Source organism: Emydura macquarii, unplaced genomic scaffold (genome assembly GCF_026122565.2).
Source record: "Emydura macquarii macquarii isolate MOO-44397 ecotype Brisbane River unplaced genomic scaffold, CSIRO-AGI_Emac_v2 contig_3348, whole genome shotgun sequence".
Classification (NCBI taxonomy): Eukaryota; Metazoa; Chordata; order Testudines; family Chelidae; genus Emydura; species Emydura macquarii.
The window spans coordinates 5240992-5382055 of NW_027133485.1; the positions used below are offsets into that span (position 1 = coordinate 5240992).

General features: G+C 58.7%; 1 protein-coding gene and 1 long non-coding RNA gene across 2 annotated transcripts; both read right to left on the reverse strand.

Annotated features, from left to right (window-relative positions):
• Positions 1-221: 221 nt before the first annotated feature.
• On the reverse strand, positions 222-3577 carry LOC137143863 (uncharacterized). The gene is made up of 2 exons (XR_010917287.1): positions 3468-3577; positions 222-1913 (listed from the first exon to the last, which is right to left on the reverse strand). It is a non-coding gene; the product is annotated as an uncharacterized lncRNA (long non-coding RNA).
• Positions 3578-7636: 4059 nt separating this feature from the next.
• On the reverse strand, positions 7637-66544 carry ADGRB2 (adhesion G protein-coupled receptor B2). The gene is made up of 30 exons (XM_067533738.1): positions 65740-66544; positions 57075-57158; positions 53444-53608; positions 48631-48795; positions 45271-45435; positions 41736-41903; positions 40951-41052; positions 40477-40583; positions 38320-38514; positions 37866-37934; positions 37228-37336; positions 36783-36929; positions 35510-35585; positions 33913-34015; positions 33111-33154; positions 29878-30004; positions 27783-27886; positions 26375-26477; positions 22754-22904; positions 21790-21859; positions 21514-21580; positions 21124-21209; positions 16374-16545; positions 14742-14837; positions 14178-14217; positions 13134-13786; positions 11293-11328; positions 10398-10502; positions 9636-9689; positions 7637-8523 (listed from the first exon to the last, which is right to left on the reverse strand). Exons 1-30 carry the CDS (start codon positions 66533-66535, stop codon positions 8341-8343), a joined length of 4542 nt encoding a protein of 1513 aa, XP_067389839.1. The 5' UTR covers positions 66536-66544; the 3' UTR covers positions 7637-8340.
• Positions 66545-141064: the final 74520 nt, after the last annotated feature.

Below are 141064 nucleotides of genomic sequence, written 5' to 3' on the forward strand. Positions count from 1 at the left end.
GGGTGGGCCCGTTTAGATGGCAGAGGGGAGCCCGGAGCGGAGATCCAGGCACGAACCATGCACAATCCGGCCCCGCTGCAGCGGAGGGCCCTGCTCTGGACACCTCCCAAGAGCAGGCTGCCCTGGGGAGGCTGCCGGATGCCCGGACGAGACCTTGGCCCAGCTTCACTCCCACTTCAGCCGGGCCTGGCGGGAGGCGGAGCGCCCCGTCTGCTCTGAAGCTCTTCGCCCGCCCAGGGATACGCACGGCGCTGTCTGGAAAAGCAGAGTTGGGCTAGGGGCGCCTGGCCTGGTGCGTCCTCAAGCGACAGGGGAAATCATCTGCCAGGCACCGGGCCGAGCGAGGACCCGCTCGTCAGGAGAGCACCGGGGGCAGCTAGCGGCCCCGTCGCTCATTCTCAGCCGTCCTAATGAGCCGTCACCTCTGGACCCCAGCCCGCCGGCTCCAGCGCCGCCGTGTCAGTCACTGCACGTCACCCCCCCAGCCGAGCTCCACCTGCCCCCCCTGCGCCGGGGGAGTAGGAGCAGGAGCTGGCTGGAGGCCCCCCGGGGCTGGGAACAGACGTGATGTCCTCTGACAAGCCCCAGCGCCTCCGTGGTAATTAGCGCTTCCCTGGCTCCTGGCTCCGGCTGGGTTGCGTCTCCCCCCGCTGCAGGCAGGCCGGGCACTAAAAAAAGACCTGTGTCAACACTTCCACGCCGCGCTTCGCAAACCGAGCCTCATTAACTTGTCAGCGGCGGGGCGGGAGTCACGCGCACCCCGGCCCGGCGCGTCAGTTAAAGCTATTTTTGCCCGCGTGGGGGCGGCGCGTGCTGAACCGGGGGCCCCCAGGAGCCGAGCACACGGGTGGGTGGCAGGCCGGGCCGGGCCGGCGGCGCAGCGGGAAGCTCCTGAGTTTAGTGGAGGCGAGATTTTGCTGGCGGGGCCTGTTGTGCCGGGCGCACAGAGCTCTGAGCTCAAACCGAATCAAGGGCCACGTTTATACCGGAGCAGACCACCCCCGCTTCTCCCCTTGCAAAAATAATCACTAAGATCCTAGCCCCACAACGCCCCCTCCCCTGCTGCCCCGCAGTTCCTGGCTGAGGGCAGATGGCCTCCCCCACACAGCTGGGCAGCCCCCCCGGAGCCTTTGCACCCATGTAACTAATCGCTCCTTTGCACGGTGAAAAACACGAGCAGCTCCCATTGCACCTGGCAGACAGCGCCCTCCCCATCGCGCCAGGACAGTCACGCCGTGCACCAGCCCGTGCTTTCGGGAGGTCAGCTCGTACCGGGCTAGCCCTGCACGCTCTAGGGCAGGATAAAAGTCCTACTACAGCTAACAGCCGAGGGCCCTCTCCTCGAGCTCGAGTGAGGAAGACGCAGGACTCCTGGGTTCTCTTGCCCGTTTTGCAGTTGCAGTTTGGTCAGGCCCCCAAACCCTCCCCCGTGCCTCAGTTTCCCCATCTGCAAACTGAGAACGGTGAAGCTGGGTTTGGACCAGCGGCGCGAGGCACACGGAGCGGGTGGCACGTTTGCTGGAGAGAAGCCTCTGCAATTCACCAGCTTGCGGCCGTCGCGCCGGGGGAGGGCGGCATTGGTCCGGAGGCCCTGGACACACAAGCGCCATCTCAGCTGGAAGCAGTCAGCTGGAAGCCCGGCAGTTTGTAAGCCACACGCGCTGGCTTCGCAGGGCTGCTGGCGTCTGCCGCCTCCGGGTTCGGCCAGCCAGAGCGAAACGGACCGGGGGCTTTGTCCTCGCCAGGGCCCGAGGAACCCACCGTCCCATGTGCTGCCATCCGCAGCTAGGTTAACTCTGGAGCTCCCGGGGCCATCCGGTTCACACGGCAGCCGGGCGGAGACACCCAGCGGGCGCTCCCGGGAGCCTTCCTCTCGCTGGGGGCGGCTGTTGTGCTGGGGATCCAGGGCGAGGCTTGAAGAGACAATTCAGAGAGGGGAAATAATGATGCTAATTAAATAGCGGCCGGTGCTTTGAGACCCGTGGATATTAGGCACTAGAGACAAGGGGGGTATTTAAGCCCTTCCCACGCACACCTTCAACTAATGATAGGGAAACTGAGGCACAGACCGGTGACGTGACTGGGCCGGCTGGTCACTGACAGAGCCATGAGAGAATCCAGGGATCCTGACTCCCAGCCCCCCTCCCCCGCCCAGGACGACATGCCCGTGCTCGGCTCACACCGAGGTGTTCCCCCGGACCAGAGATGCAGCAATCCCACTGGCTCCAGCTGCACTCAGGGCATTGTGCCTGGAAAGAAGGACCCGACCTCTAGGCCAGAGCCCTGTTTCCATCACGCCCTTGCAGCAGGTCCCGCGTGCATTGCATCTCATGGCCACGCACATTAAGGCAAGCTGGGAACAACAGATGGCTTATTATGAATGCTCCATTTCCCATCAGATCGACTGTGCGCCCTCTTCCCCCCCCCCCCCACGCACGCTCCACAAGCTGGAGCACAGCCCGCTTCCTGCAGATGGGGACCCCGAGGCGGGGGAAGCGACTTGCCCCAGGTCACGGAAGATGTCAGCAGCAGCTCGGGGAGTGACACTCGGAGGCTCTCGTCCCCCAGACGGGGGCTCCCCGCATCGGGCCGGGCCTCCCGCTCGTCGGCGGACCTGGCGGAGGCCTCGCCCTCGCTTCTCGGTGTGGCTAGAGCCACGAGCGCTTCTGAGCACGGCCCGTGACCCATTCCACAATCTCAGGTAGCGGAGTGGGTGGCGATGAGCAGAACAGGGTGGATTGGGGGGGGGGGGGGGCAAGGGCCCAGAAATCGGAAAACCAAAGGGGGAAAAGGGGGACTCCGTGACGCCCCGGCTGTCTGCAGCGCCGTGCGCCTCCGCAATTGTTTATAGAGCAAAAAGCCACTTGAGCGCCCCATTAACGCCCCCCCCCAGCACAACCATCGCCCTGCTCAGCCCCTCCAGAGAGTGTAAGGGGGTGACACCCTGAATGACGCATTTCCCAGGCAAACACCAGGGGGGAAGGGCGCGGTACATACTGATGCTGGCACCGGGGGTCGATAGGTGGCAAAAGGAGACCCTGGTACGGGGCAAGGCGGAAGGGAGGGGGACTCAAAAGCTCTGGTGGGGGAAAAGGGGCACAGAGCCCCTGGGGTCAGGGAGGAAGCGGGGCCTGCGGTGGGGAGCACAGAGAACCTCTGGTATGGGGGGAGTTGGGGCATTAGTAGGAGGATAGGGAGACATGGGGAGTGCACCCAGAACCCCAGCCTGGGGACCCCTTGAAAGAGGACACACCAAACCCCCTGATGGGGGAGACCCCAGTGTGGGGGAGGGGACAACACGGGGAATACTGGGGGAGTTGCAAGGAACCCCTGAAAGCGAAGGGCTGGGAGGGTGGCACACAGGGAGCAAGGAGCCCAGGTGTGTTCAATGCACTTGGCCCGCAGAAACGGCAGGTCTCTGGCTGTACCCGCCTTGCAAGTCATCCGCAGCCCAGCATCTCGCTTACCCGCAGCTTCCACGCTGGGCTGGCTGCTCGGCCCAGACAGCATTTCTCCCCCAGTTTGGAAGTTAAGGTGCTTCAAGGAAACAACTCCCTCAACACAGACCAGGCAGGACTCTGAGGGCCACCCTAGCCTCTCCCCTTTTATAGAGGTTGCCTGGCAAATGCTCCGCCTATTAGGGTGGAGCTTGGAGGAGTCCATCCAATAGAAAACTAAACCAGGAGAATTCTTTGATCCTATTGGCCAGAAGGGGCAGGGACGCCTCTGCACCACATTTAAAAGACAGGGCCAGGAAGGAGGTGGGAAGACAGTAGGGTATTGACCATCTGCAATGTCATGGGAAGCCAATGGGAGGCCAGCATGGCTGGAAAAATTAAGCCCATGCTCCCCAGCTGGGTTAGAGAGAGTTCACACCAGACCCTGTGTCACCTCTCACTCATACCAGCTGGCTTTGATACAGTTAGTTCTGATTTACACCAGCGCCAAGAAGATCAGAATCAGGCCCCCAGTCTTTAAAGGGGCAACAAAGCCTGCTGGGACAGTGATGTCTCCCTTGTCGATGTATGGGGTGGAGGGGGGGTTAGGTATTCAGGGGTCTCTGTTCTACTTTGGGGGGTTTCTATATAAAAAAGCGATCTCCATTTGGGGCTCAGGGTTCCCATTTTCCCCCTTAAAACCATTGCTGTTCTAAACTGGTTCAGCTGCAATGTCCTGTGGGTACCTAGCTCACCCTTGCAAGCTCAGCTCCTGGAAGCAGTGCATTCTGGGAGATGTGGCACGGCGCCCAATGCATTATGGGACAGCAGTGGGAGGACGCGATTCATTGTTGCAGTGCATTCTGGGAGATTTAGCAAGCCTGCCAGTGCATTGTGGGACCGTGGTGGCAGGACGAATGGGCCCCTGTTCGAACCAGTTAGGCGGCCTGTCCTGTGCGGACACAACCTCTCTCCACTCTGATGTCCCCAGGGCAGGCCGGTATGTTACCGAGCCGCTGCCCTACAGCGATTTATAGCGGGGCGAGGCAAGGCGACGTTACCAACCAAGCCGTCCCGCGTAGATGGCCTTTATTCCCCTGGGTGACCAGCTTCTGGGAAACCCCCTGGGGGAAGCAAAGCCCAGGCGTGCACATCCACAGCACCTCATTGCGGCCCTATGTGCCCAGTCCCACCCCCTGCTCCCCAGCGCACGTGCCCTGTGACCCCAGACCACCAGCCGGCTGAGCAGGGCCACCACACGGGGCCTCCTCAGCAGTTCCAGCGAGCAGGTGGAGGGGACGCGTTCCGGGGGCTGCTGCCGGGATGCAGGGCTTGGGCTAGGCTCACGTCTCTTCCGGGCATCTTGCAGCCGTTGCATTTGCCCCACGGGGCCCTGTGAGCCAGGGCAGCGGCATCCTTCCCAGCCGGCTGATGGGGGAAGAGGCACAGTGGGTGGGGGGGGAGAGGGGTGGGTGAGACGTGCCCAAGGCCACGGAGGGAGTGGGCTCACGCTCGCCAGGGAGGGCCAGCTCAGGGCGCTGGCTGGGCGGGGCTGGAGCAATCACAAGGAAACCGCAAGGAATATAAATCTCTGGGGTTCTAGTGCAAATAGCCACCAGCTGCAGGGGACCCCGAAAAGGACCACAGCCAAGTAGTTTTCAGGGGTCGGCCGGGGAGTGTGGGGGTTGGATTGCAGATTGCCCATGTGCTGCCAACATTGCTGGTGCTGGAGATGTGCAACAACGTGATCAAACCCACAGCTTGGGGCGAGCTCAAAGTCCGGCCAGGGCCTATGGACCCCAGGTCACTACCCAGCCCTGCCAGGCCCTAGCTACCCCCACCCATGATGGCTGTCGGGTCAGCGTGCTGCACGGCCATGGTGCCAGCGGGTTCGTTCACCGCTGGGCCAGTAACTCCATGACAAATGAATTAGCGACATCTGCCGCCTCCAGCCGCCTTCCTTTGCCAGGTGACAGCCAAGGCTTTGAGTCAGAGCCGGGCCCCAGCGGCGAAAGCACTTTCCTGGGCCGCCAGCCAGCCAGCAGAAATGCCAAACACACCTGGCGTCCCGGCCGGGAGGGACGACCAGAAAGGGCCCAGCTGGTCCTGCTGCAGATGAGCCAGGCAATTCTGTCTCGGCAGCAGAGTCTGGGGCGAGGTGAGGGTGGGTGTAGGAGGATAAAGTTTGCATTTGCAGTTCCCGCCCCCTGCAGCAGATGGGGCGCTGGGCTCCTTCTCGCTATGGAGCCCACGCACCAGCTCCAGGGAGCGGGCACCCACGAGGAAAGGAGAAACTCCTGTCCAGGCTGCCAGGAGCTTGGCTCTGTAATTAAGGCACCGCTCAGGGTGCAATGCCCTACTAGGCCACTGACTGGAGGTGACCCCAGGCAAGTCACCGCTCTCTGCCTCAGTTTCCCCACCTATAAAACAGCAGCCTGCCTCGCCCCGGTGACCACGCGAGTTCGTTAACATGCATCTGAGCCATGAAGACAAAATGCACTGGTGAGGGGCTGTGGCTTAAGTCCCCAGCTCCCAGGAGTAGGTCGGATCTACTAGATGGAGGGCAGCCCGTGCGTCCTGTGGCGACCAGCATCCCGCTTTCAGCCAGCACGTGATGCTTCGTCTCCCCTCCCCCACTGCACAGAGGCACTTCACAGCAGGGAGAGGGAAAGGGGCAGCTAGAAACAGCTTTTTGGCTGTCCCGGGGCCTGGGCTGAACAGTGCCACCCCCCTGCGCCAGGCACACTCCCTCCGCCTGCTCCAGCCCGGAAACCAGCGAAGGGGAAGGGAGTGCGGAGGGCGTGCAGCCCCAGGGTACCAGTGGGAGAGAGCAGGGCAGGGACGTTGCATTCTCCCCATCCCACCCCTGTGCTGCACCCATGCTGCAGGCAGATTGTGATGTTCCTCGTATGATAATCCTGACCTTTCAGCCCACCCGTCTCTGAGCGTCTTCTGCAGGCTGCAGCTCCCTGCAGGGCCAGTGAGAAGCGGGAGCAAGCGGCTGGGAGGGGGGTGGGGGGGGGGTGGGAGCTCTCAGCCCCCACACACACGGCCACACAGGGGGGAGACCAGGGGGTGGGGACATGGGACAAGGAGCGGAGCTTTCGCACCCCTCGCCCGTGCTCGAGCCCAAGGCCTGGGTGTAGCAGGGAGCGGGGCGGGGGGCTCCGGAGGGGATGCTCTCCCCTGTCTCTGCTGCCCCCAATTCCCCAGCACTGTGCGAGCTGGCACCGTGGGGTGCCCCAATGTGGCAGCAGCAGTGCCCCAGCCTGGGACCAGCCGTGCTGTCCTGCCGGAAGATCCGTCCGTCACTCGGCATTGCAGGCCGCTTCTCCACAGGGAGCAAAGCACCGGCGAAGGGAGACGCCACAGCTCACAAGCAGCGCAATCGGCGACCCCCTCAATCGGGCACAGGTGGGGCAGTATTAGGGGCAGCACCAGCGGGCGGGGGGCCAATGACAGCATCCCTTTGCCCCCCCCCTTCCCAGTGCCTCGGCCCCAATCTCCCTCGTCTCCCACCTGTCGTAGCCCCGAGCCCCCTGAAGCTGGGGTTTGACACCCTTTGACTCCGCAGGCAGGCGGGGTGCGTCCCGCGAGATCCCCGCACACATCCTCGCCCCGCCTGGGCGGGATCTGGACGCGCCTGTGCCCGTTCGCTCCTAGGCAGCCTGGAATTGGTCCCTGCAGAGGCAGCCGGGAAGGGCTGCAAGGGGGCACCGGGCGTGAGCCATTTCCTGCCAGGCTGGGGCAGCAGAAAGCAGCCCCGCCCTCTCCCGCTGGCACCGGGGGGCATCTCCTCTCCCCACGCCAGCCCCTCCTCTCGTGCCTTTAGCCACGGGGAGATCCGGAGCAGCCCCGAGGAAGCAAAGGACGCTGGTGACGGGGGCAGCACCAGGCCGTGCCCTGCCCCACGTGGTGCTACGAACGCCCCCAGCTGGAGCGCAGGCCGGGAGCACGTGCAGGTCACCCCCTCCCCATGCAGCGGGAGCCGGCTGGCAGGGAGGGAGCTGGGGCTCGGCGGGAGGCTGGCATGTGCAGGAAGGAGAAGGGCAGAAGCAGCAGCCTCCAAGTGACACCCCCCCCCCCATCGCCTGCTGAACCCGGCAGGCTCCCGCCCCCCACCCGCCGCACGGTGGGAGCAGCAGAGCGGACCATGCTGCTCGCCAAGCAAAGGAGGCCAGTGCCCCCGGCAGCAGAGCCACAGAGAGTGAACTTTTATTTCAACAAAGACAGCGCCCGCCCCGGGGGACAGAAAGGGGGGGTGTGAGCAGGGGAGGGCCCCCTCCCAAGGTGGGCTCTGGGGGCTATGGGATGGAGGCGGCCCTCTCCCGACGGGGTGGGGGGGGGAGCAGGAAGAACAGTGGCGGGAACAGCGAGACCCCCTCCTCCCCCGAACGGAGGGCAGGGCTGCCTCGATGGGCCTGGGCATCGGTCCCAGATGCACATGGTGTGAAGAGAGGCCCAGGTACAAAAAAGTTCAGAGCTGCCACTCCCCCCCTCCCCCGCCCCGTTAACAGGACGCTCCGTGCGGGAGTCAGATCCCGCCGGCTCCTGCAGAGGGAGGGGCTGGCGGCAGGGCCGTGGGAGCCCGCCTGGTGCGTACGTGTCCCCGTGTGCGTGTCCGGCCCTAGATCCGTGTGTGCGGGTGGCCCCGAGTGTGCGCGGCCCCTCAGTGACAACAGCGGGGGGAGCAGAGGGAGAAGAAAAAGCCCACAACAAAAGGCGAAAGGAGGCTGTTGAGCCGGGAGCCCGGGGGCCCTTGGCGGGGGAGCAGAGTCCAATGGGGGGGGGCCACCCCCAGGGGTCGAACAAGAAAACCAAAACCCCCACAAAAGGAAAAATAAAAATCCTATCGTCCTCGTGTTTGCTTCCCGTCTGCACGAGCCGGGCGTGGGCGCCTGGTTCACACCTCCGTCTGGAAGTCCCCTTCCGACACGTCCAGGCTCATGCGCGGGGTCTCCCAGCTGGCGCAGTGCAGCTCCAGCCTCTCCCGCTGCTTGGGGGGCAGCGAGCTCAGCGTCATGGCCTTGAAGGTGCTCCAGCTTTTCTGCCGCTGATGCTGCTGCTCCTCGGGGCTGGTCACTTCCTACGGGGGGCGGAGGGAGGAGAAGCAGCTGGGACGCGATGGAGCCAAAGCGCTGGCGCCGCTGGGCTCGGCTCCCCCTCCGCGCCTGGGGAGAGAGGGACCGGCCTTCCCCCACCCTCCGCCTGTTCCCTGGAGGCTGGGATTAATATGGGGCTTGGGCTGTCGGTCCCAGCCCCCAGCACAGGGGGGGCCTGGTTGTGACCTACTGGGATGCAAGTCATTAATAAGACTAGCCGGCGAGAGAGAGAGAACCGGGGAGCGGGCCCCCTCTGCCAGCCTGGCAGTGTAAACGGGCCGTAGACAGTGCAGGAGCCCAGAGAGGCGGCTGTAAGAGCACGCTGCACTACGGCCAGCGGGGGACCCCGAGAGGCAGAGCAGCCCTGGGCAGAGTGGGGAGGAAAATGCTGCCAGCAGGAGGTTTTGCACAGGCGCGAGGGGCAGGGCAGCGGGAAACCAGGGCCGGGCGAGAGGGGCCTGGAAAGCCCCCCACTCCCGGCTGCGTTCCTGCTTCCTGCAGCTGGCTCCGGGCCGAAAGCAGATGTTTTGGAAGCCACCTGGAGAAAAGGGCAGGCCGGAGCGCACGGGCAGAGGGCAGGTGGGCGGGAGGCCAGAGCATGGGGCACGCGGCCGGCCGGCGGGCGGGCGGGGTGGGGGAGCCGAGGGCAGGCGGGGGGCCGGGAGCGAAGCGTGGAATGACGTGAATCTGAGCCCGAAGAGCCAAAGCATGGGATGAAGGAGGGAGCTTGGGGAAGGGGCACCCGGACAAGAGCCAGGAGGCTGCCGGGACAGCATGGGGGGAGACATGACACTTACGGGGGGGTGGAGACGGGATGGGGGGGCGATGAGGATGGACAGACAAGCTGGGAGGCTTTGCGTGAGCTACAGGATCACGCCCGGCAGCACCCCGTGAGGCCTTCATCCTGCAACGGACAGAGCGAAGACAAGGATGAGGATGAAGATGACGACGTGCCTGTATCCCTGACAGTGGACGTGAAGACGACTCCACAGGGAGGGGGGAGGGATCTGTGGGGCTAACGTCCCTGCCCCAGGGAGCCCCCCTCCCCGGGGGCTGGGGCTGCCGGACCTGTGGGCGGGCGTGGCCGGGCACTTACGCTGGACGTGGTTCTCTCCCCGCCGCCCGAAGAGACGCTCCACCGCTTCTCTCTCTGCGGGGAAGCACAGAAAAGGCAGCTGGCGTCAGACGCCCTACGGCACAGCCCGCAGCTCAGCCCTGTGGCACCAGTCACCGGACGCCAGCCCTCCCAGGCGCTGTCGGGCCCCAGAAAGCCCCCGGCATGGGGGGGAAGCAGTGTGTGAAGCGCGATATCCACCTTTCGATTCGACCATCTGCCTAAGCCCATCTTGGTGGGGTCCCCCCGCAGCGGGGGAGATGAAGGGAACGGGGGAAGGACGCTGTAGAGAGAGACTCCCCAGCCTCTCGAATCCCAGCCGTCCCAGCAGAGAACGGCAGGACAGCGCTGGCCGTGGCGACGCGACAGCGTACATGCATCGGATGCAGAGAGGGCTCCACAATAAATGCCGTGGGAGGCGTGTAAATGCACTAGCTGTGGGACAGCGGCCAGATATTCCACCCCAGGCTCTCCCAGCCGGGAGAGGGACGGGAGCTCTGTCTGTGGGGAGCTCCCCGTTACGCCATTCCCAGGTTCTCCCGGCAGGAGGCGCTGTACGACACGGCTACTGGGCCCCATGGAGGTACAGATGATTCCCACGGGCGGAGGCTGAAGCTGAGGATCCCGGTACAGCCTGTGCGAGACACCAGATGCTGACGGGGGACTGACAGCCAAGGGCAACCGCACAGGACAGTGACCGGAAGGGTTCCGGGGCCCCTCCCACCCCCTGCCCGACATCCTCACCTTAGCAGCATTGGTGGCGGGCGCCCGGTAACGGTCCATCGTGTGGAATTTCTGGTTCAGCTCGTGGTAGAGCTCGGAGTGGCGCTTCCTGGTGTGCATGACTTTCTGCAAAGGGACGAGGAGGGTGAGGGGGACACATCCGTCCGTCCGGTCAGAGCCCTTTCACGGACAAACAGCATCGCCCCCATCCCCGCCCCCTCCTGCGCTATGGGAATAACGCTTGTGACTTAACACGCGACAGCAGGGGGCGCTCACACACTGGATTTCTGTAGCACCCACCAGAAACAGCAGCTATGGTGGCTGTGTGGCTGACGTTTCTTGGCAACAGAGTGGCGGGAAGGACTCGGGCAGGACTCCAGCCCCCCAGAAGGACCCCCTGACCCCCCCCTCTCCCCCAGCAGATTGAAACAGTCACAAACGTGTGGCAGATCAAAGTTGAGGGGCTTAAATTACTCGGCATTTCCTCCTTCCCACCAGTGGAAGTGACGCTGCCACCGACCCCCCCCGGCTGTGGGCATTAGTTCCCGTCTAGTCCCAGCTCCCCTCCGGCGTTGTAATCAACTGCCAACACGCTTTATTGTCTGGTATAAAACTCCTCGCGGCTCAGCGTCTATTTCATCAGATTCTGCTTAAACCAGGCCAGGGCTGCGGTGCAGGAGGGAAAGAAATAAAGGACATTTGATTTCCCAAACCCAGACCGGCTGCTTGCAGAGGTCCTCCCCAGCCATCGCCAGGCGCCGTCTCTCCCCAGAGAGCAAGCCCCGGACATCCTTCATCCCTCTGCGCCCGGGCAGGACGGCACTCACTGTACTGCTCGCCCCCCTAAGCGCAGAAGGCAGATCTGTCCCCGCGCCGGGCCGATAGCAGAAGCAGGGCGGGTGTCAGCGGCGCTTACCTCAAAATCCAGATCTGAGTATCGTAACCTCTTCCTCTGGGGGTGAAATACACGCGCCGGCCAAACCAAACCGAAAAGGGGGAAGCGGAGGAAAAAAGAAAGATCTTTACTGGTTTATCCGGCAAAGAGGGGGGGAAAACACATGCCGCGGGGCTGGGAGAAAAACGCCAATTTAGACCTGACCGGAGTGGGCGCAAGTCTCCCTGACTTCAGCAGGAGATCCCCCAGCCAGCAAAAACTGGGTCCCAGGAGCAGAGGGCAGCAAAGGTGATAGCTCCCTCCGTCGGCTGGATTTCCCATAGCGACTACCTCTGCGCTAGTCCCCAAGGATGCCCCGCCCCCATGCTTTCTAGGCTCCTCCCCTGCCCTCATCTGCATTTGCTAATTCAACCCAGACTCCTGATAGGCTACCTGACACCTGCGGTCCCAAAGCGTTAGGTAGCCCGGCTAGCGAGACACCATACTGCTATGGCAACCGTTACCATAGCGCCTAACCATCCTTTAATGCCGTGAAGCTTCCCAGCCCCCTGACATGGGTTTGTGGAGAAGGGCTACTACCCCATTGCAGAGGTGGGGACTGAGTGACTCGCCCAAGATCGCAAACCCAGCCTGTGGCAGAGCAGGGAATTAAACCCAGGTCTCTGAAGACGGCACCGGAAGCACTGGGCTGTGGCAGCAGATGCTTGCCCCCTGCCGGGGTGAGGCATCTTCCTGCCCTAGGGGCTTTGTGGTTCGTGGTTACTAGCTGGGAGAGACGCTAACCATCTGGGCAGGCCCCCACCTCGGACCTGCTTTAAAAGAGAATCCAGCTGGGAAACTTCCTCTGGCTTTGTGGCTTCTGTCTCTCTTTTGCCTCAGTCACTCTGTCACCAAGAAGTTGAAAGTGATGATAATCCGTCACGCACACGGTGCTGGCGCCTTTCATCGGAGGAGGTCAAAGCCCCAGGCAGCTATTAATTAAACCTCCCCAGCCAGGCAAGTTGCATTATCCCCACTTTGCAGTTGGGTAAATTGAGGCACTGTGCGGGTAAGTGACTAGCACAGAAAAAATTAGTGGCAGAGCCAGGAACAGAACCCAGGAGCCCTTTTGCCCACGGACCCCACTCCCAACAGCAAACAACAGCCACCATTTTGATGTGTCACACAGAAAAGGGATGTGCAAGCGCCCCCTGGTGTTTTGCGGCCAGCAGTTAATTACACTGTTCCCAGGGCTGGCCTGGGTTCGGGGTGACACCGGCCGTGGGGTTGGGGCTCAGCCAGGGGAACGTACTGGCTCCTACTCCTGTCATGATGTACGTTGGGGGGGGAAAGTAGTGAACTAAAGGGAGGGTAAATCTAGCATCCGGCTCCTCCCAAAGGGTGAGACACACCCCAGAGCTGGCAAGGAGCTGCTCAAAGCCGGGACAGTTCTGGGCACAAAGGAAACGCAGCTAGAGTGGGGGTGACAGCCCCCTGCACCGCACTGCACCGCCCCCCGCACCGCCCCGAGACGAGACAGGCCCGCTTCACACGCTCCACGGAAACGGGACAGCCCTGCTGTGCACACACTCACATCTTTGCACGCGACCTCTCACACACTCGCACACGGGGTCGATGACGTGTGCTTGCACAAACGCCCGCTTTCTCTCTCTCACGCTCGTTGCTCTCTTGCACGTGTGGTGATGCACTCTTGCACGTCCTCGCACCCACACAGACGCACACGTTTGCTCAAACACACACACACACAGGTGTGCAGTCCCCCCCCACACCCGCCGCTGCACCTGTGCATGCTTTCCTGCAGTCCCACGCCTGCCCGCTCCCCCCGGGCAGCCAGCTCTCGGCCTAGGGCTGGGTGAGCTCACCTCGAGCGAGCCCACTTTCATGGCGGACCCGGGCACCGTGCGTGGCATGGTGCGGCTGCGCTCCGAGAGCTCCGAGGCCAGGATCTGCCGGACCGTGGGGTGCTGCTTGAACTGAAGGCCGTACGGGTGCTTCGCCGTCCCGTAGGGCTGGTTCAAGTTCACATTGATGTGGTCCACTGAGACAAAGCCGGGGTAGGCCTCAGAGTCGGCCAACCGGCGCCCCTTGCCCGGGTGCGGCACCTCATCCACCTTGATGTTGAGTTTCCCCTCCTCCCGGCCATAGGGCTTGAGGCTCACAGTCCGGCGGGGCAGCACCATGTAGTCGCTCTCCAGCGCCGGCTCCGGCGGCCGCATCCAGCCGTAATCCATCTGCCGCAGGCTGCTGTCCGTGCACAGGTAGACGGGCCCCCGGCTGTCCAGGTTGACGTCCTTCTTGGCGGGCGGGTCGCCGAGTTCGTTCAGCCCCTTGTGCGCCAGCTGGGGCACCTGCACCAGGATGCTGGTGGGCGGGATGTTCCCCGGGAGGCTGGAGAAGCCCAGGCCGCCCTCGGAGCCCGGGTTGAGTTTGGGGTCCTCGTCGCCGTCCAGGGAGATGCGCGACAAGGTGCCCGTGATGGTGGCAGGGTTGCACGCGTTCATCTCCTTGAAGAGGACTGTTGGGAGGAGGGGGGGGGAGATGTGACGTGATGAGCCGGGGTGTCCCCACCCTCTAGAGACTCCCGCATGGGGGCAGGCTGGGAAGGGGACTGGCCCTGTCTTAAGCAGCCTTAATCCCAGACCATTAGCCCCGGCAGGGGGTGCCCTCCCCCACAGCGCCCGACTGGCACTGCTCCAATTTTGGACATGGATTTGTTTGCTATAAACTAGCCCTTCCCTCTTAATGGTAAGCCCCTCCCCTTCTCTTTTAAAGGGACTGCATGGCTCTGCAGCAATGCATGTCCCTGGCTTGGGGGGGGAGGGGGGGGCGGGACACAGCGCTGCCCTCCTGGCCATCCCTCCCAAACCCCTCCCCTCCCCCCCCCCCCGGAGCAGGGCCAGGCTCACCTGTCTGACATGCCAGGTCAACGTCCTTTTCAAAGTCTGTCTATAAAAACAGAGGAAGAGGGGGAGAGACGGCGAGAGGGAGGAATGAATGCATCACAGACGGCACGCAGGGCGGCGGGCACCGGGCCACGGGGAGGCGATTCCCAGTGCGAGCAGGGGAGACGTTACGGCCTTGGCGGTGGCTCGGGCTAGCCACCGAGTCCCAACCCACCCGGCCCCCTGCCTAGGAGCTTGGGTGACTAGCCTGAGCTGCCACCAGGGCAGCATGGTCCACGCTGCTCGTGCTGAGTTAGCGCCAGTCAATCTGCCCAGGCCCTGTGCGACCCAGCCCCCCTGAACCTGGGCCCCGGGCTGCCTGCTGCCCCATCCCGCTCGGCCACCCCTGGCCTGGGCCCCGTGCCACCTGCTCGCCTCATGCCACCCGGCCACCTCTGGCCCTGGTCCTCTGCTGCCCGCTCGCTCTGCGCCACCCAGCTGCCCCAGGCTCTGTACTGCTTGCTCACCCCGTGCCACCCCGCCGCCCCTAGCCGGGGCCCCGTGCCGCCCGGCTGACCGCTCCCTCACCATGATCTGCACCTGTCCGTTCTTGCAGGAGTCAGGCGAGTTCTCGTTCTCGTCGCTCTTGCACACCCCGATCTGGCACTTCACCACGTCCTGCACCTGGGCGAGGCAGAGGCTGCGGTTACCGCCCCGGGCGTGGGCAGGGAGAGCGGGGCCCCTGGTGCCGTGCCGCTCTCACAAAGGATCACGAGGGTCCACGATCCAGCCGGATCTGCCTGGTCAAGCCCTCCACCGCCCCCAGATCCACCCCGCCCCATCCAATCCCTGCACCCTGCCTGGACCCACCCCGCCAATCCTCACGCCCTGCCTGGAGCTGCCCGTCTGATCCCCGCACCCAGCCCCGGCACTGAGACGGGAGGTCAGTCTCCGTCTGCTCCGTGGAGGCCTCGGCCCCTGGGCTGGGGCTGACAGTGCAGCGCCTGCTGGGGACCCGGGGTCGTGGACACTTGCCCCACATGGCGCTGGACCGAGCCCTGCGGAGGGGCCAGCGCAAGGTCAGGGAAATCCCCCCTTAATCCCATTGCACAGGGGGAGTTTCACACACAGGCCAGTGCGGCAACCTCTCGCCCTCCTGCACCCGGCGGGGCCGCTCCCCACGGCATGGCCAGGAGCATCTTCCCTAAGCCCCCGCGGCAACTGGGCAGTGACAGCCCCTTAGCCCCCGCCCTGATGAGAACCCGCGCCAGGCCCATCCACAGAGGCTCGGACCGACTCCTGCTCCCGCTCATGCCGTTCCCTCGCAGATATTTATAGACTGGCCCAGTCTCTCCGGAGACGCCTCTTCACCAGACTCTATAAATCCCAAGTCCCTCGGCTCGTGCTGCTGACCCTCTGCTCCGGCCGCCCTGCCTGGCATCCCAATGCGAGGCGGCTGCTGCTGACTTTCCCAGGCTGTCACACGGACGGAGCCGGTCGGAGCTGCCTGGTTTGCGACAGGCTGGGGCAGAAGCTCGTAACGACAGACCTCGCCTGCGCTCTCTCTCTGACAGCGTTTTATGTTTATAGAGCTGCCGTTTGCAGTGCGTCAGGCTAAGATAAATGGGCATCCAAGGGCGCTGTGGAATGCAGATGGACGGGCTCGGAAAGAGGCTGTTCTCCAGACGGATGGATGACAGACAGAAATCCATCCTCTCCCATCCCGCAGCCCTGGGCGACCCCATTCACATTAAATTAGTGAGCATCAAGCCATAATTTGATCTGGTCTGTTACAGCTGCCTCCAGCCGGGATCACGGGCTTTGATTCAAAGGCGCCTTTGCTTTCCCTATTGTCTCCACAAGAAGGAGTGGGGCCTGCCCCGCCTCTGCATTTCCACCCACTGTTTTGCACAGGTAGTGGAGCGGGTGTGCAAACCCTCAACCCATGGCAACGGGGTGTGCAAAGAGCGCAGGGCCCCTTGTTCCATGGGGGAACAAGGTGTGTGTGGGGGGGAGCAGACCCATTGAATCCCACCAAGGGCCGATTATGGTGGGACCCTTTTTCTGCAGAAGTGGAAACCAGTGTGCACGCCCCTTGTGTGTGCAAGGCCAGGGGCAGACTGAGACACAGATGGCTGGAAGCTGGGCCCGTGGATCAGCCCAGCAGCTGGGCTAGGTGCGTGAGCAGTGAAGGCCGGGCAGGCCGGCGCGGGGCCCCACCTCTCGGCGCAGGAAGCAGTGCACGGTGATGATGACGAAGCCCTGCACCGAGTTGAAGACGGCGAAGAGGACCTGGAAGAGGATGGAGCGCCGGTCGGTCATGGCGAGCACGGCCGACATCCAGGTGAGCGCCAGCAGGGGCAGGACCACGCAGGAGCTCCACAGTGAGGCCCTGGGCGGGGAGAGGGAGGGAGAAGGGTGAGACAGACGAGTCCCAGAGCCGATCATGGGGAGAGGCTGCTGTTTAAAAGGCCTGGAGGCTGTTCCTGTGGGAGCCCCTTCCCCTGGGAGGCAGGGGGCCAGCGCTCTGGGGTGCTGAGCCAGTGTTCAAAGGGCTAGAAAAACCAGGGAGCCCTTGCAAAGAGCAGGCCCAGAGCGTGTGCACGACCCGCACGGCACAGGGCAGTGCCACGCCCCGCAGCCCCCCAGATCCCCCTTCCGCAGCGCGCGAGGACTCTCGGCTGGACCGCAGCTCGGGGGGGGGGGGGGGGGAGGGCAGGAAGGGAGCAAAGCACGGACTTGTTTCTATGGCGCGGGAAAAACAAAGGGCCAGCAGTCAGCCCCCCCCACCTTGCAAAACACAGCTGTCCTGTGTCGTGCACACTTGCCTGCCCGCACGCTGGCAAGTGTGCGCGACACGGCGTGCCGGCGAGAGCCCGACTGGCACCCAGGTGGCAGGTCACATAAACCTCCCGCTCACAGGCGCAGCTTCCGGGCAACGGGGGCATCCTGGACACAGCTCCCCCAGACCCAGCGCAGCCATGGCAGCCCAGCCGGTTCTTGGCCTCTCTGCCCCGGCTGCGTGTCAGCTTCTGATGGGGGCACCGGACAGAGCCCCAGCAAACTCATTGCACGTAGGCCAACACCGCCATTCCTTGACTGACCTGGCTTTGCCCCAGGCCCCGGAGAACGGCTCTGAATCCCATTCCCCTGAGCAGTGCTATTCAGCGCAGTGTTCCCTCCGTGCACGAAGGCCCACACTTCTAACGGCCTAAACTCTAGCGACTGTCAAAGGGATTTTGGTTCCTAAGTGCCTCAAGCCCTTCTGAAAACAAGACCGAGGCTCCTAAATCAATTAGGCGTTGCACTGCGGCGTGCAGCAATGCTTCGCTCCCTTTAAAAATCCAGGCCTAAGAGCCCCGTCACCTCTTGGGGTGAGAAAGACCCACAGCAATGGCGGAAGCTCGTCGCTTTGTCTCTACAAGGCCGGGCAGCCGCCCCCGCTTGTGCAGATGAAGCATGCGAACCCTTGCAGACGTGAGGCAGGCGCAACATGCAGAGGACAGAGGGAGGCAGGAACGGCTCATGCACGTGGCTCTTTAGATTGAACTATCTTCTCATTCTAACCTCTCTCCTCGCTGCTCCGCTCAGCTGCTGGAAGCTCATTAGGTGGCAGAGGGAAGGCGAAGCCGCCCGGAGATTTAAGGGAGAGAAGTTGCAGGGCTGGCAATGGGAAACCCTGCCGGCTTTGCTATAATACGGGCTTCAGCAAGCTCTGGGGCTGCACTCAGATCCTGTGCTTGGATTACCGCTAACAAGTCCTTTCCCCCCAACTTTAGGGGGAAGCTGAGATAGCGGGAGGAGAATGGAACCTGATCTGACGCGCGCTGGACCCCAGGTCTGAATTGCTCCGCACCGTGGGCCGGGTTTGCAAAGAAGAGCTCGGCCCACTTCAATGAGCTGAGCTCCTCATTTATACTAGTGCAGAACAGGTGCAAAAAAACGCCTTCTGCACCGATGCAAAAACCCGTGCGAGGTGCAGGGCAGGGCTGGATCAGACCCACTACATTTACACTGGGGTGGCTGCCGGGTTGGAGAGGAGTCACTCCTGATTCCCACCGGCGTGAGAGAGAACCGGGGCCGCTGGGGATACTAGCGGGAGGGGCCTCACTCCTCATTTCTGGTGGCTATTTTTGCCTTTCTTCCACTGAGCCCTTTCTTCCTGAGACAAAGCATTCCAGGTGGAAAGCTGAACAGCGCAGTGTGTGCGTGCGTCTCTCTCTCGCCAGGAATAGCAGCAGCAGAATGAGAAAGGGATGATATAGTGCCGATGGATTAACCATGTGAGCGGCCTCCAGGATGGAGAGGGCAGGCTGGCAGCTCCCCTGCATCCCAGCTCTGCAGGCAGATTGACAGGCGCATAACACGCCCCCATCCGGGGCTTTTTTCTCCGGGGGGGCTGATTCCAGGCCTCTCCTGCAGAGAGCAAATGCAATGGGGCTGGCCTGGGATCCCACAAGCACTGCGGAGACATTGGGTGCAAAGAGATGAGTCCAGTTGGGGGGTGTGACGCATGGCACGGGGCAACGTGCATGTGTCAGGAGCAAGGCGGGGGGGCTACAGAGGGGGCACGATGCCTGGGTGTGGGGGGAGCTAGGGGAGCTGTATGGGGGCACATGTGGATGCAATGTATGTTGGACACACTGAACCCCCGATTCCTGCATTCTCTGCCAAAGCACAAGGGGTTTTTTTTTACGAAACGTCAGGCCCGTTCGGCTGAGAACGTCCTCGTCAGCGGCTGAGTTCGGCCCCCCCCGTCCTGCAGAGCGAGGGCCAGGCCCTTTCCCCGGGGTGGCCGGAGCCAGGCTGCATCCCCGCAGAGCCCAGACAGCGCCTGCCTGGAAAACGGACTCAGCGTCCCCGGGGCAGGGTGTGGTTCCCCCACTCGCTGCTTTCCTCAGAGGGGAGCCGGGGCCCCGCGGGACGTGCCCTCGTGCACTTCTCCCTTGTGACTGCCGCGGAAGGAGCCAACACCAAACTCCGCGCACCCAGCCCAGCAGGCGTGTGGCTCGTCTTTGCTACCTTGCCACCCTGGCTCCCCTCTGCCATTTGCTCCCTGCTCCTCTCCACATCCCTTCTCCCCCCCATTTCCGCCAGCGGGCCCCTCTTCCCCCCGCAATCCACGCCCTCCCCTGGGCCTGGGAGTCCACCCCCTTGGAAGCCCTGCAAAGTCCCAACATACACACATAAAGCCCGGGCAGGCCGAGCCTCCCCGTCTGGGGTCTGGCTGCTAAAGGCTGCCGAGCCAGCGTTCCCCCCTCCCCACCCCGCTGCCCAGCAAAGGGGGGGCCGAGCCCCCTGCGAGGAACCTTTCCCCCAGAGCCGTGTTACTTGCGGAGCGGCAGTGAGCATGCAGGAGTGACAGCAGCACACCCAGCGGGTCTCGCGCACACACAGACACGGAGGGGCAGAGACAGCCGGGGGCCCAGACGCACGGGCCAGCGCCGCCGACGCCCGGCCCGCAGCAGCTCCGAGCGCGCAGCATTCTCCAGCCCCGGGGAGGGGCAGGCCTAGGGGGCTCCGGGCGCTAGCGAGAGCCCGAGGGCAGGGACAAGGAGCAGTAACCCATTTCCTCCGGCCCCACGGCCTGTGCCCCACTCTGCTACCCAGAAGGCCGAGCGGCACCTGCCCCATCCTCCCTGACTCAAAGCTGTGCAGACCCAGCGCTGTGTCCAAAGCCCCCTGTGCAAGTGATCGGTGCTGTCTGGGGCTGGCACGTAGCCAGGGCAATTTGGGCCCCCGACAGCTGCCTCTGCAGCCCCGGAGATGGAGTTAAACCGCCGGGCGCCTAGCAGGCAACGTCCCCCCTTTCCAACCCCTTCCAGTGCCCCGGCCGGCTGGAGGATGCTGCGGGCATCGCGGCCACACAAGACAGCGCGAGCGAGCGGAGAAGCCAGCGAGCGCGCGGGCTGAGACTAACATGGCGCTGCTGGCGGTGGCGGAGGTCAGGGCCGTGCTGGAGACCACGCCACACTTGGTACATTTCAGCAGCAGGCGGCCGCAGGGGGGTTGCTTTGAGCTGAGCACCCCCACCCCCACGGGAGAGGGGGGGGGGCCGGCCGGAGCCAGGGGAGGGTGGGAAGGGGCGGGAAGCGAGGGCACGAGGCGGCGAGACAGGCGGGAGGGGACGGACGGACGGACACATACACAAAGCAAATGAGAAAAACAGAGAGAGAGAGAGAGAGAGAGAGAGACACAGGTTAGTTGCAGGCCGGCAGGCTGGCTTGTTAATGACGCGTGGGGCTGGGGCGCCAGGCCAGGCAGCTCTCGCCGGGGGATGGCTTGGGGCTCGGGCCCTCTATCGGGGGGTTCTGCAGCACGATCCCCTCTTCCCCCCTCACCCCCCCGGCTCTCTCTCCTCCCCCGCTCTGCCTGAGTGCAGCTCGGCGGCAATGGCATTCCCAGCGCTGGGTATGGGCAAAAGGCTCCATGGGGTGGTCACCCCACTGCTAATGGGCGCAGACAACGGGGCACAAACTGCCCCCTTGCTGCCAACCCCTCCGTCTGGCTCCCCAGGCCGCCAGCTAAGCCCGCTGGGCGTGGGGTGCTGGGGTGCTGATGGGTGGCCAGGGCGTGTCTCACCTGGCGGGGGGATGTCTCTCTGGATTGCAGGGAGGAAGGGGGGTGAGGGGCACCTCCTGGAAATCCACATTCCACCCCCCAGCTTTGCCCTGTCAGATAGGTGCCTGCTGAGGACCGGGTAGACTTCATGTCACTTGTGAGCGACTGGAGCCGAGCCCGGGTGCAGGTGGCAGATGCGCTGACAGAGCCGAGGTGGGGGTGGGGTGGGGGGTTCTTAAGACCCCGACCCTCCGGCCTTCCTGAGAGCAAATGGGACACGGGCGGCCCAGCAGCGCTTCAGCTCCCCCCCCGGCTGCACCTGGGCTGCCAAGGGGTGGAGGCTGCGACCTGCCTGCACGCGCCCTCCCGCTCGCCCGCCCCACACGGGGGCAGCCCCGGGGGCACTTACCCGGCTCGCTGCTTTTTGGACTTATCTGAGATGCCGTCCCGAGACATGAGCTTGTTGAAGACGATGATACCGATGAGCATGTTCACCTGGGTCGGGAGGGAGAGACAGAGCCCCGGGGTGAGGGCGGTGACCTCACCCAGGGGACCCAGCACTGGGCAGCGCGCCCCCCCCCCCCCCCGTCCCTTGGGGGCTGGGAGAGACGGGGTTGCATTGGAAGCAGGGGAGAGTCCAGATTGTCTCACAGAGCTCTGGGCTAGGCATGGGCTCCCTGCCACTGGGGAGGAGAAGGAGGGTCTGTCTTGGGGTCCAAAGCAGAGGGGGCTCCCTGGGGCTGGGGGGAGGGGGGCAGGGTTGGCTCTTTTCTTCAGCAATAAGACGGTCAAAACCTACCAGCACAATGACAGCAGCTGGGCCGACGAAGGCGTAGAGCAAACCGCCTTCCAGGGACAGCCAGCAGCTGCGGAGGGAGCAGGGCGCCATTAGGGGAGACGGGCAGATGAAACACCTCCACCCCCACCTCCCCACTCCGACCCACGGGCCGGCTCCAACCGGGGAGCCCGGCTGCTTGCCCCTGGCTCCAGGCGCGTCAGCTGGGCCTGGTGTCCTTCAGCGGGGGAGCCCCCGCGGCCCCACCCCACCCCAGCTCTCTTCCAACGCCCCACTCACTAGCTCGCTGTTCCGTAGCCTTTGGTCCGAGTGAAGCCAACAGAGACCGCAACCACCAGGGCCGGCAAACCTGGGGGGGGAGACGAGACAATGGCCAGAGCAGCACCACCTGCCCCGCCGACACCAGTGCAGCAGCCCACCCCCATGGCAAACAACAGGAAACGCCCTCCTGCCCCCTCCAGCCCCCCAGACCAGGAGCTGCTGGGAGCGGAGCCCGGGGGACGATCTGACCCTGTCCCTCACTCCCCCCGTGTCAGCAGGAGCCGTGTCTATACTACACCCAGGGAACAGAACCAGAGCATGGGGTGAGTCCATCACTGAGACAGCAGCCGGGGACCCCAAGCCAGACTGAGGGGTCTGGGATGTCCAGCACCGGCACACCTAGCCATGCAACTACGCAGCGACCCACAGCGCCTCGGGGTTAACTCGGCCCCCATGCCGGGGGGGTTCGTCGCACGGCTCAGGGTCAGAGCGAGGCAGGCAGGCAGCTCTGCGCACAGCACAGCGTGGAGGGGTCTGTGGGGCAGATGCCGGGTCCGAGCAGCATGGGGGCAATGCTGCGGGGTGGGGCGGGGCAAGGCGGGGCTCTGCAGCAGCCAGTGGGGCAGATGCTGTGTATCTCCGTGCAGAGGGGGCTGCTAAGGAAGGGTCCGAGCCACGTCCCGGCTTAGAGTTACACAAGGCAGGAGTAAGGGCCGGTAACCACTGGAGGCAGGGCTCCTGGCTTCTATTCCCACTGATTTGCTGTGTGACCTTGGGCAAGACGCTGCCCTGCTCTGTGCCTCAGTTTCTCCACTTGTGAAAAGGGGACGATGATCCCTCGCTCCCTAGCTCCCCCGGAGGCGGGCTCGGCGTGGGACGGACCATTGAGTGAAAGGTGCTTCCCTCTGTCCTGACCGCTAGCCCGGCGCCTTCCTTGAGCGGGACCCGCTGTGCATGGGAGAAGGCGCGCGAGGCCTCTTACCCCATCCCAGGCACAGGAAGCGCTTCCTGACCAGGCGCGTCCGGATCCTGCCGATCACGGCCAGGTAGGACTGCCAGGCCTCGGTCAGCACCCAGCAGAAGGACGAGAGGAAGAAGAAATGCAGAAATGCGGCCGTCATGGTGCACACGCCCTGTAAGGAGAGAGATGGCAGTCGGCGGAGGCGTGGGGTGCTGGGGCGCCTCCCGGGATCTGGGCCTACCGGAGCCTTCAGGTACCCGGCACTCCCTGATGTTGTTAATAATGGGCCCGATTCTTCCGGATTTCTGCTGGAGTAAATCAGGAATAATTCCACTGAACCCAACTAGGTAGGAGCGGTGTAAGCCAGAAGGGAGCCTGGCCCAGCACGTTCACTGTTTGGATGCATTATGCACTCAAATCTCTGGTAACAGGTGTGACGCTGGCGGACCAGGTGCCAGCTCCTGGCAGGGTTCCCACGTCGAACACTGTCAGCTACGCAGCTGGATTCGGTCGGGCTCACGTGTGTGTTAGCGTGGTTCAGACAGGTATTCGAATTGTAAGAATGCTGGTGAGTCACTGCCTGAATTAATCTCACGTATAACATCCGTATCCCAGTCTGTAAGGGAATATCTCCACGGTTGCATTAGGAGCCTCTGAGGCTGTGTAAATCACCAGACAGGCGAGAGACATTAATTAGTGGGACATTAATTAGGCTGATCTTCCCGAAAGGAAAGCTCCATTAATAGCAGATGGACCATTGTGGGATGGTGCACCTGGATTTTCCCTATGCAAGAGAACAAAGGGCTTTTGTTGCCCTGCTCTCCTTCTCCTCCCCAGGAAGATGAGTCATGCAAGCAGATTCCTCCCATCGGCTGAGGTTGCAGCTCAGAGCCCGTGGCAGGAGGGGGATAAAAACCCCAAACAAAAGGAACTTGGTGTCTCTAAGCTGCTCCTCCACTCTGGACCCCCAGCAAACGTACTCTGGCAATGCCCCAGTGCCCTGCCTCCAACAGACACCTCCCACCCCCTGCGTACAAGCGACGCTCTCCCAACTTGCGTCCGAGCCTGCTGACGGGTGTCCTGAAACACCGGCATGTGAGGGGCCCTGTGTCCAGAACATCAAGAGAAGCTGCCCTCGGGCGACACGCCAGGATGCAGGAGGCTGCCCGTGCCCCGGAGAGCTGCCCGGAGCCTTTGATCAACATCCAGCTGCCTGAGCATCGTCCCACGAAGAGAAGGCGCTGAGCTCCAGCCCCCCCTGGGAGATTCGTGCGGGATAAACAGTGGGTGGAGCGAGGCACGGCAGCATTTATACCAGGTACTACGACTGGCAAGGGGGATGGACGCTTGACTGGGGAACAAATGTGCTCAGAACAAAGAAGCGGAGAGAAGGGAACGCTGGGGGAGCAGGCCCTGGGCCATGCTGACTGGACTCACTGGGGGCCCCCCTATTGTAGGGCAGGTAGTTCAGAGACAGCCTAGGCAAGTGACCGGGTGGTGGGTCCAAGAGCCCAGCCGTGGGGTCCGCAAAGGCCAGCAGAAGCAGCGAGTGTGCCACAGCGCCGAGCCTCCATGAGAATGGAGAGAACTGCGGGAATGGCCTTGTTTTGCCACATGGTGACTCCTGATGGGTGGGAGGGCATTCACGGGGGCGGGGGGTGGGGCCTGCACGCTTACCCTGATTGTGAGCTCCACCGTGGTCAAGTGACTACGTTCAGAAAACCTCACAATAACCCGGTGATGGGGAAAGGGGCCCCGAGGAGAAAGACAGACGGAACCGCTCCAAAGAGAAACGCCTCCTGAGAGAACGCGAGGGCTGTGTTAAGATCATGCCTGGGAAAACAAGACAAGCGTGGGACCGGAAATCAAAGGATCAAATCTGCTGTATCGGAAATTCGGCCTAATGGCGGGACCAAAGAATGAGGGGGGACGAGCTATTGCGCCCGCTGCTCTGCTCCCCTTCTGGGGTCCTCAGAGACGCTGGGGGGAAATCAGCAGACACTGGCTGACTGAAAAACGGGAGAACAGGAAGGCACGAGCGTCACCCTTCTGGCTACCACTCACAGCACCTCCTAGGATCCACTGTGACCCGACGGGGCCTTCATTGTCCGACGTCCTGACCAGACCGGGCCAGACAGAGAGACCCAGATGACATCGGCACATCCACTGGATCTGCCTAAATCCCCACCACCAGCTGGGATGTGCGACTTTGTCGTCCCCGCCCGAGTGCTGTTTTCCTTCCTCACCTTATTTCTTCTCATTCCCTGTCTCTCTCCTTTGCCCTGAGTCTAGATAGAGTCTGGCGTCGCCGGCTGAGCCTGCGTATTTTCTAGCACTGCTGGAAGCCCGTGGCCAGGAGGAAGCAGGTAAAGACAGCGCCTGAGACAGCCCAATGCTGGGCCAGGTTTGCCGGGGCTCAGGACGCTGAGACTGAGCTCCTGCAAACGTTACATTTCAAACGCGTTCGCCGTTTCCCTTTCTTCTGTTTAATAAAGGGCTAAAAGGACCTTTCATGGGGTGCTCGCCAGGGCACTGAGCAGGCCGAGATCTCTGGATGCCAAACCCCGAGCCTCGTTTGCCGCTGTTTAACGATGCGCAGTGACACGGTCACGTTAACCCCTCTGACTGCCGTCCATCCAAACTAACTCAACAGGGGACCATGGAGACCCGGACGAGTCACACCAGCCAGCCAGCCACAGTGCCCGTGAGAGCCGGGCCCTGCCCCGAGCTGCCGTGTCTTGGCTTCAGCCAGCCCCCTCCCCAGCTCCCCTCTCTCCTCCGCAGAGCAAACTGCAGCTGGAGACTCTCTCAGTGGCAGGGGCGAGCGCTCCCTGTTCCCGGGCAAGACGGAACTGGGTCCTTTCACTCCTCCACTGCGCCTGCCCCCTCTGTCCCTCTCTCTGTCCCCGTACGCAGCAGCTGCTCCCAGGTTTGCGCTAACTGGGGGTGGGCAAATATCACAAACCCACACAAAGGCACTGGCATGCACACAAACACATGCACACACAGCGTGACTCATCCCCGCCCCATTGCCACTTGCTTCTGTCGTTCTCAGGAGCTCGTCCCTGGGGAGCCAACGTTCCCGGGGACGGCAGGGTGGTACCGCCCCCAGAACGCCGCAGCAGGCACTGCCCATCTAGCCCAGCCAGCAGAGCTGTGGGAGTGGGGGATGTGATCTGAGGCCTGAGCTGCCCTTTCCTCAATATTTATATCCATGAATTCACTGATCCAGATTCATGGGGCCTGGCCAAGCAACCTACTACTGCATCCTCTAGGAGACAGGACAACAGAGAGATCTATATCTAGAGCCCAGAGGATCCCAAAGCACTTCACCAGCTATAGTGGTACAGGAGAGACTGAAATGCAGCCACCTCTGGGACAGAGCACAGCAGCTGTCCTAACAGCGCACAGCAACACTGCAAAGCAGTTGATAAAGACCAAATCCTGCCGTTTCAGTCTGCTCTGCCCACAGCTCTCTGGCTGCAACCGCAGGGAACATGCCCATCAGGTGCCTGTCTCTCTCCCACTCTCCTTCCCCCTTCAAGGAACACGTCTTGCCCTCACGAGGTGCCCAGCCAGGCAACGCCCCTTGGCAGCTGCAATGGGGGCAGGAGCCCAGGAGGCTCAAGCCCAGACTCTCACCTTACTGAGCATGTGGGACTGGCCCACCAGGATGAGCACGTTGGAAGCCAGGATGGAGACGCAGAAATTCAGCAGGATGATGGAGCGCTCCGACTTGATGAACCTGCATGGAGGGCAGAGGGAGGCAGGCTGAAGGGACCTGGGGGTGGGCCCCTTGCAAACATCCTGGACCGTTTACTCTCTACATCTAAGGTGGGGAAAGCAAGGGCCTCTATGATGCAATAACAGACTAACTGCCTATCAGGGCGATAGCCTGTCTCCAACAGTGGCCAATGGGGATATGTTAGAGGGCAGCACGGACCTTCACAGAGTGCGTGGAGTGTGTTAGCAGGCAGGGCATTCCTTCCTGACCCCACACTGGGGGACAGTTTATGCACTGAAGCATGAGGATGGAGAGTTTATTTTATCCTAGTGAGTGTGACTTCAGGGGCTACCCAATTCATGTAACAAATACCAACACTGGGATGACTCCTGCACTTCCACAGAACCCGGGGAACACAACATGCTACACAAACGTGAACTAGTTAGGCCTTATGACATCCCTGTGACGTACGTACGGGTACGTCTCTCCTGCAAAGCAAAGGTATGACGGTAGCACAGGTAGGCATCCCTGTGCCAGCTTTAATCTAGCTGGTACCCAGGTTGGCTTGTACTCCAGTTGCTAGTCTGTGCTGAAGTCTGTGCCACCACATCCTGGAACAACACATTCCATCCAGCTGCGGCTAAGCTCTCGCTTGTTTCCTCGCCACCCCTTTCTGCTCTCCGGTGTGTGCTCCCCCGCTGCCTACCCTCTCCTCTTCCTCTCCCGCTGCGAGTGCTTTCCTGCCAGCGCGGCCCCTCTCACACTGCGCAGGCTGGAAGCAAAGAGAAGCCAGCAGCCTGGGACTTGCCATCTGCCCGTGGCCCTGCTTCAGGCGTTGGTCCCAGCTGGGCAGGCACCGCTCCCAGGATGCCCATGGAGACGCCTGGATCCATTTCCTGGCAGGCTATGGCTGAGACGGTGCCCGTCCGGCCGGGGCAGTGTTGAGATCCGCCAGGTGTTAGCCAACACGGCCAAGGCGGGCGTTTGCAGATGCAGGAGCCTAACGAGAGGCACCCAAATCGGCCGTGCCCGGCGGAGTCAGGGGGGCTAGAGGGTGCCTCGTGGCTTGGAAAAATCAGGCCACTTCTCTCAGGGGGGCAGGTGGTGCTAACCCCGGATCTAGGGGCCTGGCTGTAGAAAATCTGGAGGCAAGCTCAGAGACTGACACCGCCCCAGTGCCCGCAGCCCATCTGGCTTCCTCCAAACGCCCAGCTCCCCCTGCACCCGCTGTCCCTCCCCGCTGGCGAGAAGGAATTTCACCCCGGCCTCTGGGCTGGTGCCGAAGGGCCGAGGGCGAAGCTGGGCCTGGGGATGGGGCCAGCCTACCTCCAGAAGGTGGCGTAGATCACCAGCAGAGTCAGCAGGGCCATGCAGGAGACCGCACAGCCGATCACCAGCGGGACGGAGGGGGCGCCCGAGGGGTCCATGGCCTGCCCAGGAGGAGAGAGGGAGAGAGGGGCTGGAAACGGGGCGTTCCACCAGCTGCTGGAAGGAGGGAGCTGCCCTGAGCGACGGGGGGCAGAGCTGGCCTGGAATGGGGGGTGGTGGGAAGGATGGGTTCCCAGCGGCCATAACCTCAGCCCTGCCCCACGGCTGTATCACCTGCGCAGCCAGAATCCCCGGGGTACTGGAGGCTGCTCCCTCCCCCACCCCATCCCGGCAAACCCAACGTGCCCCGTCACACACCCGAAAAGCTCCTCCCCAGCGAGCGGGGCACAGCCCCAGGCCCCCCCCTGGCACCAAGCCCCCCCCAGGGCGCCCTGGCCTCCCGCACACTGGGGCTTCGAGGAGCAGAGCCTCCGGGCTGCCAAAGCACGTTCCTGGGGCCGGCTCTGCGTTGCCCTGCCAACCGGGCACGCGCCCAGCATATCAATGGCCCCGGGCGGCCGCTGGGATCCGGGTTACGCTTGGCTGGGGGCGGGGGGGGGATCTGCCCGCCAGTGAATGCTGGGGGGGGGGGGGAGAGCAGGGCTCCCAAGATGGCTCCCTTGGTGATCCCGCCACCCGTCCTCTCCCCCCTGCCATCGCCAGCCACGCTCTGTGCTCCGGGATTGATCTCCGCCAGACGCCGCGGGGAGGGGGCGGTGCCGGGGAGCAAAGGGGAGGCGAGGGGGGAGGGGGGCATTTCCCGGCTCACTGCGCAGCCGCCCCCTTGCCGGTGAGATCCCGTCATGTGTGGGGGAGGGGAGGGTTTCGCATGATGGGAAATCCCCAGGCGGGTGGGTCATGGGCCCCCTTCACCGCAGCTGGTTCCCCAGGGCTCGTGCCCATCCGGCCAAGGAGAGAGTCCAACGTTCGGGGCCTCAGCTGGCCCGCAGAGGGCACGTGGCTCTGGGGCTGGCAAAGCCATCGGGGCAGGAGCAGAGCCCGACCATGGTGGGCCCATCCGCGTCCCTCTTGGGACCCGGACCCAGAGCACAGCACCCTCCTGGACCCATACTCCTGGCGCAGGAGGGCAGATCACAAACACCCCCGCCCGCCCTGTACCATAGCCCTGGGGGGGACATGGGCAAAATGTCCCCCACCTCAACCAGTGCCCATAACCCTGGGGGAGGACAGGGCCAAAGTGCCCTGCCCCTGCTGCCATCTACCCATTGCCCTAGGAGATGACAGGGCCAGAATGCACCCTCCTGAGCCCTGCCCTGTACCCATAACTCTGGGGGTGGGGGACTGAGCAGCTGCAGGTGCATTTTGTTGGTCCCCCCCCCGCCGGTTCCTGGGTGCCGCCCAGTCCTTCGCTCCCAGCACGAGACACAGCGGCGCGGGCTGGGGGCCGGAGGCAGCCTGCGAGGAGCACAGCCTGATGGGCCCACTCCCAGATTCAGCTCCACCTGGGAGAGAGAGCCAGAGCCGGGGAAGGAGGGAGTGAGAGAGCGGCAGGGGGAGAGGAGAGGAGAAGGGGAACGGGCCAGTGGAGGGGAGAAGGGGGATGGCAAGCGGGGGCACCGCCGGGCAGCAGCTGTCCCCTTCCCAAGCTCTTCCCTCACGCACGTTTCCAGCCTGTCAGTAGGAATGCGGGGATCCCCCGTCCCAACCCATCTCCAGCCAGAACATCAGCTCTCCCTGGACCTGCCCCACCCCATGGCAGGCAGCCCGCCCCCCCAGCATCACATCCTTCCCCTGGGGTGGGGAGGGAGCGCGGCGTTCTTGCATATCCCAGCCGCGCTCTCCGAGCACCGGGGCCTGCTAGCGGTTTGCGGAGAGGGGGGATTGCTCCAGAACCCCAAAGATCAGTGCTGGGTCCCAGCGCGGGATCGTTCCCACGGTGCTCTGGGATCCCCCCTCTGCACACACAAGGCGGGTGGCATTCTTCCCCCCTCCTCCCCGCCTGCAATCCCACCCTGGTTCCTCTTCAGCCCAGGCCCCGCGAGAGCAGAAGCCAGGAACGGGAACTTCAGGGTGCTGGGCTGGCGCCGCTTACCGGGTCCTTGGGCAGCTGGGCGAGCACGGCGTAGGTGGCGAGGGGGCTACACAGGCATTTGGTGTGAGCAGGGAGGGTCTCCAGCGTTTGGCAGCTCTCCGTGTCCCAGTTTCCAGAGGCAGCATCCCTGATTAACGGAAGGGGGGAGCAGGAGAGAGAGTCATTTTAAAACCATCCAACACACAGAGCGCCCCCAGCCCTTCGGCTTCTGTGCCGGCTTAACCCTTTGCCGGCACCGCCCGCCCGACGGCTGCGCTGGGTCCCCCGGGGGTGGGTCTGAGCGGCGCCAGGGCACTGTCTGGGTGGCCCATTTAGCTCGTGACCCAGTTGCGGGGGCAAAACCTTGCCCTTCCCCCCCTCCTTGCCCCAGGCTGCGCTGACGAAAGCCAGCTCAGCGCCCCGCGCCCGCTCTTCCCTGCCCCCCAGACGCCAACTGAGGGGGGCTGAGCACTGCACACCGGCTTGATTTAATCTGAAGGCTCAGGTTGCTGGCTGAGGTTGGGAGGGGGGGGGGTTAAACTGAAGGGAGGGGAGCCAGCTCTCCCACCCCCCCACTGGCTTCGGGCTCTTTTCCATCCAACCCATAAGTATTGAACGCTAGAGAACGGAGTGGAATTAAAGGAGCCAAGCCAGGATGGAGGCAGCTGAGCCCTGAGGGCCCTGAGTAATACAGCCCAGGGGGGACGGGGGGCACGCGTGCAACGAGGCATCACGGCGTGTGTGAGCAGCCGCACGCCTAATGGTGCACAGGCGAAGCTGTGCCCACGTGCGATACAGGGCACGATTCCTCGCCCGTGCAGGCTCACGGGCGTACGGCTGGCGGCGTGCAAGGTTAGAGGTGTGCGGGCGGACAACGGTGTGCAAAGCTGCGGGGGTGCAGCCGCCTGGGCGAGGCCAGAAGCAGGTGTGTGTCTAACCACACACCCGACGGCCCACGCGCCGAGGATTCTGTGCACACAAGAATGACTGCGTGGGCCTGTGACCCTGGGCACGTGACGGCCTGCACCACCAGCAGCACGACTGTCTGTGCGAGTGCAGGGGGTGCAGGCGACCTGCTCCACGTCAGCAAAGACCCCTCGGAATGGGGGGCACACCCACATGCTAACGCACACGTGCCCATGGCGTGTTCCCGCAGGCACCCATGAGTCCACGCACAACCCACGAGTTCCTGCCTGGCCCAGACACCACAATATCACACCGGCCACAATCCACTGGCCCCATGGGCCACCACTGGCCATCTGACCTCACCCTACTGTCTTGGATGCAATGAGTTGGATCAGGGCTCAGCCTGGCTTCTGGGGATGGATGGACACAGGCCCACCTGGGCCCAGAGTCTCCACGCCAGGCGCCGAATGGCAGCCTCAGAGCCGTGGCAGGGAAGCAGATGGAGCAGCCGAGAGCAGAGGATCACCCGTCAGGTCCCAGCCGAGGGGTCCCTGAACAGGAACCTGACTTTGGGTGGACCTGGGACCCTCGCAGAGGAGCTGGGAGGAGCCAGCTTGCTACAGTGATGCCCGGGCTCTCCGCCAGCTGGGGAGCTCCTGGCGTTAACTGCAGGGGTGGGGGATCCTGTGCTCAGTCACCCAGCCGCCAATGCAGCCAGATGGGAGATGCTCCCTCCCCCCACCCCTACCACTGCTGGATCTGGGGGTGGGAGGGAACGGAGCCGGCTTTCCCAGGCCCTTTCTGGGGGTGGGAGGGGAGGGGAGGGGAGGGGAGTAGGAGTGCGTGCTGCGGCTGCTGCCACGACGTGCCGAGGCTGACAAAGTTACAGCGAGGTTGCTCTGGCAACCCGCCGGGGGGGGGGGAAGCTGTGGGGCGGGGAGGGGGGGGCCGCGCACGGCTACGTTCAGCCATTCCAAGGCCACCAGAGACCCCCAGGGCTGTCCTGCCCGACCTCCCGTGCCACCAAACGCCCCCACAACCACTGCCAGCAGGGAGCGGAAGGGGCCTAAAATAACCAGGCGCTCAGGCCGGAAGCATGGTCCCCCCCCGGCCCCAGCTCCCAGCCCAGGCGGCAGTGCTGGCAGAGCGCCGGGCCAGGATCGCTGCAGACCACTGCCCCCCCCTCCCTGCCCAGGCAAGCTGTGCCGCTTTCTCACTCCCTGCTCCAGCCCCTCGCTAACGAACTGCACCCGGCCAGCTGGAGGCATCAGTCTCTGGCGTCCAGCGGGCGCCGATCGATGCCGGGATTAGCCAAACGAACCCGCGGCCACGGGGGGCCTTGGCCTCCTTCCCGCCCCCTCGCCCTTTACGTGCAGACGCGGCCGTCACGCTTCCTTGCTGTGTAATAAACCGTGCGGCCAGGATAATGCAGAGGGGGGGGCACTGGTCGGGGCTCTGCCTGGGAAGAGTGGGGGCCCCCCCATCTGAGTCACTGGCTCCCTGCAGCCAATGGTGGGTCCCCTCCCCGAACGCCAGCTCGGCTGGGGCGGGGCAGGCAGCAGAGGTGGGTGCCAGCACTTTAGGGATCTGTACCCCGTCAACCCTCCACGCCTGCGGTATGCGGTTCCCTCCTCATCCTCCCTCTCCCCTTGCAAAGAAACCACAGCGTCTCCTGGCTCCGGCTCACCGACGACCCGCTCCCCACCCAGCCCGTGCCTGGTCCTGCCCAGGCAACCCGCCTCTGCATGGGGCTCTGCACCCCGGATGGGCGGGCAGTGCCTGCGGGGGACCAGGGCAGCGCGGGGCGCAGGGGAGTGTCTGCAGTAGCCCTCTCCACATCAACCGCCGTCTCCGGTTGACAGCGCGAAGTCCGGCCTCCAGCCCAGGTCAAGTCTCTCCCCGGCAGGGCTGTGCCGGAACCGGTAACCCATCTGCCGGGAGGGGAGGCGGCCAGCTGCCATCACCCCGGCCGCTCTGCAACGGCGGGACAGCGTGCAGTGAAGACTCGGCAGAGAGCCTGGGCGCCAGGGGCTAGCGAGCAGACGGGCAGCGGCAAGGGGCTAGCGAGCCAGCAGGGTCACCCTGCCCGAGGCCGGGGCAGGCTGGCACAGAGCCCAGGCAGCAGGAGCTAGAGGGGAAGGAACAGCTTGTGCCGCTGGTCTCTGTCCCCGGCTGGCTGAGCAGACGGGTGCAGCTCCGGAAGGGCGGGCGGGCGCCTGTCGCCAGGCAGCGGGTGCTGCTGTGGGGCCAGGACGGGGACGGCAGCACAGACCCCAAACCTGGCTCAGTTAGCAGCAGGCCCCCCCCCGCCCCCTCCAGGGACCCGCCGGGCCCAGAGCCATACTCACGCTTTGGAGTAATCCCAGGTGACGCACTGCGCGTGCGAGGTGCCCTGCAGACAGACAAGAGCCGGGTCAGCAGAGACCCGGGGCGGGGATGTTCCTTCTCTCCCGGTCCCGTCTCCCCGGCTCCCGCTGGGGCGGGTGGGAGGCGCTCTCGGACTTGAGCACGACCCGTTCCCACCGTTAGTCCCGTGAGTGTCTGCCCACCGCAGCCCGGGCCGGGGAAAAGCGACACAGGGGGGGCCCCCTGCAGATGTCGGGGCGTCGGGTGCCTCAGCAGCATTGAAGCCAGGCTGACTGGTAACGCGTGGCCGTGGAAACGTCCCCCCGCCACCCCAGCGAGGGGAGCTGCAGCTGCTCACTCCCTGCCCCACCCGCCCTAGGGACCAAGCGCCAACCCCTCACGAGGCGGGTAAGACACAGAGGAGCCAGGGAGCCCACAGGTGGAGGGGCGTCAGCAGAGCCGGCGGCACGGGCGAGGAGGCTGCCAGCTGGGGGACACAGGCAGAGCTGCGTGCTGGGCCCAGGCTAGCCAGAGGGCCGTGGGTCGGGACTGAGGGGCACCAAGGACTGGAATGGCAGAGGGTCTGGGTGCGGATGGCAGGGCCCGGGCATGGCAACGAGGAAGGGCGAGCACACAGGGCTGCAGGGATGCAGTGGGTGAGGAATCGGGGCGACCTTCGTGTCCCTAGCAGAGCTGCAGGGGTGGGCGATGGGTGGCCATGTCTCCAACCTCACAGTGGGGCCTGGCAGGCGGCTGCAACCCCACTGCTGCCCCAAGAGCCCCCTCGGAGCGCGCAGCACTTACGTTGAGCATGTGGGACAGCTCTACGGAGATCAGGGGCTCCGTGGGCTTGGTCAGCGGGCGCACGGTCACGGTCAGCACTCTGGAGGTGACGGCCAAGGGGCTCCTGCGGAGAGGAGGGAACATGCTGCAGCCCGGACACGGTGCAAGATGTCACAAGCGTTGGGCCGGGGCTCGCCGGGTGCCGGTACATCTTGCTGTTGGTCACCCGTGTGTTGCACGTGTGTGCATGTGAGCACATGTGCCCACGGCACGACAGGCCTGTCTGTGCTCACGCACGTCGCACGAGCTGAGTGCACATTTCATCACCTTACACATGGTAGGTATGAACAGACTCAGCGATGATAAAGCCAGAAGGGACCGTTGCGGATCAGAGCCCAGGCCAGGGGACTCCCCTGAATTAACTCCTGTTCGATCTAGAACAGAGGTCTTAGAGAACTGCCGATCTTGCTTTAAAAAGTGCCAGTCGTGGCTACGTCCATCCACCCTGGTAAGTCCCGGTAATTACCACCCCGGGTGAGTCGTTAATTACCCTCACTGCTAAAAATTCACACTTGATTTCCAGTCTAAATTTGCCTCCAGCCCCTAGCCCTTATTAGACCTTTCGTCGGCTGGACTGAAGGGTCCGTTATCAATTTCTGTTCCCCACGTTCGAGTCTCCCAGTCACAGTCTTTCGCTTCGGCTAAACTGAGCAAGCTCCGGAGGCTAGCGGCGTAAAGCAGCTTTTCCAGTCCCCTGGCCCCGTCTCTGCATGTACACAATTGTGCTGGGCTTGGCTCGGGCCTGGGCACCGCGTGTGAACCTGTGACTCCTCCACCGTGCAGGTGGGTGGGTGGATCCACACACACCTGTTTGTACATGGGTGGAGAGCGCGCGTGTGCGTGTGTGCGCGTGTGTACACACACATGCATGTGTCCATTAGTGCATACAGCCCTCTCGGTTGTCCCACATTTCAAACCCAAATATACCCCTTCCCACGCACCCCGGCTGTTTCTCTCTTTCTCCTTCCTGGTTTCAGCGATCGGCAGCAGACACAAGTTGGAGGAAACCTTGCTTGAGTGGCACGGGCTCCCCTGGGCCTGGCGCCGCCTGCCCCACCCTGCGTCTCACCCCCTTCACCCTGGGCCCTGGCCTAGGCTGGTACAGCAGCAAGCTGGGCTGCCCGGAGACAGGTGCCTGCTCTCATCTGCCGCCCCCCCACTCCAGGGACCATAGTCTCTGCCCACATACGGCGCCATCTGTGCTGTCTTGTACCCGACCCCAGCCTGGGGCCCTCTCCTTTGATCCTCAACCCGGGAACCAGCTCTGCCCCGTGCTCCATTCCTCCCAGAACCGCCCCGCACTCAGCACACGCAGCGATAACCCCAGTGAGGTCACAGATCAGGGCACTGGGCTGTGGATCGGGTCTGAGGGCGCAACTCCCCTGCAGGGCCCAGCCTTATCTCCCCCCCTTCCCTGCCCCCAGGGCTGCATTTCAATGTAACGAGCAATCTGGGACTCCGGGATGGGTCGAGTGCTGCATCCCCACCACCCGCACCCCGGGTCATCGTTCCCTGCTCCACTCGGAAGCCCTGGTTCCTGCCCCCCGGCCCGGCCAACCTGGGAGGAGGTAAGATGAGCCCCAGCGTGCGGTACAGGACAGCCCCAATCACGAAGTACGACGGCTCGTCCATTTCTGCAGAGAGAGGGGGAGGGGACAGAGCAAGAATGAGCAGGGGCCAGCCCCCATCTCTGGGGCCTGGCTCCTCCCACGCCTCCAGCCTGGGGACGGGGACACACACCTGGCAAAGCAAGTCATTATTATCACCCCATGAACACCCTTCCCCGTCTCCGGGGATGCAGACAGACCCTTCCCTGCCCGCCAGGGGTGGCTCCAGCGAGAGGAAGCGCTTACAGCGGGGGAGTGGCAGGTGGGACTCCTGGGTTCTATTCCTTCCCAGCTCCGTGCCTCTGTTTCCCCACCTGTAAAAGGGGGTTAAACGTACTGACCGGCTGCAGCGAGGCGCTGGGAAGGGGAAGGGCTGTGGGAGCCCTGCTGACGATGCAGCATGCGGGTGGAATAGCAGCCGTCCCCAGCTCCCGACCATGCCCAGGCCATGTACTTGGCTACCACAAGGGCACAGTGGCCCATTCAGGGCACGGCCAGCAGAGTCTGACACGTGAGTCCAGCCCAGAGCCACTCCCCCATGGGAAGAGACAGAGGGCCATCTGCCAAGGGACGCAGGCGGCCCATTTGCACCTCCCAGGGCAGCCCCAGGACCCAGCTTGAGGGCAGCCTGCCTTCACCCCTACAGCGGGTGCCTGCCCAGATTTTTAATCAACATTAACAGGTAATTGAAAGATGAAAAGCCCCTGCAGGCGCCGTGTGCTGGGCTGGGAACCATGGTTTGCGCCTTGTTCCAGAGCGCTGGTGATTAACGCAGCCGCCACTGAGTCAACAGATGCAAATCAACGGTAGCTGCTTGTCTGCATCCTCAGGCACAGCTGCATCCAAGTGTCCGCCACAGGGCCGGGGCAGCAAAACCCAGCTCGCATGCGCACACACGCGGGCGGCCTTGTCCATGTGCACGCACAAACGTGCATGTGCACGCACACGTGCTCCCAGGTGAGCAAGCAGACACGTGCACACGCGGGCATGGGCATTTGCTCACCTGCGAACTCGGCAAATGTGCTTTCACCAACACGCCGGCAGACGTGCGGTCACACAGGACCGAGGGCACCTGCACGACGCATGCGTACCTGGGGATGCAGACACACGGGCATTTGCCCATGTGCGTGCAAACTCACACCTCGCATGGGGGCATACACACACGCGATCACAGGCAGACAAGCGCACACACAGCAGCCCCGGCTGCCCCCTGCTGCCCCTTACCGGAGGAGGAGAGGCTGAGCACAGCCTTGGGGATGAAGAGCTTGTCCTCCGAGTGGCGGGCCCAGTCCTTCATGCCCCGGCGCCCCTTCATGGGGAAGTTGATGTCGCTGGAGACGGCCGAGATGGGCTCTCGCTGGATGCTGACCACTGCCAGGGTGGGGAGAAGGACACAGGGTCACTTCCGGCTCACCCGGGCCTGGGCACACTGGCCAAGCTCAGGTTGCCCCGGCGCCCCTGCCCACACGCCTCCAGGGAGCCTGCCTGGCGCAGCCCTGCAGGGGCAGGTGCCCGGCCCGGAGTGGTTAACCCTTCCGGTGCCTCCTGCCACCTCCACTGCCCAGGCTCCTGGCTTCTCTGCCGCACTGCCCAGGGCTGCAGTGGCCTGGGGCGCCCCCCCCCAGAATAAAGCAGCACCACGCCCGGCCGCCCCCGCCCGGCCACTCACCCAGGTTGTCGGTGACCACGAGGGAGCTCTGGAAGGCCTTCAGCGCGTCCCCCACCAGATGGATGAAATCTTCCACCACCTTCATGAGGTGCACGGAGCCGGGGGACACCTGCGGGCACAGGCAGGGGGGACAGCGGCCCCGGTATGGCAAGGGGAGGGCAGCTCGCCACATGCCCCCTGCCCCACCGGCTTCCCCTTCCCACCGAAGCCCGGGCTCCCTCGGTTTGCGATCAAGCGCCCCGTTGAGCCAACAGCTGTGCACAGACACGGCCAGGGCTCCCACCCAGCCTGCCCCACCTCCCCAGGACCCCCCACGGCAGAGACCCCGCTCCACAGGCAGCCCCCTGCCCGCTACCTCCCAGAGCGCCAGACACGGCCCCAGAACAGCTCCCGGACCAGGTCCCCTCTAGCCAAAGGGCCATCTGCTGACGGGGGCCCCCCCCCGTCTCCTCCTTGCCCGGCTAGTCTGGGTGGGGAGCTGGAAGGGCTGCCCCACGGGCTGGGCTGGCCGCACTGGCACCAAGCCGCCCCCCTGCTCTGTCGAGAGCCCGTCACCGCCACAGTCGCGCCGCGTAGGCTGAGTGCCCGGCTCTCCGGCCTGCTGGCGCCGGCGCCCTGCCCCGAACGGCCAAGCTCACCTGCTGGGCGTCCGCCCACTTGTCTCTGTTCTCCGAGTCCACCATGTGGCTGACCACCTGGAAGAAGCGCTGCCGGGAGGAGAGGAGAGGGGAGGAAGTGTGAGGGGGCGGCTGGGACGGGGCGGGGTGGCCGGGCGATGCCCAGGGGCCTGGGGAGGGTGGGATCCTGGCATCTGCAACAGCTCCCCTCTGCTACTGACCCCTCACCCAGCTCGGGGCGGACGGGGGGAACCCCGCTGCAGCAGGGTCCGGAGAGGGCAGGTGAAACCACAGCTCCAGACACAAAAGGGTCCGTGCCAAGGCACTAGGGGTGAGCCCCCCCCCCAACAATGCCAGAGAGGGCAGGGAAAGGCAGCCACGGTGACGCCGCCTCCCTCACGGTCGCTTCCCGGGCCCCCCGCAGCACTCGGGCCTTTTCCCAGGGGCTGGGGCCCACCCGCCAGCCGGGCAGTACCTGCACGTCCTCCGAGGAGGGCACGTAGGTGGCCCTCTTGAAGGTGTCGGTGACGTTGCGCAGGATCTCCACCGAGAAGAGCAGGTCCCCGCTGAGGTACGTCCGGCGGGCCACGAGCTCCAGCAGGCCGCGCACCACCTGTGACATGCCCTCGCCCGCCAGCATGCGCTGCCCCTTGGCCAGGTGCTCCCGGAGCTTTTGGCAGAGAGAGACAGAGACGGGGGTGTGTGAAGGAGTAGAGATTACCCAGCAGCGGGGAGTTCCACAGGTACCTTTAACCCGCCCTGAGGCAGCAGCCGGACAGGAGGTCCCGTCTGGGAATAGCACAGACACCTATGGGAGCCACAGAGGCGGGTTCCCCTGCTCTCCACCTGCCTGGTCCCCCTGGGGCGGGTCCTCCCAGCACACCCCATGGGGGGCAGATCTCCCTGTGAGCCCAGGAGAACGTGTCCCCTCAGGAGATGCCACCCAAGATGGCAGCTCTCCAGGTTCCCATCAGCTGGGCCCGTTGCCAGGCAGCCATGCCTGTGGGTGTCCAAAGGACGATGGCGATCCAGACAGGGGCTGGTTTTTATCCCCTCCCTGCCTTGCGCCTTTGTGCCCTGGCAACTCCCTGCCCCCAGCCCCTTCCACACAGCATGACCACAGCCTGGGACGCTGCCAGGTGAGTGGCCCTGGCGTCACCAGCCTGAGGGGGCCAGTGTGGGATGGCAATGCTGCCAGATGGTCCTTGCCCCCAGGAGCCACCACTGCAGGGCCCAGGACCTCTCTCCTCTTCCCCCAGGAAGGAGGGTGCCCCCTCCCTCCTCTGCTCCCAGCCCCACCCTGCAGCCCCTGAGCCCCCCAAAAGAGGGGGGGTTAGAGCAGGGGGTCAAGGAAATCAGGAATGCTTCACCACCGAGCCACGGTTCAGGGTGAGTCACCGCTCTGCTCCCTGCCTCAGTTTCCCTGTATGTCGAATGGGGATAATGCGAATCAAAGCAGCTCCTGGAGCCACTACATCAGAGCGCTTGGCCCTGCCAGGGAACAGGACAGGCGGGGAAGATGGGGACACAGAGGGATTATTCGCATCACCCGCCCGGGGCGGGCGGAGGAGGAAGCCAGGGGCAAGGAAGCTAATTAGTTTCAATTGCAATGAAATATTCATGCAAAGCCCTCATGTCACCGGTGGGAGTCAGGGGCTGCTGTGTGTGGGGGAGATTTTGTCTGCCAGTCCCGAGGGCCGCCTGGCTTCTGAGCGCACCCTCTCTGGGGAGGGGGACACACACACAGGCCGGGGCTTACAAAGGGGACCGTGGCTCTGCAAAGCTACGCTGGCTTTGTGGGGGCTCCCTGCTCTCCCTTCAGCGAGGCACATGGCGGGGCCGACGCTGGCCCCGATGGGTCCAACACGCGTGCGTTCGAGGCCAGGAGAGAGATCAGCGCCCGCTGGAATGGGGATGCCTGGGATGCCCAGCGCCCTGCCCCTTCGGCTGGATCGCGGCAAGACAAGCGTCGCGGGTCCGTCCCCCCGCAATCGCTCCTCAGGCAGCTTGGGGGGCTGGGCTGGTGGCAGGGGGGCCGGGGGGCAGAAAGCAGCGATCCAGGGGCTGGAGGCACTGATGAGGAGGGGAGGGTCACGAAGGGGAGAGACGGCGGGAGGGTGGGGCTGGACGGACTGGAAGCCAAGGGAGGAGAGGCAGTTCAGACGGCCCAGCGGGAGCCCCGTGGCGGAAGACGCTGGCTTGAAGGAAGAGGCCGTGGGGATGGGGCAGGCCCCAGGAAGGAGGCGTGAGGCACCTTCTCCATCAGCACTTTGCTGCAATCCCCATCCCGCTCCAGCCCCCCATCTCTGGACAGCGTCCGATCAAAGTCCCACCCCCGCTACTTCAACCCACGGCCCCAGGCTCCCCCACCTCCACTGCAAAGCCCGGGAGCCCCCGGCAGGGGCAACGCGGCCCAGAAACCAGAGACCCCCAGTACCGCGGCCGAGTGGCTGCCTGCCCGGGGGCGCTCCTGCAGAGAGACTGGGCACAGCACTGGGCATGGAGCTGGCAGGGCGGAGGGGGACTCAGAGCACTCAGAGCACTGGGGAAAGGCAGCGAAGGCGGCGCTGGAGAGCGGGGGGCGTAGGGGAGAAGAGGGAGCGTCGGCGTGCCGGCCGGAGTGTGCACCTACTGAGAGACGTAAGTATCTGTACTCGTGGGAGATGCACCGGGCAAAGCTGGGCACGCCCCAATACGCCACCCCCTGGGCATTCAGCAGGCACCGGCGGCTGGCGGATCCTAGACGTAGGATGGGAAAAGAAGCAGTGAGCCCTGAGCCCCCCCAGCGCCCGTAGCCCCAGCCCCCCAACCCCAACGATCATCTGCAGTCCCTGCTCTCCAGCCCCTGCAGCTCCCCAGCCCCACTGCACACCCACAGCCCCTGCCTCCAGCCCCCAGCCCCAGCAGCAGCTTGCGCCCCGCCCCCGCAATCTGTCTTGGAGAAGCCTGGTGCGAAGCCGGGCCGGGGAACCAGCGCTCTGGGGAGGCAGCAGAAATCCTCGGGGGCCTGGCCGGGAATCCTGCAGCCCAGATGCCTCGTCCCGCTCCCTGCTCCGCTCTCGGCCCGGGTGGGAGCCGGGGGAGGGAAGGCGCCAGAGAAGCTCACCAGTGGCGTTGGGCGGGCACTTGTTGTAGATGATCTCGCCAGCGGCCGTCTTCTTCCAGGTCATCAACATGACGTACTCGTCCTTGCACATTTCGTGGAAGGCTGCCAAGGAGATGCAAGCGTCAGACGGGCCCCCGGTGGCCCGCGGAGGGATCCCAACCCACCCGACCCGGGGGATGGGTCTGCGGGGAGACGGCTGCTCTGCATGGGCCGGCCACTAGACTGGTGGGGGGCGCTGGGGGGCACCAGCAGGTGTGTGGCAGGTTGGCTGGCAGGATAGAGGGAGGGTGATTGAATGTGGGTCAGGCAGATTGGACAGAGAGAAATGGACAGATGGCAGGTGGGTGGCAGGACAGAGGTACAGACAGAGGGACAGCAGGTGGGTGGAGGGACTGACGGACACACGGCGGCTCAGCGGGTGGGTGGAGGGACGGAGGGATACACAGAGGAAGAGCAGGTGGATGGAAGGATGCACAGACGGATGGTAGGTGGGTGAAGGGACAGACAGAGGGACCATGGTGGGAAGGATGGACAGACAGATGGAGGGAGAGAGGATGTATGGAAGGATGGCCAGATGGACGGTAGGTGGGTGGGAAGGACGGATGGATGGACAGACGGAGGGAGAGTGGGTGGATGGAAGGACGGACAGAAGGTGGGTAGGCAGAAGGACGGCTGGATGAATGGATGGGTGGAGGGTGCTGGCTGGACAGAAGGCTATCAAGCTGGCGGGACAGTCGGTGGGTGACACTGAGGTGACTGGGCCGGGCTGACTCTCTGCCAAGTACCTGGGCATTTCTTCTCGTTGCAGGTCTTGACCTCCTCTCCAGAGCCCTCGCACGGGTAGCCTTGCACGCCCGTGCCCTGGCACATCCTGAAACGTCTCTGCCAGCCCGTGTCGCACGTCTTGGAGCACAAGCTCCAGTGGTTCCATGGGCCCCACTTGCCATCGGCTGCTGGGGGGGAGAGCAGGAGACGTGAGTTAGGGCCCTGCTCCGGGCGGTGGGAGGGGAACCAGACAGACAGACAGACAGACAGACAGACAAGCGAGATGGAGTGCCACGGAGGGCCCAGCTCTGTGGCTGGGACACGGCCGCACCAGCCTGTAACGACTTTCATCAAATATTCTACAGATTATTAAACCCATTAATCAACCACCCCAGCCTCGTTTCAAGCAAACGAGACAAACGTCCCCTCGCGTCCCAGGGTGCCCTCAGCTAATCAGTCCCCCTCCTTCCCCCGGCGCTTCCTGTCCTTTCAGCCCCAACACACCCAGGCCCCACACGCCGCCCAGACCCACGTTCCTGCCATCTGCCTGCCAAGCCAGGGGGCTGCCCAGACAGAGCTGGCCTGCCCCCTCCAGGAACCCCTCCGCCCACTGCCAGGCCCCCGCGTGCCAGGCTCCAGACACCAACGCGACTCCCGTCCCCCCTGCACCTTGTTCAGGGCGTTTCTGGACCCCGCAGGGCTGGGGTGACCCCTGCCCCCCGGAAGGGGTCAGAATGCAGTGACACACCAGTCTAGGGAGACACTGAGGAGCATCGAGACATCAGCCTCCCGGCTCTGCGCAGCGGCGGGTCAGTATCGCTGCCAACCTTGTACAGGTGGGGAAACCGAGGCGCAGAGCAGGGACACGATTTGCCCCGGGACTCTCAGCAGAGCGGGGGGATTGAGGCCGGACTTCCTGCCTCCTAGCCCGGCGCCCGCACCATCGGGCCAGGCTGCACGGTCTTGCCACTCGCATGGCCAGCCTGGCGGCGGCCAGATCCCAGAGGCAGAGCTCGCGCCCTCTCTTGGACCCGGCGCAGGAAGCGCCAGGTCTGCAGCACCGAACGTGGCCCCACCCGGCACGGGCTGAGGCAGCCCCGCTGACCTGGGACCTTTGGGGGTCTCCGCAGCCTGCCTCCGGTCTCTGCCCGGGGGATACCAGATGAGGCAGCCACAGCCCATCGCCGTGAGACGGCAGACAGCACCGCAGCCCGGCTGCGCCCCGTGAATCTGCCAGGAACGGGCGCCCCCGACGCAGCCGAGTGACATTTAAAGGGCAGCGGGCACGTGACTCAGCGCCCGCCATTGCTCTGCACTAGGCCACACAGCCGCCCGCCCGCAAGGCCCGGGTGCACAGGGCCTGTCTGGACCCAGCCGAGGGGACGGGGCCAACTGGGGAGAGGTGGGAGACCAAGACCATCGGCGGACCTGCCTGCCCGCAGCGCAGCGTGCTGGTCGCTGGAAGGGAGCAGTCTCTGCTGGTGACAACACAATTCCCCTCCTGCCCTGGGGGACGGGGAGACGCGCACAGAGCTGCTACCCTCCCCACCCCCACGCAGAGGGGCGCATGCAGGCCGGCACGAAAGGACCAGCCTCGGCACTGAAGGGCCGTCGAGGTCCGGGAAAGGTCCTCGGCTCCGCACGGAGCCAGCTCCGCCCTGCGCTAGTGCACTCTTGTGCACACCCTCGTGCACTTGCCCAGGCTGCCTTCGCACGTGCAGATTGCACTGAAGCGCACGCACGCAGACAACGAACTTGGCAGCGGGAGGAAACCCTGGGCCTTCGGCTCCAAAGGCAGAGGGCCTCCGCCAGCTGGGCTGACAGCAAAGCTCCGCGAGCGAGCAGCAGTGCTACGGCTTAAACCTCTTCCTGTCGGACCCAATCGCTCACACTTAGCCGGGACGGTGTCTTCTTGGCCGTGTGCTTGGTCCGGGCCGCAACACACCAGCGTGCACCAGCGGCTCTGGGCGCTTGTGAAGGCTCACACGCACGGGCTCAGCTCCCCTTTGCACGGCTCCTCGTGCACGGCCGCGTTTCCAGATTCGCGTGCCACGTCCGTGCGTGGGCCTGCCAGCTCCCCGTGCCGTCGTGAGGGGTCGCACAGACGCTCATGCACACCCCTCTGTGAGGGAGGCCACGGCGCCACAGCAGCCCCGCCGACCTGCCCTGCTTAGCAGCAGCTTCGCAGAAACCCCCCCACATCCCCGGGGACCCGCAGTGACGGGTAAACCCCTCCCGTCGGCGCCCAGGCTCGGCCCCTCTGGCAGGCAGCAGCGGAAGAGCCCCTGGTCTGGATCCATCCCCCAGCACACTCGGCAGGAATCCAGGGATGGGATATTGGGAAGAGAATATCCCCAGCCCCCTGGCCTCCCCACCATCCCAGGGGACAGATCCCGGGCCCTCAGGCGCTGGGGAAGCACATGGCAGCGTGTCTGAGCTTAGATGGTGCGAGCGGGAGCCCGCTAGGGCCCAGGAGACGGTGCACCCCCCACCCCAGCTCTGGACGCAGCCTGCCCCCAGCTCCTCCCCTTCAGGTTTCTCAGAAAAGCTGACAGATGAAATCTATGGCGGGGAGAGGAAGCCGGGGCCCATCTGTTGCCGGCGCCCGCTGACGGGCATCTCCACCCCCACTACAAGATTAGCGTTGCTACAGAGCACAGCTGGCGCCTCAGCCGGGTTCCCACGGCTAGTCTGCAGCTCTGTTTAAATGCATTTATGCCGAGTCTGGGCCCCAGCCCAAGACCTGCCAGGGAGCAGAGACGCCAGCTGCCGCGGCGGCCACGGGTCGGAAGGGGCGGCCAGAGCGCCTGGACGCAGAGATCCCGAGAGCAGCTGAGACCGGGATCAGAGACCCCGGATAGCAAGCGCCGCCTGGCTCTGGGAGCTGGGACCTAGTCCATCATGAGCACCACGCCAGCCTGGGGCCAGGAGACGGCACATGGCACAGAAGGGTCAGGCAGTGCCAGCTCCTCTCACTCCTCGCACACCAGCAGCAGGGACCCAACCTCCAACTCGCTAGGCAAATCATGCCAAGAGAGACGGCACAGGGATCCCCCCCAGCACCGCCGCTCACACCCACAGTGACGCACAGGGATCCCCCCCAGCACCGCCGCTCACACCCACAGTGACGCACAGGGATCCCCCCCAGCACCGCCGCTCACACCCACAGTGACGCACGGGGATCCCCCGGCATCTACCACCGCTCATACCCACAACGATGCACGGGGATCCGCCAGCACGGCACCACCGCTCACACCCACAGCGACGCACAGGGACCCCCCCGACACGGCACCGCCGCTCACAGCCAGTTGCCAGAAGAGGCCACTCTTTTCCCCGGGGATGCTGCCACTCTCCTCCCCCCCGCGTCCCTGCACAGGGATCGGGCCCCAATACGCCAGCGCGTGTGGACGAGTTTGCACAAGAACAAGGCCCCAGCACTGCAGCCCGACCACACGGCGCGGCTGCTCTCCGAACTCTCAAGCCCTTCCCGTGGCCTGCACCAGCCCAGCCACGTCCCCCCCCCGCCCCGCCCCCATGAGCGCGCGTGGGCCTTACTTGGACAGTCGGGATTGGCGCACTCCCTGGCGTCAGCGTGGGCCCCCTTGCACTCCGCCCAGCCATGGCCCGAGACGCTGCACTTGCGCGCCCGCTGCTGGGTCCCGTTGGAACACGACACCGAGCACCGGCTCCAGGAGCCCCACTCCAGCCACTGGCCTTCCACTGCCGGGGGAAGCACAGGAGAGAAGGGAGTTAGTGCAAAGGGGACCCGTGGGGCTGCGGGGCCGGGGCAATCCCGTGTGGCCCCCGCTTTCCAGACCCAGGCATGAACCGCGTCCTCCCCTATCCACATGGAGGGGCTTCGGCCACACCCTGGCCAAGTGTGCATCACGCCCCCCTCTAGTGCCTGCTCAGTTAGAGGGTAACAGCCTACTACTGCTGCCCCGGAATGCTGCTCCTATAGCAGAAATCCCAGACGTGTGCGCTGGGGCGCTCGAGGACCTGGCTTCAAATCCGGCCTCCCTGCAGGTGGTTACGGCAACGTATCACCGGGACTTGGGCCTCTTGGAAGAGCAGGAGGGGGCGGCTCCCCATGCACCCAGGGCACCACAGCTCTGCAAAGTGCTGCTGAGTAACAGCCTGCAGCTCCCACCCCGGGGCAGCTGGTGGGGCCAGATGGCACCAGCCTCCTCCCAGCTCACCGGCTCCAGAAGCCAGGTGGCCAGGTTGCCCCCCTGGGGGGCATGTTGCAGGGGGACTATCTGCCTGGGCCAGGAGCGGTCTCGCTGCAGCGGCTTGGTGGATGTCAGGCTACGTCCCAAACAGCAGCATGCTCCCGCCAGCCCCTTTGGGGGAGAACAGGCCGAAGGGGGGGGTGCCTGCAAGGGGCACCAGCAGAACTCTGCAAGGGGAGCCCACCGCTGAGAGGCGTGAGCAGCACCTCCGCTATTCAGCCCCACGGCAGAGCAGAACCGAACCGCCGGAGCTGAGCAACGGATCCTCCCACTGGCAACTCAGCAGGGACCGTGCCGGGCGTCGCGACTCCCTGCCATACCCGGATGCCGGCACTGGCGTCCCCGTGGCTCTGCCAGCTCCCACCCAGCAGGGGTCTTTCTCCGGGGTGCCCTGCGGGACCCGCCCCAGAGGGAGCATTAACTTGCTGCCATGTGTCCTGCAGCGGCCAGGGGAGCTGCGGGGCCGACGGCCAGGAGCACACGCAGGTTATCTAGGCTCCAGCTCCACCCAGGGGACAGCCAGTCGCACGCCGAGGACATGTCCCCACCCACTGCAGAACAAATCCCCGGCTGATGGGAGCACCAAGCTCCCAGAACCATCCTAAAACCATCGCCATGGAAACGCAGAGGGACTGACAGCAGGAAGAAGGGGGGAGCCCCAGAGCCATAGGGCTGGATCTGTGGGACAGGCCCGGCTCTGGCAAGAGGCTGGGGGCAGATGGCCGGCTCGGAAACGAGCGAATCCGCTTTGTCCCCATCATCTGGATTCCCTCCTGGTCCCAGCTCCCTGCCGGCACAGGCCCCCGTTGGGGTAACAGAGCTATTCACCCCCCCCCCCGGGGCTGGCAGCCGGCCTGGCCCTTCAGCCACCCAACAGGGCAGGGAAGAGGCACCTGGCAACCCGCCACCGCACACTCAGTGACGCAACGAGCGCGAGGAAGCTCTCCGGGTCGGCTCCTCGGTGGGTGGAAGTCCCCACGGCTCGGCTGCAAGGGGATCCGACCCCCTGACTCCCATGGAGCCAGGCCGCTCAACGGCTCTTTGCCGCCCCGCTCTCCCGCTTCCCCCTCTGCCGGCTCCTGGCCGGCGCCGTGGGGCTCTGGGAGGGCTCCACCCTGGCCCTCCGTCCCCCACCCTGCACCGCTGCCCAGCTCTGCCCCGGAGGGAATGGCTCATTAGCACTGGGCTCAAAGCCACTTACAAGTGACCCGTTTCCTGCCAGCAGCCTGCTGGGTGCTGCACATCAGCCCCCCCCGGCCAGTGAGATGGAGACGGGTGACACCCCCAATCACGCTGGGTCAAAGGCAGTGCCCAGAGGGATCCCAGCTGCCGAAGGGGGGTGGCAACCCCCCCACCTCTGGGCCTCTGAGCTAGAGAGATCCCAGGAGAAATTAACAGGCTGCAGGGGGAAGGGCCCCCCCACATCCCCAATCTCTCGGGGGGTGCCCCAAAGGGCCGGCGCTGGGACTCAGCACGGAGACAGGGGTTCCACAGAAAGATGGGGAGCCCCTTGTCGTCTGCCATCCCCTTACCAGCGACGGGGCGGGCAGGAGTCGGCGTGGATGGAGCTACAGGCTGCCCACCGGGGAGCCCTCGCTGCCGACAGCAACGCCCCGACAGGCCAGGCCAGACCCTCCCTGCGCCCGGCACTGCTCCCAGAGGGGGTCGCCTTACAGTGTCTGCTGGCCCACGGCATGCTCCTGCCCCTATGCCGTCCTCCACTGGGCCCCTTCTCTGTACCCCCACCCCAGAGCCCCTTTCCCCACACTGCAGAGCTCCTGCCCTCTTACTCTGCCCCATATTTCCCCCCACCCCATTCCACAGCTGCATTCTTCCCCTTGGCGCTCTGCCTACCACGTCTCCTGACTCACTACAGCCCCATCACATCACCCTCCTTTGCCCCCCCCCCCACGTCCTTCCTCCAGCGCCCCGGGGAACATCCGTGACCTCTCCAGCACGCACAGGGCCCTGCGCGCTAACAAGCCAGCTGGGGCGTAGCACGACGCTCAATCCCCACACCCCACAGTCCTGTCTGCGAAAGGCCCTTCTTCCAGTTCCTCCTCCTCCCTGCCCCCCCCAGGCTGGGCCCCTCCCCAGAATCCAGGATACCCTGCGGGAACGCTCCACGCATTTCACGTGCATCCCTGCACGCCCAGAAACGCCATGGCTGGGCCTGGGTGAAGTAGCCACATCTAGGGAAACGGGCGTGTTTGCCACCGGCCCCCGGATCACCCCAGCCAGCCCCCTTTGCACTCACGCGGAACCTCGCTCCGCCGGTGCCGGCCCCGTTCAGACCTAGCTCCCCCTCCAAGTCACTCTGGTAGCTCCGGGGAGGGAACAAGGGACAAGCCTGGTCTGCTCCCTAAATCTCCCTCTCAGCACGGGCAGGGGCTGCCGGGACATCTGCACCCTGCGCTCTGGCCTGCGTGCGAGCTGGCGGACAGCGGAGGGGCAGCCAGGGTACCCCCAGCCCTGGGGTTCCTAAGGCCCAGACCCTCAAAGGCTTCGATTTCAGTCCAAGTGAGGAGCCTAAATACCTTGGAGGGTGGAGACCCAAGTGCCCTGAGACGCACAGGGCAGGGGAGAGGTGTGCCTCCGCGGGCGGCGGGGGATGCAGAGGGGAGGCAAGCAAGGCGACGGGAAAGCGCAGAGGAGTAGCCGAGGCAAGGAGCGAGTTACTAACCAGGGCAGAGTGCGATATTGCAGGGCTTAGTCTGCATCTCAGGGCCCTCGCAGGCCTTCCCGCCGTGCTGCGGAGCAACGCACAGCCGCGATCTCGTCCGGGCCCCTCGCCCGCAGGTCACGGAGCACAGACTCCACGGGGACCACTCCTCCCACAGGCCGTGAACTGCAACACAGCACACAGCAATCACGCCTCTGGCCCGGCCCGGCCCGGCACACGCCGCGCGCAGCACAGGGCATGGCGAGGGATGGGGAGCGGGGACGTGCCATCCCCGGAGCACAGGGCCTGCACCCAAAGCAGCTCCCCCCGCCCATGGCAGAGGGAAGGGCTGAGCTTCTGGGCTGACGACCTCCAAGCACTCGCCAAATGAGGCTCCAATCCCGCGGCGGCCAGGGAGGCGTCGCAACCCGTCGTTCGACGGGTGGGGAAACTGAGGCACGGAGCGGCGCTGTGACTCCTCCAAGGCTATACAGTGAGTCAGTGCAGCGTTGGGAGCAGACCCCAGGAGTCCTGACTTCCACACCCCTGCTCTGACCACTGGGCCCTCCTCCCTTCCTGGGGTGGAGGCTTGAGTTTTTGGTGCCTAAATGCCTTAAGTCCAACACCCCCCAGCCCAAAGCCTCAGCCACCTGCCATCCTGTCCCACTACTGCCCCGCCCAGCAGATCCTGGAGGGCTGTTACGTGGCTCTGCCCCACTTTGGATCTATGGGGCCGGGGCAAGGGAGGCAGGAACGCCCTCGAAGATCGTTTTTATAACTAACGCATGTTAAGGAGGCCGGGGGGACAAGCAGAGGGGCAAGGCTCTGTCTCCCACACAGCCAGTCCTTCCCTGACCCCGCAGTCCCCAGTCTCACCCCCCTCCTCAGCCCCCTTACCAGACACCCCCTGGCATTCCCTGCTAGCGAGAGCAGGTTCAGCAAAGGCAGCCTGTTTCCTTGGGGCTCACTCCGACAGGCTGCGGTGGCAGTCAGGTGGGGCCGACAGGGATTAAGAGACGCCAGAGAACCTTTGACATTGTACAGGGTCTGGGGGGGTCCTGCTCCCCTGCTCATGTTTACAGGGGTCTTGCCAACCAGGGTGAAACTGATGAACCAAGGAGCTGAACTGAGTGAAACTGACTATATGCAAAGAGCATATCCCCTCCTGACAGTAGCCTGATTTTATTGGTGGGGGGTTTCTGCTCCCCCTCTAGAGGCCTCTGAGGGTTTTTCCAGCCAGGACTCCATTGGGAGGCACTGAGTGCTGGTCCCTTTAGAAAATCTGGCTTGAAATGCACAGGTTAAACAAGCTGTGCGAAAGAGAGACACGTCCCCACCTCCCACAGTGATCTTTGCAGCTAGCAGGCTCAGCATTTTCAGACAGAAATGTGATTTTTTTTGCGGCTGATGCCGTCCCGTCACCGACCGACGCTTGCCTGTGCTGAATGCTAATATAAAGGCCTCCGCTTCTTCCACCTCTCTGCTCCGAGGGACTGAAAAGCATTTCATGAAGGTGGACTGAGCTCCCCAAGGCCCTGACCGGGGGGAATTGGGGAAACAGAGTCACAGAGAGGCAACGTGACTTGCCCAAGGTCACAGAGCTGCAGACAGAATCCAGGAGTCCCTGACTCCCACTCCCCGGCAGACGTGGGAAATAAGCCCAGATTTCTTGGCTCTCAGCCCCTTAAGCTCTAACTCCAAGGCAGCGCTCTCCTTCGACTTATGCAAGAGCCGATGCCTGCGCAGATCATGTTCATGTCATGGGGGGGCGGGGGCGGGAAGCAGCCCTTGGGCTTTACATTTCCACTGCTCTGCCTGCAATTTCAACATCTCCCCCGCCTTCAAAGCCTGTGCAAAACATGTCGAGTCCTCAGGGAAGCCCTGAGCTTTCTGAGAATCAAAGGGCAGCTCGGAGGGATAACCTGAAAGCTCAGGGAAGATGATGAAAAGCCCAGCGCTGAGATAAAAGCCTTCAGCCTGGAGCAAAAGCTCATCCCGGGTCGGGGGAGGGGACAGAGCCAGCATCAGCCCATGGCCGGAGAGGGGTGAAGAGTGGGTGGGTGGGTGGCTGGGGTTGTGACATCACAAGCAGACTCTTGCTGCCCACGCTGTCATTTCGCAACTGCCTATCAGCTCCCAAAGGGGCACAGACGAGAGGATCCAGCGGCAGGGAAGCAAAGGCCCCGATCCGGTCAGGACCTCGGCACCCGCAGCTTGGCCTCGGCAATAGGCAGAGACCAGCTCTCAAGAGCAGCTCTGCCCCACACGGCCCCCCCTCGTGCTTGTGGGGCTGGGCCCATGACAAGAGGCTACTGGGCTCTTTTCTTTCACGAGCACAGAAAACCTCGTCATAACGTGAACCGGGGCTTGGAAACCAGACTGGGAAGATCAGGAAGGGCCAGAAAAAGGGAGAGGAGGGGGAGGCCACCACTGACGAGGGCCCAGTCTGCACTAGGATTCAGTCTAGCCAACGCCTACGGCAATCTAGGGCAGACAATACAAATAACAGGATCACTATTTCCATTGCATCCATGGGGAAACTGAGGCACCGAGCTGGGAAGTGACTTTCCCCGGGTCCCTCAGCAGGCCAGTGGCCGAGCTGGGAGTAGAACCAAGGTCTCCTACCTCTCAGGCCAGGCTCCGGCTCCCCATCTACTCCCCGGGCTATAACTCAGTTGGTTCAGTATGTGTGGAAGGCAGGGCCCCTTGTGCGTACCTGTCAGCCAGCACCGGCTAACATCACACCTCAGCCCCTGGCCCGGACAAGGCTTCCGGGCGAGATCTGCCCCTGGGCAGGGGGCTGGAAGGAGGAAAAGCGCCACACCAGTCACAGAGTTGCAGCAGGATCAAAGTGGCCTCAGGGCCATGCGCTGACCCCTCCGCTCAGGGGTGAGCCAGACCCCGTTGTCCTTCCCAGCCTGGGAACCCAAGAGCAGCAACATGCCGGGTCCGATCCGACGAGGTGCTGAGCACCCCCAGCTCGGGGCTGATGTCCGTGGGAGGTGAAGATGCTCGGGCCCTGGTCTGCTGCGCCCTCTAGCCCCAGCCGTGCCAGTGCCTGCATCCAGCCTCTCCGTTCACCCCCCCGCGCACGCCCTCAAAGTGACCGATCCACAAGAGGCAATGTCCCCCGTACACACCCCGGCGTCCACGCCAGCTGCATTAGCCTATGAACGCGTGCGCTGCAGGCGCGTCCCTCCCCACGGCCTTTTCACCAGTGCAATTCTCAGGGGCTCTTTCCTGGGGTGGGGAAGGAGCAGAGATGAAGTGAATTTTCCCACCTGTCTGTCACTGGATGAGTGCAGAGCTGCGTGCCTGCCTGCGGGTGTCTGGGTGCCTGTCGGGCAGAGAGATGTACCCCCATGCGGGAGATGGTGCCGGTCTCTCTCTGAGCTCCAAAAAAACACAGCAGAGCATCCGCCGAGCCACAGATGGCAGATCAGGCGAGCCCAGAGGGTCGGGCGGGACGGGACTCGGACGTCCAGCTCGAGCCGCCACGCACACACCGCTGTTTTTCCACAGGCTCTCTCGAGCGGAGCTCACCCGGGTACGTCTACCCGAGCAGGGAGTCCGCCTCCCAGCTGCACCGCAAAGCACAGCACCAAGACGTCCCCGGCAGCCGGAGAAACTGCTCCCAACGTGCCGGCCACGCACATCCAACGCGCTGCCAAAGGAGGACGGGTCGCCAGCCCTGGGAGTTGCAGTCCGCGCCCGGGTTCATCACGGGAGGCCGCAAGGCACACTTACCGCCGGCCCCACTTGGGGGCTTTGATTCTGTCCTGTGGGTGAAGGGAGCTCGCTCCCCCAGCCTCATCAGCCCTTGGCAGGGCATGAGCCCACGAGCAAGCCTGGCGGTGGCTTTTGTGGGGCCTGTCTCCACTCGGAGCTGGGCTGAGAACCCATTTAACTCGTTGCACCAATGTCATCCTCCGAATCAACCGCTTAGAGCATCAGAGACCACGGCCAGTCAGCTTAACCTTAGAAATAAATACAGCCCCCCTCCCACACACACACACGTTTGTATTTTCTGTGCATGTGAAGCCAGCATTAAATCCTGTGGAGATGGGCTAAGTCCCCCTCCCTACATGTCCCTCACTCAGGCCGCAGGGGCCAGATGAGTTACACGGATGTAAATGAGAAATATCTTCTCCAGACCGCCACGGAGTCACTCCCGATTCACCTCAGCGCCACCCGGCTCAAAGCCTGGTTCCGCGTCCCCTTTGACAACTGGATCGGGATCCATCCCTGCCCGCTCTGCGGTGCCCCAGGACAGAATTCCCACCCCGGGCCAGTGCCTGACGAGGGGCTGCTGGGCCGGGGGCTGGTCTCGTGCACCCCAGTAAAAGTGGCTGTGTTGGAGCCAGTGGAATTTCACCCCCGCCCCAGCTGATCCAGTGGGCAGAGCCCAGCGCAGGACTGGAGGCATAGAAAGGACAGGAGTTGCCTGCCTGGCTCTTAGAATTTCCTGCCCCTGCTCCCCCCGGCAGGATGGGAATGGTTCGCGGGGTGGCTGGGTCCCCCCCGGGAGGGTGGTGTGGGGGCTGGGAGGAAGACCATCCCTCCAGCTCAGAAGGGAGGGCAGAGAAGCCTAGGGCCACCCTGGCCCCGCCCCAAACCATCAGCAACATCCTGAGCCCCACAGCCGGCCCGCCCCGCTAGCCGAGCGCTCACTGAGCAACTAGGGAGGCCTGGGGTCGCCCTGCGGCCTGGGACGGCTGAGTGGCTTTGTACCTCCTGGTGATGCTGCATCTCTGCACCACCATGGGGCCAGTTTGTGCCCGCGGGCTGCCAGGCGCGGGTGGGGCGGGGACCCTAGCTGTGAAAGCGAATGTACCTGGGCAGGTGGCGGTGTTATTGCATATCCGTGTCTCCCGCAGCAGCCCGCTGCACAGTGTCCCGTAGGGAGAGGAGACGCAGGAGCGCGTCCGCACCTGGGACCCCTGCCCACACGTGAGGGAACAGACGCTCCACTGGGACCACTCCTCCGCGGCGGGGTCTCCTGCGGGGGAAGAGAGGGAGAGATGCGTGTTGGTACCCGACTGGCCTCCTTCAAAGACCGGGGCGCCCCGGCTGCTCTCTACTGGCAAACCCCAGCATGCGGCACCTGGGCATGCAGGCAGGGCCGGCGGTGGGATCCTCCCAGGGCAGCGGGGATGGGGCGAGAGAGGATCTAGCAGAATTAGAGGGGGCCATGGCTGATGAAAACCACCAACTTCCCTGCGCAGTGTAGCGCTTGCGATAGAGAGGGACGCACAAGAATGGCTGAATCAGGGAAGGCAGGTCAGGTGCTCCTATGCTCCCTGTCTCAGGAAGCTGGAACAAGGGGACACTCTATGAGACTGAACGGCAGCTGGTTTAAAACTGACACAGGGAAAGACTTCCACCCCACACACACACCCCGGCACGTGCAGTGTACCATTAATCTGCGGAACTCACTGCCACATGATGTCACTGATCTTCGCAGCATTAAAACTAAAGGGACCAGACATTTATTTGGAGAGCGAAAGGAGCCAGATTTACACTGGGGAGGCTTAAATAAAACACAGGAGCTTTGGGAAGGAATCAAAGCCCTCCAGCCTGAGGGCTTGACCTAACCTCTCACGGTTCTAATTAATAGGGGGCAGGAGAGAATTTTTCCAGGGGACAGGTAATCCCACAGCCACAGGGTTTACTGCGCCTTGCTCTGAAGCAGCTGCTGCTGGTCCGTCGGAAGCAGGATGCTGGGCCCTGATCGGATCCAGTCTAGCTCGGTTCGGAGAAGCGCTCCGGCGCTGGTTGGCTCTGCAGCTGTCTGGCTCTGCAGGCCCAGGGCTCCAGCCATCTTTCTCCCAGGAGCAGGTGTGATATTGACATTTACCACAAACCTGTTCTTATTATGCTTGATGATCTATTTCAAGGTAGCGGGCAGGCCAGCGGCAGGGAGAGGAGTTTTCATGAAGAGGGAATGTACGTAGGAGGCCTGGGAAGGGGATTATTCTTTTCTGGAGATGGCGCAAGCGGAGATTAGCTGGAGTCCAGGCCTCCCAGCGAGGCGCCCACGTCGTTAGCCAAAATGAAATGGCGAGATAGAATTGTGGGCTGTTATTACTCATCCGAGGCTGAGTTCTGCCTTCAGCCTAGCCGGGTGTAAATCAGGAGGAATGTCGCTGAAGCCCATGGCTTCGGCCAGGGCAAATCAGCATAACTATAGACTTCAATGGTGCTGCGGTGGTTTACACCAAGTGGGGATCTGGCCCGCTGACCTCATCGGAACGTCACCAGCTTACGCCAGTTGGGGATTGGACCCACGGTGCAGGGCGGCATGGCCTCCGGCCCACAGCCCGTTTCGCTCCATGGCACGTGCATGCTGGTGTATTATCGTTAGTGGTTTATTATCGTAGGGTTGCTGGAGGAGAGTGGGGCCGTGCACCCAGCTTACTACAATTGTAACAACCCAGGGGACACGTGTAGCATTCTTGATCCATGCATCTCAGGGCACTTGACCCCAACGGGCTGACCACCCGTCATTTGTTATTGTAGGGTTGCACACACGCACCAGCTTGTTGTCATGAAACTCCTTGGCAGGAGCGCTGGGGCCATCCGCACCACCACAGGGCTGCCCAGGAGCTGGACTCTGGTTTGTTATTGTAGGGTTGCCAGGGGCTGCTCGCTCTTTTGTATTACTGCAGAGGTTCTAGTCCCAGACGGGCAGCTTTAACATGCCCACAGTTCAGTGCCTGCTCTCCCAGCACCGGGTTCTGTTCAGGTCTCACAGTTAACCAGCCGGTATTGTGAGGGCCCAATCCTGCTCCCACTAAAGTCAGGATTGAAAGGGGCAGGTGGTGTCCGTCAGAGGGCCTCAGGGCTCCGCTGTGGGCCCAGCCGGTTGGCAGGCCTTGGGGTCTCCCTGGCAGATGGGGCTCGTTAACACTGACGGGGATACAAGCAGAATCCAGAGCAGGAGAAATTCCTGCAAAGGAAAGTTGATCTCACCCCCATTAAAGCCGTCTGCAAAACCCCCTTGGTTTTCAAGAGGGACAGGATCGGGCCCCTCCACAGGCGCAACCTCTAAGCCGTAGGCACAGCAGTATCTGGGATTCGCCTGCCAGACTGATCACGCCTGCGAATTCAGGCTCCATCCAACTTTCCAGGCACGGAGCAGCCCGCAGCCCATAAATCAGGGAGTGGGGACAAGAGGTGCTCAATTTACCCAGCTGAATTTGCTAAATAAATATGTTTGAACTAAACAATTAATAGATTTTTTTTTATAACCCTCTGAGGAAGGTGCGAAGAAAATATAGATGTGGAGCAAATGAAGAGGGGAAACGGGCTGGGAACAAAGGAACTCACTCCATCACTGGGAGCGCTACAGAGACCAGGCAGGGCACTTGTAAATGGAAGCCAGACAGTTGTTTTTAAAATGTCAGGGTTTTCTTCTTAATTAAAACACACAGAACGATTATCATCCCCGGGCTGATTTACGGGACACCCTGGTGGAGCACTGGCTTCCCGTCACACGTAGCCTGCCGTGGAGTGCTGCTTAGGTTGGTAAAATTTCACCCCTGCTCCACCCCAGAGGTGGCTGCCTTACGACGCTTAGCATTCTGATAGCACTTCACCGTTCAAAGAGCTGTGCAGACATGAGCTAATTATAGCTCCCAACACCCCGCTCAGGAGGGAGTGAAACAGGATCATCCCTGGGTATTTTTTGTTTTTACAGATGTGGCACAGAGGCAGAAGGGCAATGGCCCAGATCCTCAAAGGCACCGAGGTGCATAATTCCCAGAGTGATGTGACAAGGGCCACCCGGTGAGCCAGTGGCAGAGCTGGCATTAGAACTCATGGCCTCTTGCTTTTATAGGACCACTGATGGGTCCCAATCAACAAGCACATTTACTATGGTAGTGCCCGGGACCCTCCCACCTCATTGCGCTAGGCGCTGTACATTCTCACAGCAAGCCAGTCCCTGCCCCTAAGTGCTTACAATTTAAATAGCCAAAGGCTGGGAGAAAGGGATACAACATACAAGCAGCCGATGGGGTTGAGGTGACTTGGCCAAGTCACTCAGGGAGTCAGTGGCAGAAAAGGAAATTGAAGCCAGGCCTCCTGGATCCCAGTCTAGTGCCCAGCTCTGAAGGGCCCTGGACTCTGACTGGGACATCTCGGTGCCACAGCAATACAAATAAATCATCACCATCGTTAACCACAATCCCCCCCCACACTCCGTTATCCCTCAGGGCAGGCCAGGCAGGGCTCTGGACCTACCGCCCGACTAGAAACACCCCACACAGCCTGGCTCTGGGCCAAGCTTCTTCCACTCCCAGCAAGCACCACTGCGGGCTGGCTCCGAGTTGTGCAGGGCACTGCACTGCCCCAAGAAGCCCGTGCCCTGGCTGCCGCACGGCTCTCTCTGGCTCCCGGCTCCAGTTTTAAACACCGCCCCGCCCACAGAACCCACCGCTCCCCGCCCCTGCCAGCACCGTTACCTGTCTGGGCCATATAAACCCCGGGTTCGTCCGCCGACCTCGGCCACTGAGTTTTCACCTTCTGATTCTCTTCCACGTCAACGCCTGGAAGGAGGAGAGTGAGATGCTGGTGAAAGAGCAGAGCGGATGGAGGGCGGGGGGCAGACTGCACCCCTTACAGGATGCTGGGGCTGCTAGGGGGATCTGCGAAAGCCACACAGGGGGACTCCTCCTCCCCAGCCACTAGTGGGTCCTTTTTACAGCTGGGGTCCCAGGCACAGAGAGATTTCCATGACCTGCCCACAGTCACAGTGAACAAGAGGCAGTGCTGGGAAGAGAACCCAAGAGTCCTGGCTGCCAGGCCTGTGCTCTCGCCACTAGCCCGAAGCCATACGTGCTTCCCTTCAGCGCTCTTGCTTCCTCTGCCCTCTTCCCATCCCTTCTCTCTTCCTTTGCCTCATGCAGGCCCCCGGTCCCCAGCAATTCCCTCCCCCCGTGCACAGACCTCGCTGGATTTCTGCCAAAATTAACGAGTCCCTCAAACGACTCAAATTGCAGGTGCTGGGCTGGAGAAGGGCAGACAGGAGAGAGTCCACCCGCCGCAGAGAGCGGAGCACAGCACATTTCACAGCCCGGCTAACAGGACGCACACCCAGCTGCCGGAGCGAGAGCGGGCCAGGCCGGGAGAGAGGGGAGAATCCACGTGAAAAGCAAGCGAGAGGCATGAGCTTCCTCCCAGCAGTGCCCTCGGGGAAGGTGGCAGCGACGGGGGGAGGGAGGGTGAGGCAGAATTGGGAGTGAAACCATTTCACAGCCCTCCCCCCAAAATCTGAACTTGGCAGGTGCTCATGCTGGCACCTGCCCTATACCCGCGGGAAAGGAAACCTTCGCCCCCCGCACCCTGCCTGCCTGTCTGCGGGGTGGACGCTGCGCTGGGGCATTAGGCACCTTCCTTGTCCATCTCTCTGCGGCGCATGAGACACACGCGGTCCCCGCAGGCCGCCGACCCGAGCGCCGATTGCGCTGACACTTATTGGTGCCATAAAAGGGACCCACAATTTACTGACTCTTGCCTGCGACTCAATCTAATCCGTGCCCCGGCGCGTTCCCTTTGGAAGGGCTCCCCAGAGCCGCTGGGCGCGTGAGCTGCGGGCCTCCGAGGACTCCACCCAGCTCAGGGGAGCTGGGAGCAGCCGACGGGGAGGGAGGGACGCCTGGAAGGCGGATGAAGCCGCCAGCTGAGAGCGGGTTTGTCAGGAGAGAGCCAGACCAGGGGAGCGCTGCCGTGCGGAGCCGCCCGCCTCCCCCCTCGAAACACTCGGGAATTACGAATGGTGCAGCGAGCGCCCGGGAAAAATCATAAATCCACAGGATATACGAGGACACTTTCCCCACTTACGTTCAACGACCAAACCAAATGCAATTTCCTTTGGAAAGCACTAAATCCCCCAGCCTCCCGCGCCAGGGAACCAGCCCACCCTGCCATCCCCCCGCCAGCCTCTTCTCTGCTCCTCCCCTCTGCCACATCCTGGCTCTGCTCCCCCTCACCGGGACTGCTGCCAGCACAGCTCTGCGCCAGCTGCTCTGGAGAAGGGCTCTCCGGGGAGCCTGGCCTGGGAGTGCGGGAGGGGTCTGGGCTGAGGACAGCATCGGCAGGGAGGGAAAAGAAGGAACAAATGAATGAGCAAACCGGGAGGAAGACGGGATCCTTCCAAGCAAGATGGACCATTCCTAGAGTCAGCGGCTGGGTGTGAGTCGCAGCCAGGGAGCCCAGTGTAGACAGGAAGCTGGAGATGGCTCCGCGGGGCTCGCAGCAGCACATGGTGCCCCATGGCCGAGCCGCGCTCCGGGGGTGGCCCCAGGCGAGGAGAAGCAGCACCGATGCCCCACGCGAGACCATTCCTGCACGGCAACTATCCTCACAGCCCCTCTGAGACACCCATGTGTCATTACCCCCTATTTCACAGCTGGGGAAACTGAGGCAGAGATCAAGCCAGGACCTGAACCCAGGTCACGCGTGTCCCAGCCCATGGTCTGATCCGCACGGCCCTCCTTCCTCCACAAGTAACGTGGCTCTGCCCCACAAGTCCCGGGGACTGCCCCTAAGTCCACCCCCTTAGGACACCCGTTCCATCCTATCATCCGCTCCCCCAGACCCAGCTGCCATCTGCCCCGGTTCCACACGCTTCCCTTCTCGCTCACCACCCCTCCCAAGCCAAATCCCAGCCGCACGGCAGTTGCCATGGCTACCCAGCAGCTTTCTGCCACCTCTGTTTCAACCTGCTCAGCCGCTCTGCCGCGGTCCCCCAGGAGGGTGGTGGGGCTGGGGACGGGGCGGGAGGACAGCGGTGGGCTCCGGCAGGATGGATAGCATAGCCCCTCACTGGGCTGGGCTGCAGCCCTTCAGAGAGTCCTCCGGGGACCAGCAGCTCCCCCGGGGCCAACCGAGGAAGGGCGCTGCAGGGCTTCGGTTCCCACGGGGCCGTTCTAGGGCCCCCGTCCCCTGTGTCGGGGCTGCTGCGAAGGGCAAGGCTGGAGCCTCTCGGGAGAAACTCTCTCCTTCCCCCGGGCGATGCTTCCTCTGCAAGCACCACGTTCACTCGCTGCGGCACAGATCCTGACTGTGCTCTGGAGGGAGGGAGCTGGCCACGGCTAAGATGGGGCCCCCCCCTGACACTGACACTGACACACACACACACCCCCCTTCCCCTCCAACCTTCCGCCTCGCTTTCCCCAAGAACTCTGAGCTGACACGGAATTTGCCCGGCTCCTCTGGCTAATAAAGCCCGGGTGCCGGAAGGGAGCGGGTGCACGCGTGGGTATGCACGTGCGCTCACAGCACGGGCAGGGTGAGACGGCAGAGTGAGAGAGTGTGTGTGTGTGTGTGTGTGTGAGCACGCCCACGGTGCGGGGAAGGCTGGCGGGATGCACGTGCATGCTTGCAAGTGCGGCTCTGTGCATGCCCAGGAAATGAAGGCCTGCAGCGAAAGCCTCCTGCCCTAACACAACAGCCAAGACCTGTCCGGGGACTGGACAGTACCGGCAGCTGCACCGCTCGCTCCCTGCTCAGATGCTCCGACACACCTGAGGGCTGGTAGCCGGCGTGATGGGCCCCGCAGCTCTGGGTGCAGGTTACAACCCCCTGCCCCCGCAAGGAGTCCTGGAGGAGCAAGGCTGGCCCCTTCGGGAGCAAGCAGGACCAGATGATCCCACCAAAGCCCCAGTCCCTGAGTGGGAGCTGGTGCCCGGTCAGCCCCAGGAGGATCAGAGGCAGGCCCGGTGTCAATATGCGGCTCTAGCTCCCTCGAGGCGGCCTGGTGAGATCACAGCTGAGCATCTGCCAAGGCTGAATCAAAGACCCAGCATTCAGCCCCAGAGCCCTGCCTGCCATGGAGAACGGGAAAGGCAAACAGGGGGCTATTCTGACGGAGCACCATCTCCATGCAGCCGGGGCTTGGGGGCAGGCCAGGTGTGAGCCCCGCCTCCCCTCCCAGCCACCACCTTCAGCTACAGGGACAGGAGGGGGAGACCCATGAACAGCTCTGTCCTCTCGCCTGCCGGGATGCCCGCTGCTTCTCCAGCAAGGAGCAGGGGGGCTTCCCGCTGCAGAGCATCGAAGTGGGACCAGCACCTCTGTCTCTGGCCTCGCACGCATGCACACACACTCCTCACACACACACACTCTTCATGTGCTTGCTGACACTCTAAAAACAAGCCGGAGGTTTATCAGTTCTAGCATGTCAGTAGCTGTTCTCCCCCCCGGATTAACCCATGTCTCTGTCAGTTCCCAGTTGCACTGGCCCCTGATCTCTGATTGTGCATAGAGAGGCTCACACACATTTGGGTGTGTGCCCAGGTGTGTGTCTAAATGCACAAAACACACACAGCCATGAGTGTCTGAGCATACAGCCATGGAAGGAAAGTGCAGAAGGCAAACGAGAAGGTGCACATGAGAATACAAATACGAGCAGAAGCAAGCGAAGGAACACCCACCGGCACGCTGGAACGTGCACTACAACGTGCACAAGTGTGAAGCTATGCCAGGTTGAAGAATGTGCATGAGACTGAGTGAGCCACGGCATGCACTAGTGTGCAAATGTGAATAATTATGCATCCATGCAAGTGTGCAAGAGTGCAGGATGTGCACGCGCGTGCCATGCCCACACGTGCAAGTGTGTGAGAATGAAGAGTGCATGTGAGTGTGCAAGAATGTGAGGGCGAGATCAAACACACATGCGTCGTCTGTGAGTGCAGGAACGCGCGGAGCTCTTAGAAAAGAGGTAGCGCTAATCCTCTCATCATCTCTATATAGCAGAGGGGCTGCTGAGCTGCGTGAGACGGGAGGACAGGGTCAAACCAGGGGCGTGCAAGGGACTCGCTCAAGGGCAGTGGCACTAAATGCTAATGCCCAGCGATATGCCACTCAGGACTGTTCCAAATCTGGCAGCCGACCCTGCGACCGAAGCTGAAAGGTTAGCACCCCCGCTGAGCACAGCGTAAGCTGCCTCGGCCGTGCTCTGTTGTGCGAGCCGTCAATGTGCTCCCGAGGCCCGGGCTGTCTCCAGCAATCCCTGCCAACCCTGCCGGAGATGAACCTGCAAATAACATGAATTACTCCTGCGACTTCATCTCTACAATAACATTTTACATCCAGGTGCCTTGCGGGTTTAATTGAATGTCAAACATAATTTGGCAAAGGGAGCCCAGTTCAGGCAACTGCCCTTCCAGAACAATCACAGCTCGGGCACTCACAGAGACCCTGCGCAGAGCAGCAGGCTCGGAGATCCCCCGGGAGACTGCACCGGGAAGGGTGGGGGGGGGGGGGGGTCTGGCGCAAGACCTGGGTGATCACGCCACGCAGCTCTGCTGGGAACCCCTCCCTTTGAGGCCGCTCTCTTGCACCTGGTCCAGGACAGTGCTGGCTGCTGGGGAGCTGGCGCGGCGTGAGTTTGAGGGGGGGGGGGTTCTGCTCATATGACCACACTGCGAAAACCATCATCCCGCCAGGCACGGGTTGGCAGCCTTGGCAGAGACCAAAGACTGACTGCACCACGCAGACGCCCTCCCCACTCCAATCTGCCCCTGGGATCCGGAGAGCTCCAGCCCTTTGAACGCGGCACACGCGCAGAGCAGGGCCCCCGTGCGCCGGACCCTGCATGAACACGCAGCGAGAGACAGCCCCTGCCCCAGAGCACTCTCGATCTACACAGACAAGACAACCGAAGGCTGGGAGAAAGGGCATATTTTCCCTCCCTGGTTTCCAAATGCGGAAACTGAAGCCCAGGGAGATTCAGCGACTTACCCTCAGTCACCCACAAAGCGTTAACTTTCTGAATCTCAGCTTCCACTGCTGTTAATAATTATTGCAACCCCTCCCCATAAGGAATTGTTTTTTTAAAAAATGCTTCCAAATAAACACGGCTATTATCCATCGAAATTCTCCCCGAATGCGCCCGGCACTCTAACTAACAGCAGAGCCCGTCTCACAACAGCCTCCTCACCCAGGGAGCCGTAGGGCATGTCACCCGCCGGCAGCAAGTCTCAGAGCCTGGGTCAATTGACTCGAGCTGGTGCCACAGGGTTAAAAAGAGCAGTGTAGAAATTCCAACTTGGTCTGGGGCCCGGACACGAAGCCCTGCCCCGTTGCTGGGTTCTGGAGCCCCAGCGGGACCGTCTACACCTATTTTAGCTCCATAGCACATGCCCATCACTCGAGTCATGTGATCCAGGCTCTGAGACCAGCAGGGTCGTACCTTTAGACAACAAGACGTCACATCTCCGGCTCCCACGCCTGGAAACCCGAGCTGCCCAAAGCCGACAGCGGCGTTACTGCGCAGACGGCGGTTCTAACGCACACAGGCCAAGGCAGTCTGCGCTAGGACACACAAGGGGCGCAGACTCTCTGAAACCCTGGGGGGGGGAACCAGTCTCCATCCCACAGGAGCGCCAAGCACTGAGCCCGCAGGAAAAGCATCTGCACCAGGCAGCAACTGGCTCCTGACCGTCCCTCTACATTTGCATTGGAAAAAAAGCGAAGCGGGAATGTCCCGTCAAAGGAGGCCTGGAAACGCTGGAGCTGGGTAAAAAGGATCCGGCCACACCACAGGCCTGAGCCGATGGGCACAGCAGGAAGCAGCGCCCCAGATAAGGGCCCCACACGGTCCAACGGCTCCAGCTCCCGCCCAGGGAGCCCCAATTCAAGCAGCCTCTGGTGGGGCTGGGGCCCGCGGCAGGAGAGGGGACAGCTGGCTGGCTGCGATTCCCAGCGTCTCCTGGCCACAGCTCCCAATTCCCACCGCAAGGCGATTCGGATCCGTCTGAACCACACAGCGGCCGGGCTCTCATCCCCCGCGTCCCCCAGCTGCGAGGAAGTGACCCAGGAATATGGACTAGCCACTACCCCTTAAAGGGCAGGGCACAATTCAGCTGAGCACATGAGCCATCAGGGATGCCTCGCCGGTCATCGGCTACTGGCCAGTGCTCCAGAACCCAACGGGCGGAGGAGCAGGGGGCGGCTGTGGGGCCGGACAGATGCACTGGGGGGAACTGCCCCCACACTGGCCCCCAAGGGGAGGTGGCAGGTGCCAACTGGCCCTGGGAGAGCCAGCGCTCCCTCACACTGCTTCTCCCCTGCTCCACGGCCCTGCGGGCCCCCCCACAGCACGGGCGACCCAGCTTCTCTCCGCCAGGGCCGCGGGAAGCGGCGCCGGAACTTTAATTTCATTTTAGGTTCAGGAGATTCTGTGACAAGCAAACGGCCTCATTTCGCCTGGTTAACGGCCCGCAGAGCTCTGCCGCCAGCCCGTCTATCCTGGCTGCGGTAACGGCACCTGGCCTGCCGCAGTCAAGGGTAATTTGCCATAGAAAAGGGTCATTTTACCTGTCAATTGTTTGCTGCGTCTCCACCAGTGCAGGCTGACAGGGCCTCCTGCCCCAGGCCCCTCCATCACCCAGGCAGTCACAGCAGCAGCAGGGAGCTGGGGAGAAGCCGCAGGCTCAGGAGGGAGCAGAGGGGCTGTGCTAAACGGCTGGGGCCGTGGGGCAGGATCAGCAGAGAAAGGCACTAAACGTACCTACTTGCCCATTGCCAGGGGGAGGAGGAATCTCAATGAGCTGGATTCATCCATCCCCCCCAGATGCTGACATCCCCCCCATGTCAGAGCGACCAGGGCTCCTCATGTCCTGGGTCCACCCCCAGGAGGGGAGCGCAGAGGGGACGGGCAGAACAGCTGCCCTCTCTCTATGGGCGCTGCTGCCTCCTTGAGCCGTTCACCCTTTCCTCCTCGGAGCCGAGAACCAACTTCCAGGCTTGGCAAGCGCAGCTGGGAGGGACTGTTGTGCTGGGGTGAGGGGGGAGGTGTAGTGGGGGTCAAAGGCCTGGAATTCGGGAGGGGCTGCTGGGCCTGGACTGGTAGCCTCCATCAGCGAGCTGGTGGGATGCAGGGTTCAGCCCAGCAGAGATGGGTGGGAGATCTGCAGCGGATCGTTCCCACGGACACCCAGGTAACAGGGAATATAGTGCCAGCACTGCCCCGGCCCAACGCCCCCCGAGTCACCCTACAGGGCTGGATTTGGGGGGTACAATCCAGCATGTGAACAGCAAACTCCTCCCCCAGTCTAACCCGGACGAGCCCTGGCCCTGAGTTAGCACCACACAGCCTGTGGCCACCCCCTCTTGCACACCCCAAGGGGTCCCCTTCCGCACCCCAACAAGCCCAGAATCCACCTGCCAAAGGGGACAAGAGCGCTGCTCCCCTCTCTGCTCTGGAACGGAGAGCACCCGCAGCAACCCCGGGGAGGGCGTGCAGCCCGCGCAAAACTCAGCCAGGTGCCTGGCGTCCGTTCGAAGCAGCTTGCGGGTCGGTACGTGCAGCGCGCCAGGGGAAAGCGCACGGAGCCGCCTGCCTCCAAGGGAAAGGACTTGGAGCCAGCCCCAGAGCTGGAAAACCTCAGCGGGTGCAGAAAGGTGGCAGGGCGCTGGAAGCCAACGGGCTCAAGGCAGCCCAGCCATCACTACCTTCCCCTCCGCCAGTCTGACGCCAGGCCGCTCCGCACCGCCGGGGCGCAGGGATGCCGCTGGCGCCCTCTGGGCAGATTCACAATGCTCCACGGACCCCCCAAAGCCACCGGACCCCATCACACCACAACCTCACAACCCACCGGGGTGGTGTAAAGCCACACGTCGCACCCAGCTTGCGCCACAGCAGCTCCTCTGCGCACCGGCCTCCTGCCAGTGAACCCGCAGCAAATCCAGGACAGGATCCCAGTGGGGGCGTCATGAGGGTGAGCCGGACCGGAGAGCTCTGGTTATAAATCAAGCCCCGCCAGCAGCTCCTCGGCTCTGCTCAGCACAGACTGGAGCCGGACAGGTGGCTTTGCTCCTTCCCATCTGCTGGCCGGAGGCTGTAGTCGCTACAGAGGACGGGGCGTGAGCTGGCTAGCGTGCACCAGCACCGCTGCCCTCTACTGGATGGCATAGGGCTGCCCACGCTGGGCATCCTATGCCCCATAGTGCGCACAGTGACGGGAGAGTCCCAAAGGCAGTAGGAGCCGGATTCCAGCCCCCTCTCTCGGCACCAAGCCCCCAGCGATCAAACGGAGCCCTAGCCGGCTGTGGATCTGTGACTCTTCCGGCCCAGGCCCGAACGCTCCCGCCCCCCTTTTCCCGGCCCCACTGCCCCCTTACCATATTTCATCTCCGGCGCATATAAATCGTTCGCATTCCCAGAATGCAGCTCGGTCACGCAGCATTGGCTGCTGCTGGGGGTGGCCGGGGCGCCGGCCGGCGGCAGGGCATTGGAGAGCGTCTCGTTGGGCCGGGGCGCCGGCGGGGCCCCCCCCGCCTGGCAGCTGCAGCCCGCCTGGGTGAGGCCGCAGGGCCGCGGCGTCTCCTGGCCCCCCAGCCGCAGGCACTCCTCGAACCAGCGGCACAGCACGCTGCAGGTGAACTGGCTGGAATTGTTGTTGTTGATGAGCAGCACCTCCACAAAGCGGAACTCCAGGGCGTCGGGGGCCAGCAGCCGGGGGGCCGCCTCGGGCTCAGCGGCCAAGCACAGCTGCACAAAGTTCTTGTCGAAGTGCAGGAAGGTGATGGGGCTGGCGCCCTGGCACAGCTCCAGCCGGGCCTCCCCTTCCTCCTCCTCCTCCTCCTCGCCCCGCGGGGCTGGCCCCGCCTCGCCCTGCGGGCCGCAGGTGTAGTTGGCCAGGTAATGGTCGAGGGGCAGCACCATGGGGGAGAAGTGGGTGCACACCTGCTCCTCCCGGTTGAACTTGAGGTACAGGGAGTACTTGGTGGGGTCGGGGTTCTCCAGGGTCCAGGAGCAGCCGGAGGCGATGGTGGGGAAGAGATCCTTGAGCGAGAACGAGCCGTAGAGAACCCCAGAGGCCAGAGCGGAGCAGGCGCTGGGAGCCGGGTCGAAGCCCCACGTTAGCCACCAGAGAGACGATATCACAGACAGTAAGAGGGGACCAGCAGGGGTCATCCTATGTCATTTGCCCTGCGGGAGAGAGACAGACGGACAGAGCGTCACTGCGCTGCCGCAGAGCGGGGGCCTGTTATTACAGCAGAGCCCCAGCACGTCGGAGGCAGGGTAAATCGCTTCCACGAGCTCTAAAATCCACATGCTCAGGTGTATCGCTTTGGAATTTGGTGCGCTTCGTGGGCGTGCGGGGTAGGGACTGTGGTCCAAATTTGGGGTCATTGGAACAAGGGATTCCTGAGATACAGCCCCCCCCCTCCAAACTCATCTATTACAGTCGCCTACGCTAGCCATGGTACAGGCTCAGAACAAAGGGGCCGGGCGCTCACCGTCTGCCCCGCTGGAGGGTGGCACAGACAGGCAGGCTGGGGGTGACAAGGGAGAGATGGGCAGGGGACCGGGACGGTGCCTGTTCTCTGAGCCATGCCAGGCAGCAGCATCCGCGAGCATCACTGCACCAGGGGGATTTAAGGAGGAGTTTAAGACGGGGGGGGGGGAGGTTTATGACTCTTGAGGGGGGTGATTCCTATCCATGGCCCCCCCCCAGCCGCTCCATCCCAGTCTCGGTCTCTGCCTCCCACCCAAGTCACACGCCCTGCAAACCCCCTGCCCAAGAATCCTGCAGCTTATGCAGCAGCTGGGGGCACGAGAGAGCTGGGGGACAACGGGGGCCTCGGGCCTGGTGCCTCACAGCTTCCCCTTCGCCCACAGGCCGGTCAGGGAGCACAGCGCTAACGAGGCCACCCAGCACAGACAACAGGAGCCAGCTAGGGGTTTCCCAGGGGCGATGGGGCAGGGACTTGGTTTTGCTCTGTTTGTACAGCGCCTGGCACAGTGGGGCACCGGACTGCGGCGAGAGCTCCCAGGTGCGACTACTCCAACGGGGTCACTGCAGGGAAGCCGCCGCCCAGCTCCCGGTCACAGACAGGCTCCAGATCGGAGGCACCCGCAGGGCCCGTTGCAATGACAGGCACCCCGGCAGAGAACAGAGCCTTCCCAGATATGTGCAGCCCGGGGGGGCAGGGAAAGCCCCTCAGCACCCCCCAGACATAGAGACAAAAGCCGGGGGGTCCCCGAGGCTCAGAGCACGACTCTGCTGGCCTCCCAAGGCTGCGGGGCTCTCCGCTCAAGCCAGGGGAAAGCTGGAGTCACTGCTCAGTGCCCAGGGGCTGCTCCAGATTGGCAATGGAGTGACAGGATCCCTGCGGCGGGGAAGCTGTGCTCTGCACGGGGCCGGGCGCTCCGGCTGGCTCTTTGGAGTCTGTCTGTCTGTGTCTGTGGGATGACCAGGGAACAGGGTGACGGCCGCCAGCCCCGGGGATCAACCTGGCCAGACACCCCCCGCTACACGCACGTCTGCACACCTCGACTGCAAAGCCACTCGCCCATGCGCACGGGTAGCACACGTAAACGTGCACACAGCGAGAGAACGCTGCTGAACTCAGGGACCCGGCAACTTGTCACACCATCCCCCGCGGGCATGCCTGGGCACACGCAGACCCGGCCGGCGTCGCACACACACCCCTATGTAGACACACTCGTATGCACATGGAACTGCGAAGTTCACCCCCCACCCACCCGGCATATCAAAGCAGGGATGCCCGGGGCTAGAGCGGGGTTAGCTGTGACTGACGGTGGTGGGGGGAGGCACTGCCCACAAAGCTGCAGCTCCGTTCTGCCGGAGATCTTTTCTCGCTCTGGTTTTGGATTGAGGACCCTGGATTGGCGCCGGCTGCCCAGCGTGTCAGTCCAGACAGATGCACACACGAGCAGACGACGAGGCCGTGACTCGCTCTGAGTCACCGGCCACTCGGCACCGGCGCCGGGTGCAGAGCAACGTCCTGCCTAGCCAAACTGGCCGGCGCTGGTCGGGCGTGGGTAAGGATGGGCCTCCCCAGCTGGGAGACAAGAGAAGAGGGGGAACCCCCGGTACCCGCCACGCTGCTGTAGGAAGGGGAGGGAACAGATCAAATTGGGCTATCTTTGCCAGAGCCCCCGAGCACACAGCTACAGCAGCGTCACGGCACAGGAGGGGACTCGCTGGCCCTGGGGAAAGGGAGGGAGAGAGCTGGTGAGTGCTGAAAACGGCCCCCTAAAAATCAGACACGTCACGGCACGTCGCCCTGCTAAATACAGAGCACAGGGGGCTGCGTCTGCGTGGCAGATGAATGAGCCACATCGGGAGATGCAGCCACACAGAACCCCCCACGCAACCAACGGGCGCTGGAGCAGTGAGACAGATCTGGGTCAGACCGTCCTTAGCGTCTGGGGCCGTGGCAAGGCGAGGCACGCGTGTGCACACCCCCACCCTGCACGCACGTGTGTGCAGACCCCCCCCCACACACTGCCTGCCTGCACACACACACACACACTGCCCTCATGCGCGCACATTCCCACCGCCTGCAAACACGCGGCATGCATGCACACGCACTCCACCGACTCCTGTACACCCACCCCCGCCTGCATTCACACACACATCCCTGGAAGGATAGCGGAAAGGCCCCTGCCGACAGCCCAGGCTTTGCTCCGAATTGCTGCTTGCGACGTAATTACCGCAGCCTTTTTAATGCACACGGGGCGCTACAAATATCGAAGGCTTCAGCCCGGCTCTCTCGGGCTCTGTCTGACGCTCCCTGGGAGAACGCTAAGAAATGAATGCGACGCGCTGGCTGCCTCCTTCCAGCCCCTGGCCCCCTTTGTCCCTTCCGCAAAGATCACAGCCGACAGGTAACGTGGGGCGCAGAGCGAGCACCCCCAGCCCCGTTCAGCAATGTAATGACCAGCTGACTTTGGCGCAGGGACCAGGGAGGCCGGGATGAGCTTGTTATCCTGAGCTGCTCTCTGCGAGTCACCCTGGCAAGGACAGGAGAAAAGGGGTAAACCTACCCCCCACGCCATTCCCGCAACTTTGCTACTGCCAGGTGGTTGGTTCAAACCCAGCCCAGGGCAGCAGCATTACCACTGAGCGGCTGACTGACGTGCAATGAGTCTGCTGGGCCTCAGTCCCGTTCGCATCACGGTTGGATGCGAATCACCCGCAGCGGAGCTGGCCAAGGACTGAGCTCGAGAGACCTGAACTCCCTGCTTGCTCCGGCAATGAGGAACTCAGGAGACAGCGGTGCCTGGCTCACAGGGAGCCAACGGGCTGTCCCCTAGTCTGACCGCCTCAGCCCCTTCCCCATGGGAGAGAGGGGAGGGGATTCCAACCCCTCTTGTGGGAGTGGAGGAGGGGCCTGCGGGGGAATTTCAGCGGCTGGTCACCCATGAAGACCAAGCTCTGTCGCCAGAACCCCCATCGATAGGTCTCTGGGAGGGAGCCACGAAGTGGCTTTTGATAAGTTAGGGGGAGAACAGACTGAACATGACCGAATCGCCTGGCTACTTCCCGAGTGAGCACAGGAGACCTTCGAACAAAGGCCCTGGAGCCAGGACAGCGCGGGGGGGCTCCCCAACGCCTCGTCAGAGTGACTGAGCTCCCAGAGGCTCCTGCGGGCCCCTGTTGTACGAGGAACCGACAGATCATTAAAAACATATTGCTTGGGAACGATCCTAGATCTGCAGCTGCTTCGCCTCGGACAGGATTTTAATAACTCATTAATAAAATAATGGCTGGCAGCTGCCTTATTAAATCCGGGCAGGAGCCTTGCTTTAAAGAGGGGCTTTGCACACGCAGCGTGAGCTGCGCTGACATCAGAGGCTGCGGCAAGAACCAAAGCCCTGAGCTGAGCCGAAGCAAGAGCAGCGGGAAGGCGCTAGAGGTGGGAGATCCGGGAAGGTGGGGATCTGGTGGGGGGGGGGAAGGCTGGGTTGGAAGTCACGCTGGTGGGAGGATGAGGGTTTGCTCCATCTGAGATAGCACAGTGGGGATCTTCTCCTGGGTCCCACCAAAACCGCCAGCATTAGCCCCACACTGCGAAAGAGATGCCGGGTCTGGTGGCAGGACGCACCAGCCAGCGACTTGGGATGGGGAAGCCAGCGAGATGCTGCAGCGCCAAGGCCTCGGAGCTTGCCGGAGTCAAAGGAGCACTGGTGGGGCCGGGAACAGCTGCCGAGCACGGGTCCTGGATCACAGGGACCGACCCAGCACGCCGGAGTCCCCAGCTTGCAGGGAGACGGGAAGGAGCTGGATCTGACCGGAGGCAGGAGTCCGGGACCCCGGAGGGAGTGGGAAGGGGCCCTGCAAGGTTTGCTGAGTTGGCAAAGCCTTGCAGAAGGACGCAAGAGTCATGACTTCATGGCAGAGCTGGAGGGCAGGATGCGGAGCAAAACAACAGATGGTTTTGCAGACTCTGGGTGGCTGAGGATCTGGGGTCTCTTCCTGCAAGATGCTGGCCCCCTCAGCGACGGGTGGTTTCAAAAGGAGAGGCGGGCACACGGCACCACAGAGGATGGGGCAGGGAGGCTGCAAAAACACAAGCAGATCTGGGTCCCCCAGGATCCAAACTCCCCGAGAAGGGAGCAAAGAGACGTACTGGTTATGCATCCCAAGGGAACCACCTGTCAAGGTGCGGCCGCGTGAGGCCCAGAGCAGCTCTGCTTTCGAGCCCCTGACTGAACCTCCCCCGACCTGGGTATTTGGGCAGCAAGACACAGTCCCTGCATGGCAAAAGAGGATCCCAGTCTCCGTGACACACTTGGCATTGGAGTGCTGCCAGAGCTCTGGTAACTCACGCACAGTACACAGACCTTCCTCCGGGCAACGTCGGTACCCTAGCTGGACGGGTGGGGAAACTGAGGCGCAGAGGGACAACGGGACTCCCCCAAGGTCACAGCCAAGCTCAGGGGCAACAGAACTCAAGAATCCCAAGTCCCAGGCCACTGCTACAGTTGCGAGGCAGCAGCAGGCCACGTACAGCACATAGTGACGACGTTTGCCCTTCCCGAGAACTGAGCCTCTCCAGCCACCCTTGGATAAATACGTTCATGCACCCACCCAAACTCAAACCCGGCCCCCATCTCTTGAGACCTAACCTCCCGTCCATCTGACGGCTCCTCACAGGCCAACATGAAACGAGTGAATGAGAGCCCGGCCCAGCCCTGGCAGAGCAGGAGAAATTATGCTGAATTATTTATATTGCCGTAGCACGTGGCGGCGCCAGTCGTTGGCCAGGATCCTCCTGTGCTAGGCGCTGTACAAACCCAGAACAAAGATGGTCCCTGCCCCAAAGAGAATCCAGGAGTCCCGATTCGTAGCACCGGGCTCTAAACTGAGTTGCGGCCCTAGCCAGCCACTAGATCGCATGGTTTTCCAGAGAGGAACCGAACTCAGCCGCCATCCTGACCCCCAGGCCCAGCCTCCTCGCCCGCACTCCTCTGCGGTGCACGACAGAACCCCCGTTCCCCAGGGGCACACGCGCCTCAGACTCCACGCAGCTCTGCCTGCCACTCCCCCACTGCGGTTCCCACAGGAACAAAACCCTTTTGTTCTCTAGTGTCATCCTGGCTGCCTCTGCACCCGCCAGGAATCGAGGGGGGGGAGAATCGGCGCCATCTCCAGGGAGCAAATCAACCCTGTTCCCTTGCGTGGTCTCCGAAGCCGCTGCTGGGTGGGCAGATGCCAGCCAGCCCTCGCCAGCTCCGTCTCCCCACCCACTCTCCAGGCTTGCTTCTTGGCCTCCCAGCCTGTCTCCCCCGCCAGTCTTCCTTTAGCTCCCCCTCCTAGCTGGACCGCTGGGGCGGTGACGGGGTAGGGGCACCCCTTGCTTGGCCATTGGGAGGCACGTCCTTTGAGGACATGCAGCAGACCTTAGAAAGGGGCATCCCAGCAACGCTCACCTGTCATCATCCGGGGCGGCTCTGCCGTACGGTTCACAAACCAACCCGCTCAGCCTGAGCAACAGGCAGGCAAACGAAGAACCCATCGTCCAACTCGACGGCTCGGACCTGCCATTCTCAAGCCCCCCAACTTATTTAGGGGTAAAGCTGGACGGCCCCTTTCTTCCCGCCATCCCAGCAACGCAGCGGTCGTGAGGGGGGCGGCCTGGATCAACCTGCTGTGGAGGCTGGGCCGTTATGACGGGGGGTGCGGATTTCACAACCCTGCGCTCTGCTGCGTTGGCACGTGCGCCCGCTCCAGCAGAACGCCGCGTGTCTGCTTGGGGGCAGGCGTGCACGCACGCCTACGCTGGACACACACCTCAACGCTGCCCTTCGCCTACGCCCCACGCCGGCTTAGGAACTGCCCGTTCTGTCTGGTGTTGCACCCCACCCTCCGGAGACGGCTGGTTCCAGCCAGGCAGGAGCATTCAAAGCTGCTAACAGCCTATTCCACCCCCTTCATGAAAGGGTCTTCCAGCCTCTGCCGGCTCAATGCCTCAGGAGCCGCAGGCCTGTCATAAGAGCGGCCCAGGCCTTCAGACAGGCAAATAATGGCCAAAGCCGGAGCGAGTGGGTCATGAACCAGTGGAGGAAGGAACAACGCCCTGGCAGACGGCAACAACTGCCTCCCACCGCACCCGTAGTGCGCAGCCTGCCAGGAAAGGAGCGGACCCGCTTAAACCGCCTAAGGATGGGTGTCGGGCGCTTTAACTCCTGCCTGCCCAGCGGGGACCTACTGCAGCCTGCGGGTGCGGAGAAATAGAAACAGCGGCCCACCCCGTGGAGGAGTGTCCCATCCACCGCCTCAAAGGAGGGTGGGTCTCCCTCAACCCCCAGAGCGACAACGCGCTGGAATGGCTGAGGTCTGCCCCACACAATTGCTGAATGCGCGAATGGACGTCTACACCACATGCAAGAAGGAGGAGGGCAAAGACACCTGCCCCCAGGGACCAAACACACGGGAGTAAAATCGCCATGCCACACGCTGCGCCCGCTCCATGAGCCACGTTACACGGGTTGGTCGTCGGTGCCAGCCCATCTCCACGGCGCAGCGAACTCGTCCACGGCTCTGCAAGACCGTCCCTGCCTGCCCAAGGGACCCCACGGGTGACCCGTCATCCAGCCAGGAACCCCTGGAGCCCCCTGCCCTGTCCGGACGGTGGTGGCACATGCCGCTGGGGGAAGGGGTTCGTTCCACAGCGGCCGTTGCACTGGGATTGTCACCGGTCCCTGGTGGTGCTGACGCAAGCACGTCCCAGCACGTCAGGCGGCATCTCACGTCCCAACCGTGAGGACTCTGCGGCACGTGACCCTTGCCTCGTCGTGCCACGACCCGGGGACCCGGCGTCACGTTCCCCCCACAGGGCAACAGCCGTACCTTGTGCCGTGTGAGCCTGCGTCGCGGGACGCCACTGTGGCCTGCAGCTGGGGCGTCAGGCGGCCTGTGCCCAGCTCCGCGGCGTGGGGACGCTGATTCGCAAGGCCCCGCCAGGTCAAGCGGCTGCGTCGCGAGGTCGCGCCCCCATGCCACGCTGTGTCTCCGGCACCTGTCGAAGGCCGCGTCACACGATGCCGGGCCCCGATCCGCCCAGCGCACGCCATGCGTTCGCCTGGGGGCTTCGGGCCAGGTGTGGTGGGAACAGCTCAGAAGAGGCAGTTCCCAGGCCGAGCCGTGGAGACTCCCGTCCCCGGCCACGCTCGAGGCAGAGGGAACTTCCGTGCGAGAGCTACCGAGGCAGCGATGTACCAGCTCCGCGTCCGTCAGGCAGGCCGGCACTCGGCCCCACGCGCCGGGGAGGGGTGGGGGGGGACGTGCTCCCTCGGGGGGATAATTCTCCAACTTCCTGGCTCCTCGTTTTCATTAGTTCCAGCACAGCGAGCCCTGGACGTTTATTCCTTCTGACATCTCCGAATTGTCGCTGCCAGCGCTGATTTTCTGCGGGCCCCGCGCGAGGCCCAGGACCAGGGAGGGAGCGTCCGGGGTGGGGGGGGAGCTGGCCAGGTGAGAGCAGCAGCCGGAGAGCTACCAAGCGCCCCTCCCCGGGAGCCCGTAGCCACAAGTCCTGGCCCAGTGAAGGAACTCTCTGCTGCCTGCCGCGGGGCGGGAGCTGGGTAGGAGACGCTCTCCCCTTCCACTCGGTGCTGGCCTGACACTCCGGAAGCGCAGCCGGGGGCGCTGGGCTGAGGGCGGTGCCGCCTCTCCGGGAAGCACACCCAAGCTTAGGGGGGGATCCCGGGTGGGGGCCTTGTGGCATTTCCCGGAGCAGCGCAAACAGCTGCATGCAAGAGGCAGGGGCTGCAGGCTGGGTGGGCTAGAGCGAGAGGCAGCAGCGCACTGCCTTGCAGGAGACAGGGCTCGGGGCACCAGGCCCCCGGGAGCTGAACAGAGCAGCCCACCCGGGAGCAAATGCCCCACTCGCGTCCGGGGTCTCAGCTGGGAGAGCGGCATGAGGCGCCCGCAGCAAGCCGATGCCTCCCCTGCGAAGTCATGCTCCCGGCTCTCGGGGCCGTCTGGCAGGGCTAGAGAACGGCAGCAGGGCCTGCTGGACCGTGCCCGGGCCACTCGAGCCGAGCTGGGGGGACCAAGCTGGCGGAGGCACAGTCCAGAGAAGACAGAGATGGCCGAGGAAGGGAGGGGACAGCCCTCGGATCTGGGGGGCAGGAAGTGAGGTGTTCAGGCCGGAGAGCCCTCACCCCCTGGATTTTATTTCTCTGGAGGCAGGGCACAGGCGTGGCGTCGAGCCGTCTGCCCGGCTCTGATCACTGCTCCGGGCATGGCCGCACTGCGAGCTGCAGGGGAACGCCAGTTCCAGGCGACATCCCCGCGCCCGCACCGATCAGGCTAGCGCACTAGAAACAGGGAGGAGCTAACTACCCCCGGGCACGTCTCGGCCGGGCAGCTGGGCCCTCTGCTGTGCCCTCGCTCGCACGGGGCTAGCGCAGGTATGTCTCCTCCAGCTGGCAACCTCACCCCTCACTCAGGGCGCAGACGCAGCCTGCCCAAGTTCAGGAAGGAAGCCTGGGGATCGAGCCCATTTCTCCTCCAACCCTGTCCTTCAGACCACCCTCTCTTCCCCTGGGAGAGGCTACAACTAGGGTGAGGCTGGGGTTTCTGCTTCCACGGGTCAATGAATCAGGGAGCTGGAAAAACCCCAGACCAATTCTCTTCTTGCAGACAGCACCATGATGGGCACATTATACATCTAAAAATAACGCCACTCTTGAGAAACAGACTCTCACTGGCTAACGTCGCTCCTTGTTAACGGAGAGGGGTTTGCGGTTGTCAGCACAAGTACACACATGCACACTCTACAAAGCAGAACAGTTTCGACAGCAGAGAATGAGAGCGACTCCCCCCAGAACAAACAATGGCCACCTGGGTTCAAGTCCCTCCTCAAGAGTGGTGATTCGAACTCGGGTCTGCCAAATCCCAGGGGAGAGTCCTAGGCACTGGGCTAAAGGTTTTAAGGCAGCGCCACCTCCTTTGTTTTGTGCGTCAGGCCTGAAAAGCTGTGCTTGGCAGCATCAGAATGGTTCATTTCCACATTGCTGAAATATTTGCTCTTTTCATTTCAGCCAAAACAATTTAGTGAAATTGACGGGAGCTCGTGAAATGGTTCAGTCAACCCCACAGTGCATTTCGCAGCAAAAAAGAATCGTTTCGGCCAATAAATTTTATCCAGCTCTAGTGAGGAGCACAGTGTGAGAACCCATGTAAACAAACACACACACACACACGCACACACACACACACACACCCAACCACCCTCACCCAAACACACTTATACCCCCACTCCCTAAAAACACAAACAGAAGCACATTTCTACAACCCCTTCTTCCCCCGAACACAGCTGGAAGCAGGCTCTCCTGTGTGTACTCCAACATACACAGTGCAACATAAATAGCCACAGCCTGCTCCATGACGGCAGTCAACAGCGGGGTGCAGGAAGCGCTCCCCTTACTTTTGGAACATCAGTTCACAGGTAAGTCAGCCCCATGCTTTATCTATAGGGCAGAATGTACCTCGGCACCTTTTAACATTTGGCCGTTCCACGTGTGTTAGAGGGAGAAAGCGAATTCTGCCCACTCCAGTTTGAATCAAACGGGAATAAAGTTCTCACTCGGAAGTACCAGCCCACAGACAGGCACCAGCCTCATTTGCCAAATGCACAGTATTTACCCTCTGAACAAGGCAGGCTGGGGACTTGAACCCACAACCACAGGGGAACTAGGGAGGTCTATGCTCCCAGACCACCCATGACTAAGAACTTGACCCCATGAGGAATCTCACTAGCATTGCTCTAGTGGAAAGAGCTATTCTGCTATAGCTGCTGTATTCTGGAATAGCCTCCGAAGCAGAATAAATACGGCATAATTATTATACAGCAGTTACTTGTCACCCACTGAAGAAGAGGGAAGGGGAAAACATTTGTATTTGGTCCGACTCTTCTGTTACCAGCTCCTGGGATATCTGGCGTGTTCCTTCAAGCCCTGGGAGCGCATCGAACTCTCAGCTTGCAGTTACAAAACCAAAGCGAAAAGGGTTTGAAATGTGTGTATTTCAAACTGCGTAATTCCTGAGGTTCCTGCAGCTGATTGCAGAGGCTGATGGGGAGACAGAGGGATGGAAAGCTCGTTTGAGATCGTAAACTCTTTGAGACTTGGTCCGTGGCGTTTACCGTCTGTCCGTAGACACCACGGCAATGTCCATAACAGCCGGTAAGAGGGCCATCAACAGGATTTTCACATTTCTCACCCCCCCCTCACACACACACACACGCACACCCCACCCCCTCCCCCCGTGCGCTAAGGAGATTACATTTTCAGAAGGGGAAACCTCACTTTTGTGGGTGAAAGCTGCCCCCCTCGCCTGGTTTAAGGGATGCCAAGTCCTGAACTTGCATCTTTTGCCACCTAACGGAGGGTGCAAATCAGGTGGCTGGAGATGCAATCCCTTGCAGGTGTGCATCCGCAGTTCAACTCTCAAGATTCAATATGCACCCCTCCGTCTCAAACCCCCGCTTTCCCTTAATCCTCTACCTCTCTGGACCAGCCATTAGCAGCAGGCAACGGAGCCGGAGCCTTGAACGTGACTGTTTTGTAGTGATAACGGGGAGCTAACTCACCGGAAGGAATGCGGGGCACAGGAGATCCATTTTTTGTTTATATTTTTAAAGAATCCATTAAGGACCTGAGGCCCCCGGCAGGATTGCTTCCCTTCTCCACTACGTGGAGTGGCAGAGAGCAGAGAGCCTATGGAGAAGCAGGTCAGAAGATGGGGACATGCTCCATGCTTTGTAGAGAGCTCCCCAGGCTTCAGTGCAGTAGAGAAGCATTCCTGCATTCTGGCAGGGGCACAAAACACAGCCTCCTCCCCTGGCCCCGAAGCCCCTTCCCAGAGTAATATTGGTGCACAGCGTGAAGCAGCCACTCTCCAAAAATACCCGAGCGTAATCCCAACCCTGCCTTGATACAGCCGCTCTCAGCCACTAAGGCCAGGCAAACTATCCCAGCTGCTCACATGGGCATGTCACGCACACGCTTCGCCCATTACGGAAATGCAGCGACCTCTGGGGCGGGACGTGGCAACTCTAACAGCACGCAGCAATGCTACCCAACGGTTTAGGACAGGAAGGGGAGAAGAAAATGGTATCTCTTTGATACCACGCTGGCAATTTCAACAACCAGCAGGTGGTTATCCAAACCGGCCATGCTGATCGACACCCCCTGGCTCCTGCAAAATGCATACAGGGCTCTTTAAATGATCTTATAACAACCTTGGTTTTAGGTCTCTTCCACAGCCCAGCAACCCCAAGCGATGCGCTGGGTCACGGGGATCAGCAATGACTCCGTAGGGGGCTGTCTCCTCTGAGTCACCCACCCCACTCCCCTGCGGCACGGTGCCCCCCCCCCCAAGCACCACACCGGGGCATTGTGATTGACTCAGGGGCCCCCGGCCGCCCACACCATCTTCGCAGCAGCTGGCTTCCCCCAGCTAAATCCTCCGAGACTGCTCAGCTTGTAACACCTGAGAAGACGGCCGCTGGAGGTGGAAGAGCGGCAGGTAAAGCACAGCCAGAGGTCAGAGATCAGAGAGCACAGGCAGGACAGCTGGACATCACCCAACCCAGGGATACGATGCCCGATCCACACTCAGGCCCCTGGTAAAAAGCCTACAAGCCAGCAGGGGGGACAGAGGATCTCTATGCCCACAGCTGCCTCTTTATTTCCAAGGTATCCTCAGCAGCCCCACGGCAAGTGCAGGGTGGCTTTGGAGAGGTCACCAGCAGGCGCCCGGCCCATGGAGGGCACAGCTGGAAGGGGGAGGGGAGCAGGAACCGGGGCTGGATAATACGTGGCTATTACAAACCACGGGGGCTTTAGCCGCCTGGTGTTTTCCGACATGATGCCATGAACGGTAACGAGATAATATCCCGTTAGTGGGGATGATGAGCCGCTGGGGAAATCACTTCCACAGTAGCCTGGAGATCCTGCCAGGCGCCTGGGCAGGAGGGATCCGTGCACGGTGGGGGTGTCCCCTTTAAGGCTTCCAAAGCGAGGGGATAGCAAAAAAGTCCTCCAAAGCCCTCCCACTGACCCTTCCCTGGGGGAAACGGGCCGCGATCAAGGCAGATGCTCCATGAACATTCCCGGTCACACATAAATTCTCCACGTGGGCCAGTTTCAGGCCAGGAATAAGTGGATGCTAGTCTGCTGACCTCCAGGAGTCAGATCTCCTGGTGATGTAAACCAGGGGTAGCGCCAATCATTTCAACGGCGTTACACGGATTTACCCCAGCTGAGGATCCGCATCAGGCTTTATGGGTAGAGTGTCTGCATATTAGAGAAATGCAGACTCACTCTCCGTCTGTGCAGAGCGCCATCTATTCCGAGAATCAGAGAAGAGGAGGGTTGGAAGGGACCTCAGGAGGTATCTAGTCCCACCCCCTGCTCAAAGCAGGACCAACCCCACCTAAATCATCCCAGCCAGGGCTTTGTCAAGCCGGGCCTTAAAAACCTCTAAGGTTGGAGATTCCATCACCTCCATAGGTGACCCATTCCAGTGCTTCATCACCCTGCTAGGGAAACAGTTTTTCCTAATGTCCAACCTACACCTCCCCCACTGCAACTGGAGACCTTTGCTCCTTGTTCTGTCATCTACCACCACTGAGAACAGACCAGCTCCATCCTTCCTGGAACCCCCCTTCAGGTAGTTGAAGGCCATTATAAAATCCCCCCTCATTCTTCTCTTCTGCAGACTAAACAAGCCCAGTTCCCACAGCCTCTCCTCATAAGTCAGGGGCTTCAGACCCCTCATCATTTTCGTTGCCCTCTGCTGGACTCTCTCCAATTTGTCCACATCCGTCCTGTAATAAGGGGCCCAAAACTGGACACAATACTCCAAATGTGGCCTCACCAGTGCCGAATAAAGGGGAATAATCACTTCCCTAGATCTGCTGGCAGTGTTCCTACTAATGCAGCCCAATATGCCATTAGCCTTCTTGGCAACAAGGGCTCACTGTTGACTCATGTCCAGCTTCCTGTCCAATGTAACCCCCAGGTCCTTTCTGCAGAACTGCTGCCTAGCCCGTCGGTCCCCAGTCTGTAGCTGTGCATGGGATTCTTCCGTCCTAAGTGCAGGACTCTGCACTTGTCCTTGCTGAACCGCATCAGATTTCTTTCTTTCCTCTAATTTGTCTAAGTCACTCTGTATCCTATCCCTGCCCTCCAGCACATCTACCACTCCCCCCAGTTTAGTGTCATCCGCGAACCTGCTGAGGGTGCAATCCACACCGTCCTCCAGATCATTAATGAAGATGCTGAACAAAACCAGCCCTAAGAACTGACCCCTGGGGCACTCCGCTTGTTACTGGCTGCCAATTAGACATCGAGTCGTTGATCACTGCCCATTGAGCCCGAGGATCCAGCCAGCTTTCTATCCATCTTACAGTCCATTCAGCTCACCCAAATCGGTTCCACCAGTCCAGCCCGCAGGCCGACCGGAGCAGCAGCTATACGAAACTGCTGCCAAATTTCATGACCTTCCACATCCCAGTAGCTTGAAAAACGATGCTCTGTCTGTCCCCAGACGCTGTAATGTCGAGTGGCTCAAAATGCCACCAAACCTGGCTCCTTCCTGGAATCGGGAGAAATTCCCAAACCATGGTGGCGTCTAACAGAAGTGCTGGCGAACTTGCTGGCTGCTTCCTGGTTGCAATTCAACTCAGATCTTTCATTCAGCTCCTGCCCCTTTAATTTCCCATTGTGCTATGTAGCCAGTTTAGGGATTTTTTTTTTTAATTAAAAAAGCATTTAAAGAGCCATTACAAAGCCAAGCAAGCGACTGCGTAAACCTGACTTCCTGGGGCTCCTGCTTTTATTCTCGCTCTCTGGCAATTTCAGAGCAAATCAGTCGCACCGTTTACAGATCAAAAAAGGTGATCTTTTGTTGTTGCAAACTGCGCCGGACGCCTGGGTTCTTTCTGACTCCTCTGAGGTCGCCACTGACAAAGGTTCTGCCGTCAGAAGTCGGCTGCTCGTCTCTTGATGATGCACAAAGTGAAAGAAAATGCCCTGCCGGGAGCATTGAAGCACAACAGGGAGACAGGTTGTCTGCCCCGAGTTTATTAATATTAATTATTTGTATTAAAGAAGGATCGAGACGTTCCAGCCGAGATCAAGTCTCCACTGTGCTGGGTGCTAAACACAAAGAATATTCAGCCCCGTTAAGAGGTGTGGGCTCTTCACGGCTACACCAGCCACCACTTTCAATCCTCCATGGCAACAGTCCGTACGTACCGAGGCACCAGGCCTGATTTTCAGGGGTGCTGAGCACCCGCACGTTGCACCGAAGGTGCTGCATGCGTCCAGCACTTCTGAAAGCTTGGCCACCTATTTCAGTGCCTAAAGACAGCGCCCGCCGGCCCCGTGTCTGATGCTCACCTGCCAGCCCAGCCGGGAGCTGGCGTGGGACTTGGTGGCGCACGGGAGCAGTCACGCTAGGGGAGCAGGTTCTTATCTGACATCAGTGGGGTGGCCTGAGTGTAACGGACGGGCGGGAGGTATGGGGCCGTGTCCCTGCAGGTCCAGACTAGGGACGCGACATGACAGGACTGAAGGGTGACCGGACAGCGGCGGGCTGAATTCTCCCAATTACAAGCCACGAGCAGCCGCCTCTGCCGTTCGCCGAGCTGGCCCGTGGAGATTACAGGTCCCAGACAGCAGAGCTCCGCTAGCCTGGCTGGCCAGAATCGTTGAAGACCATTAAGAAGTGCCCCATTAAAAGCCCTGCTTCTACTTCCCACCCCCTGGCTCTGCAACGCGGCCCCGAACCTGTAGCTAACAAGGGACAGTGGTAAATCGCTCGTTAAAACATCGGGGCTGCCCCTCGTTAAAGCCCCGTCCTAGAAACCAAGGCACGCAGGACAATGATTCAGCCAAGGCCACGCCGCAGTTCAGTGGCAAAGCCGAGCGCAGACCCCAGCAGCCCTGACGTGCCGTCCCCTCCCCTCCACCAGGCCGTGAAAAGTGACTTGTCCGGACAAAGGAGGCACCACGCAAAACGCAGGAAGCGAGAGCCTCCTCCGCACGCACCAAGTCTCTCTTCCCCAGGGCATTGCACACGGCACCCGGGCGGGCTGCGCTCAGGGCGGGTGCAGAGAAGGGGCTGCTGCCCCCTGCGTTGTGACGGGAGAGGCAGCTGCACCAGGGCTCGGTAAACAGACCAACCCGGCCGCTGGTGCAGAACTGACAGCTCCCGGCCATGGCCCAACGCAGCACCCTCCTCCGGAGCCTGCAGCCAGCACAGAGCCGCCGTCTGCGTTGGTCTCAAGGGAGCATTCGTGCCAGGCTGACCCTGTTTCACCGCTCCAGACTGGGATACAGCAGGGTTCCTGGAGCCTTCCAGCACAAATCACTGCTGGAAACGAGGGCTCCAGCACGGCAGGGGCTAAATACCATCAGCCGTGGCTCCCTGCCCCCCATTCAAACCCCACGTGAGCGCCAAGCACTGAGGGAGGAGGGAGAATCTCCTCCGAAGCAGGACTTAGCAAGAAGTGCACAGAACTCCGTACAGCCCTACGTCCTTCCCTCAGAGTCTGCGGCAAACCCGCCTAGGCCCTTGCATGCTAAAGCCTCAGTGATTCTCCGCTTGGATGAGATGCCGTCTGGGCTCTCTCCAGAAGCACAGCAAGGATCACGGCACATTACGGCCTGCTGCAGTTACCACCTTCTGCTGCGATCCCTCGCACGCTAAGGCAGTACTCAGCTCGGAGAGACCTGGGCGGATCACCGGGGGGCCAGCAATTCAGCCGGGGACTCTCTGCCCCGGGGAGTCACTGCAGGCCCCAGTACATAGCAGGGGGCAAATCCACCGCCTGGAGTGGGACAGGTGACTTGTCGTTGCTTTAAGTCAGTACCACCAAAGCCCCAGAGCGGTGCTCTGAGGCGCTGTGCAGCAAGAGACGACGTCTTCTGGCTGAGACGTAACGCAGAAGTCCTGACTGCTCGTGGCCATTAGAGCTGTGCTGGCATTTTTCTTTTGGTTTTTTCTGGTAAACATCAGGGTGCCGATCCCGATCCCGGCCAAACTCCTACTTCTACGTTCTCCTGGCCAAAACGCTGCACCATGCATGCACCCTTGCCGAAAATCCCGGGGGAAATGCAGCCTTCCATAGTAGTGAATTAGGAGGCAAGACACCAAACTGGAATCTCAGCAGCAGGGTATAAGGATCGGGGAAAACTTCTGTTTACACACAAGTCTCTTGAATATCAGCCTTAATAGGAGCATGGGATATTTTAGTAGCCAAACCCTGGTAATAGTAGCCCATATTGCACTTACACTGGTGTAAATCCAACGTAACTCTGCTGCCATCGGTTGAGTTTCAGCAGCGTAAGGCTGATCAGAATTTGGCCCATCATCTTTTAACTGCAGGCTATCTTTAATTACATAGTCTCTTACATCCCAAGAGATCTCAAAGCTCTTTTCAAACTAAGGAATTTCATCACCTGCCATTGAAATGCAGCCATCTCTGGGGTGGAACGCAACAGCTCTTTTATAGCCACACACATGGATGCTAACCAGGGTTTTAGGCTAGAAGTGCAAAGTACTCTATTCACCTGAAACTGCGAGGTGGATTTAGGGAGGCATCAGGTAATTACCTAGGAGGGTGAAAACCCCAACGCCTGCAAAAAGTGTCATGGGATCTTTAACAAGCACGAGTGGCCAGATTCACAGTATAAATCTCACCTTAAAAAAAAAACAAGCACAAATCTAGCAGCGTCACGCAGGGCTGACTCAGACAGAAGAATGCATCAGCCAACCATTTGTCATTCAGGTGTATCAATTCTCCCGAGATCTCCTGCCAGGAGGAGAGACACCTACCCCTTCAAGTCTCTTGGGTTCACCTCTCTCGAGGGAAGACGTTAAATACCTGCCTCACAGATGATTATTCCCAGCTGCAACACAGAAGACGGCTTCTTCCATCTCAGGCCTGCACAGAGGCTCCCTAGCGCTACCCAATGAAAGATGACGCCTTCCTCCCACGGAGGGATGGTTGTGACTGCAGACGCCTCAGTCAGGGTTAGTTATTCATGAGATTGTTGGGGGAAAAAAAACACAAGACATCCACAGGAAACCCCAAGTTAACTCAGCTGCAATTATCCTCCAAGGGGTTGGGATTCCCCCGACCTTCGGGACTCTGTTCAGGCTCAAAATTGAGGCTCCGCTCTGGCGTTTCATTTAGACTTTCCTGCAGTAAGGACACATTCAGCACTCTGGGTGCCTCTGACCGTCTTTTAAAAACACAGGTATTAACAACGAGACCCATCAAAATCAAATCACATTGATACAGCAAAGTCAATTAGCCCCCCATGGCTGCCGCACTGTCCCTCCCCAAATCCACCCATCTCCTTAGGTGTCAGGAAGAAAAAGGTGGATCTGGCAGGGCACCTGGCAGGCTAACACATAAGAATCCGTCTCTTGAGATTTTCCGCTGCTCAGCACCCATAGTAGGAGGGGCTAGGCACCCCAAATATGTGCCTAGGGCTTTGGACAGGAGGTGCTCCAGGCAGCCAGCCCCCCACCCCCAGCTCCAAGTGTATTAGGGGAGAAGGGGCAGGTGGGAGGGGGTGTTAGCAGTGTGAGTTTCACCCTCGTTATGGCACCAAGGGTTTCTCAAAGAGGAAGGTTCTGCAGCCTTTCCAAAAGACAGACCGATTTCCAATTCACCCCATCTCCCCTGGAGGTTCATTCCATGGCCAGATCCCCCCCGCCAACGAGAATGCTTTGTGCCCAGCTTTCATGCCCTTCGTCCCTGGCTATAAACATCTGACCAATAGAAATGCGCCCAGGATGTTTTGCTTTAAGAAGTCCAGCAGTAGGAACAATTTAAGGAGACACCACCACTGTGAGAGTCTGAAAACGGTGCGTCTCCTCTTGTTACCAGGGCCTCCAGGGAGAGGAAAGAAATCAGGGAAAGCAAATATCATTCCAGGTTGTTTACTGGTGTAGGGACAGCACTTCCTGCAATAGTCGATTTCACTGCCCAGGCTCCCAGGCTGCAAACACCTGAGTCGCTTTACAAGAGTCAGTTGCCCCAGTGAGCTCAAGGACTCAACTCATATGCTATATAGGCCACACACTGGTACCCTCACTGGCAATGAACAATTGCTCACTCCTCCATTTGTCCTACAGAAGTCACTGGAACCGTATGAGTATGACGCTACTTACGGTATTAGAAACACACCCTGTGCATTTGAAGGACCAGGGTCATAGTTAGCTAGAAAGGGAGACCTGGGTAACTAAAAAAGCCCATATAAACATCTCCAAGGGGAGCAGAAAAATCCTTATTATAAAGATTTAAAAAAAATTCAGGACAGACTGTACCAAACAGGTTGAGTCAGACACTGGGATCTTTTTTTAGACAAGTCAATTTGAAGGGAAAAAAAACAAACATTGATTTTGACAGTGACCCTTGAAACCAAACATTGTCCTGCAGAAACTGCAACTCAAACACTGCATTATAATTATCATTAATCATTGTTTTTTACTGCAGTAGCACCCAGGAGCCCCAGTCATTGTGCTAGGTGCTGTACAAACACAAAAAACAAAGATGGTCCCTGCCTCAAAGACCGATAGGGCCAACAACACTGCAGGGCCCTTTCCAAAAATGTCACTGGGGGAAGCACTGGATCCTATACCAAGCAGAGGAGACCCGGAAAGTGAAATGGACTAGAAACAAAAGTGAAACTGACCACTCAGTTCTCATTCAGAGCAAAGCAAAAAGCTTTTAACCTGACAGTGCGCTTTCAAAAGCGTATATAAAATATATGCACCATAATATTTCCTAACACAGAGATCACTAGAGACAAGGGCATAAATAGCAGGAAACAATGAATAGTCCTTTTACATTTACACAGAGCCTTTCATCCTGACAGACCTAAACAGCCGTTGCAGAAATTGCTTCACCCTCCCCTCTGAAATGCAGCCACCCTGGGGTGGAGCACATTGACAGTTTAACACCTCACAACACCACAAGACAGGAAGCGAGGATGCTTTCTGTGGCAAGACGTACTGCTCCCTGAGGGTCTGGAAAGCACCTGGCACATTCTGGGCGGCACCAACCATTGTCCTGGCTGTCTAAAGGTAACGGGAGGAGAACAAAGCTGCTCCAGCAGGCCCATACACATCAGTCTTTCCCACAGGGCTGAGTTTACAAACCCCTCATTCCCCCTCCCGCCAGCACAATTTAAAAACTCGCCCTGGCCAATTGTGGGACAAGCACAGATGCATCTAACAACTCATTGCCAGGACCCGATGCTGCGTGCAGACTCCCCTTCCATCTCTTGCACCTGCATGCTGTCTATCAGGGCCCCATCCTGCACATGCCTCCCTCCCGCCAACCTTGCTCCTTAGCGGTCACACCGACCCCAATCAGGAGAAATGGTCCATGCACAGGATCCTTTTGTAGAGTCAGGACCCTTGGCTGTAAGCTGTTGGCACAAGGGGGCTGCATCTCATGACCACGGCCTGTCTAAAGTGCCCGGCACGCTGCTGGCATCTTACCAGCCATCGGAAGGATCCCCTCTATGAAATAATGAGTGCTCCTGGGCCCAAGGAACTAAATCCAGCTCTGGTGTGACTCCACTGAAACCAGCGGTGAACCTGGCCCGGTGTCTCCAATTCTCTGCACCTCTAGAACTGCAAACACCCCTCCACAGGGTGCACGTGGTAGGGAACAACTGCTGGGGGGGTTCCAGTAGTGTCTCCATGGTGCCTTGAGACAAGTGCACGCTTCCCCCCAGCCTGTCTCTCTCTCTCTCTTTCATCCCCTTCCTTCCTCACTCCCCCTCTCCCTCTGGCTTCCCAGGCAGGCAGCCGCCCCCTTTCCTGAGCAACGCCTCCCGGCAGCAGAGCCAAGCGGTAATTAATGGCGCTGTTTTGCCACTCACTGGATCCAACTCGCTATCACTGGCAAGCACAAGGCCTTTTTATTTATTTTGCTTAACGGCTGTTGGTAAAACTCACTCTGAGTGCGAGGCCGGGAGATGGAGCAGTGAAATCGCCTCCAAGATAAAGGATTACGCTGAGCCAGAGAACACTCCGTCCCTGCCTCCCACCCCGTGTAACTTACAAGAGGCAGGCAGGGGGGCCATTTAGCCAAGAATCTGTAGCAGGGATACTGTACAAAATGCGGCTATTCTCTTTGCTGCAGAGCAGACCTCTGCCTGATACCCTCTCTCTTTCTGCCTCTCCAAAACACTCCTGGAGCCAAAGCCCTCTGAAGTTGATGGAAAGCCTCAAGTTGACTTTAGACCCTGGGGCAGCTGAACCGGCATCAGAGTCACTTCCAAGCTACGGGTTGATTTCAGACCAAACATTCCTGGGGCAACACCAGAGCTGATCTGCAGAAGAGAAAGTCGCCCACAACAGCCCTTGGGTTAGGCCGATGTCTGCTTTTTTGGAAGGCTCCTCATCCCATGTCCAGGTTTGATCCAGGCCCAGCACCGCATTGACCAAAAGGCCCTCAGAGGAGGTATTCAGTGGCCTGCACGAAACAAGCGACGTCCAGCTGGGTCATGTTCTAACAGGTCCTCAAGAAAGGGCAAAGGGGGAAAAGGGACAAGATGGTTCAGGGTACTGGTAAGGAGATATGGAGCCCCTGGCTCTGCCCATGGCCTGCTGAGTAACCTTGGGCACTTTGCTCTCTGTGGCTCAGTTTCCCCACCTGTGAAATGGGGATAATGATGAGACCTGCCACTCTTTGTAAAGTGCTACTGACGCGAAGCAACGTGTAAGAGGTAGGCGTTAAACCGACAGCTCAGACGCAGCCCTGTTCCCATTAGATCTCTGTTGGGTGGTTTATATGAAATGAGTTTGCTAGGCCTCAGTCCATGTTCCCCGTGGAGAGGTGTCTGCCTCAGAAAACCACCACCCCAAAAGACCAAGGGCCAAATGGGACAGGGAGGCTGCACCGCCCTGAATGGGATCCTCCGCAGGGAGGGGTGAGGGGAGGAGGGCCAGGGTTGCAGAAGCTCCTCCCTACTTTTAGGAACTGACCCCTAAACCCATCAGTGGGGCAGAGGTGGAGAGAGACCCCCACTGTCCCCTCCAGGGCTAACACTCAGCAGTGCCCCTGTGGTCATTCTCATCAGCCCCAAACTGCACCATCAAGGTCATGCCCGGATCGGAACCCTCAGTCGAACCCTTGTTTTCTTTGCAGGTTTCCACTGGAGCTAGACGCCAAGGCAAGGGGCACATGCCCACCGGACACACAGGCGGACGTTGCGAGTGAGCCACGCTTATCCGACCCACCTTGTCAGCCCAACAAGCCCCCAGCTCATGCCCCGTCCAGGGAAACGAGCAAACACACGCATCTCATGACCACGACGCCCTGGGCCACAAGTGGACGCAAATCTCAGAGCCAGAGGTCTGCTACCAGGAGGTGCTGCTACCAGCCTCCAGTCAAACCCCATCCCAGCCAACCACAGCGGCCGCTCTGGGCCTAGGGTTGGGAAGGAAAGCCAGCCAGCCAGGCCGGATGGTCCAGGTATCCCCATGCAGCAGGATTATAAACCACATTCAGAATCCATGCCGCACACTAGCGGGCGCCCAAACGTATCACACAGGCTTCTGCGAGCATCCAGGGAAGCCACACTCCATGCAACCCACCGGGAGAGGCTGCCTGCCATGCCGGATTCCAGCTGTCCTTCGTGCCCACCTCACCCCTCTGGACCTCTGCAACAATCCAGGCCCTCCCCCCCACCGCCATTAATTCCAGAGCAATCCTGCACAGATGGTGCATTTCTGCAAAGAGGTCGCTACTCCCAAGGGGGGAGGGGTTGGTTTAAAATATGCTTCACACGCCCCCTCCACCCCGAACCTTTCACTGATGGCGTTTCAGCCTCCCACGCTCTGCCACTGCACATAACATCATTCAACCCGTGTTCCCTTCTCTGTGCCCAGTGAAACGATCTACTAAGAAGAACTGGAGAAGAGCCCAAAAAGAGGTGAAGAATCAGCTGCTCCTGCCAACGGCCACGTCCCCCTCGGGCGGAATTTCCCCCACGGGTGGAGGGGACGTCCTCTCCAAGAGCAACACCGATGTGCACAAGTGTCCTTTCCCTGACTGCACAATTACACGGCACGGCCCACGACACGTCAGTGACTCCACTCCGCTGGCAGCGGGCTGGGGAGCATTCAATCCGGCCTAGAAAAGCAAAGGGTCGCTCAGGCAAGACATCGGCGAGCGTCCCAGCCGCAAAGCGAGTCGGAGCACTGAGCCGTCACCGTCCTCGCCCTCTGAGCACAGGCACAGCTCGGGCCGGACGGAATAAAAGCATCTGACACTGCAACAAGTTGCTGTCTTTGAAAGAAACAGCCATCGATCTGCACACGCGTCCAGCTGCTCGCTCTCCGGCTCCGTGCTCCCAGCCGCTCGTGGAAAGAAAACGCGCTCTGCGCTGCCCATCCCTGCCCCCCTCTTATACTGATCCGCCACACAAATCCACCACAAACACATGCTCCAACACACACACACCATGCATGCACGCCCGGCAACAAGCCACCGACCCAGTCACACACGTGCCCATGGTGCCAAAAGACGAATCCACCAAGAGAAGCAGATCCAGCTGTGCAGATCCCATGCTCACAAACCCTGTAATACACACCCGCGGCACAGGTACACGTGGCTCCCCTGACACATGTACCTTCAGAAACAGAGCTAACCCGGCACCCGCACCCTGATGCTAGTGCAAGGGGACCCGGGCACACCTGCCACGTGCACCAACAGAAAGGCCGTATGAATGTTCCACAATACACACACCTACACCCTGGTGCTAGCATAAAGACCATGCAAAGCACACCTACGCACTACGGCAGTGCAAACAGCCCCAGCAACGCACCTGCACACTGCTGCTAGCGGAGAAAGCCCACGCCACACGCAACACGCGTGTCTGCCACTGCCTACAAAGCCAGTAACATACACACGTGAGAGCAGAGCCCACAGCACACGTGCTCCAACGGACACAGCCCCAACCTCGCAAAGAGATTACCTGGCAACAGAGAATTAGCTGCACACGCTAGTTCAGCCCCAGTTGGGGGGGGGAAATATGCATCTCCGTGAGAACGGCAGCCACTTACGCCAGGGTTGATCTTGTCCCATCTCATGCCAGCGCATTAAGAGCAATTCCAGCACACTTTCTGACTCACTACAGCTCGTGTATACACACGCGAAGTGGGACAGGCGTGCAAAACACCCAAGCACGCCTCACCAATGCACACCCTCCCTCCCCCCGCCATCCAAGCACAGACATCCAAGGAACTCCAGTCCTAATGGGTGTCAAAACTCCGAGCTCTCTCATTCCGGCTGATGTGCCAGGGATTGTTCATCTGGATCGCCCGCATTTATACCCCCTCCAAACACACACACATGCATGTGCCTTGTTTTCAAAACAGAAACGGATCCGATTAATACTTGTAATGAGAGCCGTTCCAGATGGGGGATTATGGGCAGCAAGGAGGAAAAAAAAATAACCATGCACAGCTACACCAGCTAATTGTGGCAGAGGGTGTCACGTCTCGGTTTGCCTCTAGCGGGAGCAGCAGAACACTTTTCGAAAGCAAATTCATCCAATGCATAGATATATTTTTGCATTGCCGTACTGCTAGCCTCTGTGAGCTCCTAAAGCACTGTCCATTAAATCGGCTCTCTCCGCCTCTTTATTCCCCATCTTCTTCAGAGTTGGACCCTCCATGTTCTGCCCCCGATTGAAAACAAGAAACCCAAATGAAACACACACAAAAATGACGAAGGGGAAAGCAATCTGCTCGGTTTCACCAGCTTCTTCATGGGAAAAGGCCAATATGTCTATTGCAGCCAAGTGAAGCAGTTCAAACTAATGTCCCTGTTTAATCCGATTTAAACTTGGCCGGCTAACGAAGCAGTCATCGGCCCTCAGTGAAAAAAGGAAAAATAAATACGGTCACTGAGCCGCCGGAAAGCAAGGCTCCTTTCTTTTCTCCCATCTAGACGGGCATTTCCAAAATTCGTTGAAGAAGAAAATCAGCTCTACCGAACCTGCAACTGTTAAGATGCATCCTCAAAATGCAATCCTCTGGAAGTTCTCTGCATGGTTATAGAAACCGGTTTGCACGGAACGATGCTTGCATTAAAAGATCCACACACACGCGCACACCCCCCCAAGTCATTACAAATAAAAAGCAGTATTATTTTTTTCGCATTGCATTAAAACTGCGGGGGGAGAGGGGGAGGCGGCTTGCAGATGCAAAGAGGAAGGAAAGGCGAAGAACTGAACACTGATGCATCTCCCCGGCACAATGAAAATGCAGCAGAGAGAGGAGGAAGACAGACCCGAGCAGTTGCAAGCTTCGCCCTCACGGCCAAGCAGGGGAGGGGTATTTATTCTCCTCAACCCCCCTCTTCTAAACCCATCGCCCCGTCCTGCAATAAATCAGAGCGGAAAACTTCCATCGCTCGGGAGAGCCGGCTGCACACGCATCGGGTTTGATTTTTTTTTTAACATGCAAAGCAAATAAAAGACTAGCTCAGCCCAGGGCATTTCGGAAGCAAAGGCCGGGCTCTGCAAGGGCGGAGTGCAGCTCTCCAGACCCCCACTGCCCCGCGATTCGGGGGAGGTGGGAGACGGATCCCCCCCCGCCTGCCGAGTGCAATAAACCGCAGCAGCCTCTGATTGCGCTCGGGGCTAAGTTTCCCAGGAGGGTGATGGCGGACTCTTGCTGTCTGGGGGTGGGGGCACAGTTTGGTGGCATGCCACTGAGGCTTCATTAACTCTTTCCAGCCCGCCGGTCCCCTCCTCCCCCCCAATCTCCGGGGGCCCCGCGCCGGCTCTCACCTGGTCTCTGCTAGAAGTACTTTAAGCCCTTGCAAGACGAGGGGCCCGAGCAGCTGAAGTTTGCCATCCCTGAGAGCCGGGCCGGGCCGGGCTGGGGAGAGGGGGGGCGGGAAGGGCGGGTTTGAGCTCCTCGCTCCACCGCGGGGCGCCCGGCGTGCAAGGAAGGGGGGGGGAGCAGTACAAAAAAAACAGCTGACAGCGCCCGTCCCCTCCCCCCCACTAGCGGCAGCGACTCCCCGCGGTCCAGGGGGCTCGGCGCTGCAGCAGCAGCAGGAGGAGGCGGCGGCGGCTGCACCCGGCGCCCGGTGCCTGTCCGCGGCGGGGTTGCATCCTCAGGTGCGGGCGGGGGCAACGCACGCGCCCGGCCCCCCCGCTGCGCCGCGCCTCTGTCCGGGCCCCCCCCCCCGCCCCTCCAGCCGGCGGCAGGGCCGGGTCGGCTCGCGGCACGCGCTTGCAGGCGGGCAGCGGCTCGCGCCGGGCTGTGCGACGGCAGCGGCTCGCGCCGGGCATGGCGGTGGGGAGCTTGCGCGTGAAGGAAAGGGGGGGGGGGCGGCGAGTCCCCGGGTTTAAGGAGGCCCCGGGCCGCTCGCGGCAGAGCTGGTGGCTGCGCCGGGCGCGCGGGGCGCACGGGGCGGCGGGGAGATGCCCCGGCGTGGCCGGTGCAGCCCGGCTCGCTCCGCTCCTCCTCTCCCGCGCTTCCCGGCTGCAGAGCTCCCCCTCCCGCGCTCCCCGGCCTGCGGAGGGCGAGGCAGCCAGGGCCGGGGGATTTAAGGTGACGCGGCCGGTTGCGGGGGTTGGTCGGTCCCCTCCTTGGGGTTCTTTCCCCAGCCCGACGGCGGACAGGTTGTGCTCCTAGAGCTGTCTAGCTGGGGAGGGGGTGTAGTGCGAGACATAGACGGGTGCTGGGCGCCCAGGGGTGTTGCACGGACGTGCACGCACATCGATAGTGGGCCTAGGCACGGAGAGGCCCGCAGTGCACGGTGAGTGTACCTGTGCGCACGCCTGCCCCTGCACTCGTTTACGCATGGCGCTGGGCCGCGGCCGTGCACAGATGTGTGGGTGCGTGTGCAGGTGCGTGCCCCTGCACCAGTGCGCGCATGGAGCTGTGCCTAGGCTTGGAGGAGTTTGCAGGCCGCAGGTGTGGGGTGGAGGGGAGTGGCCGGTTGTAGTGTTCGCACAAGGCGGTGGGTATAGGCATGTGCCTTTGCATACCTGTGTTGGGTGAAGGCACGCGTGGGGGAGGGGTGAACATAAGTGTGGTGAGTGCCCAGATGGATGTAGACATAAAGTGTAGGGGCACAAGTCTCGTGCATGTGTAGAAACACGAGTGGAGCGCACACAGGATGCATGTGCACATAGATTTCATGTGGGGAGCTGTGGCGCACAGATGCATTGAGCTGTGCTGTGCACGGGGGTAGATGTGAAATGTGCAGTGCAGGTGTGCCGAGTGCTTAGATGGGCACACAGGTGTAGTGTGTGTAGGTGTGCAAAGATGACATGAGTGCACAGATTTTTGAGTGTGTGCACACGCCCAGAGATGTGCATAGAGATGCTCAGTACATGTGCACACATCTGTGCGATGTTTAGGTGCACAATTGTGTTTTGTGGTATTTCTAAATTCCATCCCCTGACAAAGACACGGGACTGCAGCGGGGATGCTAACAAGGGTCACACAGTTCTGGCTGGCTGGAATTAGCCAGGAGCCATGTAGCCTGTTTCTTTGGGGGTGCCAGAAATTTTGCCCGCACCAGTCAGCACAGACCATACAGAGGGACAAAGGTCACACGGCAGCAGGGCCCAAGAGCCTCCACCTATCTCACACAAGCATCACCAGCGTCCCAGGAAGGCAGCCTGACTTTAATCTAGGCTGATCCCCATTCCCTCCCCATCCAGATCCCCCTCTCCAAGGACTTCCTCAGCTGGCAGCTTCCCAGCCATCCATCCCCTCTGCCGGCGTTGCTACCCAGCCCGACGCTATTCAAACCCCGTTGATTATTCACAGCACACAGCTGGGTGGCTTTGCGGTGTGGGCAATTCTCCACCACGGAATTGGATCCACTTCCATTTCTGACCTCAGCCCGACAGCACCCGCTCACGCAGACAGCTGGGGAAGGGGAAACGCTCAGTAATCTCACAGGCAGGGGAAGGATGCACAATAAAGCCGCACCCCCTTTGTGGCACATCAAACCCAGTGCACAGAGATGAAAGCATCATGTACAGAAACAGCCGGGCTTTCTGCACACTGCTGCCCTCTACTGGAGAATAGCCAAACTGATTAATAGTATCATGCTCCCTGTACTGTTTACAGTTCATGCGAAGTCAAGTGACAGAGACAGGCCGGATCAGTGGTTAGGCTGCTAACCCGGGATGCAGGAGATTCTTTTCCTCCTCCACCAGCTTCTTGTGCGACCTGGAGCTAGTCAGGCTCTGTGCCCCGCTCCCCAGGAGAGTAATTGCACTTCCCCACATCACAGGAGCGTGACAACCTCCATTAAAGATTTGACTCCTTCAGACAGCACTGAGGGCCCAACCAAGGTTCCACCCGCCCTATCTAGCCTGCTGATCGCTGAGTGGCTACCTTGGTGTGTTTCTCTAACTTAGCATTTGGACCAGGAGAGGTTCTTGGCCTGTCATCCAACCCCCAGTGGAGAGGACCAGTGGACTGCTCTGCATCTGATCCCTCCCCTCGGAGCTGTCCCACGCGGGGAGCCCTCCCAAGAGTTCGGTCTCCTGCCCACATAGCTCTCGGGGATCCCTGGAGGACACAAGCCTGTCAGAGCTGCAGGCCCCAGGGAAGGAAAGTTTGTCCGAAAGTCAAGTCCTGGAGGACAGCTAACTACGATAAACAGAACGGGGGGGAGGGGGTTATGTTTCCCTTTGCATTGATGAGAAAGTCATTCACATGGGAAATACTCCGTAACAAATATACAGAGATACAGACAATTGCAATTAATGTAATCGTAAGAGGGAAAATCACAGAAGAAATATGCTCTGATTGCAATTCATCTTTGCCACTGAGAATCCCTCAGTCAAGATACAAGGGTCTCCCCTCATTCAATGCACTTTCTAAACTGGGAAAAAAAAATCCATCCCTAAACAAGATTTATTAACCCATCGCGGGCACAGGCTGTGATTGTAAAGCATGGTCTGCGTGTGCAGCTGGGAGCTGACTGCACGGCCTGCTGGATTCACATTCTTGTCCATGCTCCACGCCCAACTTCACCCCCTTAGCACCCTGCGTGAGCTCAGGGCCTGGTCCTACGAGGCATGGCGCTCCCTCGCCTCTCACTGACTTTGGTGCAAGGCGAGGGCGCTCAGCACCATTCAGGATCAGGCCCTCACTCCCTGTATTCCCAGAAGGAAGTCCCAGAAGGCAGGCGGCTAGTGCAAAGCCCTGGGTTTTGCCTCTGGCATGAGGCCCCGCGTGTGCACAAATACTGCGCAAGAAGGGACCCTGTTGGTGCAAATCGGCACATGGGAGTCAATGGACCTGGTCCAGCTTGCACCGACAGAGAATCGGGCCCTCGATCTCAGGCTCCTCCCATCGGTTCTTAGACACGGCGGCTAATTCCCGCCTTCCGGCACTACCCCCGCTTTCCCCTAGCCAGGCAGCGGAAGGGACCTGTGTCTGTTGGAGCAGGAAGCTATCCTCACAACTGCTAGGACAACGGGGGGCTTGCTGCATTGCCCCAGCTCTGTCACCGAACCGTTGCAAACCCCTGCCCTACAAGCAGCCCCTCAGCTGTAGAGATCAACATCCTCTCTTCCTGCGGAGCAAGGGAAGCACAGGCAAGAGCGAAAACGCCTCCAACACCTCCTGGCCTCTAGCCCAGCCTAGAGAAGGGCAGCCTACCTACGCCTCTCTGCCAACCTGGGGTCTAAGTGGTTTGGTGGGGACACCTGTTTCCTGAGACCCCACACACTCATTTCCTAGGGGCTGCGGGTCACCCAGCTCGTCAGATGGCAAAGGCTTTCAATGTCTAGAGCCTGCCAGGCTGCGCCGGACGCATGGGGTCCACCTATCTCAGTGTCTTGCCTTCCACTTTGAGCAGCACCCGCTGCTTCAGAGGAAGGCGTAGGAAACACCCACGGAAGGAATTTGCTGCCTGGAGGAAGAGCGTCTCCCTCACCCTCGGTGCTACTTAGTGATAAAGCAGCGGTTTACATTCACACCAGTGACCGAGAGAGGAAAGGCTCAGTTACCTCTTCCCAGCCCCCTTGACTCATCCATTTCCCTCCCCTCATTAAATTAAAGTTCGCAGCAGCACATGATGAACAAATTAATGCAAATTGCAAGGTACTGTACACCCAGTGTAACCAGAGTGGCACAAAGGGCATAATTAGAACAGCAGCAGAGATTATGAAGATTGTAACATTGGGGCTTTGTTGGACTAATGGAAATTAGACCTGTCCATTACGGCAGTAATAACTAGCCAGGTTTACATGGGTCCCCTTGGTACCTGGGGCCGTTTTTATTTATTTGATTGTTTGTTCATTGCACTCGTTTCTAAAGCGCCTGTCTCCATATGATGTGGGTGCTCCTGGCTGAAACAGACAGGCGGCAAACTTGACATCTAACAGCTTTCCCTTCGTGCTGCTGGCTTGAGGGATTTTTGCCCCCACCTCACTGCATTCCCCCATCACCACCCAAATTCCATGCAATATTTTGATATTAACATAGGCAGCTTACTTTCCATCCTGGCTTACTCGGACAGAGGAGAAGGCCAGGATTTTCAGCACCAGAGCCAGTCGGGATTTTTTGGAAATAAAGATTTTTCATCAGAGAATGCCAATTTGTTGAAACCCGGTCTTTTCACAGGAACATCCTAGCTTCAAGCAAACTTCGGTGGGGCTGGCTTCGCAGCTTCAGGATGGAATTTCTGGTCAAAACTAGAAAGACACCAACGCAGAATAACCAACAGCCCAGTGGTCAATGCACCCGCCTGGCACACTGGAAGCCACGTTCAAGCCACTGTTCTGAATCACAGAGATCAGGGACTTGACCCTGGATTTCCTACTTTGCTTGTGAGTGCCCTGACCACTGAGCTGTTGGTTATTCTGGGGTTGGGGCTGTCTGGTTTTTCCTGCCAGCTTTCAGAATGTCTTGGTTTCCTCCCCATGCAAACTGGAATTTTTTAAAATTTTCATGGGACTGGACATCCATTCTATCCCCCCCCCCCCCCCAGCTCAGTTCAGCACTCAGGATGGGGCCTGCTTTTCAGAAGAACTCAGGACACTGGATACAAAGTTCTTTTTGAAAACCAACCCTGGCTTAGCTGCCTCCATGGGAGCTGAGATGATGAAAATCCTGGCGCGTTGGGGCTAGGTTTCAAGAACTCAGAGCCAGCTCCACAAAGGAGCCTACATACCTTTAAGGATCTGGGCCTCAGCCCCATTTTTTAGACACAAATAAAGGTTTCAGAAGAGCTCAGCAGCTGGCAAAATGGGGTCGCCCTCTCAGCTGGGGCCTCTCCGGGCTCTACCGCAATTCATGTAGTAATAAAGGAGCAGGGCCCAAGGATCTCTTCACCCGCCAACAACTGCAACCTCCTCTTTGAATCTCTTTTCATAAACTTTGCTCCAAATAGCACTGACGAAGAAACAAAAGCAGCAATAAAAGGGAGATTTGTTTTGCAAGATTATCTGTTTTAAGGGGAAAAAGGAATAAGGACCCAATGAAAGTGTCGTGCAAGTCACCTTAAAGAAATTTATGATGCCTGGTCGCTACCGCGGTCCTGCCTGTTAGTGCATACAAATTGGTGTCTGCCGTGCTGTACACAATGGACCACAATTCAGCTGAAAGGCAATTTAAAGCGGGGGGTTTTCCGGGTGGGGGGAATTTGAAGGGAAACAAAAGAATTTACGTGCAGAGTGCACATTATACAGAGGAGCAGTAATATGAAAATGCCCTGGAATAAATTTCAATTTATGGGTTTGTCAAGGATCAAGGAACACTGCTTCGGTTCTCGATCCAACAGCATTCTCCCCAGTGGCTCCAGAATAACATAAATACAGTCGTTTAAGCCAGGAAAGTACATTGCAGCCTGGGGTTTTTTTTCGTTTTGTTTCCAAGCGCCGCACGCTCTGAAGAACTGCCTCCCTGTGCAAAAACGGGGCTGACTGGAATTATTCACACCTCCGGGCCAGATCCTCTGCTGGTGCAAATCAGTAGCACTCTGCTCAAGCCAGTGCTTTTCCATGGCATTAAAGTCAGAGCTGTGGCGATTTACATCAGCGGAGGGACTGGACCCCTCCGTGTATGTCACACACCTGTTCAGCTAAGATAAAAATATCAACAGTGACATACATTTCTATAGCACCTTCCACCCCAGCACGTCCCAAGTGGTTTGCCTCACTCAGGAGGTCAGCTTGCTGAGTGCCTGGCTGGCTATGATAAAAATAATAACTCGTGGAGTAATAATGGCATGCTTGTTGCGGGCCTTTGGCACAGAGGATCTAAAGTGTTTGGAAACCTTTTTGAACAAACAGGCACACAAATGTACAGAAGAGGCCCTTGACCCGCTACTGGTGTGCATCCCCCTCTGGCGTGAAGGAGGGCAGCAGATGAAGGTGCTGATTCAGTAAAGCACGTGCTTAAGGTTCACTGAAGTCAATGGGACTTAAAATTAAGCATGTGGTTAAGTGGTCAGAGCACATGGCAATGCTGCAAGAGAATACTGTATCCATGTGAAATTCCATGCGGAGGTAAGGTACAATTACTCCAACCGCAATGAGTCTCAGACCCCAGGCTTACCCACCCACTCTTACAAAAAGTGCCTACAGACTCTTGAACTATTTCCCGCGGACGGAACTTGCTTCACGTCTCATCTGAAAGGCTGCACCCCCCACAGCACAGCCTCCCGTGCCATCGCCACCCTGGAACGTTGGTTCCATACTGACTCAGAGGGGAAAGCGCTTCCCACTGAATCAGAACCGCCGCTCGGTTCGCCGGACCATTTTCACACAGGTGCAGGCAGTGCTATGGAACTAGCTGTGCAGATTTTAAATGAAGATCTGGGACTGTGAAATGGGTTAATGCAGATGGACACAGAGGCAGTTACGCTACAATCTGGGCCATGCATTACTGGTCTGGAACTAGCTCAAATGACAGCGCTATCAGTAGCAAGTTCCTTCTATATATAGCATTGCTGAGGCTTCCTCAGTGCCATGGAGATTGCAGCTAACCGGGAAATGCAGTGACAAGCAACCGAGATGACTAACAGGCTGGCAATACTTAGCAAGCAGGGGAGATTAAAAGGATTAGATATCTATAGCGTGGCCAAACGATGGCTTGGCAGGGGAAGATAACTGCCTGCTAGGAGTTGATGGGTGCAAAAAGGATGGAGGTTTGGTTTTTTTTTTTTTTTTCAGGTGTTGCCAGCTAGGATGAGCGATGGAGGGGAAATTAGGCTAGAAGTTCAGGATCAGGTCCTTAGTGAGACCCAGCAGCAACCCCTCCTTGCACTGTTTGCCCGAGGCTGCTCCCTTTGAAGTCCACGGAAAAACTCCCACTGGTGTTTACTGGAGCAGGAACAGGGTCCATAGCCACGTCTGCTGCATGCCTCAATCTACAGCAGCGATTCCAGCCTTCTCCAGACCAGGGCCTCTCCCCCAAAAATCCCATTGAGCAATATAGGAAGGGCAGGGTGGCTCCAACTCCTCATTTCCAACCCCAGGGTTTGTGACTCCTTGATTGAAAATCCCTGCAGCACAGGTAACCTCCTAACCGCACTGAAATCAATGGCCAACTCTGACTGATTTCTGTAGAACCCGCATTTCACCCTAGTGCCGTTTTGCTGCCACAACAATTCTTCCCCCCCCCCCCCCCAGCAACGCCACGCCCACTCCCCAGCACAGACGGCCCCATCTTTCCAAACCGGGTGATTCGAAGCAAGAACATTGCCTCCATCTCGATGGGAAAGAAGCGATTTTGCTGAACTGAAGCAAAATGTGGGGGGCCGGGGACACAGCGGCAGTGGAAAGTGCAGAGAGGCCAGGTGTGGACGTGTAGGGAGTCTAGCGAAAGGGACAGACGCCCCATCCGAGCACGGGGCAGAGCTCCTGCTGTTAAAGACAATGGGGAGAGGGGGGCAGTGCAGGCTAACAAATACCTGCTGGGCTGTCCGTGAAGGTGCTGATAATAGCTAGAGGGAAGGATGGGCGACTGTGAGAGCGCTAGCCAGAGACCTGCGTGCAATTCCCTGCAGTGCAACAGGCATCCTGTGAGACCTTGGGTAGATCACGTCATCTGTCTGCACCTCAGTTTCCCCATCTGGAAATGGGGATAATAGCACTGCACTCCCTCACGAGGGCATGGGGCGCTCAGAGACTACGGTCCTAGGGCCACGTCATTAGCTCTGAGAGCTAGCGGTGAGAGGAGGAGGGATTTACGAAGCCGTCAGCGCTGGTGCTGCACTCGCAGCTGGGGGTGGGGAGATTGTTATCTCAAGGGGTGCCCAGCTTCACCCGCCGGCTGTGCTCCCACTTGTCATGGTTCAGTTCTCCGCAGCTGTCAGGTTGCGGCTCCGGCGGGGCTTTTATAGAAATACAGTGGCAGTGGATCATCCGGCCCCGTCAGTGACACAAGCAACGCGGGTGGCGGCGACAGCATCCCTTCCCCGGCGCGCTCCCTGCAGACGCTGCCTCGCGGGAAGTAAAGGGAGCACATGTCGATGGAGCCCCCTCTTCACTGCGAGACGCCCCGTGTTTGAGTGTTTAGCACAAGCGCCTGGCAGCAGCTCACCTTAGAGCTTCTCCCTGGGACCGTGGACTTCATGCCAGAGGAAGCTACAACAGACGGGCTTTACAACACTCAAGAGCCAGTCACTCTATTCCACGGATACCAGTATGCTCACTGCAGAGCGCACCGGCTGGTACAGCCTGGTAGCCCACAGGCACTAAGGGCCGTTCGAGGGTTTAAAAACATCCCACGGTCGTGGTTTGCCATTGTCGCTGCAGCCGTGTTGGTCCCAGGAGAGGAGAGAGACGAGGTGGGCGAGGTAACGTCTTTTCATCCTGCGTTTAGCTGTGACGCTCGGGTTACCTTTCCCAGACCTGGAGAAGAGCTCTGCGAATCTCAGGAGCTTGTCTCTCTTCCACCAATCGAAGTTGGTCCAATCCAAGAGCTTACGGCGCCCGCCTTGTCTCTCTCATATCACCATCTTCGCACGTGGCCCGTCTCCCCCAAGGATCACAAAGGATTTTACCACGTCAGCTATGCCAGCGGTTCTCAACCTGTTTACCATGGTGGGCCGCGTATGCAGCTCTCTGTGTGTTAGGTGGGCCGCTTCCACACAATATATATACAGCTTGTATGGCTCTGAGGATGTCACATGGGCTGCAGCTGTATGCTGATTGGGTCACAAGCGGCCCACGGGCCACAGGTTGAGAAGCACTGAGCTACAGCAGGACACCCCCAGGGAGCAGGTCAGTGTTATTACCCCCATTTTATAGATGGGGAAACCGAAGCATGGAGAGAGAAGTGACTCCCCGACATCCCCCCGCAACAAGCCAGTGGCAGAGTTGAGAACAGAACCCAGGAGTCCTGATCCCCATTTCTTGGATCTTCCACCCTAGCAACTCACCTCCCTTTTTATTCTCCCCCAGCGCCTCCTCTCATTCCCCTGCTTCTCTTCATCTTCTGCCTATTTCCCATGGTCCAAAATGCAAGAGATCTTAGCCTCTGAGAGCAAACAAATCCAACCGCGTATCTGGCCGACATCTGAGCCTTCCGTTGCCAGTGCTATGAACTAATAGTTCAAATAAGAACATGCCTGCAACACAAGCACCTGCTGAAGAGCAGGAAATCTTGCATAAATATTCATCTCAATTAATAGACATAAAGGCTGCAGAAAGCGCCGCTGAAGCCTGGGGTGGGAGGGTTTTCCTTTCAGCTCTCTTTTGCTGGAGCTATACATTTAATGCAGAAAGCCAACCAATTTTCAAAGCAATAAACCAAAGCTTTAGATGCGCTAATGTTTGGGTTAGCAGCCTTTCCCATCCCCCTCCAGCACAGAGCTCAGCCGCTCTCCCCCATTTATGCAGCTGGGGAAAGGTGCACCTTCAAGCCTGAAGCTGAAGGGATTTCTTTCCAAGAGATCTTCCCAGGGACCCCAAAGTCCAGATTCTCTCCAGCTCTGTTCCAGCCAGCCTGGAACTGGGACGTGGCTGCTTTGGCTGCAGGCTAGGACAGAGACTAGCAATAGAATTCACAGTGCACTGTGTATTATTGCCAGCGTGGGTCTGTGTCTCCTTCTAGTGGCTAGATCCCAGGATGAGTCTGATCCTCTGTGGCCCAGCACCTCATCCTCAGTCCCACCAGTGCAAAGCGGGCGTAAACCGCGACCTGATCAGGAGGGCGGCATTTCATGCCCACTCTGCACAAGATGTGGGGCAATGGAGAATCAGAGCCATCTGAGTCGGCCACTCCGTGGAAGGCGAGTTGCTGCACGCCAAGTACGGGTGTAAATCTAGGATCAGATTTTTATCCTCGCACCCCTGTACTTTCCAAATGTGCAGATGGGAAATGGAAGCAGACTAAGGGTTTGTCTACATGGGGACACTGAGGGTTTGTCTATACTATGGATATTATCCCAGCATAGCTACATTGCCCTGACATAACCCTGCAGTGCAGACGCAGCCTACACTGACACTTGGGTGCAGGAACCCCACCTCCCAAGCAATGGTAGCTACGTGGATGAACGCATTCTTCCATTGACACAGTTACGTCTACACTGAGGTTTAGATCGGTGGTCAGGGGGGTGGGTTTTTTATACCCCGGACTGACACAGCTTTGTCAGCCTACTTTTTAAGTATAGACAAGGCCCAAGGGAAATTAATCCCAATTAAATACAGGTCTGAATGTAAAGTGGATTAGTGAGACTGCATTAAATCCCTGTGTGGGGTAACTCATACAGGATTAAAGTGCCCTTAATTTAGTTTATCTTAATTTATTTCCAAATTCTGAATACGTGTCCACACGGGGGTTTGATGCAGTTTCACTAATCCATTTAAATTAATTTGGATTAATTTTCCTGGGTGTGCCCATATAAACAAGCCCACAGGGATTTATCCAGGGTCACACAGGGAGTCTGTGGCAGAGCTAAGAACTGAAATCAGGTCACAGACCGTGGCTGTATCCACGCGGGTAACCTTTCCATCCTTCGACGTTCCCTGCTCCTCATGGACGATCTCCTGGCCCTGTCGGTGTTAACACTCTTTCCCGTGCTCCCTTTGCAGTGCTTTGGTAGCCCAGAGGTGGCACATCTGGCTCTGTGATCCCCTGCCTGGAGTGGGCACCTAGCTGCGTCTCGGCTCACACGGAAATACCGAGTCTGTTGCAGTTTAGGAGTCGGGGATCATGCAGGATGGGTGGGTGTGCTGAGGAGGTGGGTGTGATGGGACAGCAGATTGGCACGGGGGGGGCATGATGGGCACAGGAGATGGGGTCACAGCATACGGGCACGGAGGGGGGTCCTGGGGTTGAATGTGCGGGCAGGGGACTGGGTGAAGGAAATGAGACAATGGACGGACAATGGGGCACAGCGGATGGGCCCTGGGGGGGTAACGGGGCACAGCGCGTAGGTGTTGGGGGGCTACGATGGGGCTCCGTGCAGGGGCACTGCAGGGGGATGGGTGATCGCAGCACAGCAGATGGGCAATGGGTGGCCAGGATGAAGCCCAGAGAGGCACTGACGGGAGATGGGAATGGGGCACAGCCAATGGGCGCTGAGGGGGCTGGGGTTGGGGAGGCCAATGGTCCATCTAGCCCTGTGCCTCACCTCTGCCAGTGGCCAATGCCAGGTGCTTCAGAGGGAATGAACAGAACAGGCAGCCATCGAGTGATCCATCCCCTGTTGTCCACTCCCAGCTTCTGGCAGGTGGAGGTTTAGGGACACTCAGAGCATGGGGTTGCGTCCCTGACCCTCTTGGCTAACAGCATTGATGGACCTACCCTCTATGAACTTATCTAGTTCTTTTTTGACCCCAGCTCTTCTTTTGGCCTTCACAACATCCCCTGGCAAGGAGTTCCACAGGTTGACTGTGTGAGAACTTGCTTATGCTGATTTTAAACCTGCCAGCTCCGGCTGGTGCTCAGCGGGCAGCACGCACCGTTTCCATTGGGTGTGACGCTGGTGGGAAGGCATGAGCCGACAGCACCCTCCAGTACAGGACAGAGAGAACAAAGCACTGAGAATGGAAAATTCCACCTTGGAAAGGGACCCTCCTTCTCCCCTGAGCACCAGGCTTGGAGAAGGAGGGATGTCCCAGCTTAGAAAGAAGGAATGACTGGCAGTATTTCACGCTCCATTGGGAGCCCATAAATTAAGTGGCTTTGCACCCTCGAAGGGCAGCGCCTTCCTTCGCTAATTATGCCATTTAAAACCACACATTGGAGCAAATTTGCATGCAGCTTATTAGGTTCCTTGCAAATACAGGCAAACCTAATTCAAACACATTTTAGTGATAAAATGATATTGACTCCGAGTAATTAAAAATCATTTCCATATTCAAATAGGCTGATTGAGGAGAAATGGCTTCCCCTTAATTGCTTGACGGGGAATTATCGACTGTCCCCGTTAGCAGCCTGGCAAACAGCTCTTCACTCACGGACATGTGCTGCGCTGAATTCGAGGAGGAGGGCGGGGTGAGGAGGAAGGGAGGATGGAGGGGGACTCGGGGAAGGGGTTGACGTGGGGAGCTGCAGGGGCAGAGGCGTAAATGAAAATCAGCGGCGGGTGTGACAATGCAGTGGCAGTGCAGAGAGCTGACCTCGGAGGCCGAGGCGGCCTGTGGAAAGGCCTGGGAAATGAGCAGTGTTGTAGAACACCCCATTTACCTTCCCACTCAGGCAGACGGAATTGGAGCCGGAATCCCTCTGAATGAGAGGGAGCAGAGCTACACGCAGCTACCGAAAAACTGAACTAACAGCATCAGCCCCGGCTAATCTCAGGCACAGCCAATGCCCCGTGTCCTGGCTAGCCACAGCTACAGCTAACACTCGTACAGGCCTGACACAAGGCCCAGCAAATCTCCATTGACCGTCTCTGGTATTTATCTGTCCCCCTGTTATCGTAGTATCTGAGCACCTCCCAGTCTTTTACCTACTTATCCTGCCAATATCCAGTGAGGCAGGGCAGTGCTGCTATCCCAGTTTTACAGGTGGGAAACTGAGGCACAGGGAGGCTAAATGACTTGCCCACAGCCACCAGGAAGTCTGTGGCAGAGCAGAGAATCTAACCCATGTCTGCCTACTGCCCTAACCACTGGAACATCATTTCTCTCCAGCTGCCATCTGGTTTTGGATCAGGGAACGTTTTACTGGCAAAGGACTCAGCAGCAAAGAAGGCAGAGATGGGCAGAGCTTGAAGGGTTTGCTGCTGCAGCTGGGGCTGGTGCGTGACCATTCCCTGATGTTCATCCAGCAACTTCTCTGGGGCCAGGATCTTACCCCAGTCTCTTCTTTATCTTTAAAAAGGGGAACAAAGAGGACCTGGGGAATGATAGACCAGTCAGCCTAACTCGGCTAGCTGGAAAGATACTGGAACAAACTATTAAACAATCCGTCTGTGAGCACCTAGCGGATAATAGAGTTATAAGGACTAGGCAGCATGGACTTGTCAACAACAAATCCTGCCAAACCGAACCAATGTCCTTCTTTGGTAGTGGAGTTACACTGGATTGATACTGGTGTAACCGAGAGCCACATTTTAAAATGAACAGATATGGGAATAACTGAATAACTGAATATGGGAATAACTGAGGGCGCTCAGCACCTTGCAGAATCAAGCCCTGCCCATGACCGGGCTGGGATTTTGGTGAAAAGATTCAGACAACCCTGGAGCCCTGATTCTTATCCCCAAACCATCCCCCCAACCCAACTTCCCTCTCCTTCCTCCCCTGGAACAGCCGCCAGCCCAAGCTCCCTGCAACTCATGCCGTGGAGATGGCAATCTTCAAGCCTCCCTAGCGGGTGGCGCACAGCGCTGGTTTCCAGCACCAGGAGCCGCGGGAGCCCCTTGCTGCGCTTCCCTGCCCTTTAAACAGATTAGAAAAATAGAGTCGCTTTTGTTCCATTGATTTCTTTTTTTGCGCAGAACGATAAGTTTTATTCTGGAGTTTCCCATGTGTGGGTGGGGAGGAGAAAGAACATAACATGGGGTTCCCCCCGCCACACACAGACAATGCACTCAGAAGATGGGGGGGTTCTATGGGGCACGCCCGCCCAGCGCGTAAGGATAAAATGAGCAAGTGCCACTGGGCCCATGTCCTTGGCGTGTCCTTCTGCCATTCCCAGCTATTACCGTTACACAGCTCCCAAGCCAACAAATTCCTTCGACCCCGGTTCATTTCCATGCAACTTCTCACATTTCGCCTCCCACCTTCTCCTAGTTGATCTCGTTAGGTTTCCGTGTCTATGTAATTTCGATTTGTCCAGCACGCTGCTGAGCCGTGAATGCAAGAATAAAAATCTGACCTACCTTAGAACTGCTGTAACCCAGCCGTGCAGAACCTGACAAGTGCCCTGGGACAAGGATCAGAGGTGGGAAGCTGTGGTGTGCTGTGCGGTATTGCTGTCCCCCAGGGTTACAAAAATCATGCCCCGGGCACCTCAACAGACTGGCTTTAAAATCATGTCATTGGGTTTGTTTTTCTTTCCCTTCTGATTTTTTTTAGCCTTTAAAATTCACGTTTTCAAGCTTTTCTCTGCAACGAGGAGCACGAATAATTTTTGTTTGGAATGAAACGGAGATTCTGACCTAATGGCATGACTCCAGGAGCTGGGGCTCTAAGACGCCACATATCACGGGGCTCACAGTAAAGTTTTGAGAGGTGGCGTCGCAGGGTGGCCCTTTAAGAGGAAAGAGGCCAGCGCATCTGTGACTGGTCAGCCACCCTCCAGCCCCACTTCGGGTTAGACGAGAGCACCTGGGCCCTAGAGAGGGTGGGTCCCTAAAGGAGAGTCTGACAGACTGGGTGAGTTAGGGGACTGGCAGGTGTGAACTACCAGAGATCAGGAGATGGGAGAAGATTGCTGGGGAAACCTGCACAGAGCAAAAAACAAGACAGGCCCTTCCTGGAAAGAGGGAGCTGCTTGCTAGCCAGAGGGTCAGAGACAGCTGAAGGCTGGGAATGAGGCACAGCAAGATGCTGGGTAGGAATTGTTATGATTTAGATGCACACGCACAAAGTTTTAAGCACTATTTCTGGGGACTCTGAAGGGGAAACCGAGGCAGGTGTGCCTGTCATGCTGCAGCCTGCCACTGGAGGGTGCTCCAGGCAGGGCTGCCCTATGACCACTGGCCATTCTGATTGCTCAGAAAAGCCCTTCTGAGATTTCTGGCCTCCATCTTCCCGGGCCACCTTTCTCCCAGCCTTTGTACTTCTTGTCTATGTAGAGCGTTAAAATTCTCTAGAACAAGAACTTGCGTACAGCTCCTAGCACAACAGGGCTTGGATCTTGGCTAGGGCCCACGAGCAGGGCTGGAAGGAATGTCAGTCTGGCACCTTCCAGCAGCACAAAATTCAAATAGGGGGAGAAAAGAAAACAAAATATTATTCAAGACCAAGTCGAATCCTAAGGCATTATAAAAACATGATTGCAGAAACTGTTGGTGCGTGTTCATGACAGAATACGACCATTGTCTTTGCCTCCCACGTTCCAGATGGAGACATGGAGCACTGCAACCAAAGTAGGAGTTTGTATGTACAGTATGAGTGAAAGAGAAAGGGAGACAGGATGTGTGTGTGTGGAGAAATTGAATTTTTGTTATCGGTTTCTATGTAGATCGTGTTTATTCATCTGTCTCCTATCCATCTCCTCTGCTGCATCTTCCTATATCTTTTACAAAATTACTTTTCTCCTTTGCTCTAATTTTGTTTGTACAGACAGCAGCTGCTTTCTTCCATTTCAACATTAAAAAAAAAAAAAAAAAAAAAAACCATCTTAAGTGATGTGCTGTATCTCCCCGGCAGAAGTTTTAGCAGCTACCCAGCGCACATTAGCCTTTTGCTCCTGCCTGGCTGCATTTCCATCAGAAGGAGCTAATGTTTTCCGCCTCCCCTTGCGGGAGAGGTTGCTGACACTTTATCCACAGCTTGCTGAGGATCGTGGGCGGGTGGATAGAACAGCCCCACCTAGGGTCATTATGGACGGGTGGGAGAGGATGCAGCGCTCTGCCCCCTCCATCCCCCTGGTGGGTGGGTATCAGAAGGCAAGTGACAGGGGGATTGCAGGTGCCTCCGTTTCTAGCTGTCCAGCTTGAGATGCCTTAAAGGTCCCTGATTTTCAGTGGACGAATGCTCAGCACTTTCCAGGCCCCTTTAAGTGTCTCTAGTTGGGCACCTGAAATGACGTCCCCCCCGCATTAATCATTTTGGCCATCGGGGGTGGGCTGAGAAGTTATGTCTCTCTAGGGCCCCGGTTCTCACGCTGGGGGTCGTGACTCCTGGGGGAGCAGGATCATGAAGTGGTTTCAAGGGAGGTTGCAGCCCCCCTGGCTGAAGGGCAGTGGGGGGGGGGTCCTGAAGGTTTTGGTTGGGAGATGGTACGGGAAAGGTCGGGGAGAACATTTCTGCTTGGGACTCGGCCTCGGGTAGCCAGCCCCCCGTGCAGCTGCACGCATGCAAAACCTGGGCGCAAGCTGCGCTTTCACACTTGCTTGAAACTGGGACCAGCTCAGCTGGCGCGAAGGCGGCTCTCCTGGCCGAAGTTTGGCGTTTGCACCCATGGCTGCGACAGTGACAAGCCCCCCGCTGGCTGGTTCTGAGTCCAAACAGGGCCTAGGCGCACTCCATAAAGAGAGGGTCTGCGGGTCCTTTTGGACAGTCAGCCAGGAAAGAGTAATGCCACCCTGTGACGTCCACGTAATCCTTGTGCATTGGGGCGACAGGCATCCAGGGCGAAGAGAACAGCGTCCGGGGGCCTTTCCCTACAGCAGGGCTGTGATCGCCCGGAGGAAGGCCAGGATTATTGTGGATGAGAGACTAGAGCCCGGGGAGCAGCTTCTCCTTAACTCAAAGCACTAGGGCCCAGAGCCTCAAAGATATCAGGGTGTCTAACTCCCCTGGATATCTATGGGAGTTAGGCACCTCTGAGGATCTGGGTCTGAGACTCCCTGGTGAGGTGAATAAGAGCTTCATCCGGGACCGATCAGCACTGCACAGGTAGCCACACAACACTGCCACGCTCCTGCCTCCCCCTGCGCAGGGCTCGGTGTAAAACCAGGGGCAGGGGCTCCCTCCGCGAGGGTTGTTCTGGAGGCCGGGTGAGGAGCGGAAGAGGGGATAGGCTCCAAGGCGTCTCAGAGACCTCGGAAGGGAACGCCGGGGTGGGACCGCTGACTTAGAAGGTCGTGATTTTACCAGCGTCCTTGCCAAAGGTAATGCACCCCCCTGGTGCCGGGGGTGCTGTGGGCACAGCCCAGCACAGGACAGGTAAAGCTCAGGTCCCCCTGTTTTGGGCCATTTAAAGGGGGCATTTTCATACAAGCTACTACCATTGTAAACCCAGTGGACCCTGGCCTAGTTCCAGCTCAGGTGATTCCATCCTGTCCAGCCAGCACTTCCCACTGGATCCAATGTTCTTCACTGCCCGTCACACCTGTTGTGTAGCGTTCACACATGCCGCAGCGCCGCCGTGGCTCCGTTGCAGCCCATCGCTGTCGGCTTTCTAGCCCAGGGATAGAAGACGGGGATCCATATCTAGCCCTTCCCTCCCGCCGAGGTTAGCTACTATTTATGAAGTGCTCCGGCACTCTGAAAGGAATGGAGCCAGATGCGTGCAGAATACCCAGAAGTGCATTTTCAAAGCCCGTCCCTGCATCACTTTCTCTCCAGGGCTGAGAGAGGCGCTGGGTTGAGACTGACATCTGGGCAACACTTCAGAGCAGAACCTGATTTGGCAGCAGCCCATTGCAAAAGCTTCCAGCCACTTGGGGATCGAAATCTTCTGGTGTTTCAGGGTCCCAAAAGCCAGCTTGGAACTGGATCCAGCCTGACCAGAAGGGACCATTGTGATCATCGAGTCTGACCTCCTGCTTCACGCAGACCACAGAGGTCCTCAGAGATTCATGCATCAAGCCCCAATACCTCATGGTTGAAGCAAAGCTGATTTTTTAGACCGACATCCATTCTGGATTCAAAGGCTCCCGCCTCATCCCTGGGGAACCTGCTCCAGCAATTACCCTGGCTCTTAAATAACATGCATCTTTCTTTAGCTTCAACCGGGCTGATTTATAGGGCTGGCCCGAAAACAATTCTGTGCAGTGAAAAGTGTTGAGCTTTGGAAACGTGCTTTCGTTCAGACATAAAACAAAAAGGAGACTTTTTGTGCAAAACCACCCACACGAGCAAGCGACCCGCCCCCCCCCCTCTCAGACTAGCTGGCAGAACACTCACCCGGGATGTGAGAGACCCGAGTTCAAATCTCTGCTCTGCTCGATGTGGAGCAGGGGCTTAAAAGCTGCCTTTCCCCCATCTTGTGTAAATGCTCCAGCCACTGGGCATTTCTCTCTGCCCCAAGGAATATTTAATTCTTTGCACAAAGTGGAACAGCTCCAGGGAATCGGCATTTTCTGACCACAAAAAAAAAAGTTGCATTGAAAAATTCTCAGCTAGCTCGAGTGATTTCTGCCACCCCTGCTTCCCAGGCTCAATTGCCCCCTCCTGCAGGCTGCCCATACGTCATTCTCCCATCAGGTATTCTCTCTCCCCAGCCCTTCGCACCTCCCTTTGTCCACCCCACCCCTCTCGCACAGCTGTTAGCCCCCTGCCTTGGGGAGCGGCTGTTCTGAACACTGCTGTCTTATCAGCTGAAATTGCATGGTGTTCGGGAAACTCAAAGGCAGGGTATGATTGATTTTGCTCTAGGGCCTGCTATTAAAAATGTATAGAATTACTCATGCAAAATCCCACTTACGCATGGGGCTTGTGTGAAGAGATTAAAATGTCGTTTGTCAGTCACTTCCCCTCTGTTTATGATTCGCTCCTTTTTATTGCTCTGAGCACACGCGGGCCTGGGCTCTGTGGTTGACTCCTTACGTGTCACACAGAGTTTCTAGTCTTATTCAGGGGGAAGCATACGCTCGAGAGGGCAAGGCTCAGAGCTACTCTCTGCTCTGCCACTGACCCCGCTATGGGAGCTCAGGCAAGTCATTTCATCGCTCTCTGCCTCAGTTTCCCCATGTAACATAGGGATAATGATACACATCTGGTGGGAAGGGGGAAGTAGTGAGGTTTAATTGATTAAATGACTTGAGATACTTGCTTGGCAGGAAAAGACTGGGACTTACACAACCTGGGTTCAATTCCTCTCTGCCAGAGCTTTCCAGTGTGACCCTGGCCATGTCACTTAACCACTGTGTGCCTGGGTTCCCCATCTGCAAGATGTGGATAATATTTCCCTTCTACTAACCTTTATCTGGCTTGTCTATTGAGACTGTAGGGATTTTCTCTCACTATATGTTTGTACAGCCCCTAGCACAATGGGGTCCTGATCTCAGCCCAGGCTTCTAGAGCCTACAGAAACAGAAGAATGGGCTATGCTATAGAAATGCAAAGTAGCAGTATTACGTATTGCATTAATAATCGGGTTATTTTTACTTGGAGGAATAAGAACTGGATTGTGTGTCATTTCCCCAGCTCCTGGCTTTCAAATCCTATCAGCGTTTAACATATTTGCCCTCCCCACTAATTTCCCTAGCACCCTGTAGCGTCCATAAGGCAAATTTCCCAGGGCTACAGAATCTGATCAAGTCAACGGCTTCCCATTTGAGAACATCGGCCGTGTTGCCAAAACGCCTACAGACTTCACCCCCCTCACACCCATCCACCTGACCGCTGCCCAATGGACACCAGGCACTTTTACCAGCTGCCACTTCCAGTTATAACAGCATAAATCCAGACAGGGCCCAAGCATAATTTTTTCAGGCCCAGTACAAACTGGGCTCCCCTCCCACACACGTAATGGGGGTTGCAGCCTGGGCCAGGCCCCCCAAATCCAGCCGTTCCTCTCAAGTCAGGCCCTCAGGCCAGAACCTGGCTGGCACCGCCCTGGCGGCAGAGGGAAAGAGGGAGCCAATCAGGCACACAGCCCCGGGGAAGCAGCCAGAGGGCAGACACAGACTCGCGGCTGGATGACCACGCAGCCTTTATACCACACCTTGAGGCTGGCTGCGTTTTGGCCAGGATTTCAGCGGTTGCACAAGAAGGGCTCCAGCACCTGGCCGAACGGCCGTCCCAGCAACGGGAGGCTCCGCTTGCCGTGGATTTCAATAGGACACCAGGATTTGGCTGCTTATAAACACAAAGTTGGGTTTTGGTCCGATCCCGTGTCAGTACACGAAGTTATGTGTTCCACCGCACTGGTCAGTAACTGCAGCTCCCACGCAAGCTGCTCTGCAGGTGAGGAACCAATCCATTATTTATTTACCCTGGAATGACACAGCAAACCCGGCAGACTCCCCGGACACCACTGCATGTTGCTTAACATGTAATTAAACAGCCAGCCCTCACTGCGCAGGAGAACTTTGCTGTGACAGCTACCCACCTGCAGCTCAAAGCCTGCCATTCTTGATCTCCCTTCTGAGAAAGACTGCAAGACGGGGAGCCACTGAGCAGCCAGGAGATGCATTAGATGGGGGGCATTTAGGTGGCAGAGGGCATAGCTAATAATTAGACCTTGCTCTCTGAGCTGACATGGATCATTCTCCCCAGTAACTATTCCTCAGGCATTATTTTAATTTTAATGGGCACCGTTCAGGGTTTCAACCTACAGGACTCTTAAGTCCCTAACGTTCTAATGGCCAGGCCAGCGCCATGGGGTGGAGAGGCAGCCAGCTGCACATGGTTTGTTTGTTTTTTTGCAGAGATCTGTTCTCCCTCGGCTGCCCCAGCCCTGTTTCATAGGCACGCCAACCTCCAAGCACGCTTATGGTAATTAGTCTGGGAAGCTGCGCTCCACTGGGATGCGCTCGGGGGGCAGGAGCTCAGCGACGGAAAGGTTAATTTGAAATGCTGTCTCTCATTCACTCGTCAGCTGGACCTGTTTAGCGGGAGGGTACAGATCCTTGGCTTGGATTTCTACCAGCATAGCAGAAAAAGCCTGAGCACCATGTAAATTTCACGCCTTAATAACCCAGGCAGGAGCACTGCAGTCGCCTCAAGGGAAGCAGTGAGCGCAGCAGCTCAGCCTCTTGCGGGTAGATCAGAGGTGGTGGATTTGTGATTTGCTCTGACAGAGCCAAGGAACCTTGCCTTATATGGCTGAAACGGGACCAACCCTCCTCCTCTTCTAGACCTGAGATGCCATTTCACCACCTCTGTGGCCTTTGGACAAGAAATCCTGTTCTCAGCTCTGCCTGACGCGCCGTGCAGCCACGTGCCCTATTTATGCCTCAGTTTCTCCTCCCACCCTTTGTCCATTTAGAACAATCCCTGCAGGGCGGGGGGACTCTCTCTCAGTGTGTCTTTTACAGCACCTGCAGCACAGACATCTGAAGTAACGCGCCCAGGATCGCAGCAGTTGGAGAGCTGGGAATAGAACCCAGCGGTTCTGAGCCTCAGTTTCTTCTCCTCGCTCTAGCCAACACTGCCTCTTAAAGCAGCAGCTCAGTCAGGCACAACACTCGCTTTGGCACATGGCTAAGACAAACATACGGTTCCGGCAGGTGTCACCAGATGGCGCTGCTGCACATAATCTTAGGTTTTTCTCTTAGCATGCAAGCAAGTGTTCAGTTTTGGGGAGACAGGCTGTGTTAATTTTGGTATGCAAAGTTCGGGATAGAGGGAGCTGTGTGAGCAGCAGGAGAGTTTGCTCTCTGCCTTGGACTCCGATTGCCCCAAGAACTGGCTACAGCATTGCACCTTGGGAATTGAGTACAGGTGTTGGACTGAGATTCCTGGAAGAAGGGTTGCCTGAGTGCTGTTGGTGACTGCCTGTGTTCCAGAACAGGTGTAAACAACCAGGTTCCACTTGGGGACTATTCCTAGACTCCATGTCACTGATCGCTCCTCCGCAGGGAAGCTGAACTGAACTCGGCTAACGCTCAGTAGAAGAGCAAAAATACTGTGCCACTGAGAAGCTCTGGGTACCAGATGGAGACCCTAAATGCCAGGCTTTGAGATAAGGGTGCAGAGAGGATGGTTCTTACAGCAATTAAATCATCTGGGTTACTCTCTGCCTCAAGCGGAGATGTGGCAAAATACTAGTGCAAGGGTTCCCCACGATCAGATGCCAGGGATCACAGTCACCATCCCCTGCTCCTAGCGATAAATGGAGAGGGCCCATCTAGCTGGGAAGCAGGGTCCTGGTATGGAAGAAGCTGGAGGACCCCTGTGCTAGTGAGTAAGGCCCAGATCCTCTCAGGTATTTAGGCGCCTCCTTCCCATGGGTGTTAGGTGCCCAATGCCTGTGATGAGCTGGACCCATGTGTCTCAGTGATGTGGTATGTAACCTGGCCAGCATGAAGCTAATGTCTGCCCTTTTCCCTAAGAGGAAAAAAATCCACCAGTACAGTGGGCGTGGAAGGAACTATGCTGCCTGGGCAGGCTCAGGAAACCCTCCAGGCTGGAAAGCATGGCTGGGCGTGAAGGGGAAACTGTTATGTTCCCAGGGAGATCTAAGGCCCACAGCTCTTGGGAAGGTGATTGATTATGAAGAGTGACTGCAGTCTCTGGTGCCATAACAATTTAATCAGCAGTCTAGCCCCTCCCCTTCCGCCCCGCCTCCTGGGGCAGCAAATTCATATCCGCAACACAGGTGCAGACAGAGGGAATCAGATCAGTGGGGAGGATTCCCTCCCCACTCCGCACCTCCTGAAAACAGTCTGACGAGGACACCGGCGGATTATTGCCTCCCTCGCACCCAAGATGAGGAGATGAACGTGGGCGGGGCCTTTCCGCTCTCAGTCACAAAACAGGGCTCCGGGCTCCCTGACACGGAGTCGGCGGAAGAAGGTACATCACCAGGCAAAAGACGGATGTTTTTCCAATACGAGCACACGCACGCTCACGCTGCACCACCAACACAGGCCACCGCTGAGCAACAGACTCGATGCATCCGTCTCTATCCGGCAGAGCGGGGCCTTGAACCTTCAGCAACAAAGCACAGGCCTGTAGTACTTGAGCTAAGGGAGTAACTTCAGCAGACAGGCATAGTAGTAGGTTCATTCACTAGCCTAGCGGTTTGGATCCTGATGGAAGGATGGCCCAATGGTTAGGGCAGTAGCCTACAATTTTGGAGACCTAGGTTCAATTCCCTACTGCACCCCAATCTGGGACAACGTGGGTGATAATGCAGGGCTGGCTGACCTTGGGTGAGTCACTTATTCTGGGCCTCACATTCTCATCTCTGCTGCGGGGAATCCCAGCACTACCCTATTGCAGAGGGGTGCTGTGAGGATAAACACATGACAAGATTGTGAAGTGCTCAGATGCTATGAGAAGGGGGCCAGAGAAGCACCTAAGAGAGACAGATAGTCCCTGCTTAAAGTTAGACATGTGCTTAAGTACCTTGCAGAACTGGGGACCAGAAAAGGACACAACACACTCATCTAGCATGCTATATACACGCACACACACACACACAAGATGGTAGAATTGTGGTGTACTGAAAATCAAGAATCCTGGGTTCTTTGTGCGGTCACCTGTGTAATGCTGTAGCTGTGTGCCTCAGTTTCTCCATATGCAGCATGGGAATATTATTACCTGCTTCACTATCAGGTGTGTTAAGGGTAATAAACCACCTTCAGGTCCTTGGGGAAATACAAACCATGAGCTGCATTAAAACAGAGCTCATGATACTCACTAGACACCACAATAAATAGAACCGGGCAGGGAACAGTTTTCCTGCTCCATGGGAATTGGAGATTAAAAAAAAACAAAACAAAAAATGTTTCCACCACAAATTGGGACAAAAAGCCGAAGTCTCAAAAGTTTTTGCAATCTAAAAAAAGTTTGGACCAGGGTCAGTCGAATCATTTCACTTTGATTTCAATCTTCCATTTTTGATTTCTTTATTTTGCTACAAAGAAGCTCAGATTTCTAAACAAAAAGGGGGTTTTGACCCCAAAAAACTTTGTTTTTCCATTTTAAAAATGTCAAAATGGGACCTCAACCACGTAAAAAAGAAAAAAGAGTGGGACGCTCATCCAAAGCAGCCCTCCCCCAGGAATGCCTTGCGGTCTGGCAAACGGGCATCTTCCAACCTAAAGGTTTTATCAACAAATTCCCAACCAGCTCTAACAGAACTTCGCTATTCCATAGCATCTTCCGTCCAAGAGCCTCAGAGCACTGGGCTGACATTAACTCACCTTCCCAACCCTTTGCAAGACAGGCACAAGTCAGCATCATCTTCCAGATTTGGCCACGCTCACCCAGCTAGTCAGCGGCATGCCTGGAAGAGAAGCCAGGTTAGGTGTCCTGACCACCTCGCCTTCCTGAGACAACCCGTTGCAGTTCAGCACGGATTAAAATATGCACCTTTTAAAAACCTTACCCATCTTTTAGCCCTCATCCTTTGTCAGCCAGTGTAGGAACGGACACGCTAAGATTGATTGGCTTCTCTGCATATATATTGCTGCCTTCGACTGGAAAATGACAGGCCCACTCAGGTGTAACATTTCACTCAGCCAGCTGCAGTTAACGGACTGGATCTTACACCAGGTACAATTGGCTACATTCGTTTTGACCCATACACCCCGAGGATAAATCCTGGCCTTTATTGGTCACTTACAAAAAGCACTGGTTAAGGTGCGACGGTTTCCATTGCACAGCAGTGCCTCCTGCTCTCCCTATACTCCCAGAACGTGGGCACTTCAGAACTCCAGACTCAAACGTTACAAAGCTAGGAAATGCGCAGATAAGGTCTCACCACCCATCCCTGGAAAGAATGCTAGATACCAGGCACGCAACCCAAACTCCCAGCAACTGATGCAGCATCTAAGGGGTTGATTCATGCACAGCCACCTTAAACCTGCACCCTCTGGGCTGCATCCTGCCACGTTGGTCTTCCACGGGTGTGTGGAACGTTTGCATAAACTGCAGTCCACTTATTGTAGGAAATCCCCTAAAACACCTCTAATTGCGATGGTGCAGCTGGGAGCACGGAGAAGAAGCAGCTAGGTCAGCATGAGCTCTCAACCCTTCTGGCTTTATTTATGAGACCCTCGTGTGCCAGAGTGGTGAAGGAAACAGTACACGCCGGCTGGAACGGCTGAGAGAAAGTTCCTGCCAAGAACAAATCATTTGGAGCATCGTAACGCAATCAGCAGAGCTGTTCAGAACATGGGACGTCCTGATCGGGAAATTGGGACGTGGCTAAATTTATTTCCGTTCCTGATCGGAAATTCATCATTTTTCACAAAATGAAGGGGGGGAAAGAAATCTGGAAAATTGTGCATTGGAAACGTCAAAACGAAAAGCGTCCAAGCTTTTTTGGAAGACAACAAAATAATCCAAGCTGCCAAAATGAAAATCATCATCTCCGCGAAGTCATTTCAAAACAATACTGTAAGCGGTTTCCAATCAGGGGAACCCAAGCGAAATGTTTCATGGAAATAGAAATTTCCCTGTAGGAAACGTCAGTCTCTGCAAAACCACGTTTGCTAACAAGAAAACTGAAAATAAATTCAACCAGCTCGAGGGATTAGCCTGTGGGTACACGCACAGGAGACCAAGATGGGATGGGAATCTTTGAGCCAGTTGGCAGAAAAAACCATCCCCCTTTCCACCAAACCTTTCAATCTCAACCCAAAGATTGCATCAGGACTATGGAAAGAAGCAGCGTGGCCTGGGAGGCACTTTAATAGCGCTTAGCGGAGGCCTTTTTTTTTAAATCAATATCCCCTTTTCTTTTCACTGGATCTTCTCTATCTCCTGCCTCACTGAATTGCTGGTGGGAGCCTGCACAGCATGAAATAAGTTGTTCGAGGCAGAGTGTGACATGAAAACCCACCCGCTCCAGTGCATGGAAGCTCTCATTATCGTGATCACAATGTGGTGGGAAGGCGTGACGGGGAGCTGCTCCCTTTAGCCGCCAGGAGGCTGGGAATCAGCAAAGACACTTGCATGTTCCCTCTCCATCACTCATTCCTAGAGGTCAAGCCAAGGGAAAGGAAATAATTCCAGGCTGGGAGTGCAGCAGTGCAAAGGTTAACAGACAGGGGGAATCGCTCCAGAACTGACCCCGGCCCTCCTCCTTTTTGCTTATATGAACGCAAAGGAAGCAGCACTACCGACCGGGAAGGAGGCAGGAGGAGGATGGTACCTGTCAAGCATCCCAAGAAAAAGACGAGTCAGGCTGGGGCCTGGAGACAGGCTGATGATAAAGAGGCCATGTGAGCTCTGCATCGGCTTCTGTTAATTAATCTGTGTCCTGGGCAGGGAGCGGCCCCGCCGCACAGTCCCGGAACGCTTTAGAAACTGGAAATTTTCCACTTACCGTAAGGAAGGGGGAGCTGGGAAGGGTTTGGAACTTGCCAAGGAACTTTGATATTATTCTGGGCCTACGCAAGCGCCAGGTGCAGTTGCGATGGTGTGACACCATCGAAGGCCGTGGAGTTATTTACAGCAGGGCGAAGGAGAGGAAGGTTTGCCCGTGTGTAGGTTCCGGTGTTGAACGCAATGCACCTGTGTCTGTGCCGGGAAGCGGGGAAGGGGAAGGGTCTGATTATGGCTCTCACGCCAGTGGGAATCGGGCGCAGCGCCATTGAAGCCATCCCGCCCGATTCTCAGCCCACTGAATTAGCTTTGCAGCAGTGTCCCCCCAAGGTTGCTCCGGATTTACACCGAGGGTAAGTGAGGCAAATCAGCCCCCTTAGCTACAACAGAGGCTCCTGGTTTACACCTGGGGGGAGAGGCAAATCATACACAAGAAAAGGGAAGAGGATCCTGGGAGAGGAGCTAATGAAGGCTCATCCCCTGAGCGGCTAGCTCCCCAGGATGGTTCCCGCCTGGGCGCTGCCCCCCTGCAGGCCAGGCCGGTTCCCTTCTTTCCTCCCGGTGCTGGAAGCGCTACAGGGCGTTAGCGGGCTCCCAGTCCTATTCAGAGATGGGCTGAGCCCAGCCCTCCCCCACCAACCTAACGTGGGGGAGGGGAGCAGGGGCAGTCTTCACAGCTCAGCCCTGCCTGTCTTCCAAGCACACCGGGCGGCCGAGTCCCCCAGCAGAGACCAGCTCGCCCGCCCGCACTCATTCACCGATCGGCCGCACAGCCTGGACCCCCGGCAATGCACAGAGCTCGTCCCCCTTGCAAGTTCTCCCCCCTCCCTCCTACACATCCCCGAACCCTTGTGCAAGACGAGCTCCTCCCCCCCCCCCATCCCAGTGGGCATGAAAGCCCCTACCCCCCCTCTGGGGCCGGCAGAGCCTGGGGCTGGTGCCCAGGGAGTGGGGGGCTGTGGAACAGAGGAGGGAGAGCCTGGGGGTGACCAGAGCACAGCTCAGGGAGGGGGGGGCGCATCTCAGTAACTCCCTTCCCCTTCTGTTCCCTGCCCCCGGAGAGCTGAGCTGGCTCCTTGGTGCTGCAGATGGAGCTGGCACTTCCCTTCGATCCCTGCGCTTCCCGCTGGTTTCGGTGAACGTCTGAGCCCACACGGGGCACCGGCTGTTCTAGGCCCCGCTCCCTTTGGAGGCCATTTTTAAAGCCCCTCTGCCCCCCCTGCCACAACGAATGGAGCCAGGGATCTCCGAGATGCTTACAAGCCCCACTCAATTTCGCTCCCCCCAATACCTCCCCCCGTGCGTTTCCCTCCTTCAGGCCATCGCTGCTCCCCAGGCCTGGCTGCAGGGACTGATTCAAGGCAGGATGTTTAGGAGCATTTACACTGCTCCAGAAGCCTGGGGTGGACAGGAGTCTCTGCTGGCGAGGAGGGGGAGACGGAGGAGTCCTGAGGGAAGGGGAAGCATCTGAGGCAGGGGGAGCGTTTGAGGGGAACGGGATAAGCTTGGAAGCGGATTAGGAAATTGGGGAGGTGGGTTTTGGTCAATCCATGCCACTGCTCCTCTGGGAACACGGCCCGGCCCGGAGCAGCCAGGGCTTGGCCCTGTTTAGGAAACCCAGGGGTTCCCAGTGAGGCCTTTCCTAGACCCCTGCAAAGCCAGAGTCTACTGCCTTCCTCACGCTTGCAACGGGGCATACCCTTATCCCCAAATCCATCTCCTTGTTTCATGCCCACTCCACTAACCGAGCCCTGCCTGTGTGTGTACACACACACACACACACACACACACACAGCTAACTGCCCCTCCCTGTGTACACATCCCCCCTTTAGAGCCATGCTACATTCAAGAGCCTATCTTCCTAGATACATTTCAGTGCTCGCCTCTCCCCACTGAATCTTATCTCCTGCCTTTTACACGCTGAGAATAAACAAGCGGCGGGCAGCTGATGGTTATGAACCTGGGAGAATTTCATTTCACATTCCCTCTATTTCCTCCCTGCCTTATCTCTCTCTGGGCAGCAGAGTCGCTTGGAACAACGGTGAACACAGAAGCTGCCGCTTCTCAATAAAACATTAAAAAGAGGGGGGGGGAAATGTCTTTTTTCCCTCCCTTCACCCAAATTTATCGGCCAGGAGACAGACAAGCGAGGGCCTTTTTCTTCCCAACTATCGGCTGGCTTTGCATCTGCTCTCCGACGGGACGTCTGATGACTCAGCCATTTCAAGCAGCAAATAAACAGCCGTTTTATTTATATGAGTATTAAAGCGCTGCTGGGAGATAACTTCCCACTTTGGCAAGTCTCCGCTAACTAGCAAGCGAATGGGACAAAGTCTCTCTCCTCTTGTATTCAACAACAGTGTCTATTTAGCATGGCCAGGGCTTTTGCTTCTGTGAGCTAAAATATTGACCATTTTTCTCATCTTTGTCCCTCTGAACATCTCAGCTGGCGTCAATCAGCGCCCTTCCACCGATCTGAGTGGAGCGATGCCAATTTACACCAGATGAGACTCTGGCCCCCATTTCCAATGAGTCCCTCTGCCTCCTGCACATCCCTATCTGTCGCTTTCAGCCTTTAGCAGTTATTCACCCACTGCCTCTGCAGCCTAGGAAATACAGAGCGGGGTGGCTTTTTGTTCAATCCCTGGCTTTGACATTTAAATCCTGACAGGGCTTTGTTCCCAATCCACCCCCTCACTTTAATTTACTTTGTATTGGTTTTACCATAAAAATAATAGAACCTCATTCCAGAAAGACGCAAGATACAGTCAGGCTTCTTAAAACGATACGTTGCCTCTTGCTTACCGCTGTGCAATGGAGTGGCGCTTTGTGGCCCAGCTATTTGATCACAGGGTTGGGAGCCAGGAATCCCTAGCTCCTAGTCCCAGAGCTGATGCTAGTTTCCCTCTGTGGCCTGGGGCAAATCTCTTCACTACTGTGCCTCAGTTTCCCTAATCTATAAAGCAGGGTTAAGACTTATGCATCCTCCTCATCTGAGAGTTTAATGGGAGGATTCATTAGTTAACCTGCAGTTAGTTTTTAATTAGTTTGGAAAGTGCTTTGAAGACAGAGATGAAAAGTCTTGGGTAGCACCTGTGTACCCCGGAGCTGCATTGACCTGCAGCTGCCGGCTGCTATTACAGCTGCGACACCGTGTATGCCTTGGGCAACCAATGTGGGAAGGAGCTGGAATCGCAGCGGACCAGGATAACTGGGTTGCCCCGCAAGAAGCATTGGACCATGAGTGCACCAGCTGCCGGAGCACCCAAAAGCGATGGCCTTCGGTCTACGCTCCAATGCGACGGCTCCTCTGGAGAATGACGTGCCTGCTGCTGAGATCAAAATGCACCCAGTGCTGGCCACTGTACCTGGTCCAGCCTCTGGGAAGGGCTCTGCATTCCACCGGGACACTGCCACGCAGCAGCCCCCAACAGCACAGCGCATGCCAGGCACCATCCAGACCAGGGGGAACATCAAACGATGCAGAAGCCTCTTGGATCTGCTTCTGGGCAATGGCTCTCTGTATTGGCGAGTTCGAGAATTGCGGTGGAAGCCGCACCACAGCAACCAGGACACCTGGGTCCTATTCTAGTCTCTGGCTCAGCAAGCCAGTCACTTAACCTCGCCGTGCCTCCGTTTACTGTCCTGTAAAATGGGAGGACAGCAATGCGCTCGGCGGGAAGTCACAAGGCTACCAGGACACGGACCCTCTCTCCTGTCGTGAGGCTCAATGAGTGTTTATAAAGTGCTTTGAGATCCTCTGCCCAAAGGCACCAGGCAGGATTATTATTACTCTGCTCACTGGTGAGAGGCCTGCAGCGGCTCCCAGCTGAAATCCCCCCACCTCCTTCTCATGCTTCATTACGCAGGTGCCAGTCGTTACACGGTCAGACTGAGAGCTCCATTCCTGAGGCTTAAATCCTCTAACTCGCTTCTGACGTGCATCTGGGAAGGCGGCGTCCCGCTCACATTCCAGGGTAAAAACTTATTTTATGTCGGCTTGTTCTGCTGTGATGGGCTGCCTTGCAACAACTGATTTCCTGCGGGCCCGCCCGGTGCAGTCAGCTCTTTCCCGATACGCTGAGCCTCCAGCCGGACTCACGCTGCGTTGTGCTATTGCCACAGCACCAGGGGCGGGTGTGGAAGCAATCCCTGCACTGCTGGGCCGCATTCAGCGCATAGGGGGCCCCGATCCTGATCGGGACTCCTGGGTAATAATATTAAATAATAATAATAAGCAGCTGACCACTGATAAGCTAGTGGATAACGCACTGGACTGGAACTCAGGAGAACTGGGTTCCATTGCCAGCTCTGGTGCTGAAGGGGACCTTGGGCCAGTCCCGTCCCTGCTCTTTGCCTCAGTTTCCCCCTTTGTACAATGGAGAGGATACTGACCTCCTCGGTAAAGCCTTTCAGATGTGAGAAAGAAAGCTACGTAAGCGCTCGGGATTATCCATTAGGAGCATAACACACATTTGGATGCTAATTGACCGTCCCCTTTGGCTCTGGGGGCAGGGAAGGGACTGTGCCGCTGAAGCAGGAATTGCTGAGCTCCATCCTCACGGCCCTCCGGAAGGGTGATGTCCCAAAGGGCCACAGGTCAGTTATAACATTCACACAGGAGCCGAGGTGGAGGTTTGGGTTGAGAGCAGCGCTGGGAAGATCAAGGCAAGGTGTGAGCTGGTGGTGATCGGCGGGAGATGCCTGCTGGAATCCGGAGGAGCTCCAATGAGAGGGAAGGCGTGTCAGACTCTCCCCTGCCAACGTGCCGTTTACTTCCAACCCCCTTCCCTGAGTTTTTCCTCCCAGGAAAGGGCAGGGGAGGAGGAAATACAATCAGTCAACTTTCCCTGCCTCTGATAAGCCACAGGCACAGCCCTTCTCTCTTGTAGGTGGACCAGTCTCCCCACGCGTGTTGACTCAGTGGGCTTCGGAGGCACGCCGGGGATGGACCTGGCTTCAGGCCAGACACTCAGAGTCTGGCAGGGAATTCGTTAAGTTAATTCCATGCCGCCCACGCCCAGCCCTTTGCTCTCTCCGGGCCCTGACAGCACCCCAACTCCAGCTACGTTGCAGGGGCTTCATGAGATGATGGACACGTCCCATTGACCCAGGCAGACACATGGGTTAGATGCCCCAGGACAGCAGGGTCAAAGGCGGGTGGGTTGGCAGAGATAATAAGGGAGGGCTCCTAGCAAGGAGATATCCGAGCAGCGCCGCCTTGGATTGGATTATCCCACACCCACCCACCCCGCTGGGAGAAAGGGGGTTTTTACCGCAACTCGGTGGCATCCAATGAAATTTACCCTCCTGGAGCAGGAGGAACAAGGAGGCCCCGGGACTGCATTTAACCACCCTGCACCCTGGTCTTTCAGTGGTCATGTGCGACGCTGCGAGGCAGTAAACCTGGACGGTGACTAGTCTGTGACCCATGAGCGGAGGGGGCTGTTTGGCCAGTAGGAAACAGCCCCGCCTCAAAAGGAAGCTATCTGCGGCAGCAAATGGTCACAGTGGCGCATGTCAAAGAACCATAAGGGGGTCTGGTTTCCAGGAGCACCATCAGCCCCTTTCCCTTCTGTCCAAGCGCTGCTGGTGGGTTATTTTTGAGGCTCCCCACCCCTGAAGCTTGAGGTCGGGACAGGCCCAGACTAATGTGCTAGCTTAGAAACTTCCTGGACTCCTGGGTGAGAGGAGGAGGAATTTGACCCTCTTGGGCTCTGACACCATCCCTTATGAATCCACACCAGATCTGAGTCAGCCACCACGGGCCCACAGCAGGATTTGAACTCTGGGCAACACAACCCAGGCTCCTACAACCTGAGCTAAAGGAATAACCTCCTATAGCTGCCAGCAGTAGTAGGCAGTTCACCTCCAGGCGGACCAGCATCTAGGAAGGGGACATTGCACAAGACTAAGACACCCTCTACAGGAGGCTGAACTGAGGGCTCAGACCCAAACATATCAGAATTCAGGAGAGGTTGGGGGGTAGGGGGAGAGTGGGTGCGGGGAGGATTTGACATCTGAATTCCTAGCCTGGGACATCCCTACTCGGATATTCTCTGTCCTCACTGCAACTACAATCCCAGCTGCAGACAAGACAGGGCAATCCTTTCTGAACTGTTCAGGGGCCCGGCTCGCCACCTCCTAGAGGGGCCCGCACAAGCATCGGGCAGAGAAGGTCGAAGTAAGGCTGCCACTGCTTGTGCCTCCTTCGCGAAGAAATCTGGGGAGGGAGGGCACGCAATTAGTTAATTAATTATCGAGCGGAAACAGAGATTTCATAGCTCAGAGCTGTCACATCAACCGTGTTTTGTCAGCGGAGAGGACGACGAGTGGAATTATTATTGCAGTGTTGGGACCGCAAAGACTTGGAGGGAGAGGAACGGATACAAATGAAAGAGGAGGAGATAGCAAAGAACAAGATAAGTGTTTTTGTTGCTAAATGGGAGCTGGCACAGGGACAGAATCTAAACTATTACAAGACAATGCACAGTACAGTTCTAGCAGCTTTGAATAAATCCATTTAATTAGCAATCAGCACAAAGGAAGCCCCTTCCCTGCTCTAAAAAGAGAACAACATTAAGTTCTGCAGGGAGCGCGCATCTGCTCAGAGAGCACTCACCAAGCGGGCGTGCCAGGCTCTGCTATGGGCCTGGGTGAAGCTCAGTACGGCATGCACAGTGGGGTTAGAGAGGCATGGCCCACTCTGCAGAAAAGGAGTCAGAAAATTAACAGGCGCAGCGGGGAGGTTCCCAGTGCTCCCAGCTGGGTCGGCCCCAGACCAGAGCCTTGAGACCAATTCTCAGCTCTCCTGTTCCTGCATTTGGAGCAGGGATGGAGGTTAAGGTGCCAACACAAGGCTGATCCTATGCTAGTTTGTTAGAGGACTTTCATGGTCACCATACTCTGGGCCAGATATAATTTAGGGCCCTACCATTTTCTCTAAGTGTGTGTGTCAGAGCAGCCTCGGGGCTGCTGTAACTTACGCTCTGCTTCCCACGGCCCTGGGAGGCAGCAAACAGCTGAAATAAAGCTGCTCCTCCACACAGTGTTTCAGCCATCTCTCCGGAAATGGATCTCGTCTCATCCCTGACACGCTACTGCTGGGCTGCCCACTGAAATCCCTCCCTGTTCTTTGGGGTCTCTGTGGTCTCCAGCCCAATTTCCCTAGGAGCTGCTGATTGCCGATAAAGCCAGAGAGAAAGAGAGAGCATGTCGGTGTGTGTGTAAACAGAGGGTTAGGAGCTCAACAAGCACGAGTCATGCCTGCATCTCTCTCTCAGGATCTGCCTTGCTCTCTCTTTACCCTCAACCACCCTGGCGTGTGCACCAGGAGCAGATGATTTAAGGGATATTGGGCGATCGCTACATGGTTGGACCTGCTGGAATATTGATAGCAAACAATGAATTGACAGGAGGTTTGAGGGCCTTTTGCAGACACAAACTTGCCCCCTCTTTCCCCACACACCCGTTTTCACACTATTTCTAACCGATGTCACCACTGGATTGTCTCTCTCCCCCTCCCTGAATGCCAACCCACCAGGGGAACCGTCGGGCCTCATCACGTGTGAACCGGTTCCAAACTCAGCCAAAAGCCAGCTGAGGTGGGCAGACTTGTGACGATCTATTTGGGCCAAAGGTACCCAAGAACAGGGCGCAGGGGCTGAGCGTTGACAGAAAAGCTTATGTAAATTATTAATAATAATACTTTGCACTTCTAATAGAGCCTTTTAGCTGAGGATCTGAGAGCGTCAGAAACATTAATTAATTACGTGCAAAAAAGCGAGGAAGCTGACGGAATGCAAGTCCCTGGCTGCTTTTCAGTGTTGGAGCCAAAATGAGGGAAGAAAACAGTTTCTCTCCACTAAACGGAGACGTTCAAAACCCCGTACCATCCACAGTTTGTGCCCTGTGTTTGCCATCACTTCCCTCTCTGACTAGGGGACCACGTTGCCTCATCAATCTGTGAAGTTCCCCGCACGACAGGTTAGATCTCAGGCTAGTTAGATCAGCAAATCATTGAAGTCGTTTGTGCTTATTCCAAGTGACACCGGCTGAGGATCTGGCTTATAGAATTTAGATACAGCGGCGGATTGGCGAGTTTCTCTGGAAGGAAAGTTACATGGTCACCAGCTACACAGTGGTTTTGGGGAGCGGAGGGGATATTTCTGTGTATTACGGGATATATTTGCTGTACAGTATATACATCCCTGTAGAGTTTCAACAGTTAAAAGGGAATCCAAAGATCTGTCTTTCTCCTCTATGCTACTGGAGAATAACATCATGAAATGACTAGCCGACAGGGGGCATTACCGGGCCACCAAAACACACCCGATGGTGCGCATAATCTGCCTGCTGCGCCAGAGCGCGTCTGCCGGAACGCAATCCAGAATACTCAGTCGGAGGGAGATACTTGGGATGGAGGACGTGCTGCAAAGCGATGGCGGTGACAGGATGCTGCAAGTGCCGTCAGGGCTTGCCCTGGGCTATAGCAGCGAGATTATCCGGCTGAATTAAAGGCTGTGTGGCCCAAGACATCCCATCGCCCGTGGCAGGGATGACAGCCCTCTATAGGAAACCAATGGGATGAACCTGCACCAGTGTAAGTGTATAACTGTGTCCGCTCTAGGGTTTATACTGGTCTAGCTATATCAATAAAAACAATTTTCCTCCTTACTGCGACAGCTATCCTGGTATAACTCATCGAGTTTAGTCCAGAACGCAGAAGATACTGCTGCAATGGAGTTCACGGCACTCATGTAAAGTTTCTCCAGACACAAAGAGCAAGCATGTACTTTCAGACCAAAGGACTACCTCTAGGTAATAACAAAATGAGGATGAAATGAAGAGAAATCTCCAGGAGAGAGCACAGTGTGTGTCTCTTCCCTCTAACAGTCTGCCCTGGAGAGAACCCACAGTGGCCACAGAAAGCAGAGTCCTTAGATATTTAAGGGCCCAGCATACAGGAAGTCTTAATAGCGCTGTAGAGATACACACGACCAACGGTGTCCCGCTCGGAGAAGCCTCAGTGCGGCACTGATAGGACAGGCTGCAGCAATGAGCTTTGACACCTGAGTGTCAAAACATCCCATTAATTTGCACTGGGGACAGGTGATTGGGAGAGAAAAACAACAGGAGTCAACAGAAGTCATGCAAGAGTTTATCAGGCTGCTTAGCTGCTGCGGATCCGGGACCGGGAGGGTCCCGGCTGCTCATCAACATGCACTTCTCGCTGCTCCCTAAAGCTCAGAGGCTGCTGATAAAGTCTCTCTCTCTTTCTCTCCCGGAAATCTCCAAGAGTCCCTCAGGAAACAGCTAATCCTGGCTGAGCTGGGAGCTGATTACACGCCTGGCTTTTGTGAGAAGGTGATAAAGGCCCTGAGGAAACCGAATGAATTTTTCCTGCCCCTTTCCCACTTGGTCACACACACACGCCCCCCCCCCCCCCCATTCGCATCATGTCGCACAGAGGGCTCCTGGAGTTCTAGCCCCCACCCACCCTCTCAGCACTCCAGGGCAGGTCTGTCTTTGGATTAACCTGGCTTTCAAGATGCACGTCCCCGGCCCATTACTGCAGCAGTTTGCACGGCAAGACCCTCCTTGCTGCTGTGGAGAGATGGACTTTTTACTCCCTGGCCTGCTGTGTTCTGAAAGCACGTCTGAGCAATCCTCACAGCAAATCTAACTTTCATCCCATCCCCAGCAATTTGTCCAACTCCACTCTCATGCCACAGGGATGCTTTCACTAGCCTGCCTTGATTAGAAAATATAAGCAGGCTGGAGTGTGGTTCCACCCTCTAAACCCAACCTCTGCCCCAAAGAAGCCACTCCCCACTAAGAATCCTCCTGCCCTGGGCTGATATGGAAGCTGTGCTTTTGAGTAACACCCGGAGTCCCTTGCACACAGTACAAGACCTATGCATAAATTAGTCACTCCAGTTCCACCCAGTAGGTGCCAGCTGTGGAGAATGAGGGAATTACGGGTAGTATTTTTATAGGACCCTCAGATTATCTGTGTGATATTAATAACACCTAGTTCTTCCATAGGGTTTTTCCCGTCAGTAGATCGCAACGTGCTTTACAAAGATGGTCCGTGCCATTATCCCTATTTCACAGATGGGAAAACTGAGGCACACAGCACAGGACAGTGACTTGCCCACAGTCATTTAGAAGGCCAGTGGCCGAGCTGGGCAAAGAACAGTTCTCACGAGTCAGTCAGTGCACTCTCCGCTAGGCAACACTGCCATCCTTTTAACCGGCGCCATGGACAAGGCAGGGACACCGGCAGCACCGCAGCCTGCTGCCAAGGGCGTGCGTGACACCCCATGAGCCCACGTCGGTCAAGCTGACCCCCCCACACCCGGTGGCTGGAGCCAACCTGCTCACCCAGCCGCCCCCTTGAGCCCAGGCTCCTCCAGTACCTTCATTAGTCCGGGCCAGCTCCCAGCCTTCACGCTGAGACCCACATTGGCCAGGCTGACCCAGCCCCAGCGCCTGGCACGCGATGTGCAGCTCAGGGGGAGGCACTGCCTGGGGACGCTCTGGGGGGGGCGGCGTATATAAAGAGACGCAGAGGCCCGTCCAGAGCACAGGAACACGGAGGGCACACGGCTCTGACACACGGGTGCCCACGCTGAGCGTGGGAGCCAGCTCCCCACCCCCTCGCTTACCTTTCTCCCCTGCCCGGTGTCGCAGGCCGGCACCTACCCCGTGCCCCCCCGGGGGGCAACGTCTCCCAGTCCCAGCCGGTGATGCTAGGGTAGTCAGTTCCAGAGGCGATCATTTTCCTAACTGCGGAATCAACCAGGAGCGTGTGCCCTGGGCAGAGCTTCTACAGGCTGCGGGAGGCTTCTTCCCCCCCCCCCCCCGCCCTCCCAGCCATCACCCTGGCCTTTCGAGCAAATTCACCTCCCCGGCTGCCAGCCGCTGACTGCTACGTCACCCCCGAGCCCTGGGAGCAGGCAGGCAAAGCACCCCCCAACCCCACAGATGCACTCCAGGCCGACCTGCAGCAAAGATCACAGCACAGTCGCTGATGACTCTCAACGGGGCGGGCCGCACCCAGGCCACCCACCAAGGGGGGGACTCCAGGACCAGTGATCAGCCTTCTGGAACAGGCAGCTGAGAGGCATGGAGGGAGGTCTCCCGGGGAAGCAGCGGGTCTGGAGCCTGCGTGGGGAAGCAGAGCCGGGTGGGATACGAAGGCGGTGACGAAAAGAGGCCAGGCGGCACATCCATTGCAAACGCCACCCCTCCAGGATCACACAGCTGCTCGCACTGAGCCTTAGCAGGGAAGTCCTCCTTGGCAACCGAATATTTGTCTTTGCAAGAGCAAAAAAAAACAAAAAACCACACCATATCCAGGCATCATCTAATAACATGGACAATGCAGCAGATCCCTGCCGGGGCAGGGCCTGTTCTCAGAATACAGCTGATTTATAACTCAGAGAGGAGCTGGAGTGTGTGTCTGCTTACCTGAGCCGGGAAAAGGGTCCCACAGCTTTACCAGGGCCTGTGTTTGGAGTGGAAGATGTTTGGGAAATCTGAACCACCCTCCCTTAAGGTCATCAGGTGCTTGAAACTCCATTGATACAGGGAGGAGGAGGAGGCAGAGCTGAAGGCATAGCTCCACCCCCAGCACCCTGGGCCTGCCCATTCCTAAAGAGAGGGCATGAGAGAGGCCACTTCGCTTGCAATTTGCTTCCCTTTCCCTGTGGGGGGTACGGTGTGAACGTGATGCAGTTGCAGTTGAATTCAACAGGGCTGCCCGCCTCAGAGCGGGTTATACCGGCGGCTCTTACCCATGCACATTGAACATGGCTCTCTCCCCGTGCCACTGGAGCTGAAATGCCAGCGAGCGCCGTCCCGCTAGAAGGGCAGCTCTGCTGAATGCAGGCGCTCGCCATGCCCTCCGCCGGAACATGCTTCCTAAAGCGGCTGAGGTCTCTTGTGCTGATCCGCTGTTAGGGGGCGAGAGCTCCCAAAAGAAGGCCACACGGGGGGGAAACGCTGCACCGTGGCAAGCAGACGTGCAATGGGGTCCCCAGCAGTTTTACCGTGCATGTGCCCCGCCGCTAGGGGACTAGTGAGTATCGGCAAAGGGAGGGGTCGGGGAAGAATGGGGGGGTCTAGCTGAAGTGGAGCATCAAGATCAAAGGGTCTGGTTGAGGAGACGCCCTGCGGTTAATACACCCCTAAAAGCCAGGCTGCCTTGACACTGCCTGTCCGCTCAGTGCTGCTGGCTGGAATGGAACCTGGAACCTCCCGTTTTAAACACACAAGCCTCTCCTGTCTGAGCTACAGTCCCGGGAGAGGAGCCAGAGCATCCCCCGGAGTGGAGGCTGGGTTACATTTGCTTATCACAGGGGGCTCCAGACACTTGACTCGCTCTGTGGGATCTGCCACACACAACTCTGCAATCAAGAGGGTGGTTTACCGATTCCCGGGGCGCTGATTCAGGCTGCTGGGCTGCAGTATCCAGAGGGCGGAGCAAGGGAACGGAGCCCCACTTAGCGCGTCCAGGGGAGTAAATCTATCCAGGTTGAGCGACAGCCTCAGCGCCAACATCTGTGACTCGTCTGTGTTTCCATTAACCTTTCTTATCCGACTCTCCTGGCATGGCAATGGGTAGCAAAGGGCACCTGCTCTATGCTCCCCCCTCCCGCCTGGCGGGTGCTGCTGAGATAAGCAAGGAGGTGCTGGAAGGGGGCTCAGTTGTCTGCCTGTGCTGCTGTGTGAATACGTCCGTGCGCGCGTGCATGTTGTTCACACGTCTGGGCACAGGGACGTGGGTGTGCGTGCATGGGTGTGCCTGTGGGGGCGTGTGCAGTTTGTATGTCCTCGAGTGTGTGTGAGAGACGGTTTTGTAAGCGTGCATGTGTGCGTGCAAGGGTGTGTAGTGTGTATGCATCTGTGTGTGTGTTTGTGAACATAACTACACAGTATCTAATAACACAACAGGGCCCAACATTTGCTTTTCAATTACAAGGCATTTTCCTGCCAGGGGGAGCGGCGAGGAATGGGGCAGGCCTCAGGGTGTGTGTATGGGCCTGGGGTGTTGAGGAGAACCAAAATGACCAGTGTGGGACTGTGCTCCTGCCGGCAATATAAACTCCCGAGGGCCCGTGCGTGGGAGGCTGGGAGAGAGCAAGGAGGGAGCAGCTCACCCAGAAATGACGGGCGCTGTCACGGGCAGAGAGGCAGTGATTGCCATTTTTCATTTTTGACGGGCGGAAAAAAAAATAAAAAAGACGTGAAGAAGCCCCTGGAAGGGCTCCCAGAGGAACCTTTGCCAGCTTTGCAGAGCACTTAATTCCTTCCCTGTCTCCCCACCTCCCTGACAGCAGCCAGAGATTTGTGACAGCGTTTCTGAAACACCCCTGGAACAAAATGAAATCAACCACCGTGCAGTCAAGATTTATGGGTTTTTTTTAAGGTTCAAAACGTGACCTTCCTTGTTGGAACCTAGACTCGAAACGTCCCCTTCCCTTTCTCTCCTGAAGAAGAAAGCCATCAAGAAATTGCAAACTATAACACACTCCACTTTTTTTTTTTATGGTGGGACCCACCATAAACCTTGTTTTAGGCTCCCCCTGCTGGCCCTAAAGCAGCAGTTCGCTAAATACAACATGCTGACTTGGGATCACTTCGCCCCCTAGTGGCGGGCCCTGGCATCTACAACAGCTTGCTACTTCAGAGCTAAAAGAGTTTTCCAGGCACCCAGGAAAGAAACGGAGGTGACCCGTGCTAAAGTTCCTGGGTTCCTGCCCAGCAGCGACCCAGAAATCTCTATGGCTTTGGGCTAGTGTTCGCTGCATGCCGACACAGCTGTCTGGGCACAATAAAGCACTTTGCAGTTGCTGTGAAAGGAAAACACCCCGCGTGCAAAATTCCACATCTTTACGAAACAGGCTCACTTCCGCTGGCTTCAGTGGAGGTTCTCCGCATCGACAGCCGGATCAGGTCCAAAGCCAGAATTGATAGGAACGTCTGGAAGTAAATTCACCTCGGCCGTTCTGATCTGGGAGATAAGCCTGGTGACTAATACAACTCAGTAATCCAAGAGACGCTATTTCTTATTCCCCTCTGCGCTGCCAGGGTTCTGTGCCCTTACATTTCTTAGTCTGCGCTATCCTCCGTAGGATGGGGATTGGGAAGAAAGCATCTTTCTGTTGAAATTAAGCAGGCAGCAGGGCAAGCACAAACCGTGTTTACCTATTCAGCTCCTGAATTCTCTAGCTATTTTTAACCCCAGCAGAAATTCAACAGAAGGACAAAGGCCGTGAAAGGGCAAGGAACATCCATGCAGTATAGGGCAGGGGGAAAAAATCTCTGGATTTGGGCATAGCATCTGGGAGAATATGGCCTGGTGTGCTGCTCGCAAGTACGTGTTGGAGACCATGGAGATTAGCAAGGCAGAGAGTTGTGGAAAATCCCCTGCACTAGGAATTTAATTTTCCACTTTCTGCACCACATTCATGCATTTTAGAACAGGAATATCTGTGTTTGGCCATTTTGTTTTCTCTCATGTTTAATCCCTTCTTCTCTTCTATGCTAAGGAACGGATGGACAATATGCAAAACAATCAGGCAGAGATTCTTCAAAAGTAACTAGTGATTTGGAGTGTCCCGCTTCACACGTTTTAGAGGGACCTGATTTTCAGAAAAAGCTTACGATGCACCTTCTGTTTTAAGGTGTCTCAAGCTGGCCACAGAAACACTGAGGTATCCCCAAGTCGCTTGTCATTCTTGAACATTGTGGCCTATCGTTGGAGCTGGATTTGCAAAAGCAAATGGGTGCATGTTGGTTACTGAGCTCTTTTGAAAATCTGGCCATAAAAATGTCACAGTGGAAGCTGCTGGTTGCTGAGCTCCTTGGAAAATCTGGTCCTCCCATGATGATAAAATAATATCAACATCTCACTTTTATGGTGCCCTTCCTCCCACAGAACCCCAAAGCACTTTGCAACCTGGAGAGACATGGGACTCAATTCCCCCAGGCTTGAAATGCAGCTACTTCTGAATGCAACGAGGCAGCTGTTTTAACAGCACACAGCAACAGCTTAGGGCAGGAGGTGAAATAACAGGGCATCCAGCCATAACTGTGAGAGACACCTTGGGAGGCAGAGAGTAGCAAAGATGTATATTCATTGCAACATACAGAGAACATCAAAAACACGGTAGTAATGAATCTGACTAATTATTAGGACAAAATACTTTCATTTTGATGCTCGGGGGTTTTTATTCACGTTACACAGGGGATGCGAAAAGGAAGGTGGGGGGAGAAGAAAGAGCGGAGGAGGGAACAGAGCGGTGTATGTCAGAAAAATTCTTGCACTGCAGAACATCACAGGACTATGAATATCTGAGTTCACAGGCAGAATGTGCATTTTGTATGGGAGACGGGCTGCTGAGGCCTTACCAAAAACACAGGCAGCAAAGGGAAGGTTCGAGTGATGGAGAATTACCCTAGCTTTGTGTCTGTTCGATAGCATCCATCTTAATGCGTTTCCCTGAAAACAGCACAACCTTCCAACAGCCTGTTGATTCCTCCCGAGTCCTGGGTCCCTCCCCCTTCATTTTTGCAGCCTAGCAGGGGGATCTTTAAAAACCCAAACCAAAAAACAAACGGGCCAGATCTAAGCGGCCTGTTTAGTGAGTGCAGATAACCTCCAGTGGCTGCATTACCTGCAAAACGCATGGTTAGGACGTTGGGCCTGCAATGCCCGCAGTCTGACCCGATATTCAACCTGCTTGCAGAAGCTGACTGCCTCTCACCAGGAATGTTGCTATTCTAAAGAGCAGCCGATTGCTTTAGTGGGGCTCCTCCCTCACCAGCCAGCCAGCAGAACCTCAAGCTTCTTCTCCGTGACAGCTACGGATTCCAAACTGAGTTGGGAAAGTAACACCTACGCTGAACGAGGAAGAATAGTCTGGGCTGTCCACCGAACTCTGTGCATCAAAGGTCGCCCTCAAAGGACCTGACCCAAGCTGCCAGCCCAAATCTGACAGCCCTTGAACTTTGGGGAAGCGAGAAGCCAGATTTCAGACCCCAGGGTGGACCGGTCCCAGAGAGAGCCCCGTCTAAACGTTATCGACGTTCAGCAGTCAGACACCAGGACAGCAGCATGACATCCCCAGAACCAGCTCTCCTGGAGCGGTCAGACCCTGAGGGCAGGGCGCTGATTGCCAGCAGCTACCCACCCGTTTGAAAAGTTCACCTTTCTGTGGGTGTCACAGAGCCCACAGTCAAGATGGAATCGCTCACGCCCGTGGATTCAGCCCAGGGATTTATCGCCTGACTAGAGATATGGGGCCAGCTCCTGAATTGCTGTGAAGCGGTACAGCTCCATTGACTTCAAGGCTGTGCATACATTGGCTTCAGAGGAGGTTCACCCATTTCACCTGAAGATGTGCTCCCCGGCGCTCTAGATTATTAGTCATAGAGATCTTTGGGAATTTTTCAGTGAAATGGTTCCCCCCCCCCACATTGTGAAATGCTGACTCATCATAACCAAAACAGTTTGCGGAAGACGCTCAGTCCCCACAAATCTCCCAACTCAAAACAAGTTTGGAAAAAAAAACAATTGGAAATTGTTGGAACATTTTGTTTCGATATTTTTGAAATGACAGACTGCTGGGTCGAAACCACTGGCGGTTTAGAAATGTAAGCGAAGCAAACGACAAATAGGTTTGAAAAAGGAAAAAAAAAAAAAAAAAAAAAAAGCTGAAATCAACATGAAACAGTTCGAAATGATCAAAATAAAACATCCTGATGGGCCCAAACTGGAAACTCGTTTTGGTTTTTTGGTTTACACGAATTTTTGAGATTTCAATTTTTAATCCTGCTTTGAGATGGGAAAAAGTTTTGAACTCTCAGAAATGTTTGTGGGACAAGGAAACCATTTCCTGCCTCACTCCAATTATTAACTATTGGAGAGGTGACACCGGCTTTGGGCTTCTTGAGACAAGCCCCCTACTGCAGGAAGCTTCCTACCTCGACCTAACTCGGACCTTGAGGAAGCTCCAATCCAGATCACATTTCAATTGCCGGAAGCCTAGGGTGACTGGATAGCAAGTGTGAAAAATCCAGACAGCAGATGGCGCCCAGCTGATCAAACAAGCCAGCAATTCACCAATGGTTTGTTCACGGGGAGAGACCAACATCTGTCACTTGGGCAAACCATCACTCGTTACTCTTTGCTTTACTTTCACACCTGGCCATCCCAGCCAAAATCAGGCCTCCCTGGGCAAACCCAAAGTTGGAGACAGACTAGGCCCCAAAGGAGACAAGCCAGAAAGGGACCCATTTCACAGACGGAAAAACTGAGGTGCGGAGCAACCCGCCGGCTTGCCCCAGGTCACATAAGGAGACTGCGGCCGAGCAGGGAACAGAAGCCCAATCTCTTGAGTCCCAGGCTGCTGCCTTAAAAACAAGGTCCCCCTTCAGCGGGGCAGCGGAAGTTGAACTAAAAGAGAAAGGACAAAGGAGAGCTCCCTGCTCCAACATTGCACCCAGCTACAAAGCCCCAACCCCTGGCACACGCCACGGCAGGGGCTCGTCCTCCAGGGGCAGATGCTGCGGCCGTCAGCCCGTCACTCTCTCTTTCTAATCAGACTGAAGGCTTTCAGGCAGGGACAAGGTGGCCGCCTAGACTTCTGAGAGTTGATTTTCCCCCAAGCAGACGGGCTTATTAATGACAAGAATTTCCAGCCCGGCAATAAAGGTACAGCTTCATTTCCTCGCTGTGGTGCCATGGCAACCTCGCACGACTTTGTTTAATTACAAAGACAGATCGTATCCCCGAGAGCGGTGCGCTCTCCAGGGCCGGCCCGACGGGGAGAGAGAGAGGGGGAAAAAAGGAGCCACTCCCAGCCTGGTAGAAAGAAGCGCACCAGAGGGAGGGAAGATCTGCAAAACCCCTTCCAGGGCAGGAGATCAAGACGCTGCTGCAGAAGGTACAGCAGCCAGCCCCGGTGCTGAAGGTCAGTACTAGTTCAGCGTTCTGAGCGGGAACAGGAATTTCAATACCGGAGCAGACCCCGGGTCCCTCCACCCAGTGTCCTGCCTCCAATAATGACTAACAGCTGATACTTCAGAAGAAGGTGAGACTCCTCCACCACCTTCCCATAATGTGCCTGGCCCTCCGTGCAATACCATACGTGACGTGGCGGCGAGTTCCTCCTGACCAATGTGGTGATCGGCTGGTGCCCTGAAGCATGAGGGTGGCTTGCCGTGGCAGGATGGGTGGGGTCTTCCGTTGACTCCGCCCTGTCAGCAGGTGTTGGAACCTTGCATGGTAGTGCTGATGGATCCCCTGCAGCTGGGGCAGCTCATTAGCCCCCCACCCCGGGTACAAGGAAGGTGATAGCTGTACCCAGGGAAGAGGGAACTGGGACCTGGGACCGAGTTGCTGCAGGGAACTCCTACAAACAGCTTTGCTTGGGGGAGGAAGCGTAGGCTGAGCTTTATGCTGCATTGTTGTTATTTCAGCTGCTGCTAACAAAGAGCCCCAGGAAGAGGGACTTTGCCTGTTTGCATTAAACCTTTTCTTGGCTTGTAGCAATATTACCAAGTTCCAGGCAGTTTACTACGAGACTTTCCAACCTAGCTGCCATCTGCATATTCATTGCACTTTGCATAACAGCAGGGGGATTGCCCCCATGGCCCTGGTCCACATTTCCCACCTTTCTCTCCCTTAGGTGTGGTACAGCTAGCTGGCTGGTTGTCAGCCTCCCAGAAGTGGCTGCATTTCGGGCCTGCTGCCTGTGAAGTGCTTTGGTGCGAAAGGTGGCTTGGAAACGTGTGGCATCATTGCTCGAATGCCCGTGTCATTGCCAGTCATGAAATGATCCAGCCTTTTTACAAAACCAGCCACCAGCGTCTCAGCTGGACCCTGCGGCCACGAATATCACAGGCTCGCTGCACAAGCTGCAGGGGCAATGCTGATTTGTCACTCCCAGGTAAATCTGGAGCCACTCCCCTGAAGTCAGCTGAGTGACTCTGGATTTACACCAGTGCAGTGTATTTACACTGTATTTACACCAGTGCGGTGTTGGTAGTAAAACCTGCACATTTTTAAGAAGATTTGCCACATGCCCCGAAAGAATCCGCATGGAGCCGCATTTTGCAGCACTCTTTGCCAATTTCCAGCTCTCTGATCCTTTCTCAAACCTCCAGGCCACCATGTTTCAAACTTTGCTATTTGCGAGAGACCTCGCAAGGGAAGGAAGTGCTTCTCTTCTTTGGTGGGTTCTGGGTGGGTAGCAACCGTTACATCAGGGAGCCAGTTAGTGACGGAATTAAGGCAACTGAATAATTGCTGTTCAATTGTCAGCGCTTAACGAACAGTGAATACAAACGCCGGGAGAACGCTGGGCTGTTCCCTGGGATGTAGGAAATGGGAGTCCGGCCACTGGAAGGGTCTGTGTAAAATCAAGATTTAAACCTCTAGGGATCCAATCACTTTGCCTTTTCCCCCCAGTGGAGGAGGAGAAGAAAGAAACATGAGCCCGACTCTGACAGCCTGGATGGTTTCCTGCTGTTCTGGTGGCCAGAGGAGATGGGTAGCAAAATGTATCTTGCAGTGAATTAATCATTAATGATTATAAACAGTTATCCTCCCATGGACACGGCCCGCATCCTTGTGTCTAGATAGAACCTAACCTTGGCATGGCCAGATGGAGTCAGGCCATGTATTGCTGGTGGAGAATTTAATATCCTTATCGATCCGCCAGGCAATCCAAAGCAATACAGTCGATCCTCTGAAAGCCCAGCAGGTAATGAAGTGTTTGCTGTCTGAGTTCTGTCCCTCAGCCCCATCCGGCGGGTAGAAAGAAATCACTTTTCATTCTGCAGCATGCCAGAGCCATTCTGGAACTGATTATTTCCTTGCATCTCAGAAGCAATTCCAAGGAGTTTAATCACGGTGTCTGTAAACTCTCCAAACGCTGGCTGCTCCGACTGACCTGGGCTTCTGCACAAGCCAGTCACTTGGGAAGCTTCTCCTCCCCCGCTACTCCCCCAGTTACAAAGAAGGTGGAAAGTTAACCCTTTCCTGTCTCAGAAAGAACCTAAACTCTGTGCCCAGGGCTGGATGCACCTGCTGCAGAGCGCATCCCCGAAGGAGGCGACGCTCCTAGTCACCTTCATGCACTGTGGGCAAGAATGGCTCAGCTCCCGTTGAAAACAATGGAGACCCCCCGCCCCGCCCCTGCCATGAGAACAGCAGGAGCTGCTGGGAGCTGGGTTTTTTGAACATCTACCCCCGCATCTGAGGGGTTTGAGCCGGGGCTGTGGAGCCTTCCCTCCCCAGCGAGCGTGTCAACGGCAGAGCGAGGCGGTCGCGTTCGCGGTGTGAAATGAGCTGGGGAAGGCGGGGAGGGGGCCTCGGCCTAACTCCCAGGGTGCAAATCTTCCCACTGCAAAACCACTGTCTCGGCTGCGCTCCGGCACCACCGGCAGAGAGGCCAAGGGGTGGGGCGGTGACAGGGAGACTGGCTCCAGCCGGGTGAATGCAGCAGCTCCCACCACCTGGGTGGGGTGGGGTAGGTTAAAGAGACCTTCGGTCTCCAGGCTGTGGAGCACGCACTGAACTGCAGTTCAAAGGAAAGAGAGGGAGGGGACGAGCCCTGCCTTGTTCGCCGGCCTGTGGGAATCTGGCGGGGCTGGGATGCCAAGGGCTGTGCAGCCCCACAATGCTGCTCCCTTAGCTCCAAGAGCAGAGGCTGGTGGCTTTGGCTGCAAAGGTCGCTGGGAATTTTGTTCCCAAGGACACCCCACGTGCGTCTCTCCATGGCTCACCTACCACGTGTGCCGCCCCACGTCTCCCGTGTGCCTCCGCGTGTCACACGTGTCTCCCCACGTCTCCCGTGTACCTCCTCGTGCCACGTGCACTTCCCCACGTCACATGCTCCGTGCCTACTTGCCCCCTGCCCCACGTGCGCAGCCTCGCTGGTGCTCAGGGCCCCGCAGGGCGATCGCTGCCCTGGGTCGGCACAGGGAGCCACGTGTGCTCCAGGGGCTGGCTTTGAGCCCGTGTGAGCCACCGGGCATTCTTGAGGGAGGGCAGCCAGCCCAGGGGCTGGAGGAAGCAGACGACTGGGGCACCAGCGGGACGGACCCATCGGGACAAGACAGGGCCCCAAGCTGCCCACTCGGTCTCAGTTCCGTCTGCAGCTGTTATCAGCATTCCTGCCAGCGCGGCAGCAGCCTGCCTCCGCAGTGACTCTGCCACCTTGGGCCCGCACCGCTGCCCCTTCGCCTGCCTGGCGCCGTCCTGCGGCACATCGCAGCGCAGGGGCCGGCCGAGCGGAGAGGGGAGATGGCGGGATGTGTTGACACCGCGTCGCGAGCGCTGGCTGGGAACCAACGGCTCCCGCCCAACCCCGAGATCTGCTTTGGCTGCCGGGGGGGCCGGGGAGGGAGGAATCAGATACCTTTGGAGAAAGGCAATTTAGTAAAATGTTTCAAAGAGAGAGGAATAAACAAAATAAACAAGCGCTTGTGAAGCGGCAGAAGAAAAAAAAAGCCCAGCCCACTGCACACAAATCTGGGCTTCAAAGGTCACCCATGGCTGTGAATTTTAATTTCCACACAGGAGTTTTGTTCATTGGTTAATTATTGCTGGATGAAAAGGGAGATATTCCTGGAGCACGCTGCGGGAAGGGACTAAAGAAACATTTGAATTTCAAGGGCAAGCAGTTTGCAGAAGAGAGAATAACCTCCACCGGCGAGGGGCTGTGCAGAGCTGGGGAACAGCTGCCCTCCTGCCCCGTGCCCCCCTGCAGGTGCTGCCCGAAGGGTGTGCAAAGCGGGCAGGGAACTCGCTGCAGCAATGGGCGCTGCTCATCTGTTCTCCACGGTGTCAGGGAAAGACAGAGGGACACCTGCTAGCAGGGGCGCAGCGAGGGCGGTCCCGGGGAACGAGCTGGACGAGACCTCTCCAACAGCGCTGTTTCTTCTGTCGAGGCTGCCACCCCTCCCCAGGGGTGCTGCTTGGACTCTGCCCACTGCCCGCCGGTCAGCACGCTCATGGTCCCATGGGGCGCAACTGATCAACGGCTGCAGCCGCTTTTGAGAGCGCCCCGCGGGATGCCCTTGCAGCTATCACCTATTCAAGTAGCTAGAGCCCTACACCCGGAATGTCCCGGCCCTGCGCACTGCCCGGTTGTTACTGTTCGTCCTTCAAGTTCAAAGAAGACCAGGACATCACTGCTTGGCACTGCCTAGTGGAACAGAGATAGACAGACAGACAGACGGACGGAGGGCTGTATCTTCTCCAGATCTATCAAGGCCAAACAAACTCCGTAGCCCTCACAGCCGCACGCAGAACCCACCTTTCTCTCTCCGCTCTGTGTTTCAAAGGAGGTAGCAATGCTGGCTGAGCTCCCGTCTGCACTAACCCACCTCAGGGACCGAGGATAAAGCAACCCTCAGGCCAAAGGCACAGTCCTCCGGTAGCCAGGCCGTGGAGCAGGGATAAGCCCCCCACGCACTCACACAACGCCTGACCCTGACAAGAAGGAGAAAGAAGAGGTCTAAGGAGGACGTGTCATGTGGGATCCTGCAAGCCAGCGCTGACTAGGACCTCGAACAAAGCGCTTGAGGGGCTAATACGGCCAACAACATGGAGAAAGGCCGAGAGAAGAGAAAAGAGAGCCAGGAGTCCCAGCAGGACAAGGAGTAGGAAATGCACCTGGGCATACTGGAGCTTCTCAGGCAGCAAGCCTTGGTTGAACTACAGGTCCAAAAATCCCAGCCTGCCCCCCGTTTGCAGTCCTTGGATCACTCCAGGGTCACTGCTCCCTACACCCCCAACATACCATGTGGCTTCACGGGGGACAACAATACCCGACCACTCCACACCAGGGGGACAGCAAGGAAAACCACAGCTTCACCAAC

Bases quoted from the DNA above. Each gene is read 5' to 3' on its own strand.
- ADGRB2 (XM_067533738.1), bottom strand. From the start codon at position 66,535: ATGACCCCTGCTGGTCCCCTCTTACTGTCTGTGATATCGTCTCTCTGG. The intron at 53,609-57,074 runs GTAACGGTGCTG...CTTCCCCCGCAG, and splicing joins GGTTTATATGGCCCAGACAG to GAGACCCCGCCGCGGAGGAG. The intron at 21,210-21,513 runs GTAGGTTTTGAC...CTCCCGACCCAG, and splicing joins CAGCTGCTGTCATTGTGCTG to GTGAACATGCTCATCGGTAT.